The following is a 144,179-nucleotide window of genomic DNA, read 5'->3' on the forward strand; positions in this document are numbered from 1 at the left end:
TTTTTTTTTTTCTTTTTTTCTTTTTTTGGTACCGGGGATTGAACTCGGGTCCTTAGCTTGTGAGGCAGGCGGTGGAACCACTGAGCTGAATCCCTGGCTCAGAAATCATTTTTAATAGTTACTCTATGGAACATCTAGCTCAGCATTTACCAAACAATTGCTTTCTCTCCTTAGATCCTCATTAGCTCCTATCTGAGAACACCAATTTAACTGGTGATCTTTGTATGAATATATCCAACCTATCCCATATCACTCTGGAATATCTCTATTGTTCTAGAATTATTGTTTTCACATTTCTTATGGATCTGGCTTACCTTGTCTCAAAAATAGAGGCTAGGGGCTGAGGATTTAGCTCAGTGGTTCTGCTACCTGCCTCTCAAGTGCAAGGTCCACAGTTCGATCCCTGGTACAAAAAAAAAAAAGAGAGAGGCTATCAGAGGTGCAGAATGGTGCCCCTCAACTGCTATGAAACATAGCACTGTGAGAAGATGAGAGTGCATAAATTCAAAAAGAAACATGAATGAATAACAACGGAAAATGGTATTGGAATAGTAGGAATCAGCAATTTGCACAGGAAGCTTTGAGAGATGTTTATTGTAGTCTACCTGAAGTTGGACAAAATTGCAAAAGCAAAATGAGTTTGGAAAGTGTGAAAGCTGCCACCGAACTCTACCAGGAGAAGTAACTGAAGTTAATGAAGCACTTGCAGAAAATCCAGGGCTTGTCAACACATCATTTTATGAAGATGGTTGGCTGATAATGATGACACTGAGTGACCCCTCAGAATTAGATGAACTCATGAGCAAAGAAACATATGAGAAATATGTGAAATCTATTGAGAAATGAGATGGTGCCCCCAAATAAACTAGTATGTCTTAAATTAATGGAGGACAGAAGACTTAAGATAACAACTTTTAGTAATAAAATAATGATGGAAAAGAAACCACTCTCAACACTGCTCGTGGAAGAAGATAACCTATAATTTCCTAATGATTGCAGATAAACACCATATGCATTGTTTTATGTACCTTGTGATTTTTAGACTAGGCTATAGATTCTGATATTCAGGATTCATGGAATCATCCATGTTAAAAACCAGTTATTGGGCCAGGGATTTAGCTTAGTGGTTTTGCCACCTGCTGCGCAAGCGCACCCGAGTTCGATCCCTGGTACCAAAACAAACAAAAACAAAAAAGCAAACAGTTATATAGCTGGGCATGGTGGCACATGGCTATTATCCCAGCACCCGGGAGGCTGAGGCAGGAGGACTGATACAAGTTCAAGGCCAACCTGGACTACATAGTGAGTTCAAGGCCAGCCTGAGCTATATGGTAAGATCCTGTCTCAAAAAAACAACACTTCCCCACCAAAAAAAGCTAGTTATATAAATTATGTGATTCAAAGATAACATTATCATCAAACCCTTAAATCGTATTGTGACTTGCTTACATTTTTCCCTGGATTTGGATCAAAACACTTAAATTATCTCGCCCTTGGAGATAACTGGGAGTGGAGGAAAGTGCCAGGTGTACAGTGTCAGATGAAGAACAAGTACTTTCTTAGTTTTGCAATATACTACATTTGCTTGTGCTGGTGTTCGTTTGTTTGTTTGTTTGTTTTATTTTTGGTACCAGAGATAGAACGCAGGACCTTGAGCTTGCAAGGCAGGTGGTGGAACCACTGAGCTAAATCTCCAGCCCTGCTTGTGCTGTTTTTTAGGTATATGTGTTGCCAAAGCGAGCACCCTGCTTGTGCTGTTTTTATACAGTGAAGCAACGACTTTGCAGCATGATAAGAAATAAATAAAATATTCAACTTATTTTTTTAAAAAAATAGAGGCTACATTTTATAATTTTTGCCTCTTTCCATAGTAACAGCAAAAAGCTTCTAAACCACAATAGTAATTGTATGTTTATTATAAATAGAACTTATTCTTTACCTTTCATTTTCCTTTGATACGAAAGTTAATTAAATAGGCTGCAGGGAACTGGGTGCTTAGTGGTATGTAATAAGAGAACTATACAATGTAGGAGAAACAAGAGAGAGATTCTATAAGCAAAAGGGAGCCGATACATGCAGACTGGTTAGGTCTTTAGAAGAAGGTAACTCTTTCAGATATGAGCTGATTCAAATATTGAATGATTTCATTCAAAACTTTCCTTTGAAAAATTCATGAGAGTATCCACTCTACACAAAAGGAACTGCTTTAATCTCCAGTAGAAAAAGTGGGATTAGATATGTATAAAACTCTGTTTTCATTTTGGAACAAAACTGGCAGCCTAGATCCTAGTCTAGGTTCTGCTTCTAACTAGCTGTGATCTTGATGTGTCCTTGAGTCTAGGGGAATTGACTGACTCCCAAAGTTCTCCAAAGGAACAATGGCATTAAAAATAGCACCCTCCTCCACTGCTGGTGGGAGTGTAGACTGGTGCAACCACTATGGAAATCAGTATAGAGATACCTCAAAGAACTAGGACTGGAAGTCCCATTTGACCCTGCTATTCCCCTGCTGGGTATCTTCCCCAAAGAATTAAAAGAATCATACCACAGTGATATATGTGCACCCATGTTCATAGCACAATTTGTAATAGTTAAAACTTGGAAGCAGCCCAAATGTCCATCAACTGGAGACTGGATCAAGAAAATGTGGTTTTTTTATAAAATGGAGTGCTACTCAGCCATAAAAAATGAGAAATTAGAAACATTTATAGCTAAATGGATGCACATTGAGGCGATACTCTTAAGTGAAATAAATAGGACACACATGTATAAATACTGAATAGTTTCTCTGGTGTGAGAAACTGAAAGTGTAAATAAGGACTAAAACTTATAATAGGTAATGTGAAATAGGAAGAAAAGGGGCAAAGGGGAAGGAAGTGGGAGGGCTAGGGGAAAGGAAAGAAGGGAATGGAATTAATATGAGAAAATGGAAAAATAGGAACAAAATCTTTGTAAATAGGGAGGACTGGAGGGGTTGAAGGGAGGGCTGGGCAAGGGTGAAAAATAAGAACCAAGAGAGATTATGTAAAGGTGCAGATTTCCAATGATGAATGTCATTATATTGTATACCTAAAATGTACCAGTGTTTAGAATGAATAATCGATAATGCAAAATAGGAAGAAAAGGTCCAAAGGGGTAGGGGAAGTGGGAGGAGCAGGGGAAAGGAAAGAAGGGAAGGGAAAAATTATGAGAAATGGAAAAAATGGAAACAAAGTCTTTGTAAATAGGGAAGGGTGGAGGGCGTGAAGGGAGGGCTAGGAATGGGGGAAAAATAAGAACTAAGATGCATCATGTAAACTTAAAGTTCCGAATGAAAAATGAAAATGTATTGTATACCTAAAATGTACCAACAAAAGAATTTAAGGGAAAAAAATAATGTAGAAAAAAATAAATAAAATATGGAACTGTGGGATAAAAAAAAAATAGCTAGCATCCGTGGAGTTCCTGCTGTGTACTAGACACTGTGCTGAGTATTTTTCACACATTATTTCATTTCATTCTCACAATCACCCCTTGAGATGGATACTACCATTATCCCCAACTGAGAAAACTGAGGCTCAGAGAGATGAATGGATCCAAATTCACAAGTGAAAGGCATTTTGGTGAAAATGTATTCATTTAACTTAGCTCTAATATCCATTCCTCTTTTCTCATGTCTATATAAGGTCTTTCCTTAGTTCCACATTTGCAAGCAGAGTGTATTATTTGGGGCACCCTGATATTTTAACTTTTTTCATTGTATTGTGTTGTTTTTCATGTCTCTCCCAACTAAAAGAGAATACCTATACTTTGAACTCAGGAACTGAACTCAGGTATTTACCTTATTATTCCCAGCACTTACTCTAGGGCTTGGAAATTAGTTGATTCTCAATATATGTGCTAAGGTGTGAACTCTCCAGTTTGTACTCATTTATTCCTCACAACTTTGTGAAGTAGAACTAGTCTCAATTGTATCAATAAAGGCTCCAAGATGTTGAGTAATTGGCTCAGGTTCATAGAGAAAGTAAATAATGAATCAGACTTTGCATCCAGGCATCAGAATATCTTCATTCCCTTCTAATATCACTGTCTACCCAGTTGTCCAAGCCAACCCAGAAACAAGGGAACCTCTGTATCTTCCTGTGTGTGATTCTTGCCCCCTCCCCTCTCCACTGTAATCATTGTTCAGTGTGTCATTTTCTCCCCATCCCTCAGTCACTACCCTAATTCAGAATACTGCCTTCACTCACATGAATTACAAGTGGAAGAGAATTTGGAATTTTGACTGACCCCTAAAACAAAAGATTAAAAATTTTGGATGACTTTTAATCACAAGCATTTCTTAAGATCTCCTTTAGAGAGAAAAACATGTCTGCACGCTCCGCCAAAAGTAGCTTTGATCATGGTTATTTAGGAAGTTAGAATTACATTTGCACCCTCCCGCATAAACTGCACTGTAAGGACCAGCACAGTGCTACAGTCCCATAAATCATGTGTAGCAGCCATAGTTGGAGAGAGTCTCCAAGATTCTGGCCTCATTTGCTGCTCTTCCCTTTTGTGATTGCCTTTCACCTGTTTATTCCAGAACACCTTTCCCCCAGGGCAGTGGTGTTTTTAACACATTTCATTGTTCAGTCTTTGCAACGCTGGGGCGCTGCCTTGCTCTCACCCTCACTAAACTGTATTCCTGGTATTCGACCTACTATCTTGTCTTTGAGGAAATAGCACATTACCCTGATGCACATTGGCTGTGCCCTGTGCACACTTACCAGGGATACCTGGTCATGTTGAGTTAAAGTATCCCTGCAGGACTGGCCACTTGTGTCCTCCAGATAACTTCCTCCGTGCTTCTGAAATAGCTGTGTCTCCTCATTGCCTAACTTGTCAATGGCAGGGATGGAGGAAGTCTCTTAGTTCTGGAGCAAATTTACTTTAGAACCATAAATGCCCCTTGGCTATCCACTTATTGCAAACACAAAAGAAACTTTTTCAGAGCAAAGGACATCAATCAGACTCCTTAGACTCTCAACAATGGAGCTTCTCAGAATATTAAGGCTTTCTGCTCTTCTGGGAACCCTGGAACAAAGCGCTGTAGTTAATATTCTCAGATGACCTGCCAAGAGGAAGGTCTCACTGGTAGGAGTTCCTTGTGCTATTTAAAGAACAGCCCTTACATGGAAGAAGCAGCAATATATGGCCAGGATTTCAAAGAAGACAAGAAAAGTGCCATGTGGCCAAGTTAGATAATAAATGAAACTGTTGTTCAAAAACAAACTGGCCATCTACCGTGTTTCATAATTCCACTTAAAGCTAATTATCTTCATTTTGAGCATTGTGAATTATTTATTAGTATTCCATATTTAACTTGTTAAATGAAAAGTGTTTGGGGGGAGCTTGTTTTGGTGTCTTACAGTTAGTCTTTAGAAATATTTCTAAATTTTGAGCTATGTCTCAAAGGACAAAATGAGGATCATGAGAAAATGAAACATTTTTTTTCTCCATGTTATTTATGTTTATAATTCAGTTCCATCTAATGGTAGCTGTACGCTTATTCCTTTTGCCTTTAATGCCCCTTCTTTCTCTTCTGATTGTCTTCTAATTTCATTGAAAGGCAGCAACTCCCCAAAACACAGCATACTAGTAGGGAAGAGGAGAGATGGGGATTATATTGAGGTGTAGTTGCTATAAGTAACACACTACAGTGAGAGCCAGACACAAGATTACTGATAGTAGTCCCTGTGCAGTTTAAGATCAGTTATTGAGGCAAGTCAGGAAGATCTGAGAAAATCATATATGAGTTCACCAGAGCTGTCTGTTCCTACTTTTTCAGTTTTCTATTTCCTCACCTTCCATTCAATGACCTAAGTATTCATTGTTCACTTTATTATGCCCAGGAAGATAGCAATCATGACTACATGTTATAGTCCATTATGATTAGATTTTTAAACCAATAGCTTTTTTCTTGAAGTTAGTAATAGATTGAGCATCCCTGATTCAGAAATCAAAATCCATAACCTTTTAGTGCAACATAATAGAACAAGTAGAAAATTCCACACCTTGAAACTCTTTTTCATGCACAGAGTTATTTGAAATGCATAGAAATTTACCTTCTAGCTTTGTATATAAGGTATATAAGGAAACATATCAATTATATGCTTAGACTTGGGTTCCATCTCCCAAGATATCTCATTGTGTATATAGAAATATCTCCAAAAAATCCAAAATCTAAAATATGTCTGAACCCAGTGGACATTCCACTTGTCATTGCCTTTTTTATTGGTACATGTTTGCAAATATAATGAATACTTTCATTGTGGGTATTTGATACATGTACATGACACATCTTAATTCTTTTTTACATCCCTTTCCCCTGGCCCTCTTCCCTCTTCCTTCATCTCCTTGTTCCCTTCCCATTTGCAGTAGATCTATCCCGTTTCCTTTTATCTGTCTTTTATTTTGCTCTTTATATATACTTTAGATTACTCATATGAGAGAAACCATACGGTGTTTACTGCCTTTTTAAAAAACTGGTTTTCTTTATCTCTTTTACAATTCTTTCCATACCTTTTGATATTCTATTAGACCAGTTTTTTGTAAGATCAGTCAAACCAGGTAACATATTAATTTAATTCCAAAATAAATTAGTTCTTTTAACTTTTAAGGACTATTAAGTGCAGCTCTGCTATGAAATTTGAAAATCTTGATATATTAAAAGTAGAATACTTGTAACATTTTACAAATGTGTAAAACATTTAAAATGCAGGTAAGTAATACCATATTCAAGTGGAATCCTTTGCTAGGAGGCAGTAGAATTCAGGGGCTAAACTTTAACCCCAGAGTGACCAGCTTCAAATCCTAGCTCTGCCATTTACTAGATGTGCACACCTGAAACAAAACATTCAACCTATTTGGGTCTCAATTTAGTGATCCATAAAATGGAAGTAAAACTACCTTAAGGTTTAATTTAGATAATACATGTAAATCAATATATATATGCCTGACACTCAGTACATGTTAAGTATTATTTAGCACAATAGCAAAGAATAAAGCAATTTAAAAATACTGAAGAACTTCATCTATGGCTTATGTATGAAAAAAAGAACATAAAATCTTTAAAAATAACCTAGAATAAAAACATTTGTAGCATGTATGACAAGCCAAAAGATCATTGTATTTAATATATGATAAGCCATAGATAAAGTAGAAAAATAGCAATGTATTGTAACTTGGCAGTTTATAAAAGAAATAAAACAATATGAAAAATAATCTGCCTCCACTTATAATAAAAATGATATAACTAACATAATGATACACAAAAGAGAAAGGAGACACAAATTACTGACATCAGAAATGAAAGAAGGCTGTTATTATTGATTCTGTGGGCATTAAAGGAATAATAAAGGTATATGAGGAACAACTCAACATCTATACATGTGATTACTTACATGAAATAGACAATTTCCATGAGAGACAGCTTAATAAAACTCGTACACAGAAACAGATAATCTAAACCCAACATCTATGAAAGAAATCAAACCGATAATTAGTAACCTTCCAAAACAGAAAGTACCAGACCCAGATCTGCTCACTGGTGAATTCTACTGAACATTTAAAAAAGAATTATTTCCAATAAAGTTATTTCCAATCTCTTTCAGAAAATAAAAGCAGAAGGAACACTTCTGAAGTGACTCTATGAGGCCTGCATTACTGCAATCTCAAAACCAGACAAAGACATTGAGAAAGAAGCATAGATCCAAAGCATAGGTCATCAGCATAGATCAAAAAATCGCCAAAGGTCCAAAGGGGGTAGAGGTAGTGGGAGGGGCTGGGGAAAGGAAAAATGATGAGAAATAGAAAAAATGGAAACAAAGTCTTTGTAAATAGGGAAGGGTGGAGGGGATGAAGGGAGGGCTAGGAATGGGGAAAACTAAGAGCCAAGATGCCTCATGTAAAGGTACAAGTTCCCAATGAGAAATGTAAATGTGTTGTATACCTAAAATGTACCAATAAAAGAATTAAAAAAAAAAAATCGCCACCAAAATACTAAACTGATTCCAGCAGTATGTAAAAGAACTACACACCATGGCCCAAGTAGGTTTAAGACCAAGTTTGTAAGACTGGTTAAAAATTGATTCAAATATGAATTCATATAATTCGTCACATCAGGACTAAAGAAGTGAAACATCATATGATTGTATCAGTAGATAGAGGAAAGCATTTTACAAACTCCAACACTAATTCATGATTTAAAGGGGGAAAAAATAGGAGTAGAGTTAACTTTTTCAACTTGACAAGAATACCTACAAAATAACTACACCTAACATAATGTCTAATGGTTAGTAATTCTATGCTGTCTCTTGAAGATGAGGGACAAGGCAAGGATGTCCCCTGTCACAACTAATATATTAAGATCAAAAGAGAAAAAGAAAAGTTATACAGATTGAGAGAGAAAATAAAACTCTTTGTTCAAAGATGACATGATTATGTAGAAAATCCCAAAGAATCAAGAGCAACAAAACCCTTGGAACTAATAAGTGACTGCATCAAGGTTGCAGAACACAAGGTTAGTATTCAAAAGTAATTGTTTTCCTATATACCAGCAATGGACAATTGGAATTTGAAATACACCATTTACATTTGCACCGAAGAAAAAATACTTAGCTATAAATGTAACAAAATATGTACAAGATCTATGTGAGAAAACTATAAAACTGATGAAAAAAATTAAAGAACTAAATAAATGGAGAGCTATCCCATGATCATTGTTTGAAAGACTCAAATTTGTCAACTATCAGTTCTTCCCAACTTCGTCTGTAGATTCAGTGCAATCCACATCTAAATCACAGAAAGTTATTTTATGAATGTCAACAAATTTATTCCATTGTATGGAAAGGCAAAAATACAGAATAGCCAACATAATATTGAAGAAGAGAGGTAGAAGATTGCTACTGAAGAAAGAAAAGAATTGACACAGATCTTAACACCTTTCACAGAGACTAACTCAAAATAGATCATAGACCTAAATATAATGTGCAAAATTACAAAACTTCTAGAAGAAAACAGGAGAAAAGTTAGGTGACAGGCTGTTTGGAGATGAGCTTTTAGATTCAACAGTAAAAACACAATCCATGAGAGAAAAATGGATATGTAGGATTTCATTAATATAAAAACTGCTCTGCAAAAAAAACACTGATTAAAACAAATGAAAAGGCAAGCCACAGATCTAGAGAAAATATTTATAAAACATATATCTAATTAAGGACTTGTATCCAAAATATATAAATATGTCTTAACACCCAACAATAAGAAAGTAAATAATCCAATTTTTTAAAAGGCAAAAGACCTGAATAGACACTTCACTAAAAGAAGATATACAGATATGAAGGTGTGAAAGTAAGGGCATGAAAAGATATTCAACATCGTATGTCATTAGATAATTGCAAACAAAAATGAGATACCATTACACCCCTATTAGAATGATTAAAATCCCAAACACTCACAATATAAATGCTGACAAGGATGTGGAGCAACAAGAACTTTCATTCATTGTTGGTGGGAATGTAAAATGGTAGTCACTTCAGAAGACTGATAGTTTTTTAAAGAGCTAAACATAATCTCACCATACAATCCAACAGTCCTACTCCTTGATATTTATCCAGACAGGGCAAAAGCTTATGGTTGCATGAAATCCTGCATTAGAATGTCTGTAATAGCTCTATCATAATTTAAAACTTGGCAGTAATCCAGATGCCCTTCAAAAAGTGAATGAATAAACAAATTATGGTATATCTGTGCAATAGATTATTATTTAGTGATAAAATTAAGTGAATTACCAAGCAACTGAAGGGATAGATTAATCTTTCCATGCATACTGCTGAGTGAAAGAAGTCAGTCTAAAAAGATTATGCTCCTTGACTAATGATGGGCCCACATCTCAAAAAACCTATGAAAATATTGTGCATCAAAAATGCATCTATTGGGACCTGATCTACTGACCCTCATAGCTGAGCAGTGCACTACACTGTAGGGTACAGAGCTCCTGATCACAGGGCTAAGCAGCAGTTGGATCTCACTGCTACCCAGTATCACAAGAAAGTAGTGTATCACGTATCACACTAGCCTTGGAAAGATCAAAATTCAAAGTATAGTTTCTACTTAATGTGTATCAGTTTTGCACCATCAATAAGGGTAAAAAAGTTTAAGCTGAACTATAGAACCTCAAGGCCCATCTGTACAGTGTGTGGTCCCGGTTACGTGACATGCCAGAAAAGGCAACCCCTACAGAGTAAAAACAGCAGTGGTTGCCAGTACTTCTTGGGGAAGGAGGTGTGGTGAGTAGGTGGAGTGCAGACTTTCAGGGAATAGAACTATTCTGTACAGTGCTGTAAGGTGGAAGTATGGTGTATTATACATTTGTCAAAACCCACAGAACTTTGTAGCACAAACAGTAACCCTGATATAAACTGTGGACTTTAATTAATAATACTTCCACACTGGTTCAGCGTTTGTAACAAAGGTACCACACTAATACAGAATATTAATAAGGGGAATTCCAAGGAGAGGGGAAAGGGCATATTAGAACTTTGTGCTCAGTTTTTCTGTAAACCTAAAACTGCTTTAAAACAATATTAATAATATATTTTGGTATATCATCTTATATAAAGACATACATGTTTTACCTATGACATTCCAAAGTTATTTTAATATTGCAGTGTCTACTTCTACTGAGTATGCAATCTCTTCTTCACTCAAGGCTACACTTATCTTTGTAAAATATTACGTATATATGTACTTTTAAAATCTCCTATTTGTCAGTGCCCTTCTGTACTCATAGAACCTAGAGGAGTGCCAGTCCACAAACAAATGCCCAATAAATATTTGCTAAGTGAGTGTTGAGTATAGAGTATTATGATCACACTGAAATGTGCTCTTATCTAGCCCATATGAGTGCCTCTGTCATCACCTTAACTATAATGCTAAGGCTATAATAACAGGCTTGGCCGAATGCCTAACTGATACCAGGATACAGAGTGCCTACAGCATTCTGAAAGCCACTCTAATCTTTCTCAGTTCAGATAATTGGAAAATAAGTAGAAAATAATAAATGAGAATCTTTCAAAGAGGATGTGTATGATATGAATTGAAAGGCACGATTATTAATTTAAACTCTTATTTCCCTAGTATTCTAAAAGACAAAATATTTATTTGAAGTTATATGGAAGGTGTTTTAGAAAAACCTCGTCCTCGTGTATGAAAACTGGTCACCAGAGGCAGAAAGGGCTCAGAAACTAACAGAAGAGCCAGGTACATCCAGGATTGTACAGAAGTGCGACTTATTAGAAATTTATAGACAGAAGTGTTGGGTGTGATGGCACACGCCTGTAATCCCAGCCCTGCAGAGACTAAGGAGGATCACTGCATTTGGAGCCAGCCTGAGCTATACATATAGTGAATTCAAAGCCAGCCTGGACTACATAGTGAGAAACTGTCTCAAAAAAAAAAAAAGAAAGAAAGAAAAAGAAGGAAGAAATTAAGGAAGAGAGAAGAAAGGAAAGAAGGAAGGAAGGAAGGAGGGAAGGAAGGGGAAAGGGAAAGGGAAGCATGTTTTGGGCAACAAGGCAGGAGGCTCTCTGTGCTAAAAGACAGCAAGGAGTAGTTTCTAAGCTAAGTGAGGACCAGGTGTACCTGGCCTTTCTCAAACACTATTAACATGTCGAGTGTCACTTAAGAAACAGTCGGGGCCGTGTGGCCAGCACAACACAGGTATCTTAACAACCGTGTTAATCCTGTAGAGTGTGGGACATGTGCCAGTGTCACCTGGAGGGCAGAATGGCAGTTATGATCAAGATGGCAGAGTTATAGATAGTATGGTTATTGATCTTTCCATAGAAGTATTTTTTTATTATTCCTTAACACAGGAAGCATATTTTGATGGAGTTTTTAATTGTTGTTTTGTTTTCTTTTGTTTTGAGACAGGCTGGCCATGAACTCTTGGATTCAAGCAATCCTCCTCCCTCAGCTCCCTGAGTAGCAGGAAGCAAATATTTTCAAGTTCATCTTTGAGGAATTGTAAATCTGAGCTAGTTCTGCTCAGTTATAAAGAAATATTAAAAGATACTCAGATCAAGTACTCTATCAATACATAGGTATTACAAGCATCCAATTATCTTTATTCATCGTACCACAAAGCAAATATAAACAACACCTTAAAGATACGTAGGAGGCATCCAGTATTTGAGAAATTTATTTCAATGTGCTACGAAGATAAGGAAATGAGAATTTATTAAGAACTTTATGTGCTTAGTAGAAGGGTTAAAATTTGCCACCTTGGTAGTGAACAGGCCATGTCAGCTTCCTTCCTGGATTGGGAATGACTCTGGTAAACCAGGCCGGACTTACAATGCTCCATTGCAGAGCCATGTGAGTTTTCAGGCTGTGTCTGACAGGATGTTGCCCGGGAAACCATTGCTTGTTTTTGCTTCAGCTGAAAGAGTCTGTTCCTGAGGCAAGGATGGTTTCAGAATTCTCTCCATTGTGGCCTTTTTGTAAATCCTGTAGTCCTTGCTGCTTACTTCTCTTCTTCCCAATTGACATGGCGCCAATTTGATCTGGTTCTATGTGGCCCCTAATCCCCAGATATTTCCACAAATTTGACTCCTTACTGTGTAGACAGAAGTGCAAGCGAGTAACTGCAAAGGGGCAAAGTTGTCTGGTTTACCTGGAGCTTGTTTTGTTTGTGTATGTGTGTTGAACCAATATTTAGAAATCAGGATATAGCTCCAAAAAATCTGTATTTACAGCTTTTTCTTTTCAAAAATTGATATCTGGCAACATTGGAGCCATATTTCCTCATTCTATAATCTGCTAGAGCAGAGTGGCTACTGCCCATTATCTGGCATGTAGGCTTCCCAGTTTGCCAATTGTCTCCAACAGTGGCTGAGTATTAATTTTCATTTACCACCACCATACTTTTCACTTCTGTTTTTTCCTTAGAGAAAAGTATTCTCTTTTGCCATGAACTTAGTAGCAAAATAAGAAATGTAATGAGAAGTTTTAAGAATTTCAAAACAAAAATGTATAATTCTTCAAAGAAGTGAAGACTGATTGTCCATGTTTAATATGCAGTGTTATATGCCAAGAACAGAGCCTGCGTATTTACTCATTGACATCTCATATCTGGTCACATGGCCATTTGACTTTGTTACTCCTAGTCAGGCTCACAAACATTCAGATGTTCCTGAGATGTGTGTAACACTATGAATTTACTCCTGGTCCTAGCTTCTTACTGTGTCTAATCTGTCACTGGCTGTAGATCATGCATCTAAAAGTAAAGGTTCTGAGTGGCTCTTAACTGGTCCTCCAAATTTGTTGTTTTGTTTTGGTTTGTTTTTTTTGGCGGTACCAGGGATCAAACTTAGGACCTTGCGCTTGCGAGGCAGGTGCTGTGCCACTGAGCTAAATCCCTGGCCCTGGTCCTCCAGATTTGCCTACCTCATTGTCTGAAAATAAGCTGACTTCTACAGATGGGCCTATAATTCTTTCTAATTTAGCAATAAATTCTGTCTATTCAGTGATCCTTCCCATAAAATAATTTGAACATCATAGCTCAGTTACCTCTAATCATTTAATTTTCCTTGTCATTGAAATTATGTCATCAGGGATTTAGCTCAGTGGTTCCGCCGCTTGCCTCACAAGGTCCCAAGTTCTATCCCTGGTACCAAAAAAAAAAGAGAGAGAAAGAAATTATATGTAGATGTTATAACCTTAAACTAATTTAGGCCATAGTTTTTGGTTTTGTTACTTATGAAAAATAGGAAAGGAGCAAAGAGAGGGAAGAAGAAAGATCAAGAGTGAGGGAGGAAATAAAAGGGAGAAGGACCATAGTCCACACTGAGTAGATGTATCAGTAGCTCGCATCTGGCCTGCTATGTTTTGCTCTCCCACTCCCTCAGAGTATTCCTCTAACCTTCAGACAAGACAAAAGTTTCTTGTACTTTCTTCAGCTTCCTTTATATTAATTGCTTATTTAGAAAGCCCTACGTTTTTTAAGGATTGTCCTTGTAGATGGAAAAGAAACAGAGCAGAGCACAATCAGGATACTAGTCTGTTTCCACCACTCTGTGCCCCAGAATCATAAATAGTGACTAAATGGCTTAGCCAGCGTCCACTTTCCCCATAAATGGCTTGGCTCCAAATGGCCAGGAACTTTGACAGAACTCATCCATCTGAAGCTAAAGCCAAGTGTGCTGGCATCAGAGTCATATGACTCACTGCCAGGGTTGGAATGGGCTTTGAATGGGCTATTAGCAAACAGATAGTTCCAAAATCTTATTAGGAGAGCAGCATGTGGAGTTACCCTGGTGGCAAAGTATAACACATTTTTTGTCATAAAGTTACATAAACATGGGTGTGTCAAACGCATGTTTATTCTTTAGAATATTTCTATTAATGAGTTATTTTAATTTTATGAATTTTATTATATTAAACAATGAGTGCTTAACAGGAAAAAAGTCACAAAAGTAAAGTATTGCATTTTTAGTATTTATCGAGTGTTTATAAAAAAGCATTAAAATTTTCAACATCAACTGTTTTTTGGTGTAAAAAGTCTAAAAAAGAACAACAAATAAGTTTGTATATGAGCTACAATGAAAATACCAATAGCACTCTACAAAAACATCTTTACTTCATTTATCACACCTAAGGCAGTCTTCACGCCTGACAACAGCACGTCCCATACACATGTCACTTACACTGACAGCACATGTGTTTTGCTTTCCTGGCTTTTTGTAGGACATACTTGACATCTCGCTGGTCTTGCTGTTTTGTCAGGAGGTTTTTGTTATATTATACAATGTGTAGTTAACAGGAACATAAAATATCAATAAAATGAAGTATTGAATTATTAATATATATTGAGTGTTTAGAATAAACATCAACATTTTCACATCAGCTGTGTACTTGCTTCCCTAACAGATAACCTAAAAGATAACATCAGAAATAAAAACCTATGTGAACTGCAGTGAAAATACCAGTACAACTCTACAACAAAAATAATCTTTGCTTCAGTTGTCACACCCAACACAGTCTTCACACATGACAACTGCATGTTCCATGCACACATATCGCTTACGCTGACAGGACATGTGCTTAGCTTTCCTTTCCTATGTGGCAGGCCATTTTTTTCACCTTTCTTATCCTCCTGTTTTGTCAGGAGCTTCCTTCTGTATTGTACAATGTGCACTTATTGGGGAAATCAGATATCGTTAAAATAAAATATCAAATATATAATGAGTGCTTAGAATAGACATCAGCATTTTCACATCAACTATTTACTTGCTTACAAAACCTGAGATAACATCAGAAATAAAAACCTATTGAACTAAAATGAAAATACCAATACAACTCTATAATAAAAATAATCTTTGCTTCAATTGCCACACTGAAGACAGTCTTCATACATGAAAATTGCATGTTCCATACACAAGTATCACTTACACTGATAGCACATATATTTTGTTTCCCTGTCCTTTCTTGTAGGGCACAATTGACATCTTTTTGGTTTTCCTGTTGTTGCAGTAAGTCTTTGGGATGCTGCACCTACCTGTTCACCTGTCAGCTGTCCAGTGTACTTCACAATTTTTTTGCGTAGTTCCATGGGCAGAAACGTTTTATTTTTCCACTGCTATAAATGATCTCTTATGAATCCCAGTCCCAGTCCTCTAAGAAAATATCTCCATGGTATTTTGCACTTATTATTTTCTTTGTAAAATACCAAACTGTTTATGCCACACATGTTTAAGATCAAGTGAACACAATTATTGGCCAATACTTAGTGTTTCAAGTTACATCATAGTTGCTGCATGACTCATCAACAGCATGTATTCCACCTTTAGTTTTGTTGTATAAAGTTTCCATCTCAGGATTCCATTTTGTCGAGTTTATCCTTTCAGTATTTCTATCATGGTGCAATGTTGATGTCAGCAGTATCAGCTTGTTTTTCTTTCTCATATACGAAGCCAATGTAAATCTTTCTGAAATCCAAAGATTGTACTATACAATTATCTGTTTTGCAATTGCAATATTTCATTTGGAATTTCTGCTTTGTTCCTGTGCTGGTCAACTTGTGCTCTCTTAGCAAATGTAACATGGATTGGAAACTGGTAAACCAATTGTCAAATGTCACATTCTGATTAATTTAGGAAATGTGAGCAACAAGTCGGTTCACAACATCATTCAGTTTATTATTATACAAATAAGGACCTGATGGCTGAGTTCCAGGGTAAATTTCTAAATTGAAAGCATAAGTCTTTGCACCTACAAGGGCATAAATTTTTATGCCATATTTTGACCCATCACTTTTGCATAAGTCTTTTACATTCCTACAATTACCATGACAAATCCCTGCTAAGTACAGCAGACTTTTGAATGCTTCTAGTTCAGCTAGTGAGGTGACATAATACGTTTTTTAATATGGCTATTGGTGCACAAATAATGTTGTACTTCTATTTCAGCCTTTGTGTATTTAACAGCATCTAGTAGCATTTTTTAAATTTAATTCAATTGGTACATTTTAGGTATACAATCTGATGACATTCATCATTGGAAACTTGCAACTTTATATAATCAATCTTGGTTCTTATTTTTCCAACTTCCCCTGCCCTCCTTCAACCCCTCCATCCCTCCCTATTTACAAAGACTTTGTTTCCATTTTTTCATTTTCTCATATTCCATTCCCTTCTTTCCTTTCCCCTACCCCTCCCACTTCCCCTTCCCCTTTGCCCCTTTTCTTCCTATTTCACATTGTCATTTATACCTTTTAGTCCTTATTTACACTTTCAGTTTCTCACACTAGAGAAACTATTTGGTATTTACACGTCTGTCCTATTTATTTCACTTAAGAGTATTGCCTCACTGTGCACCCATTTACCTATAAATGTCTCTAGTCTGTCATTCTTTATGGCTGAGTAGTACTCCATTTTATTTTAAAAACCACATTTTCTTTATCCAGTCTCCAATTGTTGGGCATTTGGGCTGTTTCCAAGTTTTAGCTATTATACACTGTGCTACAATGAACACGGGTGCACATATATCATTGTGAGATGATTCTTTTAATTCTTTGGGGAAGATACCCAGCAGGAGAATAGCTAGGTCAAATGAGACTTCCAGTCCTAATTCTTTGAGGCATCTCCATAATGATTTCCACAGTGGTTGTAACAGTCTACACTCCCACCAACAGTGGAAGAGTGTTCTCTTTCCACACAGCCCAGCCACCATTTGTTATTGGTTGATTTCTTGATAGCAGCCATTCTTTCTGGGGTGAGGTGGAATCTCAGCGCTGTTTTCCTTTGCATCTCTCTAATGACCAGTGATGTTGAATATTTTTTCATATGTTTATTTGCTATTTCTACTTCTTTGTCTAAGGAATGTCTGTTCATTTCAGATGCCCATTTGGATCTTTGAATTTGGGAGGTCTGATTCTTTTAAATTCTTTATAGATTCTAGATAGTAGACCTTTGTCTGAGGGACCACCGGTGAAAATTTTTTCCCACATTGTAGGTTGTCGCTTCACTCTGTTGGTGCTTTCTCTTGCTGTGCAGAAGCTTTTAAATAAGAAGAGATCCCACTTGTTGATTCTTTGTGCTAGTTCACAGGCAACTGAGGTTTTGTTCATAAAACCTTTTCCTACACCAATGGTTTCATTGATTTTTTATATTATTCTCTTAGTCTCCATTGCATTGATTTCTGCCCTGATCTTTATAATTTCCTCCCTTGTATGAGGTTTGGGTTTGTCCTGCTCTTCTTTTTCTAGAAGCTTGAGGTTCAGCATCAGGTTGTTTAATTGGTCTCACTCTGTTTCTCTAATATGAGTAATCACTGCTATGAATTTCCCTCTTAAGACTGCTTTTATCATGTCCCATAGATTCCAATATGTTGTATTGTCATTGTCATTTAATTGAAGGAGCTGTCTAATTTCTTAATTTCCTCAGAGACCCATTGGTTATCCAGAAGTGTGTTGTTCAATTTCCATATATTTATGAAATTCTTGCAGTTTCTTTTGCTATTGATCTGCAATTTCATCACTCCATGGTCTGATAATATACAGGGGATAACTTCAATTCCTTTGTACTTACTTAAACATGTTCTATGAGTGAGTATGTGGTCTATTTTGGAGAACGACCTGTGTGCAGCTAAAAAGAATGTGTATTCTGATTTTGGGGGGGTGGAACACTCCGTAAACATCTGTTAAGTTCATTTGTTCTAGAGTTTGATTGAGTTCTAGTTTTTTTTTAATTGTTTTTTGTCTTTTTGATCTATCTGTGACTGTGGGTTATTGAGTTCCCCCACTCCTATTGTATTATATGATTTTTCCTCTCCATTAATATATTTTTTATATAGTTGGGCACACTAGTGTTTGGTGCATAGATATTTATGATTGTTATCTCTTCCTCTTGGATTGTTCCCTTTACAAGGATGTAGTGTGCTTCTTTGTCTCTCTTAATCAGTGTTGGTTTGAAATCCACTTGATCTGCCAAGACGATAGCTACTCCTGCTTTTTTTCAGGTTCCTGATGCATGGAGTATTGTTTCCCACCCTTTAACTTTCAGTCTATGAGTTTCTTTTTGAATTGTGTTTCTTGTATGCAGTATATTGTTGGATCTTGCTTATTGACCCATTCTGCCAGTCTATTTCTTTTGACTGTTGAATTGAGACCATTAACATTGATGGTTATAACTCATACATATTGACGTATCATTGTCATGACTTTTTCTCTTTGTTGGATTCTACCCCTTTGCATTTAATTTCTTGTCATGCCCAATGGATTCCTTCTGCTGGGCTTCCTGGGGTTGTCATCCCTGTTGTCTTTTCCTAGGACATTGTCTAAAATTGTTTGGAGTGCTGGTTTGGTATTCATGAAGTTCCTGAGGTTCTCTTTGTCATGGAAGTGTCTTATTTCTCCATCAATTTTGAAAGATAGTTTTGCAGGGTACATCAATCTGGGTTGGAGGCTGTTTTCCTTTAGGGCTTGGAATACATCATTCCAAGCTCTTCTTGCCTTGAGGGTTTGCACTGAGAAGTCTGTTGTGATCCTGATGGACTTTCCTTTCCATGTGATTTGTTTCTTTTCTCTAACTGCTTGTAGAACTTTGTTCTTCTGTTGGATTTCTGGAATCTTAACAATTACTTGCCTATGTGTAGATTTTTTTTGATCAAGGCTAGTTGGAGTCATATATAGCTCAGTTATCTGTATGTCAAATTCTTTTCCCCTGCTTGGGAAGTTTTCTGCCATCACTTCTGTGAACAAATGTTATGTAGTCTACACTCTCTCCTGTTTCTTCATTGACTCCCACCCATCTTATGTTATTCTTCTTTGCATCATCTAGCAGCTTCTGGATTGATTTCTTGTGGTACCTTATAATTTTAAAGAAATTTTTCTTTTCCTGGTCACTAATTGCAATCTTATCTTCTCCATCTGAAATTCTGTCCTCACATTGGCTCATTCTGCTGCATAGACTTTCAAAGGAATTTTTACTCTCCTGGTAGTCTATTTGCATGTTTTATGGATTCCATTTGTTTCCTATGTTAGGATCCCATCATGTTCCTCAGCTCCTCTATATTTTTAGCTGTGTCCTCTCTAGATTTATTAATCATGTCTTGTACTATGGGCACAATCTCTGCTGTTATGTGAGAAATTATTTCTGATTTCATTTTTTCCAGATCCTCTTTTGTTACCAGTTCAGGGAGTCCAGGTGGTTGAGTATCAGACTGTTCCATCTCATTTCCCTTTGGGGTTGCTGTAGGTGATCTGGAAGTCCGGTTTTAAGGCTAGTTTACGTGTCTTTTCATTTTGACAAGTAGGAGGAGCTGGCGGTATCCTAGAGGCTCCCTTCCTCTGCACTGGGAGTGGTGCTAACAAAATGTCTGCATAGGAGGGGTGCTCGCCGTGCCCACAACCAAGGAGGAGGCAGAGGAGGCCATGTTGTGGGCCTGTGGCAGCATCTCCTTCCAGCCTTGTAGCATTTTGTCTTTTACAATTTCCAACATTGAATGGCAATGCTGGCATTCTGTCAATACATTTCATCCCTGCCAAGACCCTCACTGTATTTTCAGACCTAGTTCTAACATTGGCTTGTTCTATTTGGTTGTGGGTCCATTTTGCAATATTTTGACTAGTCAGTTATTCACATTCACATTCACATTGCTGTGTTCTGTATCTGAATCAAGAAGGTCTGCATTCGCTGTGCCTGTACTGGTCAATTCTTGCTCCATTTCACTGTCACAAGAACTTTGGCTCACATAGCCAATGTCAAAGTCATCATCATCGTCATCGTCATCATCATCTTCATCATCATCATCATCATCATCACCATCCACTCACACCACTCTTCTGTTATGAAAACATGTATTTTACCATAATGGATTATCTTCATCCATGAATAAGTAATCTGATGTTTCACTTTTGACCTCCTCCAAAACTTGCAAATCTGGTTTTTCATGTGCCATTGTACTGAATTGGCCTACTTCTACTAGAAAAATCAAAAGAAAACTTTTTACAAAACAAATCCTAGAGTGGTGTGGGTGTATTAAACCCTCTGTGATGCTCCAGTAAACATACACAAAACCTGTTTGACAGAGCATCATGTGGCTGTAAATCCCAGTACACACCTTGCTATTTGTCTACCAAGTGAGTAAACACAATTGTGTCCTATATCCCTCAGAAAAAGGGACTGAGATTCACAACTGGCTACCATTATGCTAAAGTAAAAATTTACAGGGGCCAGGGATTTAGCTCAGTGATTTCACCATCTGCCTCACAAGCACAAGGACCTAAGTTCCATCCCCAGTACCCAAAAAACAGAAAAAACAAAACAAAACAAACCTAAAAATTTACAGTAGAAAAGTAAGAGATGTGTTTGTGAAACCCAGTGTTGGGCTAGAGGAATTAAAATGAGCTCCAAAGTCAATGCACCTAGAAAATAAAGAGATCCGGGTGTGAAGGTAACAGAGTAAGGGATAAACTGATGTAGGTCTTGGTCACAAATATGTAAAATGAATTGCTAGGACAATATCAGTGTTAATTCAAACTGCCTGTGGGGTTGGTTGAGATGAAGTGGGAGATTGGCAGCTCTACTCATCTAGTAGCACAGTGGAAAGCCAAGCTTATACTTAATTAACTCCCTAAAAGAGGAAGCCTTGACCACCACTTCAGAGCAGCCTTAGGTCACAGGGCTATGCCTTCCAGCTGCCTGAAGCCACAAGGCCATGCCCTCCAGCTGCCTGAAGCTGAACTCCCTCTTACTACCACTAAGGAGGTGGTGTCTGTCTCTTGATAGGACAGAGATGATTCTGCTGATCAGTTTGTGGGCAAGCAGAGCTGCCAGATCCCCTTTCTTCCTCTTAGCATGGGTGACAGTGTTCCAGGCCCCCTGAGTTCCCTTCCTGCCTCTTTCCTCCTCCTCTGTACTTAAGGGTAAAGACACATAGGCTATCTTCTGTACACAAGCACATAAGTGTGCACTCCCCTTCCCCAAGCACAGTAACAACCCAAAGAACTTACATCAGGCTGTGACATCCACTGGGAGAACTTATTCAGACAAAACATTTTGGGGCTTTTTCCACTAAGGTTTTTCCATTTAAAGAACTAATGAGCTCCTTCAGTCATTTTCTTTAACAAAGTACGCATATGACAGGCCAGGGTTGCAGATTTTTCTTAACCTACTTCCTCTTAAAATACTAGTCTGTGGTTAGTCAAGCTCCACGAATGACAGTTTCTCCTTTAGACTTTATGAGCAAACACAACTCTCCAAACCCCCACAGTGTATTGTCTCTCCTTCCCTAGTAATGTAAGCAATCATAATAAAGCTTTAAGTAAATGAGATGTCAGAAATGTTCCCAAGGTCTTCAGTTTTGAGTTCACCAGTTCTCAGACTGCTGTCCCTAGAAACATGCTTGACACCAAAGCTGCCACATGCTGTCCACCTAGCTTCAGCCTCTCTTCCTGTCTAAGCAACAAGTCAGAACAGCCTGCCTGACTTTGCCACAATACTTTAGTTTCCATATAGGTCACTACTGTGGGCAGGGCATCAGATGCTGGGGATGAGTGAAGAGCAGGGCAGACAGAGAGAGGTAGGTTGATTGGCTCTTGCTTCTTCCTACATAATTAATTGGCCTAAGGAAAGCCTGGACTCTCTGAGAAGTCTATTTCTTCTGATTTTCCTCCTGGAGGCAGTGATTCCTACTCTGAAGGTGGTTCTCAAGGTAACTACTAGATACAGGATTCCTGGATGTAAATAAGGCTCCCAGTAGCCAGCAGCGATAATTATTATTGTTGATTTTGTAAGAAGAGTTACTGTACCTAAAATGCTCAGAGTAGTGTACTAAATAAGGGTTGGTTTTATGACTCTTAATCTAGGGGGATCCAATGCCTGGTCAAATGGGCACTTTGGGCTTCTTGGAGGTACTGGTCTCGGTGAGGCTAATGTGCCTGATAAAGGCAGAATGTCTGGTCTCTTCAGAAACACTTTTGCCACGATTGAGGAAGTCAGATTCAGCACAGGAGGGAAGTAAATCAGTATGATCTGCATCTTAGTATGAGCAAAAGCTGCAGTTAAAGAAAAGGCTGAAAGAAGAACAGAACATGTGGGAAGATGAGATAGGAAGCCAGAGCAGAATTCCAGATTGGAACCAAAGTAGAAGCTGTTGGAGATTCAGTGGGCTGATCAAAGGGTGGTTTCGCATGTAGCATTTACTCTGTTGTGGTGGATGAAGGGGAAGAAGGATTGTAGAGGATCTTGAGATTTCTGTCTTGAGACAACCAGTTGAATATTGATTCCATTTACAAAGAGAAAGAAACAGGCTTGGAAAATAAATTCATTCAGAATTTCTTTTAAATTGGATTGGTGCATAGTCATAGAGTTTATTCAACCAACAGCAAAGAGACATTTCTTTGCTTTTCACTAGTTTTGTCATGTGTTTTTAAAATAGTACCAAACAGTGTGCCTGACTGAGAGAGGCACTGGGTAGATGTTTATTTAATGAAGGAAGAAAGGAAAGCTAGCATGTGGCAAAATATAAAGCTGTTTCTACCTTTCTACACAAAACATTCAGGAATTTAGCTGTCAATATCATTTTATAAAGTTAGGGTTTTATAAAGGGAGCATAACTAAATTTTAGATAATTTGGAAAGTTAAGAAAGATTTTACATCAGAAAGCCTACCATGTAAATAAAGAGTTAGCGTTTTAGTTTTAGCAGAGATAATGTTGTCCCTGTTCGAGTTAATTTGTAATGCCACTTACAAGCATGGTGTTTTTGAATATCCAGATTTTTTCAAATTGATAGTAGTGTTGCTAGAGGCCTCAAGTATGACAAATTAAAAATTAAAATTGAAGGCATTTTAAAGAGAAAATTTTTAAATGCAGATAATGAATGTGAATGATAAAGGAAGATTCTTTTGTCAGCTTCTGCTGATTGAGTTCTCCTAGTATTTTTCAGATCTAAGGATTAGGTTTCTTTATTTGCACAGTTTATGCTCACATGGATTGAGGAAAGAAGTTTGTTGTAACTAATAAATAGCTAAGTCATCTACCAGAACGTAAACCATCTCAGAGTATCTGAGAACTACTAGCCTAGGTTAACAAATCCGTGCTATGAAAGACAAGGTAACTAGGTGAACATAAGCATATTAAACAATGGAATAAAGTTATCAGAGTCTGGGGGAAGAAAGAATTGGGAAGCTCTTTAATGGTCTAGAGTTTTAGACTTGTGAGATGAAAAATCTTCTGAAGATCTGTTTGGCACAAAGTATGAATGAACTTAATTCTGAACTGTATACTTACAAATGGTTAAATCGGTAAAAAAGAGGGGAGAAAGGGAGGGAAGGAGGAAGGGAGTGAGAGAAAAGAGAGAGGAATCTTTTTTTGAGACAAGGTCTCACTTTGTAATTCAGCATGGCCTTGAACTCACTATGTAGCCCAGGGTGGCCTCAAACTCAGGACAATCCTCCTACCTCAGCTTCCCAAGGCCTCAGATTACAGATGTGCACCAACACTCCCCACTGGAGTTTTCTAATAAAACTTAATATTATTTAGAGGTGAGGGATATTGCTACATAATGTAAGACCCAGTTCTATTAGAGTATTAAATTATTTGTTGGAAAAGGCTTACAACTTAATAAATAATAATAATAATAATTAATAAAATCAGTGAATTGTGGAGCAGAATAAAGGAGCAGGATCCAGGAAGCCTAGCATGTAGTATAAGCTCAGGACAGGTGCCAGCCTCCCTCCCTGAGCCCTAGCTTGGCCTCAGGATAGTCTCTGTCATACTCTTCCCCACTTGCAGAGGCTGCTCTGTGTGCCCATCAACTTGTTACTACTTACATATTATTCTGTGGTGTGTCCTTTAAAGTATTATTTTGTACTACTACAAAATGGATGTATGCATACTGTCTCAGAAAAACTTAGTGCCAGTGTAGGCAGAAGGGACCACGAGGCCAAATAAACAGGCAGGCAGATCCAAACTGCACAAAATACAATTCCTGGGGATTTAGGGACATACGTTGTGTGGCATAGCAGTAAGACAGGAGGACCCTGGGACCCCAGAGCAGGAGGAAGGGGCTGCTGTGCTAAGCAAGACAAAGGCAGGGCTCTGGCCAGCAGGAATGTACAGAGCCTGTCTCAAAACATCAGTTAAGGAACAATCTAGATGACCATGACCAGCACACCACCCTTGGCTGAGTATCCTAACCACTTTGTCTGTGGAGTTTGTGATGTACGCCAGGACCACCAGGTGGGCAAAATAGTGGTTACAGCCGAGACAGATCTAGTCCTGTTAATTAGATTCCTACATATACTGATTCCTAGAATAACCTGGGCCTTTACTAAATGTTGAGAACTGTCCTTAGTTCACACTTTGCATAATTAATCTTTGAAACTAGAAATGAGCCCAGAGGTGTCCAGTATTATTCCTAAAATCACACCACTCAGCCAGGTGTGATGATGCAGGCCAATAATCCCAGTATTTGGGAAGCTGAGGGAGCAGGATCACCACAAGTTTGAAGCCAGCCTGGCTACAGAATGAGACCCTGTCTCAAAAACCAAACAAAAAAACACCACTCATGGGTTAAGGACTCAGAACAGCAAATTCAACTTTTCAGCAAGCACAGGCTATGCTCTGGATGACTGTGCTACACTGGAGCAGAATGCATACTTTGTGCAGAGCATAAAAACTCTAAGGAAGCCCACAGAAAGGTTTAAGAAACACTGACAGAAGAGATCTCTTATAAATGCTCTTCTTGCATTGCATCCATCATGAATTGTGAGACCACTGATTTGGCATTTCACAATCTACAACCTTCCAATTTCCAACAATTCCAGCCTTGCTGGTCAACAGTACAGAAAGTTTTCAGATACTGACTTAGCACAGAATTTAGTTTTGTTATTAAATTGAACTCATGAGGAATATTCATTCAGAATCTCAAAACTTACTATGCTATCAGAGAAGACTGTGCTCAAATAGAAACAGATTATTGATTATTTACATACACTTCTAAATGTAAATGTTTTGAAGAGAAATTATCAAAAACATGCAGGCTGGTAAAGTCATACAAGCAAAAAATATATATCTATAATGTTTTGTGATTTGTCAAATCGGGTCAATTTTTATTTTTATTTTTATTTTTTTTGGTACCAGGGATCGAACTCGGGTCCTTGTGCTTTCGAGGCAGGCAGCGGAACCACTGAGCTAAATCCCCAGCCCAAATTGGGCCATTTTTAAGGTAGCCAAGAGTAGATTTGAACACAAACACACATCAGTTTGCTGAAATACATGAATTTATAAGTAAGTACTTAATGGGCTGAGTTTTTTGGGGTTTTTTTTTTGGTACCGGGGATCGAACTTGGGACCTTGCACTTGCGAGGCAGGTGCCAGAACCACTGAGCTAAATCCCCAGCCCCAGTTTTTTGTTTTTTTGAGACAAGGTCTTGCTATGTAGTTCAGGCTGGCCTCAAACTCATAGCAATCCTCCTGCCTCAGCCTCCAAGTGCTGAGATCACAGGTGTGTCCCATCACACCCCAGCTGTAATGAGCTGATTTCTGACCCACTTACAGCACTCTGTTCCATAAAGATAAGAAAAATAATCACGTTCTTTAAAGTAGAACACGTGGTTAAGGGGCTGAGGATGGAGCTCAGTGGTAGCATGCCTGCCTGGCAAGGGTAAGGTCCCCAGTACTAGGGAGAAAAATAAATAGAAAATGTGGATAAAATGACAATGGCCATCACGAAGATAAAATTTGAATTAATCTGTCACTGGAACTATTAAAGAATTGTTGTTATTAAAGGAACATTATTGTTATCCTTACACAGAATGTTTTTCACTAAAATATGTGGCTTTTATGGATTTGGTTTCAAAATGATTTTAAATAAATTATGAATTTTTAATGAATGCTACATTAATGTACATCAGTACAAACTTTCTGCCCACCTTCTAATACCTCCTCTATATTCACTTTCAGCTGATGACCTTAATAGGTTCCTATCCAAGGACAACCCCTCTGGGGCACTAGATCCCCCCCTTATCATCAGCTGCTTTGCCCTGTTTCCTGGGTTATTCCTTTAAGTATACTATTTATTGTTCGAATCTTAACAGCAGATAAAACTCTTATAACTCTTATAACTCCATTTTCTCTTGCAGTTGATTTACCATTCTCTGCTGCCCTTTATTTATAGCAGAACTCCTTGAACAAGGTACTGTCTCTGCTTCTCATTTTCCTCTTGAATCTTTCTAAATAGCCTTTGTCCCCACTACTCCATCAAGGTCACCAATCCTCGACATAGTGTCAGAACCAGTGGTCAAACATCTCATTTGACTTGTCAACTTCTCTGATACAAACAACCCTCTTTTGAGTCTTTCATTCAAACACTTTCTCCTCGTGGCTTTCAGGATCCCTCCTAGTTTTCCTACTTCACTCACTCTCCCTTCTTGGGAGAGGTTCCCCCTCATCTTCCTCACTATTGCTGGGCTGTGTGAGGAAAAAAAGGAAAGAAACAGAGGTACAAGCTCAACTGGACAGGTTTATTTTAGAACAAACCTGAGAGGGACTGCTCTGGCACTTAGACCAGACCAGCTAGCTCTTGTATGAGCTATAAGCTTAGTCTTTTGCAGGGTCAGGAGCAGAAGGGGGTGCTGTGGAAGGAAAAAGTCACAATGGGACTATAGAGAAAAGTTCAATACAAAGGAGTTGTGGCTGTCTGCCTGGGGCAGGGCTTAAGAATTTACAGAAAATTGCAATTTGTTTGTCAAGAACAGGGCTGAACAATGATTGGAATTTATGGATTGTAGCTATGGTCACTGGGCCTTGGTTACTTATCAAGAGCAGGGCTGAATAATGATAGGAGTTAAGGATTGCAGCCATGGTTACTGGTTACTGGGTCTTACCAGCCTATGATTATACATTTCTAGCAGGTATACAAGGCTGCAGGGGGCAGGGGATTTAACATGATCTCTGATCACTCAGAATGGCAGCTATGGGATTCCTTCAGACTGCCTTAGGGCCCGATTCCTGTACCTCCTTTCTTCACCAGCTTTACCTTCTCCATTGGCATCTGAACCAAACTGTTGTCTCCATTTAACATCTCCCCATTTAGTTGAGATGTGTAAAAAGAATGTCAAAACTAATAAGCCCAGAATCAAACACTTGATCCTCACCCTCCATATCTGTTTCTCTCAAATTTTCTCCATCTCAGTAAATGGTACCATTTTTCTCCCTATTGCTCAGACCAAAACCTCATTCTTGTCTCCTCTTCCTTTCTCATAAGTCACCCCTCTCCAGAGGCAAATTCTATTGCCTCTACTTTCAAATTATATCCAGAATCATGTTACTTTTGATTCCTTGGCTAATACCACTCTGGTCCAAGCTGCAACTCTGCAATATTCAGCAACCTCCTCGCTGATCTCTCTGCTTCTACCCTTCGCCATAGTCTTATTCTCAACGGAGCAAGAGTGAGCAGGTTAGAATTAGTGAGATGATGTCACTTTTCTGCTCAAAGCCTTCACAATGGCTCCCAAAGGAAAAGCCCAAGTCTCTTCAGTGGTCTACAATCTGTTCCCCTTTCTTCTCTGGCTCCATTTCCTCTTATTCACTCCAACCTGGTCAGACTTGCCTCTCTCCTGTTTCTCATTCATGGAACCCCCTAGATTTCACCATACTTTGTTCACTCTATCCTCTCCCTCAGGATTTTGATTAAATGCTGTCCTCCCTAGAACCCTTTTCCACACCACTCTACTTAAAATACCAACTCACAACACCTGTACCCTCCCTGTCCAGTGCTAACATTCCTCTGCTTTTATCCAATATATTATTTTACTCATTTTTTTGCCTGCCTTTCCAACTTAAATGTAGACTTTCTAAGGCCAAGGATCTTAAAAATGTTTTATCCATTGCTTTATCCCTAGTACCTAGGACAATGTTTATCATAATTATTTACTGAATGAAAGAGAATAGATGAGCCATGGTTAACAGCGTCGAGATCTTTTATTATACACTCCTATGGACACAGCACCCTGGGTTTCTCATTTAACCCTTACCTCTATACATTGGTTATTATTATCAAGGTTTTACAAATGAGAAGATAGAGTCACAGAAGAATTAAGTGACTGCCAAGGTCATGCAGCCAGAAGTTACTGAGTCAGGTTTCAAACCCAAGTCTGCTTGTTCAAAAGCCAGAGAGGATCTCAAAGTCTAGTAATTTCACAGACTCATACCTTTGTCTTCAGTCCACACCATCAGTGGATGTGCAGTCACCATAGCACACGTGCACAGTACAGTCTGTGTGTTCTCCAGATAAGCTACTGTGGGCCAGAGTCCTGTGTTATCATGTCAAACATCCGTAGCAAAGTCTGTGGATTTTCTCCCCAGATGGGCTGCTGGGGACCACAGACCTAGGTCAGTAACAGCATGGCAACACTGCGGGGCCAGCTTTGCTGACTCATGTCCACTCTGCTCTGAGGAACAGGTTTTCTATACCATTTAAGATATGGCAAGTTTGGAACAATCTAGATTATCAGTTTACCAAAGAACTACCTCAAAGAATACCTCTAGGTGTTATTCATACCTTACCCAGGCAATTGCTTTTAATAAAGAGATAGTCGATTTTTAAGAAAGGAGAATACAGTATTTCAGAGAGAGATGGAATATTTGTAAGGAATATTTCTGGCACAATAGACAAGAAACCAGTGGCAGATGGTATTGCTTCTAGAAGAGAAATGGAAGAGTTTGGGAAAGGGCAGGGTCTACCTTTCACTCATGCCTCTCTTGTACCCTTTGAAATTTTGTGTCATGTGCATAAATTACTTTCTAAAGGTTAACAAAAATAACTTAAGAATGACAATGATGACAGTGTACCCTGTCTGGCCCCCCACTGAGGAGGCAGCAGAAGTGACTAAATGTGCAGTTGCATGGGCAGCTCCAAGTGCCTGCCTCACCCTGTCCAGGGGACACCTGACCTGGCTCCTCAACACCTTAGCTTCACCATCTGCAGAGTGAAAATAACAGCGCTTGTTTTACTTTTGGAAAGGAGATCTTTGTAAGAAAGTATATTTTAGCCGGGGATTTAGCTCAGTGGTTTTGCTGCCTGCTGCGCAAGCTCAAGGACCTGAGTTCGATCCCCGGTACCAAAAAAAAAAAAAAAGGAAATCAAGAAAGTATATTTTAGGCACAAAACATTTGTAAATTGTCATTTTCCTTTAGGAAAACATCAAGTATGATAAGAAAAAAAGACAATTCACCAAACTTTGGGATGTGAATGGGAGCCAGAATAACAGTGATAGCCAGAATAGCAAAATCACCATCTACATATATATATAAGAATTTCTCAGAAGCCAGAAAATCAATTGAAAATCTGTTGCTTGATGTCAAACAACTTCATTTTAAATTTAAAGAGTATAAACATGATTATCATTTGCATTATTACAGCTTTTCTGTTCTCTCGCCTTGTAACAATTATAGAAATTTTAGTCATCCTCCTCTGGTTTGTTCTTTTATTCTCATGATGCTTGGAGTAGCTGGAACCTAAATCCCTGGGAAGATTTACAAGACATTTACAGAATTGCAAGGATCAAATAATGGCAGATTTTCCATATGGGATACACTAGCCTGAATTTTAAAATACTAAAGTTAGCAATTCTACATTAAAGCCCTGCCTAGAGACATGGTAATGACTATAAAAATTCATGGGAAAAAAATGCCAAATTACTTGATTGATGCCTATAGTCAAGAGGATAAAAACAATGTGAAATTCATTTTAACAGCATGCAATAGGTAGTTGATAATGTAAAGGAAAATAATATTTCTAAAGGAAAGATAACTATGTCACTTTATAGGCCAGCTTACTTAAACAGCTAGTAGTTGTCATGCTGTCATACTCTCAAGTGAGATCCTCTGAGCAAACACACAGCCCTCAACAAACAACAAAAGGACCATGCTACTCGGAGTAAACAGAATGGATGGCCATGAAGAAAATTTACGACAGGATATACAGTCTCCCCAGTGCGGAAGAGTCCAGTATTGTATGCACACCTGCACTGATCGACCTTGAAACTGTGGGACCAGAATGACTCCATTTTGTCCAAAATGGAGCAGTCTCCTTTGTTCTCTCAAATTTGTGCTTGATCTGGGACAAAAGACATGATCTGTAACTCAAGATTCCTAAACTCATTACTCAGCCATCTGTTTGCCCTAGAAACAAGTGTCCCGGGCCCACTATCTATAGGACAATCTGTTAACGTGCTGACTATCCACACAAGGTGGTCATGACCATGAGTCAAGATGTCTGCTGACCATCAGTACGTGACAGTAGACCACTAACCTTTGTCCCCATTTTTCTTGTAAAAACCTATACGTAATCGCCTTCAACCCCCAATGAGCCTAGCCAATCAAAATTCTACACTTCATACTTGCTAAATGTTAACCAATCATATGGCTGCTAATGACTGAAGCTTGCTGTAATCTCAATAAAAACCCTGCTAATTTGGAACTCGGGGCTCTCAATCTTGATCTGCTGTGTCGGTGACAATTGAGAGTCCCTGCTTAAGCTTGAATAAATGACCCTCTTGTGCTTACATCGGAAACGGCCTCCTGGTGGTCTTTGGGACTTCGTAATCTGGGCACAACAAAACTTTGACCTCAACATTCCATCCCAGATTCCTTAGGATTATAACCCCGTCTCCACACCCTATAAGAACTTTGCTTCTTCTCCAACCAGTGGCTAAAATCATTCAGAATCTCAGCCCTGTCCACACCCAGACAGAAATAGATCCAGCCTTTTTCTCACATAGAACCGTTGTGTGCGAGTAGTCTCTCGTGCCATTTGTAACAGTAGTAAAAAAAGAAAAAGTATGCAGGGATGTAATTCAGGACTGTTCTGGACTCTGTTAGTCTTGTTCCTTAGTTATTTTAAATCATTTAATATAATGGAGGCTCAGAGGTAAATGGTAAATGGCTTACATAGCATATGCAAGGCCCTGGGTTCAAGACCCTGGGTTCAATCCCCAGCACTAACCAGGGAAAAATATCAGTGTAATGGAGAAATGCTCTATCCTAAAGTGTTTAAAACACCTGCACAAGATTCACTGTTTTTGAGAAAGGCTGTTTTTAAAGCCTCACTTCCTCATTTTTTTTTTCTGATTCATTTCCTGCCTCTTTCATCTTGGTATTTATAGGGGAGGTGATAATGTTCCTCTCACAAAATGTATCATTCCAGACAAAAAGCAAAGGCCTCTGTTTACCTTCAACCAGAGGCCCATTTCAGTGGGTCACCCGGAAGGAAGCAGAAGAGATTTGTTCACCAGGGCCCTTAGCTCGGGCCTGTTTTTTTCGGCGTGGCTTCAGACCTATATTTTCCTGTAGCTTTGGACAGGCTGTGCCTCCACCACCAGGGCTGTACAAGCAAGGGTCAAGTGATGGGATTTGAAAGCAGTCTGTAACCCTTAGCGCATTGCTAACATGAAGGGCACTGCTGCTAAATACCAGCCAGCATGAGGAGACTTCTCTTCTCCTACCGCCTCCCCGCTTCTTTTTCCTTTCCCACTTCCTCCTTCCCCCTGCCAACAATGCATCACTGAGAATAAGGGTCGAGGAGCTGCATTGTTAAAAGAAAAAAAAAAAAAAAAAGTGAGTCAAAATGAGTTACATTCAAACTGTGGAGAAAAGTTCAGAGCCAAATTTCAGAAAGATTCTGTCTTTTGTATTCACTTATTGCTTCATGTTTTCTCATACGCCAAAGTGTTGACACTTGAGTCATTCTTCCACTTCTTAAAAAAAGAAAGCAACCACTGGCTCCTGTCATTTGCCCCAGATACCACCGGAAATGGCATCATCTCCCCAGACTCAGCACCACCCAGGGGTGAACACATTTACCCTGGATCCCAGCCCCTGAGCGGCTCAGGACCTCAACGGAGAAGGGACTCTATCTAGGGAAGAGATCTAGCGCCAACTGAAAGACACATTTTAAAATCACCAGTTACTTCAATGGGTAAGTACTTTCCAGTTTTCCCATTTTCTTTTAAGCATTAATTTTGGATTTCTGACCTTTTTCGGAATCCTCATTTTGTGGGCTCTTTAGGTAGAATCACTGTCCATACCCACTCCAGCCCTCCCTAATTTACAGCCCTAGAGTCAGCTGTTCCTTGGTAATAATAAAGTATTAATGGTTGATAAACTACTAAATTTCTAAAAACAGTCAGTGCAGAAAACAGCCAATTAAATTTTTAAAAAGCAGCCAATTTAGTTTTGAACTGGAGGAAGGATGGGAAGTGTCTGTTGTCTGTTGTGTTGTGGTTGACCTCAAAGGCTTGGCATTGGATTTGACTTCCAGGTGACCTTGGGAAGATTACTACTGCAGTTCAATTTTGCAGTGTGCAAAATGGAGAAAAATAAAGTACCCATTTCTTAGGGTCCTTTTTCATTTTTTTGAGACAGGGTCTCGTGCATTCCAGGCTGGCCTCAAACTCTGCCGTCCTCCTGCCTCGGCTACTGAGTGCTGAGTTACAGGTTTTCTTAGGGTTCTTAAGAGGAATAAATAAATTAGCAAGTAAAGCACTTAAATACTGTTGGAAGACAAACTAAATGCTCCTACTGCATTAGTGTTGCTAAATACTCAGTTAAATATTTCATTTCACTGGAAAGCTCCCTTTACCACCACACCCACCTTGCATTATTAGGTGAGTCTGAACAGGAGCAGTGAACATGTGTGGAGTTTGCAGTGTTTCATTTGATTTCTACGGCTCATGCCAAAGCATCCCGTCCTGAGCTGTGGACTTGTCTTTGGGACCTGGAGGACAAGGAGAGGCCAAGAGCTTGCTGGACATGGCCACAGAGGGGCTGGCTGAAGTCCTCTCCTGGCATGGCAGGGTGGGAGCCAAGGCCTGGGGAAGTCTGTGTGCGCAGGAGTTAGGATGTTTGCTTTTTTCAGCCTCCTCACCCCGACTCTTCTTCCTTCTGTTGGGAAGCACAAAGCATGAAACCCAGCCAGTACTTAGTACCACCACCCACAGGGCAAACCCAGGGCTTCTACATCTCCTGCGGAATAGCGTGGGTTGGGGTCCAAGCAGATGGAGAGGGCCCTTGGAATCCTTGTTTTGGTGTTGGGGATCAAACCCAGGGCTTCCACATGCTAAGCGTGTACTCTGCCACTCAGCTACACTCTCAGCCCCTAGGACCCCATTTTTAAGTTCAAAACGTTTCTTCCATAGAAACATCATTGCTCATTGGATTCAGATAGTACAGTATTGAGACCAACACCACCAGAATAACTAATACCCGTGTGAAAATCTGTTTTGTGTAATCTCCATGAAGCACAGGGGCGAGTTGTCCCATTTAAAGGAACACAGAGATAAGTGAGCAGGGAGGTGGCAGAAATCCAGCCTGCTGACTCAGCCTTGTGTCCCTGCCACAGATTAAGTGGATCTTTGTGGCCAGACCTGGAGACAGTCTTCAGAAGCGAACCTGACGACTGGTGAAAAGCAACCAGTGACCGTTGGCTCCCCAGTCACCCTTCTTCACCCACTGGTGAGAATCTCAAGCAGTCACCCCGAGAGTAAAACATCTTGAAGCACACTTACAGCTTCAGTGCAGCGCAGGGTTTTTCACCGACAATCCAAGTAATGAAAACCGCACTAATGCTTTGTTCCTCATGGAAAAATTAAAAGCAACACACAAAACACAACTGTTTTTCTTCATGTCTTTTTTTTTTTTTTTTGACAGTACTGGGGATTGAGCCCAAGCCCTTTGTACTGAGCTACATCCTCAGCTCTTTTTATTTTTTATTTTGAGACAGGATCTCAGTAAATCCCTCAAACTTGTGATTCTCCTGCCTCAGCCTCCCAGAGCGTTGTTGGGATTACAGGCGTGTGCCACCACACTATCTATAACTGTTTTTCAAGCAAGAATAGTAAGGGAAAAAATGCAAATATTTCTTTCTGCATAAGATTACTTTTAGCTGGGTGTGGTAGTGCATGCCTCTAATCCCAGCACTTAGGAGGCTGAGGGAGGAGGATTGTCACAAGTTTGAGACCAGCCTGGACTACAGTGAGACCTTGTCTCCAAAAACAGGGTTATTTTTCCTCCTAATTTCAAATTTACAGCTGAGGTTAGAAGCTTAGCTGCTGGAGCCATATTTCCTCCTATAGAAACAAAGCAAACTTTAAGCTTATCTGATCAATCCAAAGATTTACTTGTTGACCTTTTTGGACATTGACAAGCTGGGCAACCACAAGCAGTTCACATAATCGCTCCCTGCCTCAATTTACTCATCTATAAAATGGAGGTAACAGTAGTCCTGCCCTGCTAGGTTATGAGGACTGAAAAGCTGCACAAAGTCGGTACTCCAAGAATGCTATTACCAGGCACACGCTGGTGAGGGGTACAAGGATGAGTGGACTCACTTCTGCCATCAGAGTAGGGCCTGCTGGGATGGAAGAGCGCTGTGTGCTAATTACAGTACAAAACAAAAGCAAGTGTTACATCATCAGGGGAAGGATTTTTTTTCCTGTCTCCATACTAGGAAAGCTTACCTGAAAGAACTGCCTTTTAAAAAGTGGGTGTTGGGGCCAGGGATGTTGCTCAGTGGCCCTGTTGCCTGCCTTGCAAGCGCAAAGTCCTAAATTTGAACCCCTGTACAACACACACACAAAAAAGTGGGTGTAGCCAGGTGTGGTGGTGCACACCTATAATCTCAGCAATCCAGAGGCTGAGGCAGGAGGATTGCCATGAGTTCCAGGCCAGCCTGAACTACATAGCAAGACCTTGTGTCAAAAACAACAAAAAAGTGGGTCTTGGCTGAAGGAGTCCGACCACTGCCACCCTAGGCTGACCAGAGGCCGCTTTAAGCCTTGTCCTTTCCACTGCGCTTCTACACCTGCACACCTGCTAAAGATGTAACATCGTGGGTTAGTAAGGCCCAGTCAGCACAGCTGCACCCTGTGACTCCACCAGTCTTGCGCCCTGCTCCTGGCAGACAACCACCACACCCTGCATTTCTCAACACTGAGCTCCAGAAGCTAGCCACAACTCCTTTTCTCTCAACGCTTCCCCTCACAGCCCCATTTTGACCTTCTCTTCCACAGCTCTCCCACCCCCATTTTTTTATGCTCAGGACCCTATAAAAAACCTCATATCCTGTGCTCAGGCCCTGGATCTAGTCCCATTGCTAGGGTGGTCCCTCTCAGTTTTGTTCTGAAATAATCCTGTCCTATTGAGCTCATACTTCTGTTTTCCTCCTTTTGTCCTATATTGGCCAAGGCACTGCTGAAATCACATGCCTATAATCCCAGGTACTTAGCAGGCTGAGGCTGGAGGATCACAAGTTTAAGGCCAGTTAATGAGCAAGTTAGTGAGCAAGTTATGAGACCCTATATCTAAATAAAATAAAAAGAGCTAGGGATGTAGCTTAGTGGTAGAGCATCCCTCGGTTTAGTCCTCAGTACCAGGGGAGATTTAAAAAGTGGGAATTAAGGAACAGAACTTCAGTAAGAGAAAGGGACAGAAAGATGAGGGGAAAAACCTCTAGGTTCATACAAACGCTGTAGAGTAGTGATGGTGAACCTTTTACGGACAAGTGCCAAACTTAAACCTGAATACTGAGCTTTTGGTTTAGAAAAAGAACTCATACATTCACATCTTTTCCCTTAAAAGAAGAACAACACTCATGCCATAGGTTCACCACCAGTACTATACAGGCATCCATATCCATAGACTTGGAGATGAAAAATCATCTTGTGTTTTAAAAGCCTATAGAATGTCAAATGAATACAAAATTTTAAAACCGACACAATAAAGTTTTATGTGAGAAAACATAAGATTAAAACTATGACATTTCAGCTTTTGTCTCTCCTTTGTTTAGAGACAGCCAGGCAGATGGTCCCTGCAATAAAGGCTTGTTGTGGTCTGGTATGGTCTTGGTTATAGGCTCTTTTACCTGACACTATAAACCCATTGATATAAGAAGCATAGCAAGCCCCAAGCAGAAGGAACAGGAAAAAACTATCAAAGGGAGTTCACAATCCAGGAGCTCAAATCAGTAATAAAAAAAAAAGACTTAAAAGCACTGAGAAAAACATACAACAAACATAGGAGGACAAAGATATGGATAGTAGTGGCTTACTCATCAGAGAAAAATGGAGCAACAATAGAATGACACTGAAAGGGGAAAAAAGCAATCAATAATTCAATTCCCAATAAACATTATTAAAAAAAAACAAAACTATGACATTTCAGATTTTTTTTTTTTTTTTTTTTGAGATGGGGTCTTGGCCTGGAGCCCTCCATCTTCCTCACTCAACAGAAGTAATTGGGATGCCAGGCGCGTGCCACCACTCCTGGTTTGGAAACATTGTTTTAGTCCAAGTAAGGCAAATTTTTTAAGGATTAAGATAAATTTATGGAAGATTTTTTAAATTAACCATGTGATCTAAAACAAATGAAGCTGAACATTGTGCTCATCTCAAAATAAACTGCAATATTCACATTCCAAAAGTGTATTTTTAAAATACATACATATATACAGATTTTAATACAATCATCAAGAAACGGTTGAACTAATCTATATTCTGCCAATTGTTGAAGGATTCTGATTTATCAGATAGAGTGGAAACAACATGAAAAATAAAAATGACTCAAGCATTTCAAAAGCAGTTTATTTCCACTCAGTTAAATATCTCCAGCCTCTGTTCCAAACAAAATTAAAAAGCAACTCTCCAAAAGCCCACTGTGACAATATGCTGCTTGAACTCCCATCGATAATCAATATTTACCTTTAGGAAGAAGTTCAGAGGTTGAAAGAATTATCTTAGGAATTCAGCCACCATTGGAAGGGAGGATCAAGGAGTGTCTATAGAGAATTTGAAGTTTTAGAGGCCCACAAAGATTGTTTCTCCCCACTCCCCACCCCCAAAGAACCTGAATAAGTCTGAACTCAGCAGACAGACCTGGGCCAGAGGAAAAGATAATGGCTGAGTTCATTGAGCACTTCAAAAATGGGGTGGCATCATGTGAATGACTTTACAAAATTCATTCATTTAACCCTCACTTGTTAAGAAGTCCATAGTAATTTTCTGCTTGTTCTGTTGCCAGGTCTCTGGGGCAGGGCAGCTACTTTATCAGCCCAGGTTCTCTGAGGCTAGGTAGCAGCAGAGCAAGAGATCCAGCCCTAGGGTCTGGCCCCAGGGCCACCACTCTGGGACTGTGCCTTAGGCCTCAATTCTGAGTCAACTGCATACAAAGGGTACTGATAAGGCGAAGGACCCGTCTTTAGCCAAACTGGAGCTCTTGAGGGCAGAGGTGTGCAATGAATAGTTATCCTGGGAAAACAGGCCTAAACCAGAACAGCTTGGGACAAATAGGGACAGAGATATGATCCTCTTCCACCCTGAAGCCCTGTGAGTGGAAGAACACACCCGCTAAGAATCTGAGGAAGAGAAGAAAGGGCCTGACGAGTGGGCTGTGATAAAGACCATTTGGGGAGTTTCCAGAGACAGATAAATCCGCCCAGGATCCTGGGGAAGGGAAGGACACGGTGTCCGAGGCTTCGGGGAAGTTTTTCAGAGGTAGCTGTGAACAGCAGCCCAGGAGCTGGGAAGGACCAGAAAGTGGTGGAAAGGAGCAAGAAGGAAATCAGTGGTGACTTACACACCAACAGCCTCGCTCGTGGTGCGCCTCAAGCCAAGCTGAAGAAGGGAGTGGGAGGTGAGCACCGGGACGCAGCCTGGGGAAACCGCTTTAAACCTGTGTCCTTGAAATGGAGGCAAAAGATAGGACTGTCCTGGAGGTGGAGTCAAAGAAATTTCCTTTCCTTTCTTTTTTAAAGCAGGACTTTAGAATGTCTTTAATGCTGAAAGCAAGGAGCCCACCTAAGGAGGAGAGAGAAAATGCAGAATGGGTTACTGTTCCCTCCCTGGGCTTTTGTCCTGGAGCCTGGTGCCTGAAGATGTGAGAGCCCATGAGACCTGCAGGGGTGCGGGGGGATTCACTTCCCACCTTCTGAGGTGCAGCTCTGCCCGGGTGGGAAGGGGGCCGTGGGGCCAGCGGCTGAGCAGGGCCTCAGCCCTCGGAGGAGCGAGGGTCCGGCTGTGGGCTTGTGCTTTCTCTAGCGTGGAGATGGCTTGCTGTGCCTGGGGTTTTATTAATGGGGACTAGTGTCTGGCAGGCCCTGCCCTAAGCCCTTGATGTGTACAAGGACTTTTTTCATCTTCCTTTATTATTCAGTGAGGGAGGTGAACAGAAAACAGTGATTCAGGACCCTGGCACCCAGCTGAAATTCAGTCTGGTTTTATTAGCTCTTGGATGTAGAAGCCAGGTTACCGGCTTCTGGTATCTTTTATTCCTGTTAGAAGGGTAATAGGAAGTTAGCAAATTGGAGTTTATGGCTCAAGATAGTAATGTAAAAAGTTTGCCATGATTGAAATCAAATTTGTATATGATTGAAATCAAATTTTTTAATTGTTGCTTTGAGTATTTACTTTAAGGGATCCATTTGTAAAACAAGTTTGTTTTGCCTTTTTTTTTTTTTTTTACTGAAACAATAAATGGTCCGTAGTGTATCTTTTTTTTTTTTTTTTTGTAAAAAGTACCAGCATGTCACACACTGTGAACTTGCACTTCATTCATAAGGAAGCTCCTTAGGTTTCTTCACAGCCCACAGGAAGCATAAATGTTATACTGTGGAGAAGAACACACTGCTTTAAGAGTTTTTTAGCTTAATAATTTTCAAGTTTAAAGTGTTTGAATTATTTTCAATGATATTTATTGCGGAAGAATTACAAATTTAAGATTGTGACATGCTGGGATGATACAACTACAAATTCATTTTGTCCACTGCGATTCCTGTCTCCACAAAGTAACCTGGTGATTACATAGAGTCCAGCTTGAGGGTACTTACTGTGGTTTTAATTTTTCATTTACATTGCCTGTATCTTTGTTGAAGGCCTACCTAATAACCAAGTCAGAATTTCAGGCCATAAGGTGGGGTTTCATGATGCGGGGACTGGCTAGAAGACTCGGGGACTGGGTAGAAGACTCGAGATAGTTGTCGGAGCGGGGCAAATTTAAAGAATGATAGCTGTCTCAGCCTGCAGTAGACAGGTTTTCTAAATTTGTACTGAATAGCTGCGGAGCTGAGGCCTAAGAGTTGAGGAAGTTGGAGTTGGGGATTCAGTTGATTTTTCCAGTGGCTACTTGGCAATTGCTTCTCTGTTGCATCATTTAACATAGTATCTTCATGGTACTTTGTATATTTTTTATTTGCTCCTAAAACCACCTTTTTAAAGATAGTAGACCTGTGTTATTTTCCCCCTGCTTTGGTGTTTTGTGGAGGAATCTATGTTAATTGACTTTCAAGAAAGATGCCTCTGCGGAGAAGCCTGAGGTCATAAGGTCTTTGAACTTTCCTAAAGAGGAAAACTCTTTTTTTTCCTTTTTTCTTTTAAAACTTTTAAGTGGCTGGGTGAGGTGGCACACACCTGTCAGTAATCCCATCACTTTATAGAGGCTGAGGCTGCATTTCCCTGAGCTCCAAGCCAGCCTTGGATACACAGCATGCAGAGCAAGATCCTGTCTCAAAAAACCTTTTTATGTCATGTAATTTAATTTTGACAAGTGTCAACTCAACTTAGAAAACTAAATACCAAGTCATGGATAAGTCAAACAGGTTTGAGTTCGTGAAAAATAATTGTTGTCTGTACCCCTAAAATTTAAGTGGACTTAGAAAGTTCAAGGGTAGGTTTGATCCAGAAGGATATGGACTGTGTATAATCCCAATACAATGTTTTGTTAAGGTGGCTAGTCATGTGTAAGAAATTTTTAAGCTGATTACAAACACTCCCTACAAATAGTAAAAACATCATCCTAATTGTTACTGGCTCTCTCTGTGATTTAAGACTTCTTTGCCAGGTCTCTGGACAGACTGTTCTATTTCAGTGTCACTCTTCCTCAAAAAGTAACCACCCTAATTACTAGAAAACATTGATTAATGAAAAATAAATGCTCTGGTTTGTGATGGTTATAAAGCAATAGTCAGTGATTAATAATTGATGGCATATGAAGCTACTAAAAAATTAATTATCCCCAAATGAAGAAATATAAGAAAGTTACTTGAATGTAATTTATTGTAGCAGTAGCCATTATTAGCCTAATCCCAAATTTTATTTTCAAAAACCCCAAAACAGGGCCAGGGATTCAGCTCAGTGGTTCCGTTCCACCACCTGCCTCGAAAATTCAAGGCCCCGAGTTCATCCCTGGTATCAAAGAAACAAACAAACAAACAAAAAACCCAAAACAAGACATGGAACCATGATTTGGGGAATCATTGTGAAACTTTTCTTTGCAAATCATTTTTGCTGTTGAGACAGGTCTCACTGTATAGTTTTGGGCTGGCTTTGAACTCTGAAGCAATCTCCTAGCCTCAGCTTCCCAAGTGCTGGGATTTCAGGTGTGCATCACCACACCCAGCTAAATCTTGTTTTATTGGAAGATTCCAATCACAGAGTATAAAGATCATCTACAAAAACCTGCCTCCTCCGTCTTGACTCTTCTGAAGATCTCCTTCATTTACATGCATCAATGCTACCAGCCAGCTTCTCCTTTGATACCTGTCTTTGTGTCCCTCTCTTTACCTGTACTTGAAAGAAGAGATTGGTAATTTATACCTGCTCCTTGAACCGCCTATCAGTGTCTGGCTCTTAGTCGGTGATCCTTATTAATTAAATGACTGAATCTTAAAAATCACTTCTAAAACTGAGCCAGGCATGGTGGCTCATACTTGTAATCCCAGCACTCGGGAGGCTGAAGCAGGAGGATCACTTCGAGTTCGAGGCCAGCCTGGACTACAAAATGAGTTTAAGGCCAGCCTGAACTGCAGAGTGAGGCCCTGTCTTGAAATAAATGAATAAATAAATAAATAAAACTAATAAGTGAGGTTAGCAGATATGAAGAAGCAAAGAAAGAAGCTCAGGCTGAGAAAAAAAACACTAATCTAGGGCCGGCGATTTAGCTCAGTGGTTTCGATGCCTGCTGCACAAGCGCAAGGACCCGAGTTCGATCTCTGGTACCAAAAAAATCACTAATCTGGCAGTTTTCAAATGCCTTTTAGCTTCCTTTCTTATAAACAAAAAGAGGCTGAAAATGGAAGTTACTGGCCTTTTTTTGAAAATTAGAGATTTAACCCCTGTAAATTAATTATTCCTCTTGACTCGCTCCTCTAAAACTATCATTTGGCTCTGTTAGGTTTTGTTCTTGATGCTTAGCATCTTCACTTAACTGATCCTTCCCATGGTGATTCCCTGAGGGGGTCCCATTTTGTTGGTCTGGTTGGAGTTGCTGCTGCTCTTTACCAAGAATTTCATGAATTTCCTTTTAGTTTCACCTTCTCACTGGAGTACTCCTTCTGGGTCCTTTCCCCCACCCCTCCTCTCCCAGTCTTACCTGTACGTTCTGCTGGAAAAGAACAGTGAGAAATTCTCAGATGGACGCTTTCACCTGCTTTTGGCTCTGAGCCTTTGAGCAGCGTCTGGGTGGGTTTCCCTGGTCAGCATCCTGAGAGCCAGACATCCTCAAACACTGAAACCAAGATCTTCGGGAGTTTCTTTGCCTTATTCTAATAGCTAGGCCTTTATAGTTTCCATGTTGGTTGCTTGAGATGAAGGTATGAAATGTATGTATTCTTTCCACCTCCTGCCCCGCAAGTACCTACAACCCGTCATCCTGGGCAGGCAGACTACAATCCTTATTCATACCAAGCATCCTTCTGTTGGAGCTAGACTTAGCTACATCAATTTCCTTTCCTATAAAGTGAAGATAATAAAAATTATCTCAGAAATAGGTCAGTGTAGGGCTGGGGATTTAGCTCAGTGACTCCACACCTGCCTCAAAAGCAGAAGGTCCTGAGTTTGATCCCCAGAACGAAAAGAAAAAGAAATAGGTCACTGCAAAGAATGTGGCATCTAACACCTATTTAATAAACCTTAGTTTGTTGTATTCAAAATCTTTACCTGCATAATCACATTCACTCTGTGCAGAACCTTGCAAGACAAACAGCACAAATATTGTATCCCTTGCCCCCCTCCTACCCTGTACTGAAGATTCAACCCAGTGCCTTTGTCCTTGTACTCAGCTACTCCCCAATCCTTGTTTCATTTTTTATTTTGAGGAAATGAAAGCATTTAAACAGAGTCCCACCGAAGTGGAGGTAGCACTAGGCTGTCACGTCTGCTAACCTTGAGAGAACTTTAATGGAAGAGTACATTGTTACATATCCTGGAGGACAGGGCACAGAGTATGACCAAAGTTCTGGCCCAGGCAGGGCACAGAGTCAGAGCTGTGTTGGCTTGGGATCCTGCACAGTGGAGAGCGTTCCTCCTTGCACTGTGTACTTCCAGAGACTCGAGTCTGGAGTGGGGAGGAATAGTGTTCCCCAAGTCCCCTGAGCTTGCACAGAGCAAGGCAGCTCACTGCATCACCTTTGTGTCACAGTTGTCAGTGAGTATTTCTAATCTCAAGGGAAAGGCCATGTGTTGGTTTTTTTAATTCATTTTTATACATCCTAGGTGGAACATGTACTAGGCCCTTAGTAAGTGTAAATTGGATGCATAAATCAGTCTAAACACACAAATATGCTTGAATCTCAAAGGGATTTGGAGTTTACTTTTGTACTATAGTGAGCTAAATTCTATTTTTAAACTTCTTTTTGATGATAAATTACTCTAATGAAGATGGGGTAAAATAAGTAAATACTTTTAATTCTCTTACAGAAATTCTTGATATTCTTTACCTATTTTCATATTACCCACCCCCCTTTTTCAGGCAGGGTCTTGCTAATGTTGCCCAGGTTGGCCTCAAACTACAATTCTTCTGCCTCAGCCTCCCTAGTAGCTAGGATTACAGGTGGGAGCCACCATACTTGGTTAAAACTGCAAATAGTATAGCTTTTAAAAAATTGAATTTGTAGTTGCACATAGTGGTACACACTTGGAATCCCAGGTACTGGGAGGCAGGAGGATTGAAAGTTCTAGGCCAGCCTCAGCTACTTCAATGAAACCCTGTCTCAAAAAAAAATAAAAAGGGTTGGGGATATAACTCAGCATTCCTTGGGTTCAATTCCCAGTGCTGGCAAATAATAATAATAGGATTTGTAATTTAATGATAGCTATCCATCCACACTTGTTACAGTGTTTACCAGTGCATACAATCTGACAACTGTGAAGCCCCAATGAACTTTTGGCTTCTTATAAGTGGGTGCCATGTTCCTTCCTAGTTAACATTTGTTAGCAGCAGCGAAGTGTATTTCTTCTACCTTCTAGTCATCCCTGGAGATAAGTCATAAATAGCAATTGGAAATAAATTTAATCTGAAGTTTTGAAGGTAGTTTCACAGCTTTTAACATTTCATCCAGTGTTTTGGAATGGAAAAACTTTTTCTCTAGTTCAGTCCCTGTGCATATGCAATTAAACAAGAAAAAGATTTTTTTTTTTTAAGAAAGAGATTATTAACAAGAGACAAAATACAATTTTTGTTCTTACTTACAGGCAAGGAATACACAGAAAAAAAGAGTGAAACTCATCAGAGTGATTGGGTTTGGGGCTTACATGGCTTTTTAATAAATAAAAGAAGGTTTGCATTTGAAGAAATGATACATTATGGGTAGTGACTAAGAAATGAACAGAGGAGTTAATGAAGAGAAAGACCTATCATAGTAAGTTCTGCTTATGCAATGTCATCTTGGTGTCAACTCCCTGGCTTGACTTTCTGATGTTAAGTGACAAGAGTAGCTCCTCTCTCCTTTCCCTTTGTTGGGGTGAGGGGTGCCATCTTCCTCAAACACACATTTATACCCAGATTTTAGGCAGCCCAAGGAAGATCAGAGAAGTCTTCTGCATCCCTTGATTTTCAGTCACTTTCAGTTCTAAATAATTCTTACATCAGCGTGCATATTTGGGGGAGGCATATTCTGATCCTTTTCAGGTGGAAAGCAAGGAATAATACAGCTGAACTGCCTCCAGGTTAGTTCTAGTTTTGTATTGCTTGTATTTTCCAACTTTTTTCCTCGAGTGCTGGGATTACAGGTATGTGCCACTACGCACAGCTAAGAAATATTTTTACCTAGGAATCTTTTAAACCGGGAACTGGGGGAGGCTGAGGCAGGAGAATCACCAGCTGTTTGCCCAGGGCATTCTGGGGGTACCTTCAGCCCTTCCAACCCTGGGTAGTGTAGGTGGGATTGGTGCGCTTCTATTTCCTCACCCTCCCTGTGGGGATGGAGCCCAAGTCTTCCAGACCAACTGCCAATAGTTGAGAGGTCAGATCCCAGGTTTAAACTGCAGCCCAACTGAGGAAGCCTTCTGGCTCCCTTACAGCTGTCTCTTCCCACATTACATCCAGGCTGCATGGAGCCTTCCTTCTATGCAGGTGCCCACAGGCAGAGGCCACACCTCCATCTGCTTGTACTGTGGCCTGCTGTGGGAGAAGTCCCTCCCAGCACTCTATCCTTCTGTCCTAGTGATCTGAAGACCCACCTGGTACACTAGAAGAAGCTATCCAGGTTGGGCCATCATGACCCACCTGCTGGCCTCCGAAGTACAGCAGCTACTCCACAACAAGTTTGTGGTCATCCTGGGAGACTCGGTGCAGAGGGCCGTGTACAAGGACCTGGTGCTTTTACTGCAGAAAGACTGCCTGCTCACTCCCAGGCAGCTCAAGGCCAGGGGGGAGATGAGCTTCGAGCAGGACACACTGATGAACGGAGGCCAGAAGGGCACCATGCACAATGGCACCCACTATCGTGAGGTGCGCCAGTTCTGCTCAGACCACCACCTGGTGCGCTTCTACTTCCTCACCCGCGTGTACTCCAAGTACCTGGAAGCCATCCTGAAGGAGCTGCAGGCTGGTGAGCACACCCCCGATGTGGTCATCATGAACTCCTGCCTCTGGGACATCTCCAGGTATGGCCAAGGCTCCTGGAAGAGGTACTTGCAAAACCTGGAGACCCTGTTTGAGCGTCTGGGCCAGGTACTGCCAGAATCTTGCCTCATGGTGTGGAACACAGCCATGCCTGTGGGCAACAAAATCACTGCGAGCTTCCTCCCTCGCAAGTGCTGGCCCTGGCCAGTCCCCCTGAAATACTTTGTCATTGAAGCCAACTTTTACAGCTCTACCAAAGCTGCCAGCCATGGCTTCGATGTGCTAGATTTGCATTTCCACTTCCGTCGTGCCATGGGGGGCCTGCAGATGGATGGGGTGCACTGGAATGAGCACACCCACCGCCAGCTCTCCTGCCTACTCCTGGCCCACGTGGCCGATGCCTGGGGCGTGGAGCTGCCCCTCAAGGCCCCACTAGAATTGCTGAGCCAAGGTGACCCTGCCAGGGAACAGCCTGGCCGAGGCATCAAGAGGCGGCCCCCTCCCTACCAAGATCCAAGGGCCTCACCTCCGTCCCCACCTTGGCCCCGGCCCCTGCTATGGTCCCCACCCTTTGCCTTGTCCCCACTCAGGCCCCAGCCGCCTCCACTCATGCCCAGACCACCTCCTCTCATTCCCCCTTATCAGGGGACACCCGAGTTCCCACTCCATCCCCAAGACCCCTATTTTTCCTCAGACCACATTTTCCAATCAGATCCATCCTATTTCCATTCAGACACCCCCTCAGCTACCCAGCCAGGATTTGCCTTTGAAATGGACTTTATGTTTGATCCCCAGCCCCCTATGTCCGGCTTCCCCTCACCCTGTTACCAGCAGCGGGACCCTGTGGTATACAAAGGTTTCCCCAGGTGTCTAGTTCAAGGCCCCTATATGCCCTGGAGAGCACAGCACCCCTATATGCCTCGGAGAGGGCGATCCAGACAATCAAACAGATGGGCCCGAGCCAAGGCCACCGTAGACTGACCTTGGCCTTTTTCTTCATGAACACCACTGAGGTCTGTCTGGCTGTTTCCCTTGGCACAGCCTGCACACACTGACCCCACCAACTTAAGCCCGTACACCTCATGCGTGGACCTCTTGCTCATTACTGTTACCAATAAAGGCCAGGAAGAGCATCCTGGCCCATTCTTGTTGCCTATCCTGTCTACCCCCAGAGGTGACAAAGCCTTATTCCTGCCTCCCGACTCCCTGTTCTCTTTGCTTTTTTGTAAAAGTAAAATTGAAATGCAGAAATTGTTTCACAAAAGTAATTGTGAGCTGTGTGTGTCCGTGAGTGTGATATTTAATGGATGCCTCGCTCTTTTCACAGTTAAACAGTTAGTAAGAGCAAGGACAGTATCTGCTGAGTGAACAGCTAGGGCATCTACTGGTAAACTATTCAAAATAGTTTGTCTCTCTTGAAGTTAAACTCTTGAAAAAAGTTTCCATAAATGAATCTAAAGCAAAAGAAATTTAACTTTTTGCGTTTCTATTTTCCAGAGATTCTCAAAGAATCATTGCAATTTAGGGATAAGAAAATGAAAGATATAAACAACCAACACTTTCAAACAAGGATACTGAAAGATGAATGACCCATTCTAGGTCACACAGAAAACCATTCCTTCACTAGTCTTTCCTAGGTTAGACTAGTTTCTGCTTCACGTTAATTCTCAAACCTCCAGACTTACACCACAGCAATATCAAACCAAGAAGGGAAGCCTACCAAACATGATCTTAGCTGTGAAAATGATCCCCAAAACTCCATAGCTCCATACCTGGGGGTCTGTTGGATAAATGTGTGATGAGTTATGTTATGAGTACGAGCTAGAGGGGATGGTGTCCTTCTGTCTTAACTGATTCCTTGCATGGCCCTGAATTTTTGACTCAAGAAAATTAGAGAAAAGTAAGTTGCACTTAATGACAATGTGAATCACCATCATAGAATAAAATTCCAAGTTGGTATTTCAGATCTCTTCTGCATCAGTTCTAACAGATGATCATGGTGGTTTACCTTTGTTCTGTAGGAATGGTGACATCATTAAGGCTGTTTAAACACTAGGTTTTTGTCACTTTTAGATTTTGGTAACATTAACCTTCAAAATGAGTCAGCTGCCTTCATTCTGGCTTTATAATTCCCAAGCAGTATTTAGCAGCTGATCTGAGTAAGCTGACAAATGTAGCATCTGTATTGCCAGAAATAAGCCAATAAATTGGTGTTCTGGTTGATATCTTTCTCATGAGTTAGGTTAGCAAGTTTTTTTAGGTTAGCAAGTTTTGATCCTCCTTAATCTGATCATGTCTAGTGGACCAAGGAGAATGAGCTCCGATAGACACAGTGGTGAAACCAGTCTGGAATCAGTGATAAGTCCGCAATTCTTTGTCTCGCGGGTGGGTAGGAGTGCAGATACATTTGGTCAGGGACAATTTTTCCCTTCACTAACATACTACTACTCATGGCTTCTGTAACAAATACTACAAACAGCACACATTTATTCTCTTATAGTTAAGGAGGTCAGAAATCTAAAATTTGTTACTCCAAAATAAAATCGTACAATGTCCTACCCCTTGTAAGTTTCTCCTTTGCAACTTTCTTCATTAATCTTTATGCTTTCAACCACATGGGACTTCTTCCAGTCCATGTAACATGTCATGCTCTTTTAGGGTCTTTGCACTTGATTTCCCTTTGTCTGGAATGTTCTACATCCCTACTTCCTAGTTCTCTGAGTATCTAACATTCTATCTTTCCAAGTCTCATCCTAAGAGGACTTCCATGACCATTCAGTCTAAAAGCACTATTATGAGCTATTCTAGCATCTTTGTTTCTGTCTGTGTTTCTCTCACTCAACAGTGTCTTCAGTAGTTGTTTGTTAGACTCCTTTCAAGGAGGAAAGCTCTGTGAGTCTTGTTCACTGTCGAATTCCCAGTGCCTACAACATAGTGGCTGCAAAGAGATAGTTAAATTTGCAAAAATAGAATTAATGCACAAGAACCAGCTTGTGATAAAATTGAGCATTGGATTCCTTTTCTCTAGAAAATATCTGCAGACCTCTGACTTTATTTAAGTAATCCTAGGTGACTGCCCCTCCCTGCTCACTGTGCCCAACCCCCATCCACTGCTGTTAAGAGCCTGATGGCACCTTCAGTGAATGCTTGCATTTAATTTCATTTATATCCTGGCCTTTATCTTCCAGCCGGGGGCTTTCTTCTTGGCCCATTTTTCCTATTATCACTTTGCTCCTTAAATCAGGAGACCTAGCAGTGTAATCAAGCTATTGTCTGATAAAAAGCCAAAATTATTCAGCATTTATGAAAGAAATTATTTCTCCATTGTTATGACTTAGAATCCAGTGCTCATTTGGCCTGTTCTTCGGCCTCCAAGAAATGACAGCACTTGGAGCTTTTCATACTTGACTCATTGTAGGGAACAGGGAAAGGGGACATTACTAGAACCTCTGCAGTAAGTCCTAGTCTCCTGCGAGCCATGGCAGCATAAGGTGAATTACAGGAAAGGTAGAAAAATGAGACTGAGAAGAAGCTGAGCTTTGGGTCTGATCAGTGCTGCTCTGGGCCGCAAAGACAAAAGACCCCAGCTTACCGCACCTTTTATTCAGTACTCAGTACGTCGTCGGGAGAAACAAATGTACCAAATGACTTGCTGAGAGTTCAGTACATCCGCGTAAACAAGATGTAACAATCCAAGAACAATGAGGAACTGAGTAGATGTTTGTTCCTCCCAGGATGTTTCTTGTCCTGGAGAATCACAGCATCACCGGATCATTGAGGTCTCCGTTGTGACCGGAGGCCAAAATGGAATTATGTCTCGGAATTCCATAGCTGGGCTGTAGGCAGGAGAAGTAGGCTAACCAAATGATTTTTCCCTAAAATTATGTAGCATTGCTCCCGACAACTCTTGTCTCGTTTTCTTGAAGAAGAAAGTAAAATTAATGATGAAACTGACATTATCCAAGCAGTGTGTATTTCCCACAAGATTGTATAATATGCGGGAGACCCAAAGTGCAAAACTGTACTCACATTTTTCCATGAGTACAGAGAAAGCAAAGTTCAGCATTTAAAAACAAATGGAACCTTTCCTATGCTAGAGTACAGAGCCATCATAAGTCCCTCCAGTAGTCACCACAGAGCTCTGCGGGGAGGCAACAGTCACATTTAATGCTGGAGTTGTCCAAAGCAGTCCCTCTGCCCCTCATGCGCATAATTTTGCAGAGGTAAGTTGTTTTGAAAACAGCTTGGACAACATAGCCAGATGATGCCTTAAAAAAGAAAAAAGATCAGAAAAAGGATTTACCATTGTTTTAAGCTATTGCACATCAGTTTCTATAAACTAGAAACATTCTGAAGCCTGGGATTTAGCTCAGTGGCACCTCACCTACCTTGCAAAGTGCAAGGCCCAGAATTTAACATCCTATATGAGAAAAAAATAAAAATAAAAAAGAAACAACGTTCTCATCCTCACAGCTTCCTGAAAGTTTTCTACTCTTGCATACTTAATTCATATAGTTTTTCTACAACTTTACCTCTTAAACTTCAAAGACTCATTTCCTGAAGCAGCCCTTTGATCCATAATCTTTTCTCCATATGCATACTATAGACACCACGTTTGCAAAATGATTCATGTGGAAATTCACAATGACTTTTTCTTGGTTCTTTTTAATTTTTTTTTCTTTTTAAATTTTTTTTTCCTACATAATGACTTTTAACAGATCAGAAGCTCTGGGAAGGTCTGCTGGAAATAAACTTGATTAAATGTGCTTAAATTAACCTAGAATCTGCTATTTTACTTAGACACAGAATCATTTTCTGCCTATGAACCCTAGGCTGGACTCAAACTTTTGATCCTCCTATCTCAGCCTCCTGAGTGCTGGGATTACTGGAGGGTGCCACCACCCACCTACTAGAATCACTTTCATTTGTAGATCTTTTAAAGACATTTTGGGGAAATTCTGTTCTAAAGAATAACAGATAAAAGGTGAAGGTAAGTGAAGAGGGTTTTTTTTTTAAGTCTTAGGAGTGATGATTTATATAGTAAGCCCATTTCTAAGATAGCATGTAATAATGTTTGCCTGGTTATGGACTGTTTCTTAGGTAAGCTTGAGCTGAGCATAGAGGAAGAGGTAGTTAGCTGTAAAGGGATGAAAAGGATGGGGTAATGATTTCCTCTCTTCTGGAGTGGGAGTACTGGGATAGCCAGCCTTGATAATAAATTCCTTCTCAGGTGCCCTTTATCGTATTGCAACCATGATGCCTTTGATACTGTGGCCGATATGCGGCTTCTTGAACTTGGTGTCTTATCTTCACTTCTCATTCCTGTGTCACAATAGCTTGTGCTGACTTTTGGCCAGCAGTGTTTGATCTTATATTTTGTCTCAGCAATCATGTCACAACCAAATTGATCTCCTAGCATCCACTCTAAGCCTTGCCACACAGTGCCTCAGACAGTGGTTCTCAACTTTATTTAGGGATCATGTAGGCCTCTGGGGGAGGGAGGGCTTACTAAAGCACCATTGCTGCAACCCCTCCACGCCCAGGTCTCAGTTATGTCCAGAGTAGGGCCTAGAATGCACATCTCTAGAAGTTCTCACATGATGAAGTCCATGCTTTGAAAACCACTATTGTAAGGTTTTTTTTACCTAAAACTATAAAAGTATTCAACCGGTGCTAACTTTTTGCCATATTACATCTTTTTTTTTGTTGAAATTTGTTTATTTTTGTGATACTGGGCATTGAACCCTGGGCCTTCACACTCAGGTATATTCCCAGCCGGGTTTTTTTTGTGTTTTTTGGGGGGTTTTTTGTATTTTAATTTGAGACAAGTTCTGACTAAGTCACTAAGTTCCCCAGGCTGATCTTAGATTGTGATCCTTCTGCCTCAGCCTCCCAAAGTGCTGGGATTACAGGTGTGTGCCACCATACCCAGCTTTGTTTTAAATATTTTAAAGTAGTGATTTTGTAATATTTCGTTCCTGATTATTAGGAAATAAGGACATTTTCCTACATAACCAAAAGGTTGGTATTACATCAATTATTGACATAACTTGCTGATGTCATCTGATATCCAATCCCAAAAATGTTTTATAGAACTATTCAAACTAGGATGCCCTAAGGAATCACTCATTGCTTTGGTTATAGCTACAGAAATCTCTTAATCCAGAAGGCATACAATTCATTGTCTTTCCTTCACGTCACTGATTTGTTGAAAAGACTTGTCCAATAGAATATCCCACTTTTAGAGTCTAATTTCTTCATGGTTATCAGTTAACTTTTACTTTACCCTTAGGTTTCCTATAATGTGAATGTTAGCTCCAAAGACTTGAGTAAATTCAAATGAGACATTTTTGGTAGAATACTTCATAGCTGAAATATTATACTTTACATTATACCATAGCAGGAGACCCATTGGCTGGTTTCCCCTGTATTCAATGCTAATCTTGGTCACCAAGTAAAAGCAGAGACAGATGGAAGCCTCCTATTTAAAGTTATGTTTCCCAGCACATGTCCTATGGAGAATCTATTGGAACCATGTAACTATTCCAACTCTTCATAAGTCTTTCCTGTAATGGTTTTAGCTCCAATTGGTGATGCTTTCTTGAAGCATGGATTTCATTTGTGGTAGAAAAGTGGTAATTTTTTCATTTTGCCATTTCTTGAATGTTTCTTAGCTGGCATTCTTTTGTAAAGAATTCACCCCTCCCCTCTCCCCTATCAGCCAAGGCTTTCTGGTTACCCTGAGACACACAGAAAAATCTGCCAACCAGGAAGTATGACAATGGTTGCTATTGGACTCCCCCTTCCAATTACCTGGTGCTTCACCAACAAGGACCCCAACACAAGGCAAGAGATGTGACACTGGTAATCGGCTATGTGGTCCTGGACAAAAGCAAGGTCTTTGAAACAGCCCAAGAGCCCCTATCTCCAGAATGTGAAATAAACTCAGAGGTGGGCTGGCAGCAAAGATAGAGAGAAGCTAGAGATGAACTACAGATAAGTGCTCTTGGTATAAAACTGGCTGAAAGGCTGTTAATAATGGATGTTAAAAATAGAAAAAATTCTTTTGAATGTGGAAGTCATCTTCATTATGGGATTGTATCTTTCCTAATCAACCAATAAATGTTTATACATCAAAATGAGGCTATTTATGTGAATTGGCAAATGATATACTGGTATACTAGTCTTACGAATTTATTGACAGATGCATATTTGTTAAATCAATAAAAATATGCTTTGTATTAGGCACAATATTAAGTGTTCATGGCTAGAGACGGAATTTAGACAAGAAAGCTATATTATGTGAAAGTATTCAAGGAAATTGCTCCTGGGATGAATTAATTTAATACTTTACTAAGTAAACCCTTACTACCATGTTCTCAAACACTGAAATATCTCTAATGATAAAGGAGAATGAACATATAAGCAGCTAATCTACCTGCAGCAGTGTACTCGAAGGATTAAATTTATTTCAAGACATATTAAAATATTAACTAAAGTTCACTCCATTATAGCATCATTTGTTTTATAAATAATAATTATGCACTTCAGAACATTGAGTAAAATAAATGCTACAAAAATACAGTGGGATTCAAGGTTTTAAGCTATAATATGGGATGATAGAAACTACTTCACAAGATTATTATGGATATCAATGGAGTCAATATTTATAAAGTCAGAACACTGCTTGGCACATAGTACTATAAAAATATTTAAGTAAATGCAACATTTATTCCATGTTTATCCTATTGTTTTAGTTACTACCATGTATCACCTTCCAGGGTATTAGTAACCTACTTGGAATGTGCTTCTAATATTTAAGGACAGAATTATGGCTGGAGAGGAGAAAAGAAAGAATGTGGGTTAAGTTAGAAAGAGGAGGGAAGAATGGAGGAAAATGACATGAGGTCTAGAGCATTGGCAGAGGGCGGTTAGAGTGGCCAGGCTGGTTGGGGCAGACATTTAACATTCAGATCACCGGGCAGACATTTAACATCCAGGTCACCAGGCAGACCAAGGATTGTGGAAAGAAACAGTCATCAGGATGATGTAGTGCAGTAGTTCTGAGACTACTTCCAGCAGTCACCAATGGTGTTCATTAAACATGCAGATGTACGAGCCTTCCCTGGATGGACAAGGTTAGGGTCTCAGGCCGGTGGAGGGCCTCAGGAATCAGGATGCTGGACATACTCTAATTCTGTATGTAACTAGAATGTTAACATCATTGTTGTAAAGGATATTGCTCAGTATTTATGGCCTTTTCTCTTTACAAAAAATAAAAATTTTTAAATTGTAAAATATTTTTAAAAGTTAACAGATACATAACCTGATTGTTGTGGCAGAATAGCCTAGATATTTTGCCTGGGAGAAAATTTAGTAACGATCTACTTTATTAATTACTAATTCTAGTGACACATAGTAACCTGTGTAGTTAAAAAAAAAAAAAAGCTGGGGTTGTAGCTCAGTGGTAGGAAACTTTCCTAGCATGCACAAGGCTCTGGGTTCCATCCCTGGCACTGCAAAAACAACAAGAGTACACAGGCCCCACACCAAAACAATTGAATCAGAAATGGGGGGGGGGATCTGAACATAAATGTTGCTAAAAGCAGTCCAAACATTTCTAATGTACAGCCAAGATCAAGAGTCATTAATCTGGTACAACTCCTTCATTTTGCAGAAATTAAATACAGTAACTTGCCTAGGTGGTAGAGCCTTCTTCAGAATGGTAAGTTGTGCAAGATAGCTGTGCACTCATGCACTGTTTTTCAAAATGAAAATAATGACCCATTATTGAATTATAAAAATATTTAGTGCATCTTGATCAGATCTTTCGAAAATGTAGTGGAACAATAAAAAATATAATACTACCAGTAATGGTATTATTCTACGGGGGAGGTGTGCATATGCATGTGCTCTGTGACTAATTGTAAAATGTGATTATTGTTATGGATTATTGTAAAAAAAAAAAAAAAAAGGAGAGTCTTGTTCTGGAATTTCATTAAAATTCTAATATCTGAACTGGACACAGTGAACTACTTGGGAGCCTGAAGCAGGAAGATCACTTGAGCCCACGAGTTTGGAGCCATCATAACAAGAATGATGTCTAAGGATAGGTGCTGATGTCTGAGCTCAGGGAGGATGCAGCTGCCTCCCCTCTGGTAAGTGGCCCACAGGGAGGGTACAGGTGGCACTGAAGTCAAGAACATGAGTTTTGTTGCACACCCTAGGGTAACTTGAGTCTGTGTCCTTTACTGGTGATCAGAGCTTGTGTAAGAACCTTAAACTATATATGGCTCAGATACCTACACTTTAGAATGAAAGTAATAACACCTCCTCCTGGAGCTGTTATTTTTAAATGGCACAATATCTTTAAAGCTCTTAGCGTAATGGCTGGCACATCGTAAACAGTCAATAAATACAATTTAAAGTGCATACATGGTCTGTCTTTTCCTGATTCTGTGAGGGAAAGAGCTAAAAATGTACCAAGATTAAAATAGTCTTTTGGAAGAATGTGTATTCTTGGGTCTGTTTACACTAGAAACACAAAAATTGAAAGAATAATTAAAATAATCGCTTTAACCAACAACATATTTCAAGAACATTATTCTATTTTCACAGAACTGGAAATTATGGTACCACAAAAGTACCTGTTTATCTTAAAGAAAAACCATTTTATTTTATTTTTAAAGAATGACCTTACATCACAGACATATAAACCAAGTGTGCCAGTGGCCATTTGGATGCTGTAGTTTGTTTAGTTTCACTCCTAGTTTCTTTCTAGAAAGAAACATGTTGTTCAACATCTGCATTTTTTTAAAAAGAAGTTTGACATTCATTGTTGATGGCTAGATCCCAAATAAAAGGAAAGCATCAGCTGTGGCCTAAAAAGCCCTTACTGGAGCTCATGTAGCACAGCTGTCCTTGCTCAGGTGCTGTGTACATCTACAGACGTGTTTCTGGCACCTCTTATCACAGACACCACTTCATACGGACCTTCTCGATTGAAAAACACATTCCCTATATCCATCCATTGTTCCATTTCAGCTTTGTGATCAGACAGATGCTCAAGCTTGGCCTAAATAATGATGTGCCTGGGTGCTTAACATCGTGTGGCAAGTGGTGAAAACCCTGTTTTATTTTTTCTCTTGTTCCTTCCTGTGATGGCATAGGATTATTCTAGACTGTCATGTGCATATATGCACATACTATATACACACACATACCTTCACATGTGCGTGATTGCATTTACACACATTTAAGGGCTATGGTTGTATGTTGAAAAGACATAAACCCATTACTTCAGTGCTGTAGATTTAGAGATAAATGAAACACTAACCTCATTATCAGGAGCTTAACATATAACAGAGAAAGATCCAACTAGGGCATTCCACTATACAGGTACAAGGGAGGGAAATGTAACCTGAACCAACAGATACAGGACAGTGGCAGAAGAGCCATTTGAGCTGCCTCCTGAAAAACAGGGTTTTGTCTGCTGCCATGAGGTGGCCTGTTGGCCTAGTGGGGGAGAACATAGCAAGGGTCCAGACATAGGTAGAAAAGTGAACCCTATGTGTTAGTCCATTTTTTGTTGCTAATAACAACATACCACAGACTGGGTAATTAGAAGGGAAAAAGGTTTATTTTGGCTCATGGTCCTCATCCAAGACATGAGACCACCCCTGGTGATGGCCTTCTTGCTGGCAGTATCCCCAGTAGCACAGGGCATCACATCATCAGAGTCAGGAAATGTGCGAGTGGATGTCTCTTCTGGTCTCTTCTTATAAAGCTACCAGGATTCAACATGGGGCTCCACCCTAATGACCTTATCTAACCCTGATCACCTCCCCAAGGCTCTTACTCTAAACACCAAAGTCTGTGGTTTCCACCCTCTCAGTACTTCAGTACTTCACAGTGTAGATTGAATGTCTACAGGAGTTTACAGACAGCAAACCTTATTCAAACTACAGCACACAAGGACCATGGAAGAGGTCACCTGGCCAGAGCATGGGAACACAAAGGGCAGTGGCAGTCAGTAGATTTGGGAGAAAGAGGTTATGTACTCATTTTCTTGGCTCCTGTAACAAATTTCCACAATCTGTTGATTTAAGGAAACACAGATTTATTATCTTATAGTTTTGGAGGTAAGAAGTCCAAAATGGATCTCATTAGGCTAAAATTAATGTGTCAGCATGGCTGTGTTTCTGTCTGGATACCCTGAAGGAGAATGTATTCTTGTATCTATTCCATCTAGAAGCTGCTCACATGCCTTGGTGTGTAGCCCCCATCCAGCCCCAAAGCTAGCAGTGACTGGTCAGCTCTTTCTCACATTACGCACATCTTCTGCCTTCCTCTTCCACATTTAAAGACACTTGTGATTACACTGGATCCACCAGATGATTCTGCTTAATATACCATCTCATAGCTGACCAGCAACATTAATTTTACCCACAATTTTTATTCCCTTTCACCATCAAACCACATATTCATGAATTCTAGGGATTAGGACATAGACATATTTAGGGGACCATTATTCTGCCAACCATTGGTTAGAGCTAAAAATTGAAAGGTTCTGGATTATTAGGATTGTCATTACCATTCTTTATTCCAAAGGATAAAACAGTGTCTTTTTTTCAGATTAAATATGTTTTCTATTTAACTATTTTCTTGAACTAAGATACTTTATAGCTGGAATATAACAATTCAGTGTAGTAACTCAGATTGTCTCATACTGATTGGATGTGCTGGTTGGCAGTTACCGATGACTTTGATTAATAAAAATGGAAAAATAAATTAAATATTGATAAATGCAGTTTGGTGTGTTCAGCTTTTCAAAACATAAGGCCATGTGAGAGGGGAAATAACAAAGGGGATCTCAGTATCGGAAAGGTTGGGAATGATTGCCTGAAAAAGTATGGTCTCTGGTAGTTCCAGTTGGTGTTGCTTATGTATGCCTACATGGCATTGATTTTCTGTTGTTGACAGATTTCTAGAGTTGAAAGTTGAAATGTTTGGAAAGGACTTTTTAAAGAAAATTTGACAGTGTATTTCATCTTCTGTCTTGTTTATGGTTTGATCAATAATTCATCCCTTAACATCTGTCTCCTAATGACTATCTTCTCTGTTGTCTTTATGGATGACAAATCAAGATGTTAGGAAAACAAAATATTTTTTGAAAAGCATACAGCATATCAGATGAAATGGGCCAAATTTATAGTGTGTTGATAAGAAAAACAAAAGACACCGCTGTGATAGAGAAAGAGAGAAGAAACATGAAAAGTCTGAAAGTACAAATAGGAGGAGAAAATCCACTGAGACTCAGGCACTGAGCCCCTCAGGTAGTCTTTATTGAAGATTTCAAGATTCTCCCTTTTAAAAAAGAATTTAAGTTAAAATGTTCTATGACAGACTCCTGGAGGATATGTTTGCTTACCCAGCTGTTGATCACCCTGAGCACAGGTAACTTCTCCGTGACAGATGTTTGTGTGGAATACAGTTTTCTCTGAGGCCTGTTGCTCACCTTTCTGGTTATGTGGACAGAGAATCTAGGCAGGGAGGGGAGTTAGTTGGGCACAAACTCTGGCCTGGGCTGCAGTTTTTTGAGGCATCACAGCTAACACTTCTTAAGCACTCCCCGTATGCCAGGCATTGTGCAGAATTAAAAATCTTCACCACCACCCTGCCAACTGTAAACTGTTACCTCTCATGGGGAAACTGAGGCTCTGAGAAGGTAATCCATATGCCAAAGCTCACACTATTAGTGAATGAAGGAGCAGACAGTCCCTCCAGTGTCTTTTAAAAACAGAAATTAGTGATTTCATTCCCCTGTTTTGTAAACATTACCTCTTTAAACCTCACTGCTCTTGAGCTTTTCCACCCTGGCTCCACCTTAGAGCTATTTGAAGATCTTTTACAGGATGCCATTATGTAGAATCCACCCAAATCCACTTAAAAATAACAGCAACAGGACCACTAATGATAAATGCTTACATTGGGCTTTCTAGACTCCAAGCATTTCTCTAACACACAATCTCATTTAATCCTCAAAACAACCACTGAATGAAGATACCATTAAGTATCCTCAATTTGCCAGGAATTTACCTCAGTGGTTCCACCACCTGCCTCACAAGTGCAAGGTCCTGAGTTCAATCCCCGGTACCAAAAAAAAACCAAAAAACCCTATCTTCAATTTGCCAAAGAGGAAGATTAGATTCAAAAATATTAAAGGAACCTGAGCATGGTGGTGCATACCTTCAATCCCATCCCTTGGGAGGCTGAGGCAGGAGGATTGCAGTGAGTTTGAGGCCAGGCTGGGCTACACTGAGTTCAAGGTCCGCCTGAACTACATAGTGAGAACCTGTCTTGAAAGAAAGAAAGAAAGAAAGAAGAAGAATAGAGAAAAGAAGAAAAAAGAAAGAAAGCTGGGCATGGTGGCTCACAGCTGTAATCACAGCGCCCTGGGATACTATGGCAAGAGGATCACAAGTTTGAGCCCAGCCTGGGCAACTTAGTGAGACCCTGTCTCAAAATTTAAAAAAAAAAATATATATATATTTTAAAGGGCTGGGTATATAGCTCAGTGTGAAGGCCCCAGGTTTAATCCCCAGAAGAAAAAAAATGCTTAGTTCAAAGTCACACAGCTAGTAACTGGCAGAACTGGAATTCTGGCTTCAGAGTCTATACTCAAAAAACAGCAATCAAACAAATAAATGAGACACCTACTATAGCCAAAACCCATCCCTGGAACCTCTGGAGGCTGCTAGAGAACTAAACCATTATGTAAATGACAAATACAGATGCAGAATCAAGTGTGTCTCCTGCCTTGCTTCAGTGTACTGTGCTAGGCTGACCAGCAGGTGAAAGGAGGAGTCTCCTCCTAGGAGGCTTCCTCTCAATAGACAGATAAGTGATGGAATGAGAATGGCATCGCTTTACAACCTTCAGTACAATAACAATTCCAAATCGGGCTGGGGGATTTAGCTCAGTGGTTTCCCTGCCTGCTGCGCAAGTGCAAGGACCCGAGTTCAATCCCCGGTACCCCCCCAAAAAAAACCAAACAGTTCCAAATCATACATATCAATAGATGCAAACTCCTCAAAATAAGAAGTCCAGATGTCCCATTCTTCCTGATAGAAGTACACATTACCTCTTATGAAGTATTCTTGCTAGAAAAATGCAATCTCTTCAAGCTTCTAGCATCAAATACCTTTCTCAGATAAAACCAGAATCCAGAGGAACATATTACACATAGTATGAAACCAGCAAAACCCAAACTGAAGATTCTAGTAGAAGATGTCACATCCTTCATATTTAAGGAGAGAGAAAGAGCAAAAGAGAACTTAAGAGAGTAAAAGGTTCATATAAACCAAGCATGGTGGCCCATACCTGTAATTCCAGCCCTGGGAGGCTGAGGCAGGAGGATTGCTGTGAGTTAAGGCCCAGCCAGTGCATCATAGTGAGTTCAAAGCCAGCTTGGACTACATGCATAGGGAGATCCTGTCTCAGAAAAAAAAAAAAGATTCATATTAACTAATTGTACTGTATGTATGCATCCTGTTGGATCCAATTTGATCAAGTATCTGTAAGAAACAAAATTTGAGGACATTTGAACATTGACTGGATATTTGATGTTATTAAAATTATTTTTAATTTTTTCTTGATAACTATAGTTCTGTTTATTAAATGAATCTGTACCATTTATAGATGAACACTGAAACATTTCTGGGTGGAGTGTAGAATATGTATAGTAATAACTCCTATTTAAATTCATATTTATAGATGTGCATTTATAGATGGATATTTCAGCACTACTTATTAGTTTCTTCAATCCCTTAACTATGACTACAATTCATGATGTCTTCTTTTTATAAAACTTTGCATATGGCAGGCTTTCAGTGTTTTTTTAAAAAATTAATGATTGTGATCACAGATGATGTGAGTCCTTTTGTGTAGCCCTTTAGCAAAGGAGGGCTGTTCAGAGAGGTTGACACAGTTGTGCAGCCTTCTGGGGGATTCTTCACTGCTCAGCCCTGGCCTTCATCTTCTGTTGACTTCCCTCTCACATTCCCCAAATGGTTCTTCTGAATCTTACCTACTTTTCTCAACTCCTCACAACCCTTCTTAAGATATGGAAGACAGGGGCAAAGCCAATCTAAAGTCTCTACTTTTCTCTTCGGTACTCTCCAAAACACCTGTGACATTGTATTTAGCTTTCTTTCATTTAATCATTTGTCACTCAGTGATTTTTTTTTTTTGAGACAATGTCTCACTGTATAGTTCAAGCTGGCCTTGAGCTCACTAGGTAGCCCAGGCTGGCCTCAAACTCGCTGTGATCCTCCTGCCTCAGCCTCCTGAGTGCTGAGATTACAGGTGTGCACCATCCTGCCCAGTTCACACACACCTGTTGAATACCGAGTTTGTGCTAGGGCACTAAGGATATGGCAGTGAAAAGACACTGTTCCTTTCCTATGTATATGTAGCGACCATCTGGACACTTATTGGTATCCTTTTATTCCTTTCTCTTCTGTCTTCCTTTCAAAGACTTATGGCTCTCATATTGGCAGGAACTTGGAAAAATCAGTCTAACCAAGTGAAAACAAAAACAGTTGAGATTAACTGGGCCAAATTATGGTCCTACTGTTTAGTAGTTTTGTGAGTTTGAGCAAGAACCCTCTGAGCCTCTGCCCTAATCTATAAATAGGAATAATAACACCTAACTCCGTGCTGTGGGAGGTTGCAAGATAAATGTAGTATAAGGCTGAGCAAATCATCTGGCATTTGGTAAACACTTGATAAACAACAGTTGTCATCATCATTATCACACCATCAATCTCCTCCACTCTCACAAAGATCTTTAATTTTTCTTTCTCAGTGGTCCCTTTTTCTCTGTCTACCATAAGAACAAGGCCACACCACACAGTCCTGCTCAGAAAATGAGGGGACACACAGGAGCTTCTCTCCAAGCTTGGTGGTAACCTCACCTCCACCAGAAGAAAGGTGATCCTTCCCAAATCACCATCAGAACCACACCTTTGCTCATCTCTGCTTCTGTCTCTGGTGGGGTTTTCTGTGTCTCACATTCAAAGGATGAGATGCTGGTGGCCAGTGCATCCACACAGAACCACCAGGAGGCCAAGGACCTCAGAGAAAGAAACACTACTTTAACTGACTCTTGCTGCACTTCGTTATCACACTGGGCTCACTGTGGTTAATGCAGAAACAATAATCTGCAAATAAAATACAGGGCTTTAACTTTTGAGAACACATTTTTGGCTAACCCTTTATGGTCTACTCACATCCATAGAACTGTTCTCACTATTGCCACTTTGGGGGTGAGAAACCTGAGTCCCAAAGAGGTTAAACCACTTGTTCAGGGCCAGGCAGGATGATGGTTGCAGAGTTGCTCTATTCTAGGAGTCCATTAACCTAAAAGAATGCCTCTTGTTTAGTCATATAGCCCAATAAAGCACTTCTTGCCCAGGGATAAGAATTTAGAAGAGAAATTAGTTAAAATAAGAGGACAAGTGGATCAAATAACAGGGGAACAAAACTAGGGTCTGAGAACTAAAGAGGAAAGGGGCTAAATCAGCATTTTTAGGCACATAGTCTTTGGTTGTTGCTCCAGGCTTGGTTGCCTTCTCTATACAATGTTATGATCCACCTGGAGATTCCTTAAAGCATCATCCATTCATTCTTGACTGCTCCCTTGCAGGGTGCCAGGCACTAGTGCTGGCCATAAGGAAACAGCAAGGAAGGGTAGAGTACACGTTGAACTGTTCCCTATCATTGGGATTTTGACATTAATACAAATAGTTTCAAGTCAGACTACAACAGTTCTGTGCAAACTAACTACAAACAACCTCATTTTGCCACCTGTTCCATCATCCTCAGGCCAAAGTACAACCTCTGCAGCCGAGTCCTAATCTGTTTCTGTTTAGTTACCCATTGCCCAAGAATCCCAGCCTTGTCAGAGGGTTCAAGTGGAACTGTGAATAAATAGGCTTTTTGTAAGGTATCCTTGTCTAGCTTCATTCCCAGAACTCAAGCTTTGTCCACTACATTCATGAATGGAGAAACAGTGCAGGTGGTATCTAGGAGGCAGAACTCTCCACTGTGAGCTTAACTTTATAAATATATCTTGATGCAAGGTCATGGTTGAGTCTCAGATGCTTCTGGAGAGTGTGGTTGGGTGATAATATTCTCCTGGAATTTGTAATGAGTCTTTGATTTACTCAGAAGCTAAGGGGCTCCTAAGAAAAAGACTTGAAGCATGTTCACCTGAGGGGACTGGACATAATGCATGCGTTCACGGCATGCCAAGTGTTCCCAACATAGTCACTTTACAAGAGAGTGTTAGGGACAATGGAGGCAGAATCTGCAGGAGGGAGGAAGGGCTCTCCTTTGGAGCTAGAGGTGATAGTGGTTGTAAGAATCATAAGGGCATTTACACTTGAAATCAGCCCTACTAATTAATACCCAAGTATAGCAGGTCTCTACTTCTGGCAGCAGCGTATGATTAGCAAACATCAGTTTTGGCCACAGCAACAGCTGGGCATTAGAAATAATATTCTAGTTAAATAATACCACTGTAGACCTGTCAGGAAAAAGACTATGAATTTGGGAGGTAAACAATGGCAGGGCTGATCCATGGACACATGTGAACCCTACCGGGGAGTCCCCAGAATTACTGAGGAGGACACTGTCTAAACAGCTAACCAGGATGACCCTGCCTTTACACCTTTCCCTGCTATTGCCACATCTAAAAGCGCCATACATCTAGTTCCACAATAATTGATGTTAAGGTCTGTTCTTCCCCACCTGGGTTTCAAGGAAGTTAATAAAACACAGGTAGAACAAATGGAGACACTGTTACTGCAAGAGGCCAGGCTGAAGATTAGATTTTAGATCTGGTGGTCAGATGAGCTAACATTAAATAGATCTGGCCCAATTAATCACTTAACACATACATTGAGCTGTCTCAGAAGCTCACTCCAAAAGGTAGGCACCAGAGCTGAACCAAGCGGCCCTGTGATTCTTCTAAAATTACAACCATATGTTTCACTGCAGAGCCAGCCCCAAGAATGAGTAAAGGAGCAAAGAAAGACGAGAATTGTGTGTGAGGAAATCCCTCATTATAGAACCTAATGTCTATCAGGGTTCCACCAGGGAAAAGAAATCCCTACAAGGGTTACTAAACAGGAGGCACTAAACACAGAGAATTAGTCACAAAGATATTAAAGTAGCTGAAAAGATAACTAAGAGGCTTCCCAAAGATGAGCAACTGGGAAGGTACCACCTACTCTTGGGCTGAGATACAGAGCTGGTGATCCCTCAGTAGATGCTGTCATCAAAGGAGCCTATTTGGACAGGGGCTACAGAGTTGAGGGCACTCAGAAGGAAATTTCCACCCTGCTTTTAGGCAGACTAGGGTACAACATAGAACTTTTCCTGTATCTTTTGATTATCAGTTCCCTTCAGCTCAAAATAATCTTGATGCTAAAGTGGCATAATGTTTTGACCCTCTTCAATGTAAAGTGTCTTCGCCCCAAGTCTGCTTACAGTAAGCACTGAACAATCCCCTATTATTAGAGTGCAGTATGCCTCCCCACAGTAGTGCTGGAGCCTAGCCAAAGCAAAGGGGAAGGGGCTTTTTTATTTCCTCTCCTCCAGTTTTTCTGCCTGAGCTCTCTTAAAAATAAGGTGATCCACACTTGCTTCCCCTTACAGTGTTCTGCTGTGGTGCTGACCAGGTTCACTGGGTGCAGACTGCTCTCTGTCCGGCTCTCTCTGCCCACTCTCCTGAGTTCTATACTATACAAAATGTAGACCCCTTCATGGGCTCCCTACTGCCCTCAGGATAGAATTCATGTGGAAAGCCCAGCACCATCGATGTTGTACATAATCTTTCAATCTAATCCCTCTGCCCCTAGCTAGGCAGCCCTTTTTCTTGGGTACCCCCACCTCAACTGGTCTCAACTGGTGACCACTGACCTTGGGCCACAGTCTCTTGCCTCTGAGCTGGGGTGGGGGGGGGTAGCTGAATGAAGAACCTCTATCTCTCCCTTGTTCACTCTGCCTTTAGTCCATGAGCTCTTTGAAGAAAGGAGCACATTTAGTTATCTCAGGATCTGGTGCCCAGCACTGCCGTTTAGTCTGTCTATGGAGACTTAAGAACTAACAATAACTGAACACCTTCATCTCTGCCTAAAGTTCAGGGATTCTGTAAAGAAGGTGTGAGGGGAAGAGAGGGTGACTTGTGGTCCCACAGAAATATGTGAGTGAAAGTGTTACCAGCCACTTAGGTTCATATCCTCAGGTTAGTTTGCTTGTCACTAACCAAGTCAAAAGAGGCCATTTATTTTGGTAAAAAAAAAAAGAAAGGATTTATTCAAAGCTAGCTCCAAGAAGATGGAGGGGTCCATTTGCCTCAAACCACCATCTCATCCTGTACCGGTGAGACAGGGTCTTTTATAATAACGAACAGAGGCGAGGAAGAGCACAGAAAGGTGATGTAGATCTGCACACTTGCTTTATCACTTCCAGTCATCCTCAGCTCATCCTTCTCTTCCTTGTGGAAAGGAAACAGGGCTCTGACTTCCTGGGGCTGTATCTGCATATTCTGTCATTTCTTTTCGGTTGAGGAGAGGAGAGGGTATTGGTTATATTCTCAGCAGGAGAAAGTTTGGAGAAGTTACTTATCTCTAAAATTTAAAAAAAACCTAACTTAAAGATCCATTTTGCAAAACTGGTTACAAAAGTAATATCTAAGACTCAAGGAAGAAGTAGCCTTTGTAAGACTCCTGTGGAAGATATATGTTAATTTCCCAAATGTATGACCATCTGCGTATTTTTGTGGGAAATACATAGTGTCTTTTCTTACCGAGATGCTTGAAATGAAGTTATTTCCCTTCCAAATGAAAACCAATTAAATAAATTATATTTTTTCCTTGGTGCTTACAAAGTGTGGGAGTTGTCACCAAACATTACTAAATGTTCTAATTTAGTCATAAATGGGCTGAAAGAACGTAGCATAATTATAAGTCCAGAGTAAGTTGTTCTAAATATTTTATCATGCTCAGCATATGCTGTTAAAAAAAAAAAACCCTCGAACTATAATTGTCAACATTCAGTTCACAAAAAGTAAACAACAGCTGAGTATAGCGGGATGGTAAAGAATCGCTCCATAATTCCCGACATATGGCGGAGAGTATGTCCATTGAGAAGTGGAGATGATCACGTCTGTCAACTGAGCCACTTTCTTTGAATTCTTCCTGTTGGAAAAACCACCCCCGGAAAACCAGGGGCCTTCTCTTGAGGTAGACTGAAGACCCGTGAACGGATCAAACAGATCTCCTTCCTGAGGAATTCAGAACTCAAAATGGCGGCAGGGGCCCGAGGAAAGTGCGCGGCCGACTCAGACCAGCCACTCCCGGGCTCCTGGCATGGCACGGAGGGTGTGCGCAGTGGGCAAAGCTGGACGCGTTTTCACTCACTGGCTTCAGTTTCTGCAGAGTCTGATGGGACGAGCACAGAAGGTCGCAAGCTACATATGAGCTGGAGCCGGGAGAAAGGAAGTTGAGCTAAAGGGCAAACCTCAAGGAGAAAGTGGCTAGAGCGACCTGACCTGCAGTCTTGCCACTTCCCAGGCCAGGGTCCACACTGCACGCGCCCAGGGAGTAAAACGATGGACTCCCGGGTCGGTGCATGCGTACAAAGGGGACGCCCACCCCAGGAGCGCAAAAAGCTTCATTAGCATACATTTACATCCTGGTTTGACCCCCCCCTTGGGGGAGAGGGGACTGCGGCACCCATTCTGGGTTAGACAGTCTAAAATCAAAACCCCTTCTGGATGAAGGGATGGAGTTCTGTAGTGCCCAGAATGCGAAGTCCCAAAGACCACCAGGAGGCCGTTTCTGATGTAAGCACATGAGGGTCGTTTATTCAAGCTTAAACAGGGACTCTCAGTTGTCACCGACACAGCGGATCGAGATTGAGAGCCCCGAGTTCCAAATTAGTGGGGTTTTTATAGAGGTTATAGCAAGGTTTGGAGATTTTTCCACTTAGCAGTTACATGATTGGTTAACATTTAGCGAGCATGAAGTGTACATTTCTGATTGGCTGAACTCATCAGGGGTAAGGGGTGATTATGTATAGGTTTTACAGAAGAAAAGAAGGACAAAGGTTAGTGGGTGACTGTCACGTATTGATGGTCAGCAGACACGGTGACTAATGGTCACGACCACCCAGTACTGACAGTCAGCTCATTGACAGATTGTTCCTACAGATAGTGGGCCCAGGATGTTCATTTCCTGGGTAAACAGATGGCTGAGTAATAAACTTAGGAATCTTGTGTTACAGATTGTGTCTTTTGTCCTAGATCAAGCACATTTTAATCATTAATGTGAGAGGACAAAGGAGACTACTCCATTTTGGGCAAAATGGAGTCATTCTGGTCTCACTTAAGCAAAATGGAGTTACTTTAGTCTCACAGTTCCACTGACAAGTAGGAAAACAAACAAAAACAAAAAACCACCCATAGCCACAGCCCATCACCTAGTCCACCACCCCACCCCTGAATTCTGCCAACATAAAAATAAAACCACTCCTGGCCCCCATCCTTCTTGAGAGTGTATTTGACCCCTATAAACCGGCTTGCTGCTGTCTCTGTGTCGTGTCTTTCCTAGATTGCGGGTCCCAAGCAAAATGGGGACTCTGAGAAGCAGGATTTCCCCACCCCTCACAACACACCCCCAAATCCGGCAACATTTCCAACCCACAGCACATCTTGCCATGATTTAGGTTGATTTTAAGCACATGTTTCTAGGAGAGCCCCTGGGAAGCTGCTTGGTAATGTTTTTCCTTATCACAGGTTTTGCACTGGTGGATTTTCGGTTCAAAGGACACACCTGGGAGCCTGTCTTCAGCAGGAAGTGTCAGTCTGCCCTCCAGGCACCGCTGGACCTTGCACTTCAAAGCTGCCCACAAGCAGGAGCCATCTCCTGGCCAGGATCCATAAGGAGCAGGTGCCCAGCCAGGGGCCCAAGGCCTTGTGAAGAAAATGCTGAGTGGCATGATTGTCCCTTTGTTTTTCCACAGGGATGAGGACATTCTACCTTAAACCTTTGTTGGAATGAACTGTGGAGTTTGGGAGTTGGTATGGAATGAATAAATTAACAGATCTTTGATCTTGGTTAAATAGTAACCACACCTAGGAGGAGAGAAATGGACTAGAAGAGTGTTGACTGAGAATTCTCTGAAGAGAGAAAATGACTGCTCTATAAGGCCTTATGTAGGGGAAAATAGCAAATTTCAAGGCAGGACTGCTTTCTGGTGGGCTTCAGTTTTCTGGAGATAGTAATCAGGAGTGTTGAGAATATGCTTTGAAACTCTAAAATGCCATTCAGAGTTGCTTATCTCCTTAATGAGCTATTGTAAAAGTGGTAGTATTATAATTAATCACGTTAATCTTGAAAAGCGAAGACTGCCACCAGGCATGGTGGCACATGCCTATAATCCCACCACTTGGGAGGCTGAGGTGAGAGGATGCAAGTTCAAGTCCAGGCTAGACTACATTTCGAGGCCTCATCAAAACAGAAACAAGAAAACAGTCTGATTTTGCACAGAGTTCCTTACTAGGGCAACCAGGAGACCTGTTGGCACACAGTGATTTTGAGGGTAGAGAGACTCCCTGAGCTCTAAGGCACTCCAAGGATGTGGGTACCACAGAGACGACCCAATCAATAGGCACACATATTGCTTGGTCTTCAGTTTTTTACCTCTGTGACAAAATACCTGAGGCGAGCAACTCAGATGGAGAAAAGACTTACTTCGGCTCACAGTTTCAGAGGTTTCAGTCTGTGGTCTCCTGGCATTGCTCTAGGCCTGTGGTGAGTGGGAGCCTTATGGCTAGGGGCACACAGGAGCGTGGCCGCTCACCTGCTGGGGGGGGGGTTGTCTTCAGGCATGCTCCCAAGGCCCCTCCTAAGGGATCCACCACCTCCCAACAGCACCATCAACTGGGGACTGAGCCTTGAAAGAGTTTGGGGGGCACAGTGAGGATCTAAAGTGTAACACTGCTCAAGCCTAGTCAAAAGAATTTAGGATAGCAAAGGGCTTCCCGTTTGACAAAAAAACCTGTAAGATTTGTTGTATGACTAATCCCCCAACCCTACACACTGTGCTAGGGATAGAACCCAGGGCCTCACACATGCTACATAAGTGCTCTATAATGGAGTTGTACTCCCTTTCATTTTTTAATCTTTAATTTTATTTTGAGGTAAGGTCTTACTAAGTTGCCAGGCTAGCCTTAAATTTGTGATTCTCCTGTGTCAGTCTCCTAAGGAGCTAAGATCGCCGGTGTGCGCCACCCCATGTGATTCACTGTATAGCTTCTTAATGGGGAGATGGCATTACCGTGGCCTGAGACAAAGGCAGGAGAGGGTGGGGGAGGATTCTGGAACCATCCCTGAGAGGGAGAGGAGCATGGCGGGGGGGTGGGAAAGGGAGGTTCCTGAGCCGTTGGATCAATCACATGCTGTCACATCTGGTGAAAGCCTGCGACAGGCTCAGGATTCCCAGGAGAGCTGAGAAAAGTGAGCAGAGAGAAAGCAAGAGCTGTCTGTTCTGTCCTCTGGAAGCACTGCAGGGATGAAGGCGTCCTGGGAAACATTCAGGGCCTAAGTCAGGACAGGTAGGATCATCAAAGGGACAGAACAGATCTTTTCTTTGAGAAAAGAAAGCACCGGGGGCTGAGCGGCAGGAAAGAGACTTGCTGTACCACAGGTAGACATTCTGACCTCATTGAAAGGGTTGTGGAAGAAGGGGGAACACACGGAGGTTCAGGCAGCAAGCCTTTATTGGGGCGGCAGTCTGCAGCCTGCCAGGACTGACTCACAGAAGGGAGATCAGCCACAGTACGGGCTGAACTGGAGGCTTATATGGGGTTTTGCAGGTGGGAGAGCACCAGTCCGTTGGTGGGGGTGGGTGATTGGGGCTGGGGTATGTAGCAACAGGTTTCAGCTGGGGGGTCGGGGGGATGGAGTAATCGTTTTCGGGAAGCCCTTGTCTTACTGGAACATCTGACCACCAAACCGATGGGGCAGAAGGTCCCTAACTAGGCAGAGAGTCACTAACAAAGGGAGGTCATGCCTTAGTTATGCAGAAGTTCCCTGTTCCCTGTGGCCAGAGTAGGACACGGGAAAAGGGGAGGAGGGGGCTTGCTCTGTGGGGGCTCTGAAGTACCTAACATCCCAGCCTTTGATTTGCTATGGAATTGAGGCGGCGGTCTCTTCTTCCGTATCTACTTCCTGCTGATCTGGGACAGAGTTTTGGGGGTAGTGGGGGCTGGCTGGGAAGATGGCACAGCACGGGAGCCTCTGCGGCGCTCCTGTCAGCCACGCCTTCACAGACACTGCCATTCTTGGTAGACATGGAACTCCCAGAGTGCCAGTTCTTTAGGAGCAGTGACGATGGTCATGGTGGCCAAATCTAGCAGGGAGAGAGGAGTGGCAAGAGGAGGGTAAAAGGTCTGTGGACAACAGGACCACTGTGAGGGCAGCCGGAGGTTGCAGGGGAAGAATTCGGTTCCACTCGAGAGGTGTTAGCGACAGAAGGGGGAATTGGCATCCCTTTGTGGAAATCAAAGAAAACTATTACTTGTAAAATTCTTCTAACATAGTAATCAGGAGGCATATCTGGCTTAGGGGGTTGGGGGAAGGTGGGAAGGTGGCAGAAAAGATGGGCTAAGAATCTGGTTTGGAATTCCGGGGGGGAACCAGAAGTGGTCAAGGACCCCTTTGTGCCAGTGAATGGGTCTGGTGGGTCAGCGGTGGCCACAGCAATATCCAGGGAGGAGCTAGGTCTCCTCTTCGGTGCCAGGTGGAGTCGGGGGAGGAACTCATAGAGGGTGCAGAAGGGGCTGGTCTTTTTTGGGTATGTGAGGCAGCAGATGAGGTCTCGGACCTCCCATGAGAGGAACTGTCGGACGACATGGGAGAAGAATTTGGTCCCCAGGGTTCAGGGTCAGAGGGGTCTCCCGGACATGGGGGAGCCGAGGCGGGTAGGGATAACCAGCAAATAAGGAGGAAAGTATGGAGGGAAATTTCCTCCGGGGAGAAGTCCTGGAGAGTTCCCTGATAGAAATGGTCCGTTACCCACTGTAAGATCTCCTCTACTGACCAGTCCCCAGGAGGAAACCAATGTAAATCTTGTTGCAGGTGGGAAAGAAAGTCCAGAAATTGCGAGCACAACCGAGCCTGAGTCATGTGTTCCTTGTGGGTGATCGGTTGAGTCAGTTCTTAGGCTGATGGAGTGGCCAGGTCGGGGCTGGTGGGGATTCTTTTATAGTCAGCTAGAAGAAGTTCATGGACCATCCGGTTGGTGAAAGCCTTGAGTCTTTCCTGCCATGTGGATAGTTACCCTGGGCTCCTTTGATGTGATGGGCAAAGGGGCCAGCGTCCCAGGGCACTGTCAGTCTTCTGCGGCAAGGCCCAACAGGTCAGGCAGAGATGGACCAGGTTCCCTCATGGAAAGGGAGGAGGGGACTGGCCTCCTGCACTGAGGGGCAAGAGGACAGTCATCTCTCCAGTGTCCCCTCTGTTTGCACAGAGGACAGGGTCCCAACAGTGTTTTGGGGGACTGGCAGTCCCTAGCCCAGTGGCCAGTCCTGCCATATTTAAAACACGGCCCAGAAGGGACCCTTATGGGTCCCCGCTGGCCAGTCTGGGAGCCTTGTAGGGCAGTGCCAGCAACTGGTACTTGGCCTGATCACACTGGACCCTCTCTGCTCTTGCCTGATCCTCAAGACCATGGAAAATTTTAAAGGCCATACTCAGGAGATCTCTTTGGGGAGTCTGGGGACCCTCCTCTGTTTTTTAAAGTTTTTTCTGAATATCAGGAGCTGACTGAGATATAAAATGGGTATTAAGGGTTAAAGTTCCCTTGGCTGATGCAGGATCAACTTTGGTGAATTTTTGGAGAGCCTCAGTTAAGTGGGCTAGAAACTGGGCCAGATTTTCATCCTCCCTCTGAGAAATTTCTCTAAGCTTATCGTAGTTGACTGCCTTAAGGGCAGCCCATTGGAGACCCTCCAGGAGGTGAATAACCATTGCACTGTAGAGACCCCCGTCCATGTGGCCTGCCTGATAATTCCAATTGGGGTCCTCCCCGGGGGATGGCAGTAGCACCCGCGGGCTTGGTTTTATCTGCCCGATGGACCTCGTCTGCATGTGCCTGGGCTGCCAGCCAGACCCTCTCTTTCTCTTCCAAGAGAAGGGTGGAAGAGAGAGTAACATAGAGATCATGCCAGGTGAGATCACAGGATTGGGTCAGATATCTGAACTCCTTGAAGTATGTATCGGGGCCTGTAGAAAAAGAGCCTAAGTGTTTTTCAAGTTGGGACAGGTCTGTGAGGGAGAAAGGGACATGGACCCTAACAACACCTTCAGCTCCCGCCACTTCTCGGAGAGGCAGGATGGGGGTCAGGGGAGGGAGCTGGCCACCCTGGAACTGCATGTGCAGAGGGGAGGCAAGGTCGGGGGTATGGGGGCTGGTGGTGGGGTCAAAAGGAGGTTTGGGATCTGGGCAGGGAGGAGGCTTGGAATAGACTAAGAGAACTTGAGAGGTGGGACAGGAGGAACACAAGGAGGGGCGAGAGTGGAGAGCGAAGAAGGCTTGAACGTAAGGGATTTCAGACCATTTGCCATTGCAGTGACAAAAATTGTCCAGATTGCGGAGCGCGATAAGATCAAAAGTGCCATTCTCAGGCCACTGGGACCCCTTATCTAAGCGGTATTGAGGCCAGGCAGTGTTACAGTAAAAGATCAGCCGTTCTGGCCTGACCGAGTCCCCAAGGCCGAGGGTCTTAATGTGTTTTAGAAGACAGCCCAGGGGGATGTCCCCAGGAGGGCGAGGCTGAGTGGCGCCCATTAGGTGTCTGCAAATTAAAAGGGGTGAGGACCGAGGCTCCGAGGAGAAGGGGGTAGGGAAGGAGCATCCTCATTCCTTAGCTGCTCCCCGGAGGAGGGCTCAGAGCCCGACAGTGAACCATTCACCAGTCAGACGTCTCTGAGGTGGCGAGGGTTCAGTCTTCCAGTGAAGGCCGGAGGGTGCTCCTGACCTGGTATTAGGATTTCCAACAGCAGACAGGAAACCCGACAAGGAGACCCTTGACTCACCCGTTGAGAGAATCAGGCCGGTGTTGAATGCGGCGTCAGCAATGGCAAAGGACTGAGAGCCCCAGAGGTGTGTGCCCCAGTTCGGCAGCTGCGGGTCTGGGAGGGGGTGATCAGGAGTGCAGCTCTGGGCCCCGGTGGGGCCAGCCCGCAGGTCCCGACAGCACCGCCTCCCGGGTTTCGGCACCAGAATGAAAGGGTCGCCGAAGAAGGGGACACACACACGGATGTTCAGGCAGCAAGCCTTTATTGGGGTGGCAGTCTGCAGCCTGCTGGGACTGACTCACAGAAGGGAGATCAGCCACAGTATGGGCTGAACTGGAGGCTTATGTGGGGTTTTGCAGGTGGGAGAGCACTAGTCCGTGGTGGGGGTGGGTGATGGGGGCTGGGGTATGTAGCAACAGGTTTCAGCTGGGGGCGGGGGAGGATGAAGTAACCATGTTCGGGAAGCCCTTGTCTTACTGGAACATCTGACCACCAAACCGATGGGGCAGAAGGTCCCTAACTAGGCAGAGAGTCACTAACAAAGGGAGGTCATGCCTTAGTTATGCAGAAGTTCCCGGCTCTCTGTGGCCCGAGTAGGACAGGGGGAAAGGGGGAGGAGGGGGCTTGCTTTGTGGGGGCTCTGAAATACCTAACACTCACCTCTTCTGAAAGACATGCCATTTAAAAAAAATACTTGATGATAATGACGATTAGGGAAGAAAATTGTGTTTTGAAAGTGAAGTAAAATTGGAGAAAATGGACTATAGTTTGATCTTCGTCCCAGGTCATTTAATCATGAAAACTGGATTCCATTAATATGTACATAATAACCATGCATGGTGGCTCATGCCTGTAATCCCAGCACCCACTGAAGTGGCATGACTGCTGGTAGCTCAAAATCAGCCTGGACTACATACTGAGTTCAAGGCAAGCCTGGAATACATAGCAATACCTGGTCTCAAAAACCAAAAAATTTTGAAAATAAAAATAAAATGCACATCATAATGACACATTATTCCTGGTGCAGATCCTAAGGGAAGTGTTAAAGGCATTCTTTTTCTTGAACAATTTTTATTCTCCCTCTTTCCTATGTCCCTTTCCATCCATTATCTTGACACACTATATCCTATTCTTCTGTTTTATTTAACTTGATCTTGTTCTTAGTGGGTTTTCCCTTGAGTACTGGCATCTGAAACCCACATAGGCAAGCTATTTGGGATGTCTCTTTGCTGCTGAACTTCCAAGAGGATGGATTTCAATGTGAAAACTAAGTCTGTTCTTTCTTTCTTTCTCTCATTTAATACTTTAACTTTCTTGATTTTTATCTTTTTTATTAGTACATATTTGCTAAATATAATGATCACATTCATCATAGGAAATTATATATTACATAACATAATATATCTTGATTCTTATTTTTCCCATTCCCCTCCCCTCCCTTTAGCCTTTCTTCCTCTCCCCATGTACAAAGCTTTGTTTCCATTTTTTTCCTGTCATTCTTTTTTAAATCCCTTTTACCTTTCCCCTGTGCCTCCCTTTGTTCCCCTTCACATTTGTACATGTTCTTCCTACTTCCCGATAACTGTCCTCCATTTTGCTCTTTCTTTACCTTTAGATTTTTTCATACAAGAGAAACAATGCGATATGTGAACTTGTGTGCCTGATTGTTTCACTTAAAATTGTGGTCTCAATGTGCATCCATTTACTTAAAATGACTCAAGTTTATCCTGCTTTATGGCAGAGTGGTACTCCATTGTATATAAAAACCACATTTTCTTTATCTAGTCATCTGTTGATGGACATACAGGCTGTTTTGAAGATTTAGCTATTATATTGTGCTGCTATGAACATGGGTATGCGTATGTCACTGTGATACGATGCTTTTAACTCTTTTGGGAAGATTCCTAAAAGGGAATAGCTGGGTCAAATGGAACTTCTCGTTTTAGTTTTTTGAGGAATCTCCATTCTGATTTCCATAGTGTTTGTACCAATTTACACTCCTAACAATAATAGAGAAGGGTTCCTTTTTTCTCACAGCCTTGCCAGCATTTGTTATTGGTTCATTCCTTCATGATAGCCATTCTTTCTGGGATGAGATGAAATCTCAGTGTTGTCTCAATTTGAGTTTCTCAAATGACCTGTGATGTTGAACATTTTCTCATATATTTATTTGGAGTTTGTAGTTCTTCAACTAAGAAGTGTCTGTTCATTTTGGATGCCCATTTTTGGATTGGGTCTTTGAATTTGCGGGGATCTGATTTTTCTGAGTTCTTCATATATTCTAGGTATTAGTCCTTTATCTGAGGAACAGCTGGTAAAAATTTTTTCCCATTCTGTAGGTTTTCTCTTCGTTCTGTTGGCAATTTCTTTTGTTGTGAAAAACTTTTTAATTTGATGTGATCCCAATTATTGATTCTTTGTAATATTTCCTGTTCAAAGAGTTTTGTTCATAAAGTCTTTGCCTACACCTATGTATTCAAGAGTGTTACCTATTCTATCTCCCAGTAGATTAAATTTTTGTTTTATATTTAGATCTCTGATCCATTTTTATTTTAGTTAGTGCATAGTGAGAAATATGGGTCTAGGTTTAATCTTCAGCATGCAGAAAGCTAGTTTTTCTAGCACCATTTATTAAAGAGTCCGTCTTTCTTCCAGTGAAGGTGTTCGGCCCCTTTGTCAAAGGTAAGGTAGCTAAGTATGCTTGGAATTGTTTCTGCATCTTCTGTTCCACTGATCCTTGAGTCTGGTGTTTTTTTGTTGTTTTGTTTTTGTTTCTTGGTACCAGGGATCAAACTAGGGTCCTTGCGCATGCGAGGCAGGCAGTGGAACCACTGAGCTAAATCCCCAGCCCTGTTTTATTTTTGTTTTGTTTTTTTGTCAGTACCATTCTGTTTTTATCATGGTAGCTTTGTAGTATAACCTAAAATCAAAGATTGTGATGCTTCCTGCCTTGCCCTTGCTGCTCAATATTGTTTTTGTTATTCTGGGTCTCTTCTATTTCTATATGTCAGATTGAGAAAAGGACCTATTCCAATTTTCAGTAGGTTTTTTTTTTTTTAATCATGAATGGGTTTTGGACTTTGCCAAGTGCTTTTTCTGTATCTATTGAGTGGTTTTTGTACTTGGCTCTGTTGATGTGATGTATTACATTTATTGATTTCTGTAAACCATCCCTGCATCCCTGGAATGAATCCTACTTGGTCATGGTGTATAATATTTTTGATGGAACCAAGAGTTGTTTTGGTTTTATTTTTTGGTACCAGGAATCGAACTTGGGACCTTGAGCTTGCGAGGCAGGCAGTGGAACCACTGAGCTAAATCCCCAGCCCTATAATCTTTTTGATGATTTGCTGCATTCTGTTTGCCAGCATCTTATTGAGGATTTTTGCATCAGGTGCAGATGTTCATGTCAGGTAAAAGGCTGAAAACCAAGACCAGACCAGGCCAAAATGAGCCTTTATTGTAGGGACAATCTGCTGGGCTGTCTCTGAACAAAAGAGAGACAAAAGCAATATGGCCAGGACAAGAAGTGCCTTTTTTTTTTTTTTTTTTTTGGTACTGGGGATCAAACTTGGGACCTTGTGCTTGCAAGGCAGGCGCCAGAACCACTGAGCTAAATCCCCAGCCCCAGGAAGTGCCTTTTATAGGAGCAGGGGGTGTAGGAGCTGAGGTGGGGTTGAGTGAGGTAGTGGCTAGGGACTGGAGGAGCCTGTGACATCACTAGTTGCTAGGAGGAGAAAAGTATTAGATTAGTCTTTTGGTGGGAGTAGGGGCATGTTGGAAAGAAGGTAGCTATTATATAAAGCAGCCACCCTAAATTGGAGGGAAATCTATCAGTTCATTAAGGAGATTGGCCTGTATTTCTCTTTTTGATTAGAATCTTCTCTGGTTTTGATATGAGGGTAATGCTTGCTTCCAGAAATGATTTTGGGAGTTTGGTAAGTCCCTGACTTACAAACAAGTTCTGTTCCAGGCAAACATTCATAAACTGAATTTGTTTGTAAGTCTGACAAAGTGAGTCTTATACACCTTTGACATAAATATACAATGTAAAGTATAAAAAACCAAACACACACACAAAATACTGGAAATAAACTTTTTTTTTTTGGTACCAGGGATCAAACTCAGGACCTTGCACTTGCAAAGTAGGCAGCAGAACCACTGAGCTGAATCCCCTGCCCCCAAATAAACTATTTTTACTTTTACAGTTACCTTAAAATGGTGGTACAGGGTTAGGGTTGGGATGAGCTATTTCTACCATTTGATTGCATCTACATATGTTTATAATGTGAGGTCCCTTCATACCAGTGAAAGTCTGCAACTCAAATGTTTGTAAGTCAGGGACTTACAGTATTAATTCCTTTTCAATTTTATTAAAGACTTTGAGGAATACTTGTGGCATTAGAACTTCTCTAAAGTTCTTACAGATTTCAGCAGTGTCTCCATCAAGATGTGGGCTTTTCTTTTTTTTGTTTTTTGTTTTTCCTTTGGTACCGGGGATTGAACCCGGGTCCTTGCGCTTGTGAGGCAGGTGGCAAAACCACTGAGCTAAATCCCTGGCCCTGGGCTTTTCTTTGTTGGTAGTTTTTCTTTATTACTTTTTCAGTTTCATTGACTGATATTGGATTATTTAGAATCTTTTATGTTTGTTTGTTTGTTGTTGTTGTTGTGTGTGTTTTTATTTCTTTGTTTGAAACTGAGTTTCTTTAGTAGTTTAGCTTGGCCTCGAACTCACTCTGTAGCCCACGCTGGCCTCAAACACATGACAATCCTTCTGCCTCAGCCTCCCAAATGCTAGGATTACAGGCATGCCCCACCACACCCAACCTGGAATTTTTATATCTTTTTTATTCGTTTTTGGTAATTCATATGTATCTAGGAATCTGTCTTTTTCTTTTGAATTTTCTGTCTTATTGGAGTACAGGTTCTCAAAGTAAGTACTAATGATTGTCTGCATTTCTACAGGATCTGTTGTGATTTCACACTTTTCACTCCTAATTGCATGGATTTGAGTCTTTTCTTCTTTAGAATTTAAAAAAAACAAACACCAATAGAAGTTTATTCACATGTATATTTCACATGGAAGATACCCAGAGAACGAGTAAATCTCAAAGAGCTGGCTTAGCATGTGGAACTGTGGCCACAGTTCCACAAAGAACTGTAAATCTTAGAGAAATGCAGAGACAAAGAAAAGAGACTTTGAGACTGAGGGCAGCAACCTTTAGGAAGGTGAACAAACAGGAGCTTGCTATGCAGATTCCCCTGGTGCTGTCTCCAGGCTAATGAGTGTCTAAAGTCATCTATGTTGGTCGACATTGTTCTTCCTGGTAGAGAGGAGGAGGGAGCACATCTGTAAATTTGGGTCTTGCTTTTAGGCAAATAAGGGGAGGCAGAAAGCTTTCCTTGTATCACTTCTTCTCAATTGCCTTCAGCTCAAAATAATCCTTATGGAAAATGGAGCATGTTTGGGAGTAGCATATTTTGGGTTCTTGCAAGTTTAAACAGTGACTCACGGAAAAAGTGGCCTCTTCACTGACTAATGGACTGATTGATGAACAACGAAGACTAAATAATATATTTTATGAATACACTCAAATTCTTATTTCCATACCTCTTCATATTAAGTATGTTTACTTGGGACTCCTTTTCTAAATCCAGAACTCCTGGCAAAATTGTGGGAAATTATTAAAAAGAAGGGCTAATCCTGCCATGTTCATGTTCAAAATAGATGGAGATACTCATCTGCCATCAACATCATCTTCATCATGTACATTCTCACACTGTTACATAATTCACCATATGCCATAACTACCCCAAAGTCATGGTATTCTTTCTCTTTGCTATGATGCTCTTAGCAGCTCATTAGTCTGAAGGTCCTCTTCATTTTGTATATATCATTACAGATAAGGTAGGGAATTTATTTTTATCATAGAATTTATCTCCTTGATAAATTCAGTTTGGCCAAACATATGACATGACTCTAAATAGGACCCAACACTACAGAGAGTTAAAGATGGTCTAGCTATTTCACACATATGTTTGAGACAAAGTTATTTTTACAATGAAATATTTTCAAGAAAAGTGTATCATGTGCTTTGGCAAATATGGTCATTCAAAAATATATCTGAAAGGAAAACTCTAACATGTTAGAAGATGACGGTGCCAGATGCCCGTCTTGTGTCACAAGTGAGTTTTTGTTATGTAAACCACTCACTGAATTAAAAGAATTTGTCCTGTTTAGTTTCTTCTTGAGGCCAGAGAACATGGAGGCAATCAGATTTCCTGCTGGACCACAAAAGTTTTGTCGATGTTACATAAAATGTGGATTCCAGAACAATCCCTTACAATAGAAGTCCAAATGTGATATCCAATCTAAAATTCAGTCTTTCATTCCTATAAAGGATGAACTTAGATTGTATCAACCTTGGACCCATTGGTTCTGTCACTATCACTGACAGCGATTCATCACTGGTGATGATAAAAATAATGGAAGAAGAATTAAAAGTCACTTTCTTCTTTGACCTGTCCTCATCTTTTTGTGACATCACAATGAGTCTGATCTGCATTTCACTCCCAACTGCTAGTAGGTCTTTTGCAGGCTGCTGGCATCTCAGCAGTCGGAAACAGAGGAGTTGCAAGAGGGATCTTTGAAATTTTCTGATTATGAAGGTGTAAACAACAGGATCGTATACAGTGCTGGATTTAGCAAAGAGGTAAGAAACAATTGATACTGTTGGAGTGACCTGGTGTCTATAACCATTAACTACCAAGAAACAGATCACAATATAAGGCATCCTAGTAGATTAGGAAGATGAAGACCATCAAGACGCACATTTTGGCCACTTTCTTCTCATATCTTAAAATTTTCATCACTTGAATTATCTGAAGATCTTCAACACAACAAAGCTGCAGCATGGAGGAAGAAAGGCTGGAGTTGAAAATCTAGGTCCTACTCTAATGGGAAAAGAAGGGAAAAGCTCTTTTCTTCTTTTGACAAGATTGGCTAAAGCTTTACTTAATCTTTCCAAAAACCAGCTCTTCAATTCACTGATTCTTTGTATTGTTTTCTTCATCTCAATTGCATTAATTTCTGCTTTAATCTTTATTTTCCTTCCTTGTTTGCACTTTGAGTTTAAGTTACTTTTCTTGTTCTAGAACCTTGAGGTTCAACATTACATTATTTATTTGCGCTTGCTCTGTTTATCTAATGTGGGTATTCACTGCTACAAATTTCCCCTGTAGGACTGCTTTCATTGAATCCCATAAGTTCCAGTGTGTTGTATCGGCACTGTCACTTAATTGTAAAAAATGTTTAATTTCTTCTTTAACTTCATTTGTGCCCCATTGGTTGTTCAGGAGGGTATTATTTAATTTCCATGTATTTATGTAGTTTTTGTAGTTTCTTTTGTCATTTATTTCCAATTTAATTGCACTATGATCTGATAATATACACGGGATAATTTTAATTCCTTTGCATTTATTTAAGCATGCTCTATATGAGTAAATACCTGGTCTATTTTGGAGAAAATCTTGTGTACTGCTGAGAATAATGTGTATCCTATTGTTATTTTGTGGAACACTCTGTAAATATCTACTAAGTTCATTTGTTCAAAGGTTTGGTTCAACTCTGATATTTCTTTGGTTTTTTGTTTTTTTTTTGTCTACTTGATCTATTTGTGACAGTGGAGTATTGAGATCCCCCGTTACAATTGTATAAGTGCTTATCTGAATTTTTATATCCATTAGTGTTTATTTTATATAGTTGAGTGTGCTGATATTTTGTATATATATTTGTGTTTGTTATCTCTTCCTTTTAGATTGTTCCCTTAACAAGTATGTAGTGCCGGACATGGTGGTACAGGCCTGTAATCCCAGCACTTGGGAGGCAGAGGCAGGAGGATCACTATGAATTTGAGGCCAGCCTGGGCTACATAGTGAGTTTAGGGCCAGCCTGAACTACAAAGCAAGACCCTATCTCAAAAAAAAATACAAAAACAAAAAAACAAGTATGTAGTGACCTTCTTTGTCTCTTGATCAGTCTTGGCTTGAAATCCACTTTGTCTGCAAATAGAATAGCTACCTTTGCTTTTTTCTGGGCTTGTGTTGCATGGGATATATATATTATTTTAATCCTTTAATTTTCAGTCCATAAGTTTCTTTTTGAGTTAAATGTGTTTCTTGAATGCAGCATATTGTTGGATCATGTTTCTTGATCCATTCTGTCAATCTGTTTCTTTTGATTGGTGATTTGAGACCATTCACATTGATGATTATAACTGATAGGTATTGATTTGTCCTTGTCATTATATTAATTTCCTGTTGTAGATTCCCTTTCTTTCCCTTCTATTTAATTGCTTGCCTTGCCTGGTGGATTCATTCTATTGGGATTCTTGGCATTGTTATGGATAATCCCAGCAAACCAGCAGTAGGATTATGGGATGGTGTTTGTTCTGGGACTTTTAAACACATAGTAGTTTAAGCTGAGCCTGACCTCTGGTCCTGGGGTTGGGCTCTGAGTCATTTGGCTTATAACACCCTCAGTGTCTCTTGCCAGCCTAACCAGGGTCAGCCCCTGAGCATGGACATCTCCTGTGATTTTCCCTCACCCAGTCACTGTGGTAGTTTAACTCTGGATGCCCTGAGATGGAGCCAACCCAAGGCTGCTCTGAGTCCCAGGCTCAGTTGGCCCCTCCCTAAAATGGTGACCAACCAAGCACTCTTTCCAGGGGAAACAGAAGTCACTTGGACTGGAGTCACTCACCAGATTTTGTAGCTACAGCCCTTTCTCCATTCCACTGGTACATTTTTCCCCTAGAGGCCTCTGGAGTCACCCACCCTCACTGTGTCCCTGAAGATTCAAACTTCCTTTCTCATATCATGAGCCAGAAGCTGGTGAGAAAGTGCAGGTTACCCCTTCCTTTTTCTACATTGTGACTTGTCTCTTCAATTTCTCTGATTTTTCCTTCAGGTTCTTCCTGGGTCCTGGGGATCCACCTCTCTTCTTCTTTTCTTACCCAATTTGTTATTTTCCAGTGTCTGGATTCTAATCTTAGAGAGGCTAATTTGTCGTTGCTTACCAGAGTGCCATCTTACCAGAAGTCTTTCTTTTCTTTTTTTTTTTTTTCCTGAGATGGAGTCTAATTATGTAGTTCAGAGTGGTTTTGAACTCACTGTGTAACCCAGACTAGCATCAACCTCATGGTGATCCTCTTGCCTTAGCCTCCCAAATGCTGAGTGCTACCATGCCCATCTTGTCATTTTTTTTCTAAACCAATTTTTCTGATTTAAATAGTGTCTGCCCACCTTTTTAACAAAGGTTTTACATGTTACATGTTGAGTGACAAATGTTTCCAATGTATGTGAATGTTATTTTAGTTTCTAGATGTCTAACTTTCCATTACTTAGGGGAAGGTTAAGATCTTGCAGACAGTGTATTGGTTTTACACAGATTGAATTTATATTGACTTCCTAACATATTTGTTTTGGAGGAACATTTGTATGTGGTAGGGAAAGTCAATTCTCATCAAAGTTTCTCATTTTTTTCTTAAAATTTTTCCTCATCTCACTGTCCTTAGAAAGTTGTTGGTGTTGTGGTTTGTATTTTTTTCAAGATAGATATTTAATCTGGAGAAATAATTACACTTAAACTGGTTTTGTATGCTTAGAGAATAATTGATGGTGCTTTTGGGATGCCAGTATTTCTTCGGTGCCTAATTACTTTGTAGAGGGTACTCAGTTTTCTGGTCTATGTCTTCTTTTTGTTTGTTTTTGAGAGGAGGTGAGTAGGACATAGCAAGCCACTTCTCTGAGATTACAAAAAAAAAAAAATGTTTATAATGAGCAACTCTAAAAAGACTTGTACAGATTCCTTTTCAAAAATTATAGTCTGCAAGTCCCAAGATGGCGACCACCATGAAGAAGGCGGCTGCAGATGTCAGTGTTACTTTTGAAGATCAACAAAAGATAAACAAATTTGCACAGAATACGAGTAGAATCAGAGAGCTAAAGGAAGAAATAGAAGTGAAAAAGAAACAACTCCAGAATTTAGAAGATGCTTGCGACATCATGCTTGCAGATGATGACAGCTTAATGATACCTTACCAAATTGGTGACGTTTTCATTAGCCATTCTCAAGAAGAAACACAAGAAATGTTAGAAGAAGCGAAGAAAAATTTGCAAGAAGAAATCAATGCCTTAGAATTCAGAGTAGAATCAATTCAGTGGGTGTTAGCAGATTTGAAAATTATATGCAAAGTTCAGCAACAACATAAACCTTGAAGGCTACCTTTTTTTTTTTTTGGTACAGGGATCAAACTCAGGGCCTTGCACTTGTGAGGCAGGCGATGGCACCACTGAGCTAAATCCCTGGCCCTATAATACCTTTAAAAAATTTGTTTAATAAACAAATATTGTTTAAAATGATAATTTCCCTTCTTCAAATGACATGGAAAGGAAAACTTTCTGTTTTAAAAGTTTTCATTTATTTAGTGGAAACTTGCCTATTTTCACGTCTTGCTTATTTATTTTATATTTTTAAAAGAAGACAGTATTCGTCTATGTATTTTGCATAATGATTATATCAATTCTAGGGGCTTTATGTCATGTTATTAAAATCAGTTAAATAATCTTCTATGTTTCTATATTATTTAGAATACTTGTTTTAGTTTTCATTTATAGAAAAGTTAAGAGTGTGTCCTATTGTTTGTCTGTCTGATTGTTGTCTGTCTGGTTGCTGGTGAAAGCCCTACAAAAATGTACAATCCTGCACGTGTCCACTCTTCGTATTTCACAACTAAACTTTGTCATTTACTTAAAAAAAAAATTATAATCTGCAGTTTTGCTGATAAAAAGAAAGGAAGGAAGGAAGGAGGAAAGAAAGAAAATCCAAACGACCAAAATTATTTTCTCAGGAAGGATGTATGTTTGGCTGTCTCTTAAATTTATGATTTTAGAGTGATTTGTAGCATCATAATTATAATACCACCATATACTTTTTTTTTTTTTTAAGTGATAGTACTCCCTTTTAGCACAGCAAGATTTACAGATGTTTGTTAATTTCTGAAGCATCTGGAACAGCTATTGAGTCATTTGCCTCCCATATTTCATGAGCCCGGTCTGGGAGCAAGACTTTACAGCACTACACAGGAGACACTTTTAGATGAAATCTTGGTTAATCTTCGTTAAGACCCAGTTAAGAGAGATAAGCACTACCCTTACAATATTTATTACATTGTTTAAATATCCAGGGCACATTTACAAATCTTAAATAAATGAAGCTTGAAGTAAATTTACTGTGACTTACTGTGTGTGTGCTGTCCTTATGGGTGGCCTTGCACATGGAGGTGACTAATAAATATTTGTGGATGGCAGGCTGGCTGACTGTAGGTATAAAGAAAGTAAACACCCTTTCCCCACTCTGCCCTCCATAACTGACTACACTGTAGGGCTTCTTACCATTTTCTTCTAATGAAATTTTGGTTGGTATCAAATGAAAATGGGCCCAAATTCTGGTCCAAATTTCATGTAACAACTTTGATCAGGTTGACTTTCACTCTTTAAGTGTGTGAATATAAACAGTTAAGCAGCAGAAGACTGAAAGACAGGAAGCAGAGTTTTAACCATAGCTGCTACTACTGCTGCTGCTGCTACTGCAGGGGTGGGGTAGGTGGGCTTTATTGTGCAAGACAGGAAAGATTAGAGAGAAGGAAAAGGTATACTGAACTGCTTACATAAACCATTATTGGCTCCCACGGTGATCTCAAGCCCCGGGCATTTAAGATAGAAAGGACAAGCCTCAGACATAGCTAAGTAATATGTCAAAGTCGCTCAGCTCTCATTTGGCAGATCCTGGACTAAAATTCAGGCTAGATTGCACCAAAGGCTGCACTCTGCTGCCTTCTGTAATGAGGAGACACTTGAATGGCAGCTGCTTGAACTATGCTTTCTGAATTTTAATGCTAAGACTCAGGTCTCTTTGAGTTACGAAGAATATGCTTTATTTATTCCTTTAGAAATGTGGAAACAGTGAGCTCAGACTGTGCCCAGATCTCAGGAACCCAGGAAAAGCAGAACTCCCAGGGTTCACAAAGGTAGGAACAATGTCAGAGTCAATCCCAAGGAGACTGGAATAAGATGTTGGGGTAGTTGTTAGGTCATCTCATGCTGGGTGGAGTTTCTTATCTCTGGAAAACCACCACTGTTAACATGGCACTTCACACTCTGTGACTTTGCTTCTTTGGGCTTCTGTTTTCCTTCACCATCAACAGAATTTCCCACCTCTTTTTGTTTGTTTTAGCATCTGTCTGCTTGTTGATGTTGTTTCCTTTCTACTTTAGCTTGCTTGTGGCTCCTTGTGGCCCTACTCTACTTCAAGGCCTCTGGATTTTTTGTTTGTTTTGAGTATTTTCAGAGAAACTCTTTTACAGATTGACCATTCTCTCAATGTTTCTTAATCCTAATTCCTATAATCTATGCCGCTGATGCTGAACCTTTTTTGGAAAGGCTTTTCATTTCAGAGTAACTCATAGACTGCCAAGACACCTGCAGGTATTGGATGCTAACCTAGATGGCCTACCAGAACAAGTTGCCCCAGCAGAACTGTGGGTGCACCCAGTTCTTATAGGAGTGGCTAGGGACTTGGCAGGCACAGTGACTGGTATGTTGGCAGTGATTAACAGAAATGAAAACTGATCTCCCATCAGTATATCAGGTCCAGCCAAAAAAGGAAGATCACAAAATGGCAGTGGTGCCAATAGCAGCTTCATAGATTGGGAGAAGCCAGCACTTGGGGGAGATATGAATTGAAAGTATTTGGGAAATGAGCTGCAGGCCATGAGTCATCAGCAAGACACCGACTTCGGACAGGCAGCTTTTTTTTTTTTTTTGGTATCGGAGATTGAACTTTTGAGGCAGGCGGTGGCACCACTGAGCTAAATCCCAGCCCCATGGCAGCTTCTTACCAAGGGATCACCAGAGACCTCCAAGTGTGCTTTCTTTTTCTCTTCTGATTGCAGAACACATGACAATTCTTTAAAACTGAGATTTCTCTGCCTTTCCCGGACTTGAGAGAACTGAGGATATGCTATTTATTATATATTTTCTCTCTCAAACTTATTTTAAAATTTTATTAATTATATAAATAATATACAAATATATTCTCTTGGTAAAAAATCCAAACACCTAATAAGCTAAGTCTGCCTTGCCCCTATTCCTCCAATCCTGCTTCCTCCCCAGAAGGCATTCTGGGTAGCCTTTCAGACCGATCTCTGTGCGTGTACAGAGTTCCACTTTATTGTTTTATGTAAGTAAACAGACATATTCAGTACTTGGCAATCTAGAACCATTTCAACTGAAGCAGGATTTTTACAACTCAGAAATACCGGCAACCAATTTCTGCTCTGTTTCAGGAAAACCTGATGTAAGAGAACTGGCTGCCAAAGTCAGAAGGTGCCAAGAGACAGAAGAAAGAGGCAAACAAATTCCAAATTGACAAAGTACAATTTATTAGGAATTAACAGGCAGAAGTGCGTCGTGGGCAGGAGCAAGATGGGAGAATCCCTGCCCCCCCAAGACAGGTGGAAGGGACCTCTATCTATACAAGCTAAACAAAGGTGGCCCTCGGCCAACTGGAATGTACCTGGGCTTTCTCAAAAGCTATTACATGTCAAATGTCAGTTAAGAAACAGTCCTGTATTCTGCAGGCATCACAAAACATTCCTAGAGAATTTGTTTATCCTACAGTTTGGAGTGCATGCCAGAGTTATCTGGCAGACAAAACGGCAGTTATGACCAAGGAGGCTGTAGTTAGTCAGACCAAGCTCGATCCCTACACACTCACAGATTCTGAATGCCCGCAACAGCCAAACAATTAGAGCAGCAGATCCCAGGTAAGTCAAAGGCCACAGGGACCAGTCAGTCAAGGTACTAAGAGGCACACAAAGGATAATGGCCACTTATCCCAGAAACAGAGATAATCAGCGGCTTAGTTTCTACCTGGTTTAGTGCTGTGTATTCTACATATTTGTCTGAAAAATATTAGCTGAATTAAGCCAGTGAAAATGTCAGGATCAGCTGATAAAACCAGAAGTTCTCTCACTACTAGCAACTATAAGATGTCCCATACGATACTAATAGGTAGGTCAGGCATGGTAGCAAACGCCTGTAATCCCAGCTTCTCATGAAGACGAGGCAGAATTGTGAGTTCCAGGCCAGCCTAGGCCTAGTTGCTAGGCCAACTTAGCAAGACAGTCTCTCAAAAATAAAATTAAAAGAGCTGAGGCTATATCTCAGTGGTACAGTGCTTGCCTAACATGTGCAAGGCCCTGGGCTCACTACTGATTACTGCCAAAAAAAAAAGTAAAACCTAAATAAACAAAAGAAAATTTATTTGACATCTCTTCTCTTCACAAAGCTGTTGTTTCCATTCCAGCCTTCTTATTTAAAACTCTTCAGGGAGACTTGAATCAGGAATTCAGCCCCGCATAGAATCCTAACCAATTAAAAATGTTAAAACTTCATGAATTGGAAATAATTAGGAAAAAGTCTGAATTTCAAAATTCTTTTTTTCTAAAGTGTAGTATAATTACAAATTGTACATGACAACTTGTGTTAGTCTATTTAGGCTTCATTAGGCCTTTTTAACTGACTGGCAATCAGGGCACCCGTCAGCAGGTTATCTGAGTTGGGAGTGCTGCCGGGCTTTGTGAGGCTGTCTGACAGGTGGGCTTAGTCTTGAAAGCTAGAGTGAGGCCACAGAAAGAAAATGTGTTGTCAGCCACTTAGGAGCACAGACTGGCCCGAATGAAAATTATAGTATTGGAAAATAGATCTGACAGAGTTCATGGTCAGTGTGTGAGTGGGGGAGAGGCTTGAGCTATTACGTATTTTTTTACAGATGAAAAAATTGAGGTAGCAGTTAAGTGACAGCTTAAGATCTGAATATTGGGTAAGACAAGTTTGCAAGTCCCTTATCTTTAACGTAGTAGCTCCCCATTGCCCCACCTCCCATTCCTGCCGTCACCACATAACATACTACTAGGAAAATGAAATTACAAATAGGCTTATTTTTAAAAACCTACTAGGGAATTTCCAATGATGAATTTCATAAATAAAACCAATTCTCTCTGTAGCCTTAAACGGAATTTTATTACCCATGAAGCTAGCAGAGATGGGGTGCCTTTGCGAACTGCTCAGTGCTCCATCTTTGTGTCCAGGACCACAAGCCCCTCCATCTCTTAAAACTCCCCAAAGCTCACAGAAAGCTCTCGGACACAATTCAAACTTCAGGCCTGTTGTTGATACCCAAAGAGGTCCAGAGGAAAGCGACAGCTAAGAGAAGCTGCCATCTGGTAGACCTGCATTCCAATCAGTGGAATTGGGTCCATACTGGACTTTGGGGCTGGAACTTTCAAAAGTCCTCATTTAAAAGAAGAATGAATATCCCAGGACTAAATCACAAAGAAGGGCTTCTCAGGCTTGGAGGAGACAAGGCACAAGCCTGTGCTCCAGGCTCTGAGAAAGAAACCTCATTTTCTTTAAACCTGTAAGTCTGTGCACTGCTGCCTGTCTTGCCTCCACCATGGGTTCTTTTTGTGTGTGTTTTCCCTGACCATTTAGACTGCCAGACCCCTCAGAGCAGCTCAAATTGTTGATTTTCTTTGTATTCTCCACATTGCTAATCCAGTGTCTGCCACTAAGTGGTTCTTGGTCATTGACTGACTGAACTCATATTTGAAATGGACTGAAGCAGCATTTCAAATACAGTCAACTTTCTCTGATAGGAGTCTTGCTAGCTGGGAAGGTGACGTAGGGTGACTTCTCAGCAGGGTGGGAATTTTGAGTGCTAGAGAAACAGCAGCATGATTGGAAGAGAGGCACATTTTGCTAAAATATACTGTTTTGTCTTTGTTTTACATTTCAATGAAACATTTCGGTCTATATGAAATTTGGATTAAAGGCAATTTCCTCAGCATGATTCCTGTTGCTGATTAGAGTCAAAGCCTCCTCGAGTATTCTGTTTGTGTTACTGATTGGTTGAGGGCTATTTCCCAACTGCTTACCTGGGAGAACTGAAGAGCAGGGCCTTTCAGGCACAGTGAATAGAACTCTACCTTTAAAAAGTCCACGTCCCTGAATGAAGCCCCTGTGCTCTTTTCCTAACTACATAGGAAGCAAAGAAATGTCCGCTTCACTCCATAGTGAAGAATTAACCCTCTCCCCAAAAGGTCTGGCCTTTACCCTTGGCTTCTGCCAAATAGTCTTTAGTGTCTCTCTTTACTTGGAGGTCATAGGTCACAGTGAATAGTCAGTACAATTTAAAGTGGGGAGTGGCTTTGCATATGTATTCTTAGAGACTGGGGTGGCCTCATCAGAAAGACCAACAACAATGTGACTTTGGGTGGAGGTTTTGTGTCACCCAGTATCAGTGGTCTAGATAGTAAGATCAGCCACACAGCCAATCAATCATGCCTGTACATGGAATGAATACCAGTAAAAACTGAACACTGAGGCTTAGAAGAATGTTTTTGGTTGGCAATACTCTGTTCATATTGTCACAGATCAATGCCACACATCAATATCATAATGTGTCCTGGATTCCTCAGAGAAAAGAACAGAAACTGCATTTGAAACCCTTCTGAACTCTGCCTCAGGTGTCTTTGGCTTTTACTGATCTTGATCTGCATCCTTTCCCTGGAATAAACCATACTGTGACTCTAACAGCCTCAGTGAGTTTTGTGAGTGACCCTAGAGACTAGACGGCTTTGGGAACCCTCTGCACTGCAGTTGGTGTGAGAAGTGAGGGCAGTCTTGGGAGCTGTGCCCTCTGACTTTGCAGCTGGCCCTGTACTCACATACACCCTGCCAGGAAAACAAGACCCCAGGCCCTGGGAATAAGAAATGAGTCTGCTCTTAGGGAGGGTGTACACTAGGTCCTGGGAGGACCCTAGCTTTTGGTATTGAAGGTTGAGGATGAAGCAAAATGTTCTGCATGTGCTCCTAAGAATCTGACAAAATCCGTCAGTGCTGTATTTACCAGCTGGGTAGAAATATCTAAGGGAATACTTTTGCTTTGAAATTATTTATTTATGTATTTATTTATTGGTAGCAATATCATCAAATCACTAGGTTGCCCAAGCCAGGTTCAAACTTGTCATCCTCCTGCTTCAGCCTCCCAGAGTGCTAGGATTACAGGTGTACTTCATCATTCCCAGCTGCTTTGATAGATTTTAAGGCATGAAAAGAGCACAGTGTAGAAAAAAGAGCAGTAGGAAACATCAGACCAAGGTTCTAGCTCAGGTTCAGCCCATAGAAACTATGAGTCTATATAAACTAGGGCTGAGGATGTAACTCATAGAGCACTTGCCTAGTATTCACTAGGCCTGGGCTCAATCACTAGCATCAGGAAAGAAAAAATGAAGTAACAGATAAAATAATGTGTGTGAGAAACTTTATAAAACTGTGATATTATATTTATAGAAATGGGTGATATTGATGTTGTCGTCTTAATCTTAACTATTTATAGATGAGCTCTAGAAGGCAGAAATGGCAAATGTTGCAAATTTATGGCAGAAAGAGGAATCCATGTCTCCTCTTATCTTGGTGACTTTTTAATAAAACAAAACAAAAGCATTGCTTTGTCCAGAGAGCAGACTTTCGATAACCCCAACTGTTTACAATGAGCAGGAAAATACCACCCATGAACACCACTTTGCAATAGCACCCTCCAACCATATAGATATTTTACATTTTTTTCTTTATGTTGTCAGCCCAAAATTAAGCCTATTGATTTAATAGTGATTGTTGTCAGACTAGGTGATTTAACCAGTTTATTATTTATGAGATTAAAAACTACAGAATAGGGGAAGTAGAGCAGCTAGGAGCTAGTGAACAGAAGTGATACCTAGGAAATTACAGCAGGCACCATGATTTCAACTGGGACCAAAGAGCTCAACATAATTTGTACCATTGCTGCAGAGGATGTGTAGCCTGCTGGTCTCCCTAAGGATACACCTGAGTCATTACAAGAGGTTTAAATGATGATCACTTTGCCTTCACAAAAAAACAAAGGAAGGAAATGAAAGGTATAATTTTTGAAAATGTAGAGACAATGGTTATCATTTTCTGCAGACAATGTAATTGCATTCAAAGGAAATGTCAGGGAATCAACTGAAAACTATTAAAATAAACTAATTTCACCTTTCTTGAGGTTGTGAAGATCAACATTTGCACATGACCTGGAACACAGTAGGTTCTTGACAGAGTAAATATGTATAGGCAAATCTGCATAGACATCCAGAGCTTTCCAGGACACTGGTTCTTAGCAATTAGAAACCAGAATGAGGAAAAATGAATTATATATATAATACCAATACAACCCCTGGAATTGAAATATCAATAAAAAGAAAAGATGTGACACTTAGTTGAAAAATATAAAATTACAGAGAGAAAATGCTTCACTAAATGAACGGATATGCCAGGCCACAGAGTGGGCAAACAGAATTGTATAGAGATGTTGCTTTTCCATCAAAAAAGTTATAGATAAGCAATTCTGGGCAAAATCCTCACTTTACAATTTTTTTGAACTTGGATATTTTAAAATTCCACCTGGAGTCATGACAAGTAAGAACACTGGAGAGTAAAAGGGAAGTGAAGATACAGATGGTCCTAACATACTGAATCTATTACATGACTCAATGATTAAATCAATGCGGAACAGGTGCAAGCCTGGTCACACCAATGCAGCAGACAGCTCAGAAACAATTAAAAACTTTGTTTTATGAAAAAAGAGGCATCACATATCAACAGGGTAGAAATCTGACTCTGTACATGACATTGCAACAAATGGCTATTTATTGGGGGAATATCTATATAGAGCCTTTCCTCATACTTTACACCAAAAGAAATTCTACACAAATTAATTGAATTCAACTTAGGGATAATCTAGATTTTTTTTTGAGGTTTTACATTTATTAAAGAGAGGAGTGTGATGGTACACTCCTGCAATCCCAGCACTCAGGAGGCTGAGGCAGGAGGATCACTGTGAGTTCCAGGCCAGCCTAGGCTACATAGTGAGTTCAAGGCCAGCCTGAACTACATAGAGAGACCCTATCTCAAAAAAAAGAAAAAAAAGACAGGAAAAGAAACAGGCAAATTTGGGCCAAGTAAATGTAAGAAAAGTAGCACATACTAGAGCATGAGGGTGGGCCACTGGGAAAGGACACAGTAGCTTAATCTAGCTTTCTTGCTCAGTGAGTCAATAAAAACAACCTTCAGACACCCACCATCCCCTCTAATCACCAAACAGCTTTTGTGCAAACTCTGCTTTCATTCTTGTTTCAGAAAAATAGTACCTGCATTTGGCCCTAGAGCAGCTCTGGACAATAAAGGCACAGTGGAGTCACAAGTGGAACTTCAAATTTTCTAGTAAATTTTCTAATGTCTTAAAAAAAGACAAGAAGAAGCAGGTGGAAATAATTTAAATATCTTTTATATAACCCAGTGTAGCCAAATATTATCATGTGATCAAAGGCAATAAGGATGTGGTAACTCCAACTATGCCCACTTTGGTATATTGATAATTCCCATCTGAAAACTTTGGAGAAACAGTAGTTACAGGAATGGTTGTCTGACCTGCCCTTTCATATATGTCATGTGAAGTTTCCTTTGGGAGGGTTCCTTTCTGAATCAAAGTAAGATATATCTTACTATTTTTCACTAGCTTTGCTGTAGATAACACCTCTTACATGTGGGTTATGATAATGGTTACTTAGTTTACTTTTCAGAAACTTGAAGGCCACTTCTGTCAAAACCATGGACTCTCCATTTGGTCTAAGGGAGATGTTATGGTTTGGATATGAAATGTACTCCAAAGGTTTGTATGTTGAAAGCTTGATGTTGGGGCTTGTGGGAAGTGATTGATCCATAAGGGCTCTAATCTTAACAAGCTACCCATTGATGGGTTCATAATTGAATGGACAATTGAGAGGTGGTGGTAACTGTGAGAAAGGGGGCCTCACTGGAGGAAGCAGGTCACTCACTCTCCTTCCTTTCTGGCTGCAGTGAGATGAACATCTTTCCTCTACCCCTCCTTTCTTTCATGATGTTTCTCTACCTCACTACAAGCCTAAAAGCAGTGGAGATAGCTGACCATGGACTGAAACCTACAAAATTGTGAACCAAGATAAATCTTTCCACACTTTAAAGTAATTTTCTCAGGTACTTTTTCACAGTAATGGACAGTTGACTAAGAGAAGGTTCTGATGAGTGACTTTTTGACCTCAGAAGGCCAAAAACCTCTACCTTCAGAACACACTGATGCTGCCATTTTCTGAATATATCCCATGAAGAGCCATGATGATTGTAGACCATTTAAATCACCTCCCCTCGTGACTTAAATTACCCTGCTTATTTGTCCCATGAATACTCTTCAACTTTATCCTCACAGAGGCAGGCCTGAGACTTGGGTGTCCCGCCTCCATCTTTGGCTACATTGCAAATAAACTCTCTTTCACAGAGTTCATTGTTTCAGTGAAACCATGTCAAACTATGTGATGGGCAAAACCATCCTACCTCAGTAAAAGGATAACTCTTACTTTGCACCAACCTCACATTTCTCCAACATATCTCTTGATGACTTCCTAGCTCAGAAATCCCTTTTTCGCATCATTTCTTCACATATGTATTGTTCTTTTTTTTAAAAGTATAAAAGCATCCTGTTCTAGCTATTTTTCTAGATATTCATTTTCTTTTGAGGGTTCCCATGAAATTAACTCCTATGTTCTTCTCTTATTAATCTGTCTTGTGCTAATATGGTTTCTTGACCCATTTGAAGATTGCACTTAAGATTTCAAATGGCAAAGGTGATTATAAGCCTCTCCTACATGATCAGCAAAACCTACTAAGATATTTTATTTACATTCCTTTTCTCATCCTAAATCTTGGAAATCTGACGTGTATTTTATACGTGTAGCACATCTCAGTTTGGGTTCACCCCCCACATGTGATTGCTCACTTGCATATTGGACAGCACAACTTCAGATATCCATGCCTCTCTGCACAGGATATTAGTCATTTCCTGAATCTCCTAAAGGATACATTTTCACCTTTCTCCTTGAGCATTCTCCTTTTCATAAAAATATGCTATTATTTTCCCTTTTTTAGACTATACCTCTTCACTAAGTCCTCCAGAAACCCTATTTTCACTGCTCCTTTTAAAAGCAAAATGACACTGTTTTGCTATAGTCATTGTTTAATGTTCCTTTCCTCACATTCTTTCCTAAATCTCTCCAAATCAGTCTTTCCCTCCCAACATTCCAATAAAACACTTTGTCAAACCCTCCAAATGAATATTCTATTAACCAACTCAATGCTAAATTTCAATTTCTCTTCTTGCTTGATGGCTTAGTCAACCCTGTCTCTCTGAAATAATTTTTTTCACTGATATCTAGGGCACCATATTTTGTTTTTCCTGCTATCTCACTGGTGACTCACTTCACCTGGCTCCTTTTCATTTCCGTAACTCTTAATATTGAAGCCTAGAGCTCCATTCTTGGCTTCTTTTTTCCTATTTTCCTTCTTCCAAATTTATTAAATTTGCTTGAAATTTAATTCCATGTCTTTAAATACTTCCTGTGAGGTTCCAACTCACACATGTATATCTCTAGTCTAGACCTTGTCTCTAAACTCTGCCTCTTCCTCTTTCTCTTTACTGCCCTACTCAGAATTGACCTCAGGGCCTCACACATGCTAGGCAAGCACTCTACCATGGAATGACTTTCCCAGCCCAGCCCTATTAACTCTCATATTCTTGATAACCTATTTATATGAAGTTCCTAAGGCTGCCATAACAAATCACCACAAATTGTGTGGCTTAAAACAAGCTTGTTCTCTCATAGTTCAGAGATCCTGAAGTCTGAAATCAGTAGCTCAGTAGGGTTGGTTCCTTCTGGAGGCTCTGAGGGAGAAAGGTTGCTCATTCTTTCCCCCTGACTTTTGGTGATTGATAGAAATCCCTGGTGTTGCTTGATTTGTGGCATATCAGTCCAGTTTCTGCCTCCATCCTCACATGGTATTTGTTCTATGTGTCTCTATGTATTCACATGGCCTTCTTGTAAGGACACCCATCATTGGATGTGGGGCCCACTTAATCTACTATGACTTCATTTTAATTTAACTAACAGTCTATGTAAAGATAATGTTTTTGTGAATAACTGATAATTTGAAATAGGAAGAAAAGGTCCAAAGGGCTAGGGGAAGTGGGAGGGGAAGGGGAAAGGAAAGAAGGGAAAGGAAAAATTATGAGAAAAGAAAAAAATGGAAACAAAGTCTATGTAAATAGGGAAGGGAAGAGGGGGGAATGGGTGCACAGATAATGGGAAAAAAATAAGAACCAAGATACATCATGTACAGGTATAAGCAACCAAGGATAAATGTAAATGTATTTTATACCTAAAATGCACCAATAAAAGAATTTAAGCAAAAAAAAAAAAAAAAAAAAGATCCTGTTTTCAGGGCCAATGTACCACCCCTCCCAACACAGAGGAGGTTCTGGGTCAGTGTTCCACAGATACCAGCACAGAGGAGGAGGCTTCCGGGTAAATGTGCCACAGCTCCCAGTGTAGAGTAGGAGGCTTCTGGCCCAACATACCACCACTTCCAGCACAGAGGAGGCTTCTGGATCGATTTGCCATAGCTCCTAGCACAGAGGAGGTGAGCTGCATGGGTGCCAGCAGCACACCCTCCCCCTCCCACCTGGAAATGAGAACACATGTAAACAAGATTCAAAACCAAACTTCCAGATTACCTACAGCAACCCCAAAGGGAAAGGAGATGGAACACTCTGATACTCAACCACCTGGACTTCCTGAACTAGCAACAAAATAGGATCTGGAAAAAATGAAATCAGAAATAATTTCTAAGATAACAACAGAGATTGTGCTCATAGTGCAAGACATGATTAATAAATCTAGAAAGGACATAGATAAAAAATTACAGGAGCCTCTCGGCCCAGAGGAAAGGGCTTTTGGGCCACCATCTGTCCTGCTGCTCCCAGCCCAAAGGAAGGGGCTTCTGGGCTGCCGTCCATCCCACCACTCCTGGCCCAAAGGTAGGGGCTTCTGAGCTGCCGTCCCACTGCTCCTGGTCCAGAGGAAGGGGCTTCTAGGCCACCATCCAGCCTACCACTCCCGGCCCAGAGGAAGGGATCTGGCATGACAAGAAATTAAATATAAAGAGGGAAAACCCACCAAAAAGAAAAAGTCATGGCAATGATAAGTCAATAAGTTTCAGTTATAACTATCAACATTAATGGTCTCAATTCACCAATCAAAAGAAATAGACCGGCAGAATGGGTCAAGAAGCAAAATCCAACAATATGCTGCATACAAGAAACACACTTCATTCAAAAGGAAACTCATAGACTGAAAGTTAAAGGGTGGAAAACAATACTCCATGTGACAGGAACCCGAAAAAAAGCAGGAGTACCTATCCTCTTTGCAGATCAAGTAGATTTCAAACCAACAATGATTAAGAGAGACAAAGAAGGACACTACATCCTTGTAAAGGGAAGAATCCAAGAGGAAGAGATGACAATCATAAATATCTATGCACCAAACACTAGTGCACCCAACTATATAAAACAAATACTAACAGACATGAAAAGTCATATATGCACTAATACAATTGTAGTGGGGGACCTCAACACCCCACTGTCACAAATAGATAGATCAAGTAGACAAAAAATAAGTAATGCAATACTAGAACTCAATCAAACTCTTGAACAAATGAACTTAACAGATGTTTACAGAGTCTTCCACCCCACAAAATCAGGATACACATTCTTCTCAGCTGTACATGGGTCATTCTCCAGAATAGACCACATACTCGCGCATAGAACATGTTTAAGTGAATGCAAAGGAATTGAAGTTATCCCTTGTATATTACCAGACCATAGTGTGATGAAATTGGAAGCCATAGCAAAAAAAACTGGAAAAATTTCATAAACACGTGGAAATTGAACAACACACTTCTGAATAACCAATGTGTCACAGAGGAAATTAAAGAAGAAATCAGACAGTTCCTTCAATTAAATGACAATGACAAAAAAAATATCAGAATCTATGGGACACAACAAAAGCAGTCTTATTAGGGAAATTCATAGCAGTGAATACTCATATTGGGCAAACAGCGAGCCCAATTAAACAACCTGATGCTGAACCTCAAGCTTCTAGAAAAAGAAAAGCAGCAGAAACCAAAGCCCATAGAAAGGAGGAAATTATGAACATCAGGGCAGAAATCAGTGCAATGGAGACTAAAAGAAAAATGCAAAAAATCAATGAAGCCAAGAGTTAGTTCTTTGAAAAAATAAACAAAATTGACAAACCCTTAGCCAACCTTATCAGAAAAAGGAAAGAAAGGGCCCAAATCCACGCAATTAGGAATGACAACAATGAAATTACAATGGATCAAGCAGAAATCCAGAGGATGATCAATACCTACTTCGAGAACCTATATGCCAATAAGATGGAAAACACAGAAGAAATAGACAGATTCCTAGATACATAAGAATTGCCAGTTGAACAAAGAAGACCTAAAAATTCTAAACAACCCAATATCAATCAATGAAATTGAAAACATAATTAAAAACTTACCAACTAAGAAAAGCCCAGGTCCTGATGGCTTTCACTGCTAAATTCTACAAGACATTTAGAGAGGAACTGCTACCACTACTGTTTAAACTCTTCAGTGAAATTGAAAGGGAAGCAATATTTCTGAATTCATTCCTGGAAGCAAGCATCATCTTGATCCCCAAAGCAGAGAACGACCCAACTGAAAAAGAGAACTATAGGCCAATCTCACTAATGAACATAGATGCAAAAATCCTTAATAAGATACTAGCAAATAGAATTCAGAAGATCATCAAGAAGATCATACACCCTTACCAAGTGGGATTCATCCCAGGGATGCAGGGATACAGTGATGGTTCAACATATGCAAATCAATAAATGTAATATACTATATCAATAGAGCCAAGGACAAAAACCATATGATCATCTCAATAGATGCAGAAAAAGCATTTGACAAAATCCAACATGCATTTATGATAAAAACCCTACAAAAAATTGGAATAGACAGTCTCTACCTCAATCTGATAAAAGCCATCTATGAAAAACCAACAGCCAATATCATACTAAATGGTCAAAAACTGAAATCCTTCACACTAAAATCAGGAACAAGACAAGGATGTCCACTATCACCACTCCTGTTCAATATAGTTTTTGAAACATTAGGCACAGCAATTAGACAAGAGAAAGAAATAAAAGGAATAAAGATAGGAAATGAAGAAGTCAAATTGTCCTTATTTGCAGATGACATGATACTCTATATAGAAGATCCCAAGAACTCCACCAAAAGTCTTCTAGACTTAATAACCAAATTCAGTAAAGTAGCTGGTTACAAGGTCAACACACAAAAATCAATAGCTTTCCTCTACATGAACAACAGACTCACTGAGAGATACAGGGCAAACAATTCCTTTCACGATACATCCAAAAGCTGAAATACCTAGGAATCAACCTAATAAAAGAAATCAAAGACCTCTTCTCTGAAAATTGTAGCACTCTGAAAAGAGAGATTGAAGATGATATCAGAAAATGGAAAGACATCCCTTGCTCCTGGGTAGCAAGGGTCAACATAGTGAAAATGGCCATACTTCCAAAATTGCTATAGAGATTCAATGCAATCCCAATTGAAATCCCAGCAGCATACTTCACAGACCTTGAGAAAACAATCCAAAAATTCATTTGGAGCAAGAAGAGACCCAGAATAGCAAAAGCAATTCTAGGTAACAGAGACATGGCAGGGGGTATCACAATCCCCAACTTGAAACTATACTACAAAGATACTGTGATTATAAACAGCATGGTACTGGTAAAGAAACAGGCCTGAGGACCAGTGGAACAGATTAGAAGATGCAGAAACAATTCCAGATGCACTCAGTCACCTCATCTTTGACAAAGAAGCTAAACATCCTTACTGGAGGAAAGATAGCCTCTTTAATAAATGGTGCTGGAAAAATTGGGTTTCAACTTGCCAAAGACAAAAACTAGACCTATATCTCTCATCAAGCACTAAACTAAAATCGAAATGGATTAAATATTTAAATATTTAAACAGAAACACTAAACAGGTTAGAAGAGAGTTTAGGAAGAACTCTTGAAGACATTGGGGTAGGAAACAAGACCTCAGTTGCCCGTGAAGTAGCACAAACGATCAACAAGTGGGATCTCTTCTTATTAAAAAGCTTCTGCACAGCAAGAGAAACCCCCAGCAGTGTGAAGAGACAACCCACAATGTGGGTAAAAATTTTTACCAGCTGTCCCTCAGACAAAGGTCTACTATATACAATATATAAAGAACTTTAAAAAATCAGATCTCCCAAATTTAAAAACCCAATCCAAAAATGGGCATCTGAAATGAACAGACATTTCTCAGACAAAGAAGTAGAAATAGCAAATAAACTTATGAAAAAATGTTCAATATCACTGGTCATTAGAAAGATGCAAATGAAAACAACACTGAGATTCCACCTCACCCCAGAAAGAATGGCTGCTATCAAAAAATCAATAACAAATGCTGGCTGGGCTGTGTGGAAAGAGAACACTGTTCCACTGCTGTTGAGAGTGCAGACTGGTGCAACCACTGTGGAAATCAGTATGGAGACACCTCAAAGAACTAGGGCTGGAAGTCCCATTTGACCCAGCTATTCCACTGCTGGATATCTTCCCCAAAGAATTAAAAGCATCATCCCACACTGATATATGTGCACCCATGTTCATAGCAGCAAAGTTTGTAATAGCTAAAACTTGGAAGCAGCCCAAATGTCCATCAACCTGAGACTGGATAAAGAAAATGTGGTTTTTAATAAAATGGAGTACTACTCAGCCATCAAAAACACGAAATTAGAGAATTTTATAGCTAAATGGATGCACATTGAGGTGATACTCTTAAGTGAAATAAATAGGACACACATGTGTAAATACTGAATAGTTTCTCTAGTGTGAGAAACTGCAAGTGTAAATAAGGACTGAAAGGTATGATAGATAATGTGAAATAGGAAGAAAAGGGGCAAAGGGGAAGCGGAATTGAGAGGTGTAGGGGAAAGGAAAGAAGGGAATGGGATTAATTTGAGAAAATGAAAAAATGCAAAATAGTCTTTGTAACTAGGGAGGGATGGATGGGTTGAAGGGAGGGCAGGGGAAGGGGGAAGAAATAAGAACCAAGAGAGATTATGTAAAGGTGCAAATTTCCAATGATGAATGTCATTATATTGTGTACCTAAAATGTACCAATAAAATAAAATTTTTTAAAAAATCAGAAAACCTGTATACAACATATCAGATCTTGAGAACCTCATACTTTCCTTTTTTCTATTATGTGGCATTCTTTTGTTTGATACAAACTTCTTTAGCACCATCACCACCCCCATTACACCTTCACCATCGTCCCTCACTAAAGATCTTTATATCTCCTGGACACTCAGGATCTCCTAGTTCCTTCTAGCTTCATGTTCCTGCCTGGTGTTCCCAAACAGCAGCATCAATAATGTCAACCTTATCCCACCCAAGGCTGGCACTGAGAGAACTGATTTTCAATAATAGGGACATGACTGGAATTCCTTAGAGCTCAGAGATCACACGGATCACATCCAGGACTGAACCTAAATACCACCAGTATGTTATGCTGTCTAGTCTACAAGTTGGTCATTTTCTCTGTTTTTATTTCACTTTATTCTCCCTCTCCTGTGTGGGTGTATCCATTGTGATTGTGTTTCTAGTTAATTCTTCTTTATTTCTTTTTTTTTGGTACCAGGGATCGAACTTGGGACCTTCTGCTTGCGAGGCAGGCGGTGGAACCACTGAGCTAAATCCCTGGCCCTATTTCTTCTTTATTTCTAGCAGTTCTTATTTTGTATATGTTTGTAAGTAAACTATTTGGCTGTAAACATTCAAAATGCTGTCGCATCATTGTGGATTATAGCTTTTATTTTATAAAATAATTATGATATCAAAATGACCAATAGTTATTGAACTTCTATTACATGCAGGGCACTAAGTGAAGTACTGTATTTAATTCATTCTGACCCAAACCCATAAGGAAAACACCATTATTCTCCCAAAAAATTTAAAATTAAGAAAAAATAAAGATCCTTTTTCAAATAAGTTCACATCCTGAGGTTCTTGGTGGACATCAATATTTGGGAAGACACTATTCAACCCAGTACACTACTCAACATTGCCATTTAATTGTCAAATAGACATCTCAGGTGTCAAAAACTAATCTTATCCTTCTACCCATATATTTCTTCATCTCCATTGATGACAACTCTGTCCTTCCATCAAAAAATCCCATTGTCTCTACCTTTTTCATAGATCCAAAATCAGACCACTTCTTGCAACAGTGGTCTCCAACATCATATTGCACTTGGATTATCATGATAGTCTCTTAAGAGATCAGTCTAGCTTTGTTTCCCGCTTGCCTATTTTTAACAGAACAGCCAGAGTGACCCTTTCAAAACCCAGGTGAGATGTATGGCTCTCATTTTTCCATAAATACCAGAGTCCTTACAATGTTATACAAGTCCACTTTCACTTTTCTTACTTCATCTGGGACCATTCTGCCTCTTTCCCACTCTGGCCAGCCATGCTGGACTCTAAGCTGTTCCTTACACATTTCGAGCACCTCATAGCCTCAGAGCCTTTGCACATATTATTCCCTTTGCCTAGAGTGTTCTTCCCTAAACACCCAAGTGGTTTACTTCCTCATCTCCTTTAAGCCATTTTCTTTTCTTTTTTCCTTTTGGTACCAGAGATTGAACTTGAGACCTTGTCCTTGCAAGGCAGGCAGCAGAATGGTGGAACCTCTGAGCTAAATCCCTAGCCCTCTTTTAAGTCATTTTCTTCAAATGCCTCAAATGAGGTCTAACCTGACCATTTTCTTTATGATTGTAACAACCTCCCACTTCCCAGTACCTGCCCTGGCATTATTGATCTCCATAAGCTGGTACAGGTTTTTCCCATCACCCTTACTATTTTCTAACAGATAATATACTTATTATGTTTTTTTATGTTTTGGTTTTGCTTTTTGGTTTCTTTCCTAAGCTTCACAAGGCCAGAAAACTTTGTCTGCTTTGTTTTCTTATATATACTCAGAACAGTCTCTGCATATGGATGCTCTATATGTATTAGGTAAATTAGGTTAATTACATAATGAGATATACATGGAGAACTAGTTTATAAGCATAAAAAGATAAAAGGAATCATAAAGAAAGGAATTCTACATTTTACTACATGTTATTTAAAACATCAGTATGTGAAAGAAAATACAAAGATAAGCTACTATATTCTATATTTTAGAAAATCCTCAACTCTCCTGTAAAGTAAATCCTTTTCAAATTTTGGCATAAATGAATATTCACTATGAAATTTAAAATTTAAGCTCTTTTTTCTGACCCTTGGGAAAAAAAGACTTTTATTATAAGTACTTTTGCTAAAGGATTGCTACATAGTTTAATATTTCCTATCTAACACAGACATAAATTCAGATTAATTTTGAGACTTTTCATCACCTTAATTTGCTATCCATGCTGGTTTTTCAAAATTCCTATTAAATTCTTGATTCAAATCTCTATTTTAAACAAGTGAAACTTTAAAAAACACTTAGGAAAGACATTTTGAAGCATCACTGAAATTTAAAATAAGTTTTCTTTAAATGCTCATGGAATTATCTTAATGACATTAAATGGTTCTGCTATAAATAATCTTCTAAGGAACATAAAAAGCTTTTAGATAATTAAGGCCCAATTTTGACATTGTTTTTCAATCAGAAGTGTTTCTGATTGAAGTTGAGAACAGACTAAGCAGAAGGCTGGCTGATGCTCCTGTGACTGTCAGATCGCTCTGGCCCAATCAAGAGTGCTATGGCTCAGGTGTGGAATGTTCCCAAAGGACTCCGAGTTACAGGCTTGATCTGCGCTTGGGAGGTACTGTGGACATTCAGGAGGTAGGGAAGGATTAAGTTACTGGGGCCATGTTCTTGAAGGGAATTGGGAGAGCCTGGTCCTTTCTTCTTCTCTTTTGCTCGTGGGTTTATTATATATGTGTTTTTTCTCCACCATGCCCATCTGCTGTAATGTGCTGCCTCTTCACAGGCCCCAAAACAATGGCACCAATCTGTCACAGACTGGAACCTCCCAAACTAGTAGCCAAAATAAACATTTTCTCTTCATAAATTATCTCAAGTATTTTGTTACAGAGAGAGAAACCTGATTAGCAGACAGAAAAGACCATTTGCTAGGCTGCCACTTACCATGCAGATGAGAAAACCAAGACTCAATAATTAGCCAAGACTACTCTTCAAGGCTGAGTAGCTAAACTATAAATTTGGATTGACTACAATAAAACTCTTGAGAGCAATTCATTATTTCAACTGTTTATTATTAGCATTAATATTACAAACAGGGAGTTATGAAGAGTAAGGTGCTAAATTATTCTTTTTAATAAGACTAACACTTAAAAGTTTTTTTTAAATATGCATTGGATGCCAGATGTGGTGGCAGATGCCTGTAATCTCAGCACTCAGGAGGCTGAGTAGAAGGATTGCCACTAGTTCAAGGCCAGACAGGGCTACATAGTGAGTTCAAGGCCAGCCTGAACTAAATAGCAAGACACTGTGTCACAAAAGAAAAAATCAAAAGAATAGGCTGGAATATAGCTCTGTGGTAGAGCACTTAACTAGCATGCATTTGTCCCTGGGTTTGATTCTCAGCACTACAAATATAAATAAAGTTAAATACTCATTTTTTTCCTTTGGCATTTTGAGAAATATAATGCAAATACGAGAAAGTACATAAAATACACATAGTATATAATTTAACAGAGTGTGACACAAATACCCAAAGCTACAAGAAACAAGCTATTGCCAGCCCCCCAAATGCCTCTTTTATCCCCTCTCAATCACAATTTCTTCCTTTCCGAGATATGACAGCCATCCTGGCTTGGATTATAATCAATTGCTTGCTTTGTTTTAGAGTGTTGCCATCTAAGTATGCTCCTCTAAAGACTACACAATAGGCCTTCCACACCAAAGATGCAGCCAACTATGAATGGAAAATATCTGAAAAACAGATTGCACCAGTTATGGTGGTACATGCCTATAATTCTACCGCTCGGAGAGGCTGAGAACCACAAATTCAAGCCCAGCCTGGTCACTCAGTGAGACCCTATCTCAAAATAAAAATTAGAAGTGGCTGGAAATGTAGCCTAGAAAGCTCTAGGTTCAATCCCTAGTACCACCACCACCAAAAAAAAAGAAAAGAAAAGAAAAAAAGAATCTATACTGAACAGATACAGACTTTTTTCCTCGTCATTATTCCCTAAATAATACAGAATAACAACTGTTTATATTTCATTAGGCATTATAAATAACCTAAAAACGGTGTATTTTAAATCACTGATGTGGGGGAGCTAGGGATGTAGCTCAGTGTAGACTGCTTATCTAGCATGGTCAAGGCTCTGGGCTCAATCCTTATATATGTTTATAGGTCATAAACAAATACTACACATTTTGTGTAAGAGATCTGAGCATCTGGAGATTTTGTATCTTCAAGGGAGTCCTGGGTAGGCCCCCATGGATACAGAGAGGCAATTATACTTATCTTATTCCTGATCTTAGAGAAAAAAGTCTGTCTTTTTCCACTAAGTGTGCCCTTACTGTACGTTTATGTAGATGACTTGACTGGCTGAAGAAATTTACTTCTATTCCTAATTTGATGAAAAATTTTATCATGAATTCATGTTTTTTTTCAAATGCTTCTCTCGGTCCCTTGACATGACCATGTGGCTTTTCTTCTTTAGGCTGTTAAGTGGTAAACTGCTTTGGTAAAAATTTGAATACTGAGCTTTTCTTTGCTGAGATAAAGCCCACTTGGTCATTGTGATTATTAATTTTTGTGTCAGTTTGAACAGGCCACAGAGTGCCAGATTAAATATTGTTTCTGAGTGTCTGTCAGGATGTTTCCAGGTGAGATTGCATTTGGATCCATGGACTTAGTAAAGTAGATCGTCCTCCTCGGTTTACCGAAATGTCTTCTAATTTCCTGAGGGCCTGAAGAGAACACAGGCAAAGAAAAAAGAAAAAAGAAAAAAAAGAATTTATCCCCTTTTCTGCCTCGCTGCTTGAACTGAGACATCTCACCTTCTACTCTGGGGCTGGAAAATATATCATTGACTTTCCTGCTTCTCAGGCTTTTGGATTCAGACTGAATTATACTGCCAACTTTCCTAGGTCTCCAATTTGCAATGGCCATTTACAGGACTTCTCAGCCTCCATAACTGTGTGAGCCAGTTCCCCATCATAAACAAACAAATACATAAAAACCATTTATATATAAGAAAACTTGTCATGGTGGTACATACTGTAATCTAACGCTCTTTGAGCCTCAGTCAGGAGACTCATAAATTCAAGCTCAGCCTGGACAACTTAGCAACTTAGCAAGATCTTATCTCAAAAGAAAGTTTTATTGAATATGTCATCTTGAGTGAAACTTGGTAGTTTGTGGTCTTCAAGAAACCAGTTCATTTCATTTAAATGATTGACTTCATGGACAAAGAATGTTTCAGAATTCCTTATCCTTTCAATATCTGTGAGGCCTATAGTGATGTTCCCTTCTTCATTCTCCTTATTGCTAATGTGTGCCTTTTTTTTCTCTCTTCCTCTCTTTTGGTCAACCTTGCTAGACATTTATGAATGTCATTGATCTTCTAATGACACAGTTTTATGTTTGTTTTTCTCTATTGTTTTTCTGTTTTAAATTTTATGGATTTCATTATTAGTGAAAATTTTTTATTTTATTCTTTCCTTCCTCTTGCTTGTTTTGAGTTTTGAAAAGTGTTTTATTTGGAAGCTTTACTTATTGATTAAGACTCTCCCTCTTTTCCAATATGAAGACTTACTGTCATAATTTCACCCAAAGTACAGATTTACCTGTATCCCACAATATTTTTTCTTTTAAATAGACTTGAGAGTCCTACAATTTTTTATATATTTTAATTTTTCTCTGTTTAAAATCTTTATTAATTTTCTTTAAGACTTTCTCTCCCAAAGTGGTTTGCTTGTTTGTTTGTTGTTTTGGGTTTTTTGTTTTTTTAGTACTTGCTATTGAACCTAGCCCTACATCTCCAGCCCTTTTAAAAAACTTTTATTTTGATTTATATTGAGGCAGAGTCTCACTAAGTCACTATGAAGCCTAGACTGGGCTTCAGCTTGCAATCCTTTTGTCTTGGCCTCCCAGATTGATGGGCCTAATAGGCATGAGCTATCATGTCCAGCCAACCCAATGTTTGCTAAGAAGGAATTTCTAAGTATTTGAAGATCCTCCTTTTGCCTTTCTGTTATTTATTTCTAGTGTTATTCCATGTGGTCAAAGAACATACATTTTGTGATTTAAATTCCATTAAAGTTGTTAAGTTTTGTTTTTTTACCTAGCATATAGTTGATATTAGTGAATGGCCTATATATACATGAAAGGACTATAACATGGTGAATTACATGGGTGCACTAGCCTTGCATTCCTGGGACAAAGCCCCCTTGGCCATGGTGCATTACTCTTAGTCTACATGGCTGAATTCAATTTGTTTATGTTGCCAATATTTGTTGATGGATAGAGTTTCTGTAAATATCAAATAGATCTAAGTGTTTGATATTTATTAGTTGTATATCTTTGCTAATTTTCTCTATACTATGAAAGAAGACTTTAAGTCCCTGAATACAGCTGTAGCATTTGTACATTTTCCCTGTAGTTCTATCAGTTTTTGCTTCATGTGTCTTGAAACTCTGTCATTACGTGCATGCCCATTTAATATGCCTTCTTGGAGAATTGATTTTTTTTTTATCATTGTATAATGTCCCCATTTGTGCTTGATCATTTTTTACTCTGGAGTTCACTTTGTCTAATTAATGTAGCCACACTAACTTTCTTCCAATTCATGTTTTTATGGTAAATATTATTTCACCCTTTTATTTTTGTCTACTTATCACATTGTATTTGAAGTGAATTTCTTATATATAGCATATAGCTTGTGGTTCCATCTGTTCAGGTGATCTCCATCTTCTAATTGGTAGGTTTAGATCAGAGGTGACCAAGCTATCCCTGGGGGCCATAACCAGCACACTATGTCTGTTTGTAAATAATGTTTTATTGGAATACACTGCACCCACTTGCTTATGTACTGTCTATGGCTGGCTGGGTGTTACAGTAACACAGGTGATGAGTTGAGACAGCCTGAATGGCTCATGATGCCTAAAATACTTACTATTCAGCCTTTTGCAGAAAAGGTTCACCTTTTGTTTAGATTCTTTACAACTATTAATCAGTTTGGGTTTAGCTTTATCATTTTAATATTTATTTTCTCTTTACTCCTTCTTTTTTTACTATTTTTTCTTTCCTCCATTCTCTTAGGTTGTTTGAACACATCATACATATATTTCATTTTAATTTATCTACTTTTATATATTACTTTGTATATCTTTTAAGTGGTTGCTCAAGAGCTTACATATAAGTAATATTCAATAATCTACTTAGAACCAATATTTTACCACCTCATATGTAGAATGTAGAAATTTTGCCTCCTTGGGGTTCCTTTTATCCTCCTTTTTATTTTGTGGCTCTCTTATGTATGACACAGAAGCTATTGGACAGGTTATAATCTTTGCTTTCAATTGTCAAACTTTTTTTTTTTGGTACCGGAGATCGAACTCAGGACCTTGCACTTGTGAAGCAGGTGGCAGAGCCACTGAGCTAAATCCCCGGCCCAACTGTGAGGCATTTTAAGAAGAGTTTATCTATTATATTTACCCAGATACTTCCCGTCTCTGACGCTCTTTTCACAGTCCTGATGTTACAAATTTCTTTCAGGTATCATTTCTTTCCTATCTTTCAGAGTAGGTCTGATAACAAATTCTTGATTTATTTTCATCTGACAATACCTTTATTTCACTATTTCTGAAGGTTCTTTTCCCTGTATATAGAATTATAGGTTCCTTTCTTTTAGTATTTAAAAACATGTGCCACTTCCTTTTGGCTTCCATGACTCTGGATGAAAAATCCATAGTCATTCTTTTTGTTCCTGTATTTGTAATACTTTCTACTGAGTAAACTCTCTTTAACATTTTTTTAGGTACACTAATCATTACAGAAGGTTTATGTTCTCTAAGTCTAAGAAAACTAAGAAAGATTCTCAAGGTTTATTATTTTCCCTCATTATTATGCCTTTTCCCTCTGTGAGCCTTATTTATGTGGTCTCTGCCCTCACCAATAACACAAAGACAAGTATTTCATCTATTGAACACAGTGCTGTTCATTTAATCATCACCATGGTCCAACCAATCAATTGCTTTTGTTATCTCCTCTTACCAAGAAAGCAGAAACAGAAATTTTAAATAACTATACTTAGTCTCACAACAAGTAAATGGAATGCAGGCTTATTACCTAGGTTATAACTCCAGCTAATTGCTTCCTATGGTGCAGAAATAAATATCTCATGGAAATGGAAGGGAGATATTTGATTTCTCCCAGGACAACTTCTTACTCCCACATCGATTGATTGCTTTCATCCCCTCTTCCCTACTTGACAGGAAAGAGGATTTCTTCAGGCAAAGAACTCATTCTTCCGACCTATAAAAAAGAAGAAAAAAAATGGAAAGATGGTACATGTTCTTCTTTGGCTAACAGATCTTTCTCAAAGACCTTTATTAGTAGTTTCAACAACTGTTTTCAGGGGCCCTAGTGTGTGTGACACATGATGAGAGCATTTGGATGTGTCCACATCACCTGACCTCTTAGGTACTGCTTCTCCTACTCTTTGAAGTGATTCCTCTTGTATGTGCTGGTGTGCAAAACCGGGTATCTTTGACACTGTCATTTCATAGATGTATTTTCTAGCTGGTAATCTTAAATGTAGAAATAGTGATCTTGAACAGCTCCATCCCCCCTCTTTTAGAGTTAAATGATGCAATTTGGCTGGAATGAAGGTTATCTTATACTGTTTTGCAAATGAAGATTATCTTATACTGTTTAGCTTGGGTAACCACTGTCATCTTGGGTGGTGATGCAGCTCCTCTCTGGATGATGGGAAGCATGCCTCCCTCCTGGCTCACCTGCCTGCTACTGGAGGAGAGGCTGCCTGGGAAGAAACCAGAAGTTCCTGGGAAGCCAGCTGCAGAGTCCAGAGTGCCCAGTCTGGAATATCTCTGCTGCCTTGGCTCTTGAGCTGGAAAACATCAATCTTTCATTGGGTGAAGGGGTTCAGAACATGCTACCCCTAAATATTGCATTTCATTTAGACATATTGATTATTTGGAACTAAAGGCCCTTGAGTAACAGCCGATACAGCAGAGCTCTCTGTCTTCCCCTTTCTACCTCAAAGCATATGATAAACTTCCTCATGAGAAAAGTGCCCTCCTTGTACCAGGAAGAGAAGAACAATCTTATCAGAGACTCGGAATTATTGCCAGAATAACATATACAAACAAACCTATTAAAATAAGTCTTATCTCCTGTTAATTTCCCCCATATGTCTCCTAGTCAATATTCCACAATTTACAGCCCCTAGCCCAATCCCTTTTGTCTTGTCATGACCCACAATTTATTGCTCTTTATGTTAAAAATGTATAAAAGCTTCTGGTCCTCACAGGTTCTTCAGTTCTTCATTTTTCCTCCTTAAATGTGCATGTTTCTTTCCTATTAGTCTCTCTCATGTCAGCTTAGTTCTTTGGCCAGCTACTGAACCTGAGAGGGTAGGAGGGAGCGTCTCCTCCCCTATCATAGCAAACCATGATCCTTTGCAGATTACAAAGCACTTCAGCAAGCACTGCCTCATTTAATACAATAAACACAATAGCCTCGTGAGACAGTTTATATTATCATCATTTTCCATCTTGGGAAACTGAGTTCTATTAAGTGGAAAATATTTGATTCAAACAAGGCTTTTATCTGGATATCCAATATAATTTCTCCAGACTTGAGCCTGCATCACTGAATACGAGTGACTGGCATGGAAATGGGAGCCACATGACTTGAATATCCATGTTTCCTGCACCGGCCCTGACTTGCTACTTCTTTAATCTCCTCAGCTCCAGGATCTCCCTCAGTTTTGGTCTGGCCACATGGATTCTTGGAATTCCTGGGCCCACCACTCACATTCTGGTCTCAGGACCTTTGCCCTTGCTGGAATCATCCTCCACAGGTGGTGACACGACTCAGCGCCTTCCTCCCTTCAAGCCTTTGCTCAAATGTTACCTCTTCAGAGACAGCTTCCTTGGCACCCTGTGCACAATAGCACTGCCCATTTCTCTCTTTCCTTGACTACCTCACTCCATGGATGAAGTGGAGTATTCCCAGGCCTAACTAAAAAGAATAGAGCTTCCTAAGATTCAATCTGCTTTTTATTATCACCATCACCATGCACCAGGAATCTTAAACATTAGTGATGGAATACTTTTTCCTATGAAAAACAGAAACAAATACTTTTTGTTAGTTAGAGTTCTAAACAATTGCTGCAATTACTTTTGAGTTAAAAAAACAACAACTACATGTCCAGCCGTGGATCACTGCAAGTTGGCGGTCAGCCTGGGCTACACAGTAAGTTCAAGGCCAGCCTGAACTACATAACAAGACTCTGTCTCAGAACACACACACAGACATACACACCCATACACACCCTTTATGTACATTTTTAGCATATTTTATTGCCATTCTTTAAGATACATGATGATATTTTGACTGGAAGTTAATTCAGAAAACTTCAAGCTACAGAGTCAGCCCCTTCACCAAAGAGCACGTCTACACATGTTTGTTTTGAAAGTTAAGTTCATAACTGTTCAGTGTTCAAATGGGAACCGGAACAAAGGAGGAGGGAGGGGAAAGGGATGGAAGAGAAAAGGAAGGAAAAAAAAAAGAATGAAAGGAAAAAGTGGAAACAAAGCTTTTATAAATAAGGAAAAAAAGGGTTGTAGGAAGGGGAGGGGAAGGGGAAAAAAAGAAGAATTAAGATATATCACGTATAGGTACAAATTCTCCAAGATGAATGTGATCATTTATATAACAAATAGGTACTAATTTAAAAACTTTTTTTTAAGTTCATAACTCTTCAGAGTCATTCAAATTCTCTTTGGGTGCAGTTGGCAGGCCCATCTCCCATGGTACAGCATAGTCCTATGTAAGGATCAATTGTGGACACAGATAAATTGACAAATCAAACCACACTCTGAATTGAATATGAATGTGCAAAAGGATCAATTCTGACAAAGCCACTGACAAATTTTCAGATGGCTTAAAAACAAACTACAGTGTTATTCATTTTTGTGACAAACCAATATATAGATATATTTCCTCTTTTCCAAAACTGCATTAATATATTTTAAAAATTTTAATCCATTTTTCCATTTTGATTTTTTTAATCTAGTCTTTTTAAGAAGCTAGGGATGCTGCTAAATATTTTTGGTTGAATTTTTTTACTGGCATGATTATAAATATGAAGTCCAACAAAATAAAAATCCACTCCCTGCTTTTCTCCTCTGGTATGTATCTATGTATTTATTTATTTATTTATTTATTTATTTATTTATTTATTTATAGTACAGAGGTCAAACTCGGGACCTCAAGCTTGTGAGGCAAGTGGTGGAACCACTGAGCTAAATCCCTGGCCCCTCTGGTCATTATTAATATGGTCTTTGTATTAATTATCTACTACTGAATAATAACATTGTCACAAACTTAGCAGCCTCAAGGCATATATATTTGCTGTTACAGTGTCTGTATAGTGTACAGTGATGTATGGTGTCTATACATCAGCAATCAGGCCTGGCCTCTGCCTCAGAGCCTCACAAGGATGCAGGGAAGATCTCAGCTGAGGTTAGACTGAGGAAGGATCAGCTTCTAAGTCCAGGTGGTTGGTGCAGGACTGGTAATTGATGGGGTGTTGGGCTGAGTCCCTCCACCTCTTCCTGGGTGTTGGTCGGAACCTGTCCTTGGCTCTTTGCCATATGTGTTTTCCCAATATGGCTCTTGCTTCCTTAAAGCAAGCAAAAGAGAGTTTCCAAGCAAGACTGGTTCCACCTCATTCATATTATATATTGTGATTATATTTCATCACCTTTGCCACATTCTATGGGTTAGAAGCTAGTCCCAGGTCCAGCTCAATTGCAAGATGAGAGGATCACAAAAAGCTTAAATAGCAGCAGGGCATAATGGGGGCCTCCTCAGAGTCTGCCTATCACATCATGTTTGAATACAATTTTTTACAGAATAATTTTGCTGTATAAAGGAGAAGGATATTTGAAAATGATTAGCTCAGGGTATCCAAGGCAGTAGATATACCAAAGCTCTCTGTGCTACTTGATTTTCACCACAGTACTCACTTGATTTATTATATATTTTCTTTTTTTCCGGTGCTGGGGATTGAACTCAGGACCTTGCACTTGTGAGGCAGGAGCGGTGTCTTTAACAAATGAGAAGGGTTGATAGAGACAGAGAAACATCCATAATGTAAACACATTTTACCATTTTTTTCTTTGTTTTGGGGGAAGTTTTTTGGTACCAGGGATCAAACTTTGGACCTTTCGCTTGTGAGGCAGTCAGCAGAACCACTGAGCTAAAACCCCGGCCCCACATTTTACCATTTTAAGTGCATAATTCAGTGCCATTAAGTACGTTGACAGTGTTGTACAACCATCACTACTATCTGTTTCTAGACGGTTTTCATTATCTCAGATAAAAACTGTTTCAGAAAAACACAACCCTAGTGTGCTAGAATTGGCTCCTAAAAGCAAAAATGAGTCATGAGACCAAATAAAGAAGCAAATAAGTCCAGGATGGGAAAGTTACAGACAGAAATGTGTCTTGGGCAGCAGAAAGACAGATAGATTCCTGCGCCTGAAGGCAGAAGGAATTTCTATGCAAAGCTAAGGAAAGATGGACTGGGACCAACAAGGATGTACCTGGTCCTTCTTAAAAAGAAGTTTATGTTCACTCTATATAATCGTGGAGAAAATTACCTCCGACTATGGGCGTGGCAAAAATACTGCTCTAGAGCGGGGGATTTAACTCAGTGGTTTCGCAGCCTGCTTCGCAAGCACAAGGGGCCCAAGTTCGATCCCCGGTACCAAAAAAACCCCACAAAAAACCTACTACTCTATTTGACTCCTTATCTTTTCCCTTGCCACACACACACCCATAGGACCCATTCCATAGACCTAAAATCCAAGGATTCTCTTCAGAATGTTGGTGTTCAGCACCCTAGGGCCAACCATGTGGAGTACATGGATCTGTAATTCATATCAAAACGTGACAGTTTCCCCTAAGTATATAAACGGAACTTGTATTATAATTCAAGTGCCCTCCTATGGTAAAATATAGTGATTGAGAGCCTGGTTAGACAGAGATTGCTGGATTCAAGCCCTGCTCTGGCCACTGATCAGCTGGGCGATTTGGGGTATAATACTTAACATCTCTCCATCACTACCTCGAAGGTTGTTCTGAAGATAGCAAGTACAGTACCTTGTACATAGTGTTCAATAAATTGTTAATATTCCTATTAATATTATTTACTTTTAATGATTATTACTTATTCTGTCTTTTTTCTTGTAGCTTATAAAGTTGAAAAGCAAGGACGGGGGCGAGGGGGAGCCCGGCCGCCTCGGCCAGCCCTTCCTGGGGCCTGGGTACCGCAGTGCTCGGGTGACCTGGCCGGCCGCCCCGGGGCACCCCCTCCCTCCCCCCATGCTGATTCCACGCTGCGCTTCTTGTTCCAATTTCACGCAGGCTCCTGGCAAACCTGGTGGTGGTGGTGTTGGTGCTGCTGCTGCTGCTGCTGCTGCTGCTGTTTCTACTGTTGCCGCCTGATCCCCAGGGACCGATCTTGGGAGCGCGGCCGGCGCTGGCAGCTGGAGATGGCGGACACGAAATCCGTGCCCGAAACCAGGTTCGAGGCGGCCCGTCAAGGTGATCCAGAGCCTGCAGAAGAATGGCTCATTCCAGCCAACACATGAAATGATGCTCAAGTGCCATAGCTTCTATAAACAGGCAACTGAAGGACCCTGTAAACTTTTAAGGCCAGGATTCTGGGATCCTATTGGAAGATATAAATGGGATGCTTGGAGTTCATTGGGTGATAGGACTAAAGAAGAAGCCATGGTTGCATATGTGGAAGAAATGAAAAAGATGATTGAAACTATGCCGATGGCTGAGAAAGTTGGAGAATTGCTACATGTCATAGGTCCATTTTTTGAAATTGTAGAAGACAAAAAGTGTGGCAGAAATTCTGATTTAACCTCAGATCTTGGTAATGTTCTTGCTTCTACTCCAAATGCCAAAACTATTAATGGAAAAGCTGAAAGCAGTGATAGTGGAGCTGAGTCAGAGGAAGAAGAGGTTCAGGAAGAAGTAAAGGGAGCAGAACAAAGTGATAATGATAAGAAAATGATGAAGAAATCAGGAGAGCATAAGAATTTGTAAATCATTGTCACTAATGGTTACGATTAAGACAGCTTTATTCAGGATGTATAAGATGACATTCAGGCCACTTCTTCCCTGAATGGTGGAAGTGCTGAAGAAGTAAAACCTGTAGAGCACAACTTGGAGCAAACTGGAAAAACTGCTGTCTGCATTCACCAAGATATAAATGATGATCATATTGAAGATGTTTCAGGGATTCAGCACTTGACAAGTGATTCAAACAGTGAAGTTTACTGTGATTTATGGAGCAATTTGGACAAGAAGAGTCTTTAGATAATTTTACATCAAACATTGGACCATTTCACTATTACGTGGGCGGTGATCCCAATAAACCCTTGGAAAATTCTGGTTTTCCTGAAGATGTTCAAGGACCACCTGGAACTGGCAACATTGGGACTATGCAGGTGGTAGCAGTTGAAGTAAAAGGTGAAGTAAAGCATGGAGGAGAAGATGGCAGAAGTAACAGTGGAGCACCGCACCATGAGAAGCGAGGGAGGGAGAGCCAGGAGCTCTCTAATGTCAGAAGAGGGAGAGGGCACAGGGTGCCACGTCTGAGTGAGGGGAGCAGGGGCCGACAAGTGGGGAGTGGAGACAGCAGCAAGCCCTAGGGCTCAGACAGGGGTTCGAGAGGCAACCTCAACAAGCAGATTGCCCTGGTGCTCATGTGGTTGCAGGAGGACATGCAGAATGTGCTGCAGAGGCTGCACCACTTAGACACCCTGGCAGCTTTGCAGGCAAAATTATCAACATTGCAGTCTAGTAATCAGTCCTCGTAACACCATCTTGGTGGCCTTTGAGATGTCTCCTGGTGCATTAACTTTTGCTATTGTATGGCCTTTTATTACCCAGTGGTTGGTGCATTTATATTGTCAAAGAAGAAGAGGGCCAGGGATTTAGCTCAGTGGTTCTGTAGCCTCTCGAGTGCAAGGTCCCCAGGTTGATCCCTGGTACCAAAAAAAAACAAACAAAAAAGAAGACTGAGGCCCGGGGATTTAGCTCAGGGGTTCCAGCGCCTGCCTTGCAAGCGCAAGGTCCTGAGTTTGATCCCCGGTACCAAAAAAAAAAAAGAAGACTGATGGGCCTGGATGACCTCGGAGATGGGCTATGGAGTTCATGAGAAAATCTTAATTACATTTCTTTTCTGCTGTCCAGTAGTTTGATTTGTGTACATACATTCTTTTTGCACTACACAAATGATAACATTTTAAGGACTAATATTGCTGATACATGAATAATCAATCTCTACTAGATAAGTAGCATACACAGATTTACCTTACCCTTGAACTTGAAGGACATTAAATTAATTATTGTTTGGTAATATGTTTACCTGATTATCTCCCGTAGAGAATTATAAGCTGCTTTTCCAAGGTACAGTTGTGATAATGAGATCAGATTTATAAGCGGATGTCTTTTGTAAATAAAATATGAGAAAGAATGTAAACCAAGAGCGAACTTCAAATGAGGTTGTAAAGGTTTTATGCCAGTCACTGAATTGCAATTCAAGCAGTAGAAAACTTCAGGAAGAGTTTTCTCTGCATTCACATTGTGGGCTGCATAGAATCTTTCTCGGGCATTCACAAACCAATTCAGCCTTATTTTAAAAAAGTACAGCCCCTGAAACAAACAAAAAAAAAATGGAGGAAAAAGATACAAACAAGAACTTATAGAATTGCTCTAGAAAGTGGAAATTTGAAATCTGTGGGACCACTTGGCGGCATTGATTGATCCATTTCTGCCTGGACAGAAGCTCCCAGAACTCCCATATGAAGGGGATGTGTTTCCCGCGGAAGAGCCCAAAAGATTAGATTGTAAAATAAGAAAATAGGAGCCATGATGTTTTGAAGATCTGTGTTACAGGTGATTCGTCAGTTTGTAAGACATAAGTCTGAAGTAGCCAGCAGTTTGGTTCTTGAAAGATTTTTGGAGGCTAGAAGTCCAAGATCAGGGTACCACCATGGTTGGACTCTTGCTGATGATCTCCTGGCTTGCAGATGGCTACCTTTACTGTGTCCTTCCTTACATGGCAGAGAAAGGGAAAACTCTGGTCTCTTCCTCTTTCTATAAGGACACTACTCCTATCATCTCTGAGTCAGGTACAGTTGCTTGGGTGAGTGGGTCAGGACCCTGTCGTGAGACAGGTGGAAGGAAAAAATCCAGTCACCATATTTTCTCTAGCAACAAATGAGATGTGGTGATCAGGGGATAGTGAAACATACCAAATAGGGGATGTCAGTCAAAAGATGACATGGCACCGAATATCAGTGTGTCAGCCAGGCCTCAGAGATGTAGCATATCAGTATGTGAAAAAGGGGTGTCGGATTTTCATGGAAGGGAAAGTAAACTATGGTGAATACATGGATAGGAATAATGTGAGGCGACAAGCAACAACATTCATAGCTGAGAACGTTATCTTTTTGAGTGACCAGACAAAAGAAAAGGAATGAACGGATGATTCTTTTGCCACTGTTTGGTACAGTTGCATTTTCAAATCATGTATAATCTTTATAGTTTTAAGGACAAGAATTAAAATGATATTTTATTTTAAAAATTACAGCCCTTTATACTGGCTTTTGTTTTTAAAATTATTCACAGAATAGACATAACCTGTGGATGGCAGCGATGAAAAATATCCTTGATGTAGGTTTAAAAGTGTATTCTGAGGCTGTTGGCGACTAATAAGATTTTAATTCAATCATATAGATATATTACTTCATAATCATTTTGCTTTAACTGAGGATATCCAGTGTCTGCTGCATAGGGTGCTTTGAATTATAAATGAAAACTTATTTATACTGTTTTTTACAGAGGTTAAAAAAGGAAACAAGAAAATCACTTTTCTGCAACTGGTGAACTCTACAGACTGGACTTATAAGCTCTTAGTGCCTCACTTTTTCCTCTGGAGTGTAATATTTGGCTGTCCCTACTTACAGGGGTATTAGGAGGATTTATAAGCTAACAGGCTATATGCTTCCATATGAATAACACATGCCAAACTATATCCCACCTCTTACCTTGACCAAAAGGAAGACTGTTATTTAGACCCTTGAAGACTACACTTAGAGAGTCATTCTTCCTGTATACCTCCCAAAGCTCCTTGTTCACTTAGGTATACCTTGTGCTTTAAAGATTTCTTTGATTCAAAAGCTTTGTAGCAAATAATTTTTAAGCATTCTGGGTATTATGACATTGGGTTTAGCTTCATGTATTCAGAGTCTATTAAATAGGAGGGCCAGAATTAATCCATATCTAGTATAAAGGGTGGTGCTTTGTTTGATTGGAAAAAAAAAAGTGTCAGAGTGCAATTTGCTTTTCCTAAACTCTTTTTCTTCTTTTCTTTCATGAAACTTGTTTTATTTTTTATTCTCATCTTGATTAAAATGTGTTTGTCTGAAAGGATCTACTAATATTTGTTTTCTTTTAAAAAAAACTGTCCTCTACTTATTTAGGGGAAAAAATGAAGCAAGTAACTAAATTATATGTAGAAATAAAGTTTAGACCTGTGGACAGGGATTGTTTTAAAAAGTTAGATATCAGTTGGGTATCAGAACGGTGGCTCTTCTGTTAGTATATCAATAAAATGCTAATTAAGGGTGTAAAAAGTTGTGTTTAATTATAAGCAGTCAGGGTAGCTAACTCATAAGGATAACAATTTTTATCTTATTCTAGAGTCTTATTTTATAGCACTTTGCACACAATTCTTGTAAATAAAATTAAAGATGTAACTATAGGGTATAGGGTTCTGCTTTGTTTAACCAGAATCTCATTTTGAGTTCACAGCTATGACATTTTCTTCATGATCAAATTCTTTTCTGTTTCTTTATTGTAAAACTAAGTTAACAATAAAAGGTTACTGAGGGAAAAAAAAGAAAAGTAAAGTTGTGTTTTATTTATTTTTGTGTCTTTCTTACTCATCCCAGAGAAAAAGAAGTACATGGCAAACAGTAAATCTTTAGTACATGCTTGATATTGGATTGAATAATCTGCTTTATTTTATTATCTAATTACTTCTTGATTAGATTAGCGCACGAAAAGATGTCTTATGACTAATGCCATATTAATCTGCTCAGAGTAAAAACATCTTTCAACAATCTATTTTATATATATATATATATATATATATATATATATATATATATGGATATGGAAAGAAAGCCATCAAAATATCAGCAATAGTGGGATTGTCTCTTCTCCAGATTTTCTTCACTTGACACATAAAACTTTTGTAAATAGAAAAGCAGTTTTTAAAAATCTACTTCTAGGGGCCGGGGATTTAGCTCAGTGGTTTCGCTCCCTGCCGCGCAAGTGCAAGGACCTGAGTTCGATCCCCGGTACCAAAAGCAAAAAACAAAAAACAAAAAAAATCTACTTCTATAGAAAACAGAGGTAGCGGCCAGGGATTTAGCTCAGTGGCACCGTGCCTGCCTTGCAAGTGCAAGGTCCTGAGTTCAATCCTGGTACTGCAAAAAAAAGAAAAAGAAAAAGAAAAGAAAGAAAGCAGAGGTAGTAAATATGACTTCCTAATAAGTTTTGTTGTGCATAGCGCCTTCTTCAAAACATACCGACCTAATAAAACTGAATTTGAAATTCCTCAGTATATTAACATATACTTACTACTCTGTTAAAGTTGTAGAGGTACAATTTTTGTTCTAGAAAATACATACCCAGTGATTATCACAGCAAAGAACATCTTTCTTCAAGTAAACAGCACCCAGCTGTTTCCATCAGGCTGACTGTGAGAAGATTATTACACTCAAAAAGGAAATTCCAGGAACCTGACTTCTAATTAACACGGAAATGAAATCCACAAAACAAATATGTATCCAAAGTTTATGCAATCCCAGGGTAGAACGGAGACAGACGCAGATTGATCTAATCTGGTTGCATTACAAACGTGGATGTTTGTCGGGGAATATGGAGTGGAAAATTGACATTCTGTTCAATTAAGTAGGATAAAGTAAAAACGATGAAAGCAATTTCCTTTGTCCAGTTAAATTAGGCTTCTAAATAAGTTACTCTTCGACCTTCCTGGGAAGGGCCATGATGGTTTCTAATGATCATTAAATAGCCAGCCTCCTTTTGCAGATGTTTAACAAGTAGGACTTGGGAAAACATTATCTAAGCTGAAAAATCAGCGAAGGAAGAATCTGCAATACTTTCTCTAGCGTATTTTTATTGTTTCTAATTAACAGTTTTTAATTTAGAGAAACAGGAAGGACTGATAGCAACAGACCACAATGAATGCAGGGTACATTCAACAAAATTAAGAGGCCACTCTGTGCTTCTTGCTAATTTGTGGTGCAGCTGCTGAAGAAAGGTTTCATAAAAATAGCTCCACTAGGTGTTTCTCCAAGACCCCACTTGACATAGAGGAATCTCTTCAGCATTTATAAAGACACATGGTTTCTTAATTATATTGGTGACTTGCAGGTCTAAGGTTTCAGAATGCTACGATTCCGCCCCAGATTATAATATCCAGCTACCCTTTTTGCAATGGGGATGTGTTTATTTCAGTCCACGATGCAAGAATATGGAAGTTAAATCTTTTTTCTCGCCCATTAATGTCCAAGTTGCCATATCAAAAGTTGCACAGAAACACTGAACTAATCAAACAGCTTTTAAGACGGTTTTCCCTCCATTCTTGCAACTTTCCTTTGCCCCCATCTTCTTATTCAAATTCAGATTCAACTAAAACCCATTAAGGGTGTCCATGTGCCAAACTCCATACTGGAGGTTTTCACAGAAAACCTGATCATTAGAGGGCATCTACCACATAACCAAATTAGATGCTTTGACTCAAAATCATCATTCTTTCAAAATATAAATGGATTTTATTATTGTCATGGTGTGTAAGTAAACACAGACATATTTAGAGTCATATTTTAATATTATTGTAATTATTACCATAGAAGTTGTATGTGTGTGTACATGATTTTAAAAATTCTAACAAAACAGGATAGCAAAAATGAAAACTAAAGGTTGTCTCTTTCTCTTCTTCTACTCCCAATTTTTATCCACTGAAATACAATACATTGTAAAACTGCTCATAAAACTGCAGTTCCTCTCATTAAGAGGTAGGGTCCCTTAAACCTGGGACAGCCTTGCAATATGCTTTGATCAAGAGGATATGTTAGAATCATCAATGAACAAGTCCAAGCCTAGCCTCAAGAGGCATTGCAGCTTCCTATCTTGTTCTTTTGGAACAATGTAGACACCATGTGGTCACTCCAAACAGTGACTGCTGGAAGATGATAAATCATGAAGAGATGAGCTACCTCAACCAACCCGCACCCCACCCCACAATCAGCCAAACTGCAGCCAACTTGGCCAGAATTACCTGCACAAATCCAGTCCAAATTGCTGTACTATACAGTCATGAGCTTAAAAAATAGTTATTTTTTAATCCATTAAATTTGGAGATATTTGTTATTCAGCAAAATACAAGAGGTGGACATTTGAACATTTGCCATCATGGAATGAAATAATAACGAAAGGAGCCAGAAGTATGAGCCTAACATGTTTCTGGGGTACAGAGCATTATAAAACCATCATCATTCTCCCTTATAGCACGAGAGGAATTAGGTAGAGTTGAGATAGAGAACAAAGGAAGGAGTTTTGATTTTGTAAAATTACGTAAATTCAAGCCTGCATGCTTAAGAGTTTCTCACACCAATGCCTACTCACCCATTCATTTGCTGTCAGTCTAAGCAGACCCTTTCTGCTTTACCTGCTCAGCTGGATGATCTTGAGGGAGGGATGGGTCTATTGACTGGGGCCCAGCAGAGAGAATTTTCATGATTATGTTTGTAGGTCGACTCAGTATCATGTGGGCTATGGCAGCTGCAGCCTGACAGATATTTTCTTTCAATCACCAAAGATGATGGTTCCAAGTAGAAGGAAGCGAGAAGTTATCATCAACTTGGTGCAGTGAGAGCAGGTAGAAGCCAGTTCTGCAGGGATGCTGGTAGCTGAGTTTGGCTGGTGTGTACTGAGGGAATCCATACTGAACCACTGCCCAGTGCAGGTGATGACTGAGGTGTCGGTTCTCTAGGGGGCAGACCCAGACCCATACTCACTGAGTCTGTCACAGTGTCACATCTGGAAATCCGTTAACAGGAGGAGAGACTTTTGAATATGGGATAGAACTTTGTAGGAATGTTTTCAGAGGGCAGAGCCAGAGGATTTGTGAGGGGGAGAATTCAGGAATTAAAACCCAGAAGGTAAGTCTTCAAGAGAAAGGAAGGCTTAGTGGAAGAAAAAAAAAATCTCTGTGAGAATTACAAGGCTAGAAACAATGCCATTCTTACAACCAGGTTTTTTGTAAACAAATTCAGAATCTCTTTATGGCTGAGAATCTGAAATTCCACAATGATATGGCCTTACAATGGACATGTTTTCTTTTATCGAACTGGGCAATCAGTCCAACCTTTCCATTGAAAATATGTCCTTAATTTGAGGAAGTTTTCTTCCGTTATTTTGTTCGTAAATTTACCTCACTGTTTGCTCTCCCTGAAACTCTCATTAGTCAGATGTTGCATTGTCTATATTTTCCTCACCTCTCTGACTGAACATATTTCTTTTTATTCTACTCTATGGAGATTTCCCTCCCCCCTTTTTCCTTCTGGCTTCCTTTTCCTTTTAGGGTGTTTTCCTCCCTCTGAGCTACCATGTAAGAGAATCTTCCTGAATTCTAGATGACTCTTGGCTGACTGCATAGTTGGCCAAGTCTCATCATCCAGTGAGTTTTCCTAAAAGCAGAAGGCAGCTCTTTCACAGGGGGTTTCCAAATGTCAGTTTTTGTTGGTCTTTGTTCTAAGATAATTCTGTTTTTTCTAGAAAACTCTCCTCTAATCCTTTTCTTCTGGGATTTAAGCCAAGTTATCGCCGCTGTTCTATAACTGAGAGTGGAGATGCTAAGGAGAGAGGACTGTGGCTGCTAATCTCCAAGACGCCAAGTTTCAGGGATCCTCAGGCTTTGAAATTTTGAAAATTGCTGGATACATGTCAAAATTTTTATAAGCCACCTTCCCTCCAATTGCTTCCTCTTTCTCTGGGCCTGATGTTCTTGAGCCTAGAACCTAGAACCTAGGTTCAGTTTTCTCTACTGATGATATGAAGACTGAGAGTGGAGATTTAGGTTATAACTTCCTCTTTTACAGACATTCAAATTATCTTCCTATCAGACACAGCTTTCGTGCCAATGGAGCCTCTCTGCAAGCAATCTTAAGTCACTGTGTTACCCATCTTCATACCATGTGTCATTTTAGAGTTGATGAAGTTTGGGTCTATGTGTCTTAATCTTTTGGTTGCTCTGAGTGATTACTAAGAAGAGAACGGTGTAGAAAAGTCCTTTCCCTGCTACCTTAAAATTAGGAGTCCTTAGTCTCTACTTATTTACAATAGTGTTTGTCTTGATTCTCTGCTGTATAAGAGGAAGAAAGCAGTGCCCCTACATTTCCTCCCCCTCTTTCTTCCCCCTGCTCCCACCTTCTAGTTCTATTAGTTATATGCAAATGTAAAATTTTCAGCATTTAAATTTATTTACACTGTTTTTTAAAATGTTTTTTCTGGGGCAGGGGATTTAACTCAGTGGTGATGCTGCCTGCCTCGCAAGCTCAAGGTCCTGAGCTCGATCCCCAGTACCAAAAAAAAAAAAATGCCTTGTCTGTAGGTTGATTCTGAAAACTTAAAAGAGAACACATCATTCACTATATGTTAAAATATGGCTGAGAATCAAATAATATGATTTGACTCATAAAAAAGGAAATACAGTTTTTCTTTCAGTATACTTCTGTGATTCCAAGGAGAATGTGAAGGGTCTATTTTTCTTATAGCCTATGAGCTGCTCAAGCTACTACTGTATTTTAGTTTGAGTCCTATTTGGACCAATGCTTTCTTATACTCTTTATATTTTCCTTAGGGCTTCTACAGTTGAAATTACTGGAAAAGTAGAGGATATGTTTGCTAGAATATGAGAGTTAAAATACTAATAATATGAAAAAAACAAAGAATCAACAACCTAAAACCCTTTCAAGAATTTTTCCTTATTTTCCTTGTCTTCCTTCTCTTTGCAGTGAAATGACTATTTGGGTAGAAATGTGACCTTATACTCTCAACCTAACACTCAAATCTGTGTTTGACTCTGGGAAATACAGACTGACAAGTACAGATCTCTTAACAACTTCATGAAGAATGCTGGAAGGCAACATGTCTTTGAGAATCAATCCCTTGTTTAATACTAAGTGAACAAAGTATTGAAAAGCATAATGAGGACAGTATTGGAACAGGCTACAAGAAGGCATTTTTCTGTGAGTATATCTCTTAGGCATACATCATGCAAATCGCCCTAAGATATAGCCAGTACCTTCTCGGTGTCCACTTAGATGATACTGATCTTTAGAGAAATTTAACTAGAAGGTTTGCAAGTAACCCTGTAACTATTACTGCAAGGAGAGAGGAGAGAAGAAAGCTAATCTACTGTGTACTATGCATGATCTTGGTGCTTTAGTATGTGAATATTATTTAATAAGACACACTTTATTATGTATTACCATAGTGTATTCATTAATGTATATTATGCAAAACAGTCTATAATAATTTATTGAAGCCCATAAGAGTTGGTCCACCTTGCCTGGGAGTCAGGGTTAGGGTTTCCTTTGCCTTCCTCCTGGTAAAGATCATGGCATCTGACCCTTTTCTGACAGCAGCCACATTACATAACCCTGTTCCCCATCAGGGCACCACACAGCCTCCCACTGCTGCTGTTAGTGTTGATCTTTCCTTCCAACTTTTCTCTCAGCTCAGATTCTGAGGTGCTAGAGTCTGCCTTAATTCATCTCTCTTGAAAATTTCTAATGACACTCTTGGATCTGGTAATATTTAATGTCAGCTTTCTTCTTCAATAAGTGATATTTTCTAAGCACTCCAAATTCCCTTGACTTGAATTCCAGAATATTAGATCCAGAAGGGGCCAAAGTCAGTCATATCAGTGCTTGTAGCCTGTGTCATTTGGACTCACAGAGACCCTAGTTAATGAAGGAGTCCTGGAGCCCATATATATATATATATATATATATATATATATATATATATATATATAGTGTTTTCCTTTCATCTGGCAACAAACTTCACACCTTGACGATGTGCTATCCATTACTACTTTAAAACTAAAAAGAGTTACCATACTTTAAAAATCAAGGAACCATTGGTTTATGCCAGCCTCCTCATTTTACAAATGAAAAAACTAAGCTCAGCAAGTGACCTGATTTGCTCAAGGTCACAACGTAAGTTAGGACCATGTTGGATTCCATAGTCCCTGGATTCCTAAGCCTCAACCCTTTGCTCTTTCCCTAGCTCCTCAAATACTGTGATCCTCACAATTACATAGCAGCTTCCATGGAATCCAATGCAGGGGGGAATGAAGGATCCTAGTCAGGCTCTGGCTGAACTGTGAGGAAAAAAATTCTCCCTCCTCAGCAAATGTTAAGCTTTATTGAAAAGTGTTGCCAGAATATAATAATCAAACAAATAAATATTTTGAAAACTTGTCCCATTTTTTTTTTTCAGATTGTTACCAACTGCCCCTGCCATAAGCCAGCAAAAAGCCCTGGATCCCGGATGGCCGTTGATGAGATTCAAGGAAAGCTCCCACTTTTCCAGAAATCTGTGGGGTGGCTCTAAAAAAGAATATCAGGACTGCATTTCCTCCTCAGAGATTTTGGAATTGGAATCCAGGAGATAAGGGGCAGGAGAGTGTTAATGAAATGTTGGGGCTGAACCCTAAGCCTACAGAGAAGGGGAGTATGTGTAAGATAGGGAAAAGGGAGAGAGAGAGAGAAATGAGCATGAGGAACCACATGCTTATGAGGAAAACGTGAAACAGAAAAAGGAGAGAGGAAGACTTGGAGAGAGCTCTTTGGATCTGGCCTTTCTAGTTCCCAATTCGGGTAACAAAAGGTCCAGTGTCCCCCAAGACACCAAGAGTTCTCTGAATTTGACAGTAAGCTCTTTATACTCAGGTTGGTTTACGTGGGGCTTGGGCTTTGAATCAGCAGTCAGCTCTAGGGGAGAAAATTCAGATCTCATGAACACCTTGAAGCTATGGAACATGAGAGAGGGGAGGATCCAAGAGTGTTTCCTGGATGAGACTGCCTCCTCAGGAAAGTGGAGGATAGGAGCATCTCAGTTACACGCAGCGCTGTCCCTACCCTTGATGGTGCTGAACGACAGATACCAGGTAGGCAACGCAACAGTCATCCAGCCCAGAGTCTTAGGGAAGAGCTGAGTCTGTGATGTCAGCCACAGGACTCCAGAAAGACCTTATCTGAATCTCAAATACTACTGCACTTCATTCTTATTCATAAAGAGCCTCTCTCTAAGCACTTATGAACAGGAATGAAGGCCTGATATAATCATTCTGGCATCCTTCATTTCAGCGGGAAAAAAATGACTCAGATTTCTGTTGTACAAGGCACTTGACATGAACGATCCACTTTATGGAGATTTAGGAAAAGAAAAAAGTGCACTTTGGTGCTGAAATCTTCTGTCTATATATTATTTTATTCTCAAGGCAAGACACAAAAATAATAAATAGTAATACATTTCCAAGGTGGTGACACAAAGAAGAGATCAGCCAAATCCCAGGGTGATGTTGAAGGTTCTGAAAAGAAAGCTCTTCCTAATGCATCTGTATGAGAAGAGGCAATGGGCAAAAAAAGCCAAGGAGGAACCACATGAATCCATGATTGGAAATCGCAGAGGTGCAGCATTGTAGTTAAAATCTGCCCTTGGCTTTAATGATAGCAGGAAAAGAAATTTGGTGAAATAACCAAGGGAAATAGTGTGAAGTGAATCATTGATTCTTTAAAAAGCAAGTTCATGGGAAATATTGAAATATCTTTAAACCTCTGCCTCTGTAACACACACCCTAAATTCTTAGAAGAACAGGTTAATGGATTGAGAGAAATTCAGATCATTATATTCAGGGATCTTTTGGATACGATATTTCACAATGTTGTCAAAGTAAGTACAATTGTTCAGGATATTAGAGGAAAAAATTAGGAAAATGAGTACATGTTGGCCTAATTTTCTTCTCCCTCTCTTTCCTCCCAATTACTCCCAGGCTGATGGAAGGAGCTCTGTTATCCTGAAGATGCAGCTTAAAACTGGGGAATCAGCATTGCTGTTACCCTCTGCCCCGCCAACGCGCGCGCGCGCGCGCGCGCACGCACGCACACACACACACACACACTCTCTCTCTCTCCTAGAAATTGCTAATCTGCTCTGCTTTATACTTTTCTCATTTTAAGATTTTTTTTTTGAGACAGAGTCTCACTATGTAGTTCAGGCTGGCCTTGAACTCGCTATGTGGCCCAGGCTGGACTCAAACTTGTGGCGATCCTCCTGCCTCAGCCTCCTGAGTTCTGGGATTATAGGCAGGTGCCACCACGCCCAGCAAGAATGTCTTTGTAAATCCAACAGTATTTGATTTTTTTGAAGTTGGCTTTTGCCACTCAGTATCATTCTCTAGAAATTCACCCAGGCTGTTGCACGTGTCAGTAGTTTGCTCCTCTTTGTTGCCAAGTGGCATTTCATGGCGCACCACAGTTTGTTTATACATTTACAGTTGAAGGACACCAGGAATGCTTCCAGTTTGGAGCTATTATGGAAATCATTGTTATAAACATTCATGTACAAGTTTTTATGTGAACATAAGTTTTCATTACTCTGGAATAAATGTCTAAGAATAAAATTTCTGAGTCATACGGTACTTGAATGTTTAGTTTTTAAGACGCTGCCAAAATGTTTTCTATTTCTGTTGTTTGTTGGCTTTTGGTTTTGTTTGTTTGTGTGAGACATGAACTTGCTAGTAGTTTGGACTGGCCTTGAACTCACTGTGTAGCCCAAGCTGGCCTCCAACTCACAATCCTCTTGCCTCAGCCTTCAGAGTGTGCACCAGCACACCCTGGGATTACAGATGTGCACCATCACACCATGCCAAAATGTTTTCTAAATTGATGGTCCCACTTTATACTCTCCAAAACAATTTGAATGATCCAGTCATCCTCTTCACCAATTGCTATCATCATTATTTATTTTTTGGTACCGGGGATCGAACTCAGGTCCTTCCGCTTGCGAGGCAGGCAGCAGAACCACTGAGCTAAATCCCCGGCCCCCATCATTATTTTTTTGTTTTTCTGTTTTAAGCATGCTGAGAGTTGTGATATATCTTTATTTTCTTAGTTTGCATTTTCCTGAATGCTAATGATGTCGAACATCATTTCTTCTTCTTATTGGCCATGTGTGTATCTTCTTGAATGAAAGGTCTCTTTATGTCTTTGTCTTTTACCTGTTTTCTAATCAGAAAGCTTGCTTTTTTATTGTTGAGTTTTGAGGCAGACGCCAGAACCACTGAGCTAAATCCCCAGCCCGAGTTTTGAGATTTCATGTTATTTTTTTCTATTTTTTTTTACTTTTTAATAAATTTTATCTCATTCCCCCCTCCCCTTATACTCCTCTATGTACGAAAGATTTGTTTCTATTTTTTTCCTTGTGTTTCACTTTTTTTTCTTGTCCCTTCCTTCCTTTCTCCCTCCCTCCTCCCTTGTTCCTATTCCTATTTGAACATTTTCTTCCCATTTCCCATTTCCCATTTCACAATATCTATTATATATTTTAGTCCTTATTTCCAATTTTGGTTTCTCACACCAGAGAAACAATGCAGTATTTAAACATGGGTGTTCTATTTATTTCGCTTATGAGTATGGTCTCAAGGTCCATCCATTTAGCTAGAAATGTCTGAAGCTCATCCTTCTTTATGGCTGAGTAGTACTCCATTGTATTAAAAAAAAACCACATCTTTTTTATCCATTCATTAGCTGATGGGCATTTGGGCTGTTTCCAAGATTTAGCTATTACAGACTGTGGCACTATAAACCTGAGTGTCCATATATAGCTGTGGCATATTTTTAATTCTTTCAGGAAGAGGAATAGCCAGGTCAAATGGAATCTCTAGTTTTAGTTTTTTGATAAATCTCCACACTATTTTCACAGTGGTTGCACCAGTCTACATTCCCACCAGCAGTGGAAAAGGTTCCTATTTCCTCACAGCTCCTCCAGCATTTGTTATTGGTTGATTTCTTGATAGCAGCCTTTCTTTTTGGTGTGGGATGGAATCTCAGCTTTGTTTTCATTTGCATCTCTCAAATGACCAGTGATGTTGAATAGTTTTTCATATATTTATTTGCTGTTTCTACTTCTTCATCTGAGAAGTGTCTTTTCATTTCAGATGCCCATTTTGGGATTGAGTCTTTAAATTTGCGGTGGTCTGATTTTTTTGAGTTCTTTATGTATTCTAGATAATAGTCCTTTGTCTGATGAATACCTGGTAAAACTTTTTTCCCACGCTGTGGGTTCTCTCTTCACTCTGTTGGTGGTTTCTCTTGCTGTGCAGAAGCTTTTTAATAAGATGAGCTCCCAGTTGTTGATTCTTTGTAGTATTTCCTGTGTGGTCTGGGTTTTGTCAATGAAGTCTTCATCTACTCCTCAAGCATTCTACCTATACTCTCTTCCAGCAGATTTAGTATTTCCATTTTAATATTTAGATCTTTGATCCATTTTGATTTTCTCTAATTCTGTGAGATACGCTGTTGGAATTTTGATTGGGATTGCATTAAATCTGTATAACAATTTTGGAAGTGTGGACATTTTCAGTATATTGGTTCTTCCTACCCAAGAATAAGGAATATCTTTCCATTTTCTGATATCCCTTTCGATCTCCTTTTTCAGAATACTATACTTTTCAATGTAGAGGTCATTTACTTCCTTTATTAGATTGATTCCTAGGTATTTCATTTTTTGGATGTTATTGTGAAAGGGATTTTTTCTGTAATTTCTCTCTCCATGAGGTTGTCATTTGTGTACAGAAAGGCTATTGATTTTTCAGTGTTGACTTTGTATTCAGCTATGGCACTGAATTTGGTTATCAAATCTAGAAGTCTAGCCGGGGATTTAGCTTAGTGGTTCCGCTGCCTGCCTCGCAAGCACAAGGACTGGAGATCAATCCCCAGTACAAAAAAAAAAAATCTAGAAGTCTTTTGGTGAAGTTTTGGAGGTTTTTCTATGTAGAGTATCATTTCGTCTGCAAATGGTGATAATTTGACTTCTTCCTTTCCTATCCTTATTCCTTTTATTTCTTTCTCTTTTCTAATTGCTCTGGCTAGTGTTTCCAGAACTATATTGAACAAGAGTGGTGATAGTGGGCATCCTTGTCTTGTTCCTGATTTTAGAGTGAAAGCTTTCAGTTTTTGTCTATTTAATATGATGTTGGTTGTTGGTTTGTCACAGATGGCTTCTGTCGGATTGAGATAAAGACCATCTATACCAATTTTCTGTAGGATTTTTATTATGAATGGGTGTTAGACTTGGTCAAATGCTTTTCCTGCATCTATTGAGAGGATCACATAGTTTTCATCCTTGACTGTTAATGTAGGGTATTACATTTATTGATTTGCATATGTTGAACCATCCCTGCATCCCTGGGATGAATCCAGTTTGGTCATGGTATATAACCTTGATGATTTGCTGCATTCTGTTTGCCAGTATCTTGTTGAGGATTTTTGCACCTATGTTCATTGGGAAAATTGGCTTGTAATTCTCCTTTTTGGTTGGATCCTTCTCTAGTTTTGGAATCAGGGTAATGCTTTCTTCCAGGAATGAATTTAGGAATATTGCTTCCCTTTCAATTTTATTAAAGAGTTTGAGAAGTAGTGGCATTAGCTCTTCTCTAAATTTCTTGTAGAATTTAGCAGTGAATCCATCAGGGCCAGGCTTTTCCTTTTTTGTTTTTGTTTGTTTGTTTTGTTTGTTTTAGGTACCGGAGATAGAACTCAGGATCTTGCTGTTGTGAGGCAGGCAATGGAACCACTGAGCTAAATCCCCAGCCCTACCCTTTATATTCTTAATTGCATGATTTTGAGTCTTTTCGTTTTTTGATAAGGTTGGCTAAGGGTTTGCCAATTTTATTTAATCTTTCAGAGAAACAACTCTTCATTTCATTGATTCTTTATATTCTTTTTTGTCTCCATTGCATTAATTTTTGCTCTGAGTTTTATAATTTCTTCCCTCTTATGAGGTTTGGGCTTGACTTGCTTTTCTTTTTCTAGAAGCTTGAGGTTCAACATTAGGTTGTTTATTTGAGCCCACTCTGTTTTCTTGATATGGGTATTCACTGCTATAAATTTACCTCATAAGACTGCTTTCATTGCATCCCCAAAGTTTCAGTGTGTTGTACTGTCATCATTTATTTCTAGAAACTGTCTGATATCTTTTTAAATTTCATCTGTGACCCATCGGATTTTTAGGAGGGTGTGTATTTCATTTCCACGTTTGTGAAGTTCTTGTGGTTTCTTTTGCCATTGATTTCCAATTTCATTGACTATGATCTGAAAATATGCATGGGATAATTTCAATTCCTTTTCATCTACTTAAGCATGTTCTATGCAGTAGTATGTGGTCCATTTTGGAGAACGTCCCATATGCAGCTGAAAAGAATGTGTATTCTGATGTTGTGGGGTGGAATATTCTGTAGGTATCTACTTGGTCCATTTGTTCAAAAGTTTGGTTCAGTTCTAATATTTCATTGTTGATTTTTTGTCTAGTTGATCTGTCTTGTGCTATTTTTTTAAGCAATAAAAGTTTATTGAGAATTCCTGGAATGGGGGTTGTCTCCTTCCACCTAGAGCTAGGGAACAAAACTGTAGAAATCACACATTGTCCCAATCCCTAGGTCAACACAGGGAGGAGAAAGTCATTTCCCCAAAAGGTTGGTCTTTAGTCTTATCAATCCCAGTGGATCTGAGACAACAGGTTCACAAGAGACCATCATATGATACTGGGGTAGGGTGGGGTGGGGTGTGCTGGACCCCTAGCTGGCTCCTCAAAAGCTAGAGAAGAAACAGCCATTTCCTCTCTGGGGTGGAGTTTTTGGTTACCAGGCTAATGTCTTACCCTTGATGAGACTGTCACTTTCCCAGGTGAAACTTTCATCCTGTAGTTTCAGCACAAGGTTGTCAGCTGTGAAGTAGATGTGATTTTGGGACATGGCGATCATCTGGGAGATGTCCTGGATTGTCCAGATCTTAGGAAGCTTGGTGTAGCCAGGATTCTTGCTCAGTCCTCCTCCAAGGTTAATAGGCCAGGGTTCAGGGTCCACACAAGGCCAGACCCCAACCCTAATCCGTCCTTACTGCACCCTCACTGGTCTTCTGAGGCCCAGAGCTAGGCTTGTGCTCAAGTGGCTTTTGCCCACCCTGACTTTTGTTTTTGCCCCACCTGGGGCCTCTCTGCAGGCTGTGGCCAGTAGCTGAGGGTTGGATTTTTTTATATAGCCTGAATATTGGTGCTAATGTATAGAGCCATGGGGTCTGCAAATATTTTCTTCAATAGTTTATCTTTTCATCCTTTTATGAGAACCCCCCCCATTAAATTTATTGGTACACTTTAGGTATAAAATACAATTACATTCATCATTGGGATCTTGTACCATTACATGAGTATCTTGATTCCTATTTTTTCCCCTTCCCCTGCCCTCCCTTCACCCCCTCCACCCTTCCCTATTTGCAAAGACTTTGTTTCTGTTTTTTTCCTTTTCTCATATTTTTTCTTTTCCCTTCTTTCCTTTCCCTTTCCCCTCCCACTTCCCCTGCTCCTTTAGACCTTTACTTCCTATTACACAATATCAATTATACATTTTTAAAATTACAGTATCAAGATCTAGAAGACATTACCACAGATTTTACAAAATATAAAATGATATAGAAAGCATATTACAAAAGTCTTTTTTGAAATAAATTTGACAACTTCTAAGAAGTACCTTGGAAAACAAATTAATGAAACTGACTCTGGAGGAAATATGAAATTTGAATATCACCTATTACAGGAAGTACATTCCTAGCTTGAAAACCCACCTATATGACAACAACAGGCTCATATACATTTTTACTGATAAATTATATCAAACATTTAAAGTAGAAAAAAGAAGGAACACTTCTCCCCTCATTTTAGGAAATCAACATTGTGCTAATCCTAAAACTGGATAATGATAATAGAAGAAAAAAGTATGAACATAAATAGAAATTTGTTTAACAAAACAAACAGAAGTCAGATCTGGCAGTATGTAGAAAATGGTTTTATTATAGGAATGACAGTGTTGGTTCAGCATTGGAAGATCCACCCCCATTAGTCATCATTTTAACAGAGTAAAGGAAAAAGCCATATGAGCCTGTCACTAGTTGAAGAAAAAGTATTGGACTAAATTCTACAGCTGTTCATGGTAAAAGCTATCAGGAGACTATAAGTAGAACAGAACCTTCTCAACAGATAAAAGACATGTACTCCATTCTTCCAGCAAAAATGCCTTATATGAATGGAGAAGATACAAAGCTTTCTCCCTAAGTTGGGGAACCAGGGCAGATATGCATACTCTTCATCTGTCCCTTAAACTTTGAAACATAGGCCCAAACCAAAATAGTCTGGCAATAAATGACACAACTAGGATAGGATTGTCAAGGTAGAAGTAAAATCTTTATATGTAGATGAAATGATCATCTACAGAGAAAATACTAAGAAATCTCAAGGAGCTCCTAGAACTTGTATTTGAATTTAGCAGGATTAGAAAACACAAGGTATATATAAAAATTCAGGTCTATGTATACTTGCTATAAACGAAGAATTGGATATTGAAATTTAAAAGTTATGTAGGAGTACAAAGGACCTAGAAAAGTAAAAAGAAAAAAAGGAAAAAAAAAACAGTGTTGGAAGACATTTAGTACCTAATTTTAAGACTTCCTCTAAAGCTACAGTAATCAAGGCAGTGTTGGTGTAAGGAAAGACATATAGATCATTGGAATACAACAGAGAATCTAGAAATAGAACCACACATATATGGTCCACTGAGTTTTGAAAGATTATTTAACATTAACGTTTTATAGAATATAAACTCAATTCAAAAGCAGAGGAAAAGATAGTGTTTTCAGCATTGGCACTAGAACACCTGGTATCCGTATATAAAAAATTAACCTCAACCTTTTATTTCCGTACATAAAAGTAACTTGAAAGGATCTACACACCTAAATATGAAAGACTAAAATGATGAAACTTTAAGAAGAAATTATAAGGGAAAATGTTTATGAATTTAGGGTAGGCAAGAATTTCCTAGGATATAAAAAACATGATGTATAAAAGAAAAAAATTGATAAATGAGATTCCATCAAAATCTAGATGACATTATCATCTAAATTTAAAATGACATTGTTAAAATTTAAATGACATTGTTAAGAAATTAAAAGTAGTCCTTAAACAAACCATATTTACAATGCATATAACCTATGACCAGAATACATAAAGAACTCTTACAGCTCATTAATAGAAAACTCAATTAAAAAGTAGACACAAGAAGATGATAAATAGCCAGTACAGCAAAAGGAAAGGTGTGCAACACTAGAATCAGAAAAATATTAATCATACAATAACAAGATGGAATTATACACTCATTAGGGAGATGAAGTGAAAAGTTTTAAGCCACCTGCTGAGCAAGCACAAGGACCCGAGTCCAATCCCTGGTACCAAAAAAAAAAAGAAATTTAAAAGAACAAATGTCAGCTTAGGTGTGAACCAGTTAGAATTTTCTAATACTGTTAATGTGATTGTAAAATGATAAAACCATTTTGAAAAACAATATAGAAATTTCTTGTATTACTGTTAAGAACCAACAGTCCTGTTCTTAAGTTTTTACTTGAGAGGAATGAAAACACATGTTCATGGGGTGGGGATTTAACTCATTGCTTTCATCACCTGCTGCGCAAGCAGAAGGACCTGAGTTCAATCCCCGGTACCAAAAAAACACACGTTTGTACATACAAGTTGACTATCCCTTTTCTGAAATTCTTGAGACCGGAGTGTTTCAGATTTTTGTTTGAAATCCACTTGATCTGCAAAGAAGCTAGCTACTCCTGCTTTTTTTTTTTTCTTCAGGTTCCTGTCACATGGAGTATTGTTTTCCATCCTTTAACTTTCATACTATAAGTTTCTTTTTTAATTAAATGTGTTTCTTGTATGCAGCATATTGTTGGATCTTGCTTCTTGACCCATTCTGCCAGTCTGTTTCTTTTGATTGGTGAACTGAGACCTTTAACATTGATGGTTATAATGCATACATATTGACTTATCATTGTCATGACTTTTTCTGTTTGTTGGATTCTCCCCCTTTGCTTTTAATTTCTTGTCGCACCTGATGGATTCATTCTGCTGGGCTTCCTGGGCTTGTGATCCTCATTGTCTTTTCCTAGGATATTGTCTAAAATTTTTTGGAGTGCTGGTTTGGTATTCATGAAGTTCCTAAGGTGCTCTGTGTCATGAAAGTATCTTATTTCTCCATCAATTTTGAAAGATAATTTTGCAGGGTACGTCAATCAGGGTTGGAGGCTGTTTTCTTTTAGGGCTTGAAATACACCACTCCAAGTTCTTCTTTCCTTGAGGGTTTGCATTGAGAAGTCTGCTGTGATTCTGATGGGCTTTCCTTTGTATGTGATTTGTTTCTTTCCTCTAACTGCTTGTAGAATTTTGTTCTTCTGTTGGGTTTCTGGAGTCATAACTATTATATGCCTATGTGTAGATTTTTTTTTTTACCACAGCTACTTGGAGTCCTATATGCCTCACTTATCTGTATGTCAAGTTCTTTTCCCCTGATTTGAAAGTTTTCTTCCATCACCTCTGTGAACAGTTTTTTTATGTTGTCTCCACTCTCTCCTGTTTCTTCATTGACTCCAATCAGTCTTATGTTATTCTTCTTTGCATCATCTAGCAGCTGCTGGATTGATGTCTCATGATCCCTTACTATTTTAAAGAAAATTTTCTTTTCCTGGTCACTGATTGCAGTTTTATATTCTATATCTGAAATCCTGTCCTCATATTGGCTCATTCTGCTGCATAAACTTTCAATGGAGTTTTTAATCTCCTGGAAATCTGTTTGTATCTGTTTTATGGATTCCATTTGTTTCTTATGTTGGGATTCCATCATGTTCCTCAGCTCCTCTATTTTTTTATCTGTGTCCTTTCTAGATTTATTAATCATGTCTTCCACTATGGTCACAATCTCTGTTGTCATCTGAGAAATTATTTCTGATTTCATTTTTTCCAGATCCTCTTTTGTTGCCAGTTCAGGGAGTCCCAAGTGGTTGAGTATCACAGTGTTCCATCTCATTTCCCTTTGGGGTTGTTTTAGGTGATCTGGAAGTCTGGTTTGGAAACTTGTTTACATGTCATCTCATTTCACCAGGGGTGGGGGGTGGTTTGCTGCTGGCACCCACACGGCTCACTTCCTCTGTGCTGGTGGGGGTGGTACGGCGGCCTGGAAGCCTCCTCGTGTGTGCTGGGAGCGGGTCACCTCCTCTTGCTGGTGGGAGGACCTTTTTATAGCAAGCTCTTTATGTGGATATTCAATTCCTCCAGCATCGGTTATTGAAAAGTTTATCTTTTCCATAAGCAAAGCAGAGACAGAACTTCCTGTAGCCTCACAAATTCCATAAGTTTCTACTCCCCCAAGAGAAACATAAGTGTTCCCAGTTCCCAAAAATAGCACACTTCTCTCTTGAGGACCTGCACTCTTTTTCTTTGAGTGTGTACTTTAAAAATTCTTCCTAATAAACCCAATCATGCCTCTTACTGATGCATCCTGAAAATTCTTTTTCTGTGATGGAATTCAGTGCAACTTGTCCTGTGAATGAGGTTGAGTTGAAGCTCCCCATCTCACTTTGGGTAACTCCTTGGTCCCTGTCTGGTTACATCTACTTCCATAACAGCTTTTTATTTTGTAATATTTTAGGTATTACATAATATATACATAATTTATGAATCTACTTGAGTTGTCATTTTACCAGTTTGAGTAAACTATAGAAATTGTTCTTTCCTTTACCCTCCTGTGCTTCTAATAGTCTTAAATATTTTTCCTATAGACATTTAGAACAATATTGTAATATTCAGGAAATATTTTATTTGTCCTTCTACAATCAAGCATAAATTAGAAAATTCAGAAGGAGAAGGGGAATCTATTGTGTTTACCACATTTTGCTTTCCATATTCTTCCCTCTTTCCTGGTCTTCCAAGAATCCCTCTTTTATTGTTTACTTTTGGTTTGAAGAACTTTAGGTCTTACATTTAGTTTTTCTGGAAACAGATTCTTAGTTTTACTTCATCTGAGAATTTGGCAGTGAGGAGTCCTAAAAGAATGCATTGAAGGAAACTTTAATAAATTTAAGACACTGTATCTTTACTATAAACAACAATTTGAAAATACAGTTTCTAACATGAACTGGAAAGAAGGTTTGAAGAAGGAATTATAAATGCCTAGGTACAACTCTATGTCATCATTACTCCTTAACCCCTAACCTTCTCCTGTCCTTTCCCCACCCCTGCTACACTTCACAAATACTGGATGTTGCTCCTAGAGTGCCCAGAAAATGAGCATTTGGATGATGTCCTTCCAGTCTTCCATCCTTGCAAAGATGATACACAGCTGTGTAAGGCATTCAGTCCTTGGGGGGAATGCATAGTAAAGCACTGGCCCTAAGCTGAGGGATCTGAATTGCGGTCCCAATTTAGCAACGTCCCAGATTTGTGGTCTCAGACAAAGCATTGGGTCATTCTGAATCCTAGTTGTTTTCACTATGATAAAGGCAACCTCTCCAGTTGTTTCAGATCTATAATCTTCTCCAGCAGTGAAGTGCAACATATGTAGGCTTTAACCAAATAGGTCTATATGTTAACCTAAAACATCTACTCCCTCTGATTTGGGACACATTTCTCGGACATATATACCACCCAAGATATCCCACCTCTGCTATTTTCTGAATTGCTAAGAGTTGGGATGACCTGGCTTTCAAAGGTATTAAACACTATGTTGTAGTCCCTGGTTAGCTTCTGATGGCTATGTACTCATTGTGTAAATGCTCATAAATGGTCACATGGGCCCCCTTCCTAGCCACTTCTGAGAGGCTGGTATCAATGTAATCAGTCTACTTTTTTACAGAAATCATTTTTATCCCCTTTTTAAAAATTGGAGGGGCTGGGGATTTAGCTCAGTGGTTCTGCTGCCTGCCTCGCAAGCATGAGGACCCAAGTTCGATCCCCAGTACCAAATAAATAAAAATAAATAAATAAAATAAAAAAAAATTGGAACAAGTTTTACCAATCTCTACTCAATAGGGTCATTTGCTTATATTCTATTAGTTTGTCTTTTTCTGTGTTCTGCTCTGGATTTTAAAGGGCTGCTGTAAGACAAAAGTTGTGGGAGGCAGCTGGGTCCACTAGCCTAAGCCTATAATCCTACTACTTGGGAGACTGAAGCTGGAGGATCACAATTTTGAGACCAGACTGGGAACTTAGCAAAACTCTGTCTCAAAATAAATAAATAAAATAAAAAGATAGCTCAGTGGTAGCATGTGCCTGGTTTCAGTCCCCAGTACTGAAAAAAAGCAAATTATGGGAGGCCATTGTTTCTAACTAAACTCCTGCACCTAGGACCCAACAAACCAGACCAAAACCAAAATGGAATCATTCATGTTAAATGCTAATCAAATGGAAACATTAAGGAAACAGATTTCAAAACAGGCGCATTTTTTTCTCCCCTAGGAAAAGAGAATTCTATTTATTTTTATTTTATTTTATTATTAGTACATATTTGTAATACATAATGATTACATTTGTCATAGGGAATTAGTACATGTGCATAACACATCTTAATTATGTTTTTATCCCTATCCCTGCCATCCTTCCCTGCTCCATCCAACTCTCAGTCCCCTTCCCATTTGCAAAATCTCTATTTCCAGTTTATTCTTCAATTCTTTTTCCTACCTCCTTTCCTTTCCTTCCCTCCCCTTTTCCTCCATCTCTTGTTCCCCTCCCCACTTGAAAAAGATCTCCCTACAATTTTCTTCAGAACAGAGATTCTTGTCTACTTATATCATAAATAAGGGAATTTTCCCTACTTTAACCTTTACAAAAGAGTCACATGAAGTAACCACATGTTAACCAATCAGGTTTTTAAAATATTCTGTTTCCTTGTTCTCTTAAAAAAGAAAACTCCACTACTTTTTGATTGTCCAGTGGGAGCTCTCCTTCTATTTTGTAAAATGGAGACTGTTCCCTCCCATTATTGAATTGCAAATAAAAGCCAATGAGATCTACAACTAAATTTTCTGTAACTGTCTTTTTATATTGCCAACTGCTCTGTCCAGGCTGCCTTGCACTCTGGCTCCACATTGGATTCTGGCAAGAAGAAGAGGAGAGAAGTAATTCCATTTCTGTCTTTCTTCCTGCCTTGGGTGTCAGTTTGAGGAGAAAGAAGCAGCAGCAATAGTGGCAGCAACAAGTGGCAGAGGCTACAGTGACAATGACTGTAGGGAACCACCCTATTGATTATGCCCAAAGCAGGCTGTAAGCAGTGCAGGATGTAAAGAGTTAACCCCTCAACTGGCTCATTTTAAGAAGTGAGTCTGATGGAAGATTACATGACTCATAGAAGCATCTCATAAGCACTGCGGTAACATGCAGGTTAGCATGACCTTTCTGCTAACAACCACAGCCAAGACCAGACCAGAGGAATGGTCTGTGAAGCTGTGAGGCTCAATAAGAGATAAAATAGTAGCGGAGGTTGGAGCACCTTGCACCCAAATTCCATTTCCACGACTAAAACTTTCATAATTAGAAGGACAAAGCTCTAATTACAACCCTATATTTTGTCTGTTCCATTCCTAATTCAGGAATGCTTTGTCTTTTCCTTTACAAGCCTTGCCTGCATCAGTAACATGTCCATCACAACTGTACGTCCCCTCTCATAGCTCCTTTACTCCAATCTGACCATGATGTCATCAATAAATAGCAGTGGCTTGGACTGGCCAGGGCCTTTGCTGGTTGCTCAGCACTGGCTGTCCTGGCTCCCTACTTTTTTCTTTAATTCTATCGTTGAGTCTTTCTTCAACCTTATGTTGTACATTGGGCAGGTGACTGGAACCTACTTCAGAGGTCTCCAGTAAATGACTACATGGCAATGGCTATAGTGGCAGCAGTGTCAACAGCACTGGCAAGGGGAAGGTGATGTGGCTTCAGCAGTGGTCCAGCAGGGACAACCCCTGAGTTTGGCTCTTAGCTCAAATGTCCTCAGGGAGATGTTTGTTTCCCATGGTCACTAATCTTTCAGTAACCTAATCTTTTCCTCTTGTTCCTCCAGTCTTTCCAATATCCATGTAACCAATTTTTGTGTTAAATTTTCTTTGCTTGAAATATCAAGAATGGTTTCTCTTTTCCTAAATGGACCCTGACTAATATTGTATGTGTACTTTTTCAGAGCTTGAATCCTTAAGCTAGTTTAAAGCTGCTCTATGATCTTATTTTGAAATCTGAAGCTTTAAAAGTCTGGATAGAACCAGCTGCTCATTTCATAGCATCAAATCAACAGAATGTAAGATAGAAAAGCATTCTTGTCAAACCCATGCAGTAAACTGCAAGAAAGAATATAAATTATTTAATGCATTAAAAAGTGTTCATAATACTGGTTTCTCATTTTGGCTTGATAACAATAGTTATTAAATATTTCACTTGGGCAATATTTGCTGTGAACAAATTTATTACACAAACAACTTTCTTCTGGGTATTTTTTTTAAATCTGAGAATTATACAGAACTATCTGATGAAAATAGTCACACTAATTCTGGGCCTTTCAGTCCCAAAGTCTGTTTTCCCGTATGTTTCCTAAAGTCTAGGTCTACATAACCAAGCAAAATAGAGAATTGTGTAACACTCTTTGACTCAGAGACACATAGAAATCAGAGTAGAGAAAAGATGTCTGTGCTCATCTGATTCAGGATCAGTCAGAAATATGAATCCTTTGAAATATCTGGTAACTATCAAGTACATGTCTGCGTTCTGCTTGAATACTGTCTTAGTTACTTTTTCATTGCTGGGATAAAATACCTGACACCCAAAGTCAAAGGGGGAAAGATTTAGCTCACAGTTTGTAGAGGTTTCAGTCCATAATCAGCTGGCTCCAAGGCAGGGTGGCATGGCAGACAGGCATCACAGAGGAGAAACAGTTCATGGCCCGCAGAAGGTAGCAAAAGCAGCAAGGGATGACCACAGCTCTTTCTATCCCTTATGTCTTATCCAGGGCACTTAGGATGGGTAGCACCCTTAATCCTAGTGCCTTTGATCCTACCATTGCACCATGAACCACTCCCATTGTCACATACCCTAGATCCAGCCACCTCTGGCAAAATCCCCACCTATGACTGCATGAGGCAACATCTAGACACAAGCCGTAACATTCTGCACCTGGTCCCTCCAAAGCTTATGAACATCCCTTTAGGCAAAAGGCATTTGGATGATCTCTAAGAGCTGCCAAAGTCCTAACAGTTTCAGCATTGCTGAAAAGTCCAAGTCTAAACTCTCCTCTGAGATTTAAGGCAAACTCTTAACTATGAGCCCCTGTACCAACGAAAAGAAAGTTAAACACTTCCAACATTCAATGGCACACGATAGACATCTCCATTCCAAAAATTACAAATGGAAATAGCAAGGAATGGGAATGAAGCAAGGACAATCCAGCAGGGAAAACATTAAATCCCACAGTTCCACTTCCAGCATCCTCAACAATCTGTGGCTTCACTCCTATGGCACTGCCAGTGGCTGCAGTGGAAAGGAAAAGTGTGGTATGGGTTAATCTGAAATTGGATTTCATAACTCCAAAGTTCTGTCATCTATAATGAATGATTATTGTAAACACATATTTTCTTGCTAGTGCTGCCTTCCAAGAACATAACTTCCTACCTAACCTGTTAATGCTGCCAAGGACATACCTTGATATCGCCCTCCAAGACTCCCTATCTGTCCAGGACTTGAGCCCATCCTGGAATGTAACTTACTCTATATGATGCATTTCCGATACATCCCTACTCTCAGACCATCAGGCGCCTTATGGAGGCTTGGTGCTGGTGGTGAGGACCGGCATGAGGGTCTCTAACTCTTCCTCTCTGTCTGCCAGTGCCACTGTCAGCTGCTGCTGCCAGGACAGAAAGATAATATGCCTGACAGGCAGGTGGGACACCAGTCCAAGATAATGTCAGTCATGAGCAGTTCTATTTTTGAGCCCAAGCAAATTCTTCCTTGTCAGACTCTACCTTGAACTGATGCCCATTCCAAGTCCATGTCTTCCTTATCTGCTCTTCCTTGGCAGACCCTACCCTGAACTGATGCATACTCCAAATATGTGTCTTCCTTATCTAGCTGACCTTACCTTAAATTAATGTTTCTTACCCTGAGTTTGAACTTGCTGTAGACCAATCAGTAATAATGATATTATATGCAACCAGTCAACTACTTACTCTGCTTCTGTACTTAGTTTTGGCTTGCAAACCCTATATAAATGATAGACAGACAAAGGAAACTTGCCTGGTTCTTTGAGGAACAATCCTAACCAGGCCCATCAACATAAATAAAGTTTGCTTTCTGTCTCCAAGTCCTGGGTGACTTTCGGTGTTTCCCATTTGCCGTTAACAGCAACTCCCAAGGCTTCTCTCTTGGGCCAGCTCTGCTCCCTCTTGCAATTTTCCTCAGATGATCCTAATTCCTGGCTTCTCCAAACTTCTGGGGTCTCCACTGCCCCTTTGGCTTTGCTTTCGCACCTTCACACACTGACCTCTCCGGAGCACACTGCCTGGCCTCCCAGGCCTTCTTCTGAAATCTGGGTGGAAGCCTTCCTGATCCCACAACTCTCACATTCTGCCTTCACCTAAAATCAGTGCCACTTGGATGATGCCAAGGACAGGTACCAGCTGGAGCATTAGCCAGGCTTCCTTCTCTCTTGGCTGTAGGGGCCCAGTACCTATGAACCAAATCCCAAGGAACAACTTCCCTAGGCTGCTGCCATTCTGGAACATGGTGCTCTGGGGCTCTCTTCTCAAAGCAAAGTCTTTTTACCTTTGCAATACTGAGGTTGCAGAGGTTGGAGTCCTGTTGGCTCTTGTGATGTGCTCAGTCCATCTTTTTTGTTGTCTTCTGAAATAGTTGGCTTTTTTTTGCTAGTCTTTTCAGTGACCAATTTCTCCTCTGTTCCATCTTTGCAGGCTGCAACTTTATTGGCGCTTCCTTTCTGGCCAAACTCAAACCATTTTAAATCATTCTGTTTGGCTCTTTGCTCCAATTCTCAACATAAATCTGGCTAAAAGTCCCTAACAGTAACAATGTCACTGTCTCATCATTAGACTGGCTTGAAATTTCTTTTGCCAGATTAGTCTGCCACCCTTAATTTCAGACTCCGGCAAAGGCTGTGGATACAAGCAAAATGCAGACAAACTTTCTACCAAGGAATAATATGCACCATCTTGTGTCCAACAGACAATGCAGTCCTTCTTCCTGGAAGAAACCTCTGGAGCCTGGTTTTTACCAGCAGAATTTCTGTCAGCATTCTGCTCTTCTGAGTTCTGACCAGAATCTCCCATCAGATACAACCTAAGGCAGTCCAGCTCTACTTTTTCAGCTGGTATCTCCAAAACTTTCCAAATTCTTCCTACAAGCCAGTCCCAAAGGTTCCTGAACCACATGGTCAGGTACAGTCATAATCATGACCCCACTGCTCTGGTACCAAAATGTCTTAGTTACTTTTATCATTGCTGGGACAAAATATCTGACACCAAAATGAAAGAAGGAAAGGTTTATTTAGTTTACAGCTTATAGAGGTCTTAGTTCATAGTTGGCTGGCTCCAAGGCAGAGTGGCATATGGCAGAGTGGTGTCTCAGAGGAGAACAACAGTTTATGGCAAGCAGAGAACACCAAAAGCAACCAAGCAAGACAAGCCTCTTTCTTCCCCCCCCCCATTAAGTTTATTGGTACATTTTAGGTATAAAATACAGTTACATTCATCATTGGGATCTTGTACCATTACATGAGTATCTTGGTTCTTATTTTTTTCCCCTTCCCCTGCCCTCCCTTCACCCCCTTCACCCTTCCCTATTTACAAAGACTTTGTTTCCATTTTTTTCCTTTTCTCATATTTTTTCTTTTCTCTTCTTTCCTTTCCCCTACCCCTCCCACTTCCCCTGCTCCTTTAGACCTTTACTTCCTATTACATGGTATCAATTATATATTTTTAAAATTACAATATCAAGACCTAGTAGACATTACCACAAATTTTACAAAATTTAAAAGGATATAGAAAGCATATTTCAAAAATCTGTTTTGAAATAAATTTGACAACTTCTAAGAAGTACCTTGGAAGAAAAATTAATGAAACTGACTCTGGAGGAAATATAAAATTTGAATAGCACCTATTAAAGAAAGTATATTCCTAGCTTGAAAACCTACCTATATGACAACAGCAGGCTCATATACATTTTAACTGATAAATTATATCAAACATTTAAAGCAGAAAAAAGAAGGAACAGTTCTCCCCTCATTTTGGGAAATCAACATTGTGCTAATCCTAAAACTGGATAAAGATAATAGAAGAAAAATGTGTGAACATAGATAGAAATTTGTTTAACAAAACAAACTATTAGAAGTCAGATCTGGCAGGATGTAGAAAGTGGTTTTGTTATAGGGATGGCAGTGTTGGTTCAGCATTGGAAGATCCACCCCCAAAAGTCATCATTTTAACATTTTAACAGAGGAAAGGAAAAAGCCATATGATCCTGTCACTAGTTGGAGAAAAAGTGTTGGACTAAATTCCACAGCTGTTCCTGGTAAAAGTTATCAGGAGACCAGAAGTAGAACAGAACCTTCTCAACAGATTAAAGACATGTGCTCCATACTTCCAGCAAAAAAGCCTTATATGAATGGAGAAGATACAATGAGGACAAGCCTCTTTCTATTCTTTATATTTTATCAAGGCTACTGTGACTAGGGTGTCGCCAAACCAATCAGTGTACTGATTTAATAATCACCCACCCTTAATCCCAGCATCATATACTTTAGATTCAGCCACCCCTGAAAAAGCCCTACCT

At 40.0% G+C, this 144,179-nt stretch overlaps 1 protein-coding gene, 2 long non-coding RNA genes and 1 pseudogene across 9 annotated transcripts in view; 2 read left to right on the forward strand and 2 right to left on the reverse strand.

Moving 5' to 3' along the window:
• Nucleotides 1–32,335: 32,335 nt before the first annotated feature.
• On the forward strand, nt 32,336–67,596 carry Pced1b (PC-esterase domain containing 1B). 6 transcript variants are annotated; one of them, XR_015446895.1, is made up of 5 exons: nt 32,336–32,506; nt 33,929–38,214; nt 45,017–54,142; nt 54,446–54,575; nt 67,283–67,596. XR_015446895.1 is itself a non-coding variant. In XM_021243120.2 (4 exons), the coding sequence occupies exon 4, from the start codon at nt 45,070–45,072 to the stop codon at nt 46,396–46,398; it is 1,329 nt and encodes a 442-aa protein (XP_021098779.1). In that variant the 5' UTR covers nt 32,336–32,506; nt 33,929–34,041; nt 44,046–44,212; nt 45,017–45,069; the 3' UTR covers nt 46,399–54,393. The 6 variants fall into 6 exon arrangements, 5 of the variants coding, with proteins under 5 accessions (XP_021098779.1, XP_004863198.1, XP_004863202.1 ...); XM_021243120.2 differs by lacking the exons at nt 54,446–54,575; nt 67,283–67,596 and adding an exon at nt 44,046–44,212 and having other exon boundaries at nt 33,929–34,041; nt 45,017–54,393; XM_021243124.2 differs by lacking the exons at nt 54,446–54,575; nt 67,283–67,596 and adding an exon at nt 33,195–33,384 and having other exon boundaries at nt 32,372–32,506; nt 45,017–54,393.
• On the forward strand, nt 32,344–115,031 carry LOC147821502 (acyl-CoA-binding domain-containing protein 5-like; annotated as a pseudogene). Its single transcript, XR_015446894.1, has 2 exons — nt 32,344–32,506; nt 113,442–115,031. The product of XR_015446894.1 is annotated as an acyl-CoA-binding domain-containing protein 5-like (transcript).
• On the reverse strand, nt 106,779–113,640 carry LOC147821503 (uncharacterized). The gene is made up of 4 exons (XR_015446897.1): nt 113,455–113,640; nt 112,040–112,119; nt 108,779–108,891; nt 106,779–108,296 (listed from the first exon to the last, which is right to left on the reverse strand). It is a non-coding gene; the product is annotated as an uncharacterized LOC147821503 (long non-coding RNA).
• A 28,443-nt stretch (nt 115,032–143,474) lies between the features above and the next one.
• LOC106010942 (uncharacterized) overlaps nt 143,475–144,179 on the reverse strand; it is a 20,240-nt gene continuing 19,535 nt past the window's right edge. Inside the window, exon 4 of the long non-coding RNA XR_015446896.1 lies at nt 143,475–144,179. This exon is cut by the window's right edge and continues 1,888 nt beyond it. This is a non-coding gene — a long non-coding RNA (uncharacterized LOC106010942).

The sequence above is a fragment of the Heterocephalus glaber genome, unplaced genomic scaffold (genome assembly GCF_053883595.1).
Source record: "Heterocephalus glaber isolate CG9 unplaced genomic scaffold, H.glaber_assembly_v1.0 deba00001733, whole genome shotgun sequence".
In the NCBI taxonomy this organism is placed as follows: Eukaryota; Metazoa; Chordata; class Mammalia; order Rodentia; family Bathyergidae; genus Heterocephalus; species Heterocephalus glaber.

Excerpts from the sequence above, each read along its gene's own strand:
- Pced1b (XM_021243120.2), top strand. The coding sequence starts at position 45,070 with ATGACCCACCTGCTGGCCTCCGAAGTACAGCAGCTACTCCACAACAAG.